This window comes from Carassius auratus, chromosome 8, assembly GCF_003368295.1.
Source record: "Carassius auratus strain Wakin chromosome 8, ASM336829v1, whole genome shotgun sequence".
NCBI classification, from domain to species: domain Eukaryota; kingdom Metazoa; phylum Chordata; class Actinopteri; order Cypriniformes; family Cyprinidae; genus Carassius; species Carassius auratus.
The window spans coordinates 21,750,358-21,872,253 of record NC_039250.1 but is presented as its reverse complement, the minus strand read 5'-3'; the positions used below and the strand labels follow the sequence as shown (position 1 = coordinate 21,872,253).

The 121,896-nt window shown below is 36.6% G+C and overlaps 3 protein-coding genes across 3 annotated transcripts; 1 reads left to right on the top strand and 2 right to left on the bottom strand.

Moving 5' to 3' along the window:
• Positions 1–821: 821 nt before the first annotated feature.
• Positions 822–71,712, top strand: LOC113106820 (copine-5-like). The gene is made up of 21 exons (XM_026268839.1): positions 822–996; positions 15,343–15,383; positions 17,180–17,226; positions 21,678–21,781; positions 22,822–22,861; positions 23,583–23,597; positions 23,754–23,830; positions 35,865–35,928; positions 39,544–39,647; positions 39,865–39,969; positions 45,705–45,746; positions 46,045–46,120; positions 50,044–50,097; positions 51,098–51,159; positions 60,756–60,802; positions 60,908–61,089; positions 61,938–62,065; positions 65,324–65,426; positions 70,366–70,423; positions 70,942–71,015; positions 71,524–71,712. The coding sequence occupies exons 1-21, from the start codon at positions 887–889 to the stop codon at positions 71,710–71,712; spliced, it is 1,722 nt and encodes a 573-aa protein (XP_026124624.1). The 5' UTR covers positions 822–886.
• Positions 71,713–82,824: 11,112 nt separating this feature from the next.
• Positions 82,825–87,066, bottom strand: LOC113107625 (5' exonuclease Apollo-like). Its single transcript, XM_026270264.1, has 5 exons — positions 86,833–87,066; positions 86,345–86,542; positions 85,409–85,574; positions 85,084–85,266; positions 82,825–84,290 (listed from the first exon to the last, which is right to left on the bottom strand). Exons 2-5 carry the CDS (start codon positions 86,534–86,536, stop codon positions 83,116–83,118), a joined length of 1,716 nt encoding a protein of 571 aa, XP_026126049.1. The 5' UTR covers positions 86,537–86,542; positions 86,833–87,066; the 3' UTR covers positions 82,825–83,115.
• A 4,392-nt stretch (positions 87,067–91,458) lies between these two features.
• LOC113107626 (adenosine receptor A1-like) lies at positions 91,459–97,963 on the bottom strand. Its single transcript, XM_026270266.1, has 2 exons — positions 97,490–97,963; positions 91,459–92,165 (listed from the first exon to the last, which is right to left on the bottom strand). Exons 1-2 carry the CDS (start codon positions 97,828–97,830, stop codon positions 91,493–91,495), a joined length of 1,014 nt encoding a protein of 337 aa, XP_026126051.1. The 5' UTR covers positions 97,831–97,963; the 3' UTR covers positions 91,459–91,492.
• Between the last annotated feature and the right edge of the window lie 23,933 nt (positions 97,964–121,896).

The following is a 121,896-nucleotide window of genomic DNA, read 5'->3' as shown; positions in this document are numbered from 1 at the left end:
AATGTAACTTATAGTTCAAGTTAACTGCCCTGCTATCAGATGAGAACAAAATTTGAACTGAATTGAGCTGGATGGTGACACTTACACTGTCACTGTTATTTAAGCTGAATTGAATTAACATTGAACTGACCTGAGCTGAATAATGACGCTATTTTCTTCTGTAGAGTTTTGTAACTGATGACATTTACAACATTGGCATTGAACTGAACTGAGGCAACACGGAACTAAATGGAGCTGAATAACGACACTGTTGTAAAGCTGCTTTTTTTTACACTTATATTTTCCCGTTTATTCATGTTAAGCTGCTTTGAATCAGTCGTATTTAATAAAACGCTATATGTGACTTTGACTTGATAGTTAACCAAATATACAGGTTTTTACTGTAGCACTTGTACGTTAATTTCCTCTCTTTATTTTTACAGTGTGCGCTGAGGGTTGTATTTCGGAAGTTAACCGCTGTGAGAAATAGCTCAGGGAGTAATGAGCCGTATGTGTGGATCAATAGCGTGATGCTGTGCCGAGCGAATGTGTGAAAGAATGCGCGAGGGGTGGAGTTCTGCTCTTTTACTTTCCACTCCACACAGTGCAGACGCAGAGATCTCACCGCTGTCAGAAGAGTCGCGCACTTGAACCCTGTCTTGAGTTTTTCATTTAGCAAAGCAAACCCTTTACGTTGTCATCTTTTTTTTTCTTGTAACATTGCTGGTTTCTTAATTTGAGCGCATCACAGGGCACTCGCGGTCTCCAGGGCTCCTCCAGCACAGACGCTGAATCTCTGTCGTCCTGCTGCGGTCCTCGCTGGAGCTGTGAGACTTCAGTAAGCACCGCAGGACCCAGAACTGTAAAACTGTTTGAAGTAGAGAGCCTCCTCTTGTCCAGCGCGCCCATGGAAGGCGACGTTATGGATAAACTGGAGGACATGGCCTCAGTGTGCGAGTTCGACCCTATCACGGGGGATATTCCCGCCACCAAAGTGGAGATCACCGTATCGTGCAGGTATGAGGCAGAAATCACTTTACTGTACATTGACTCGTTCAAGCCAAAATTGCTAGATTTTTATGGTGTATATACTTCATGTTGGCCGCATAATATCAGTTGGTTCGATTAAAGATTATTCAATTTTTTTTTTTTTTTTTTTTCAGGTTCAGCAAATAATTTCTTATTTAAAAACAAATAAACAAAAAACTGTGTGGTCTTAAGTTGAATATTTGTTTCTTTAGAGAAAAAATATTTTTCTCCTTTCTAGGGTTATTCCGACTAGCATACATGTTCTTCACTACATCAGTATGTAGATGGTTTTGGTCTAAAGAAGCATAAAATGTTCTCCTTCTGGATCAGGCTTTAGCCTATTTTTAGCTACATTTTTCAGAGTTTATAGCCTGTTAATGGAATACATTTTTTAGGTTACACTTTATTTTAAGGTGTGCTTGTTATAGTGTAATTATACATTTAAATACTGAGTAATAACTACATGTGGTATACTGACTGGTTATGGTTGGGATTAGGGTTTGGTTTAGGTTTACTTGCATGTAATTATGCATAATTTATAATTATTACAAAAGTAACTACATGTAAAGTGTAACAAGGACAGATTAAATAAAGTGTTACCATTTTTGGCTTGAGCTGCAAGGAATTTTAAGAAAATTAAGCTTTAGAAGTAGCAGTTCACAGGCAAAAATTTGATTCCAGACTTTCTTGCTTTACAGTATTGATATGAGCATAAATATCTAATATATCCAGAGATGCATCTACATAGGCAGCTTGCCCAAAGCACTTGATGTTGCTGCTCAGCTGTTTCAGAGATGCCATAAATTGTCATATTCCGTGAACATCAAGGACAGTGAAGAAAAACCTAATCTTTGCTTTCCATCAATAATAAATGTCATATTTGTCATATTTAGTTACATGAACTGCTTGTTAGAAGAAATGCATCTTCAATTTCTTAACTAATTCTTCTTCTTTTTTTAGCTTGTAAAATGTGATATTACTACTAGTTGCCAAATCATAGCATTGCAGTACTGAAGAATACAGTCAGTTTTCATTAGAGGGAGCATAAAGACCCCACCCAAATGTCCTCACGTCAATGCATACAGTATTCACTACATTACAAAATAGCAGAGTTGTTTTTTTTTTTTATGTTTCTTGCAATATAATTCCTGTTGTATCTGGGTGAAAGTTTTTTTGGAAGATGCTTATATCATCATCTTTGCTTTTAGGGCAGATAACGTTGCTCTTATTAAGAATGAATCACTAAAACGGTGCTGCTGGAAAAACAGGTTTTGAGATGTAGTGAAAATGAATTTGAGTCATAGGGCTCTGCAGCCAAGACCACAGCCGGTTCATTGCTCAGACTGATAGGTGGGCTATTGCTTTTGGTTTTCAATCATCTTGAGGAGTAATGGATACGGCTGGCCTACTCAACATCTGCTATGTCTTTAATAGTCATTTATAGTCAATTATACATGCTTCAATCCAATTTAGACAAAATTATTTTACAGAATTTCCCAACTTGACAGTCAGACCATCTATTTAATGAGAGCAATTTCCTGTGCAAGTAGCTAATAACCATAAGCTCGCAAACTTCTCGACTGCAAGTTAATATTGCCTGCTGTCTTCATGAAGAAAGAAATAATACTGATTATGGGTGTAATTTGGTATGATTGTTAGCTGAATAAATTCCTCTCTTAAAGACCAAGACTTCATAACATTAGCTAAATGGGATCTTAACTGTTTTTAATTAACTAGATATAAATTGCTTTTTAAAATGGTACATTTGCAACTAAATTATTATATAGAAATACAAGCAATAGTGCCAATTACACATTACACTAAACTCTACAGTCTTTAGTAAGAAATTGTATTTCAATTTGAACTTGACATGATATATATTTGATAAGTATCATAGACCTTTAAGAGCAATTTTTTCTACACGTTTCTTCATTTTCTCTTATATAAAAAAAAAGTCCTAAGGGAATTCTAATGGGGTCATTATCCATTATAAAGGGATTTCTGTCATACTGTATATCTATATAGGTAATTGGTTCAAATAAGATTCTAATGGACCAGAAAAATATCTGGAGTTTAACTAATATGAGGTTGTTCAGTAGGATCTCACTTGATTCTAAAATAATTTTTGGAAGATTCTTGTTTGGTTTAGGTTCCTAATTCTAATTATAAAATTCCATTTGCTTTGCTTTATTGGATTTTTTTTCACTCTTCCTGCTTCTACATAACAAATAAAAAAACAAACAAACAAAAAAATCATTGGTTTTATCAAATATGTGGTCAAATTATTGATTAAAAAAATGCTTTTATTGTTATTTTTAATTGAATTAGATTTTTGCCACCCTAATTGCTGCTGTGATTAAATCAATCAATAAGTAAATCTATTGGGCCTGAACCATTATGGCCTTCTCTGTCAGTGCAGAACATTCTCTCCAGGTCTGTGATGAGACTCTGTGTAGTGGTGGTTGAAATTATCACCCACATTTGTTCTCTGTAATTGATTTAGTTTGGGCTGATTATCAGGGGATTGTGGCAGACATGGAATGGAATCGCTTCACTTCCCAAACCAGATTCCCTTATAACCTGCTGATGTTACTAGAGAGCAGAAAGTTTGGTCGGACATACCAGAGGCTTTGTGATAATCCTCATCACAAACAAATGCTGTCCTGTGAGTGAGAGATACGCGATTGATCCAGTTGTCTGGCACTAATTTGGTTTGGGGGTTTTTGATTGGTAATATAGTCAAATGGCAGAAAAAAATGTTTGGATATACTCAGTGGGTCTTAAGCATTAGAAAGATACTTGTGTTTTAGTTATACACTACTGTTTAAAAGTTTGCAGGAACTGAGAATGCTTTTCAGAGATTTTTATTGAATTTTCATGGATTTGAAATTAATTTTACACTTTATTTTCTCTGAATCTGATCATTCATGAACTGAACAGATAATTTTACTCATAACTCAAATGTGTACATACACACACACACACAATGTGTAGTTACAGCTGTTTACTTTTGAAACAAGAGGGGTGAGGCTAAAAATCACCACATACTTTGTTTGTGTTGTATTTCTATTCACCCTTTCTCTGTACTCTTAACCCCCCAAAATCAGCTTTGTGAAATTCTGATAATGCTTCAAATAACAAATATGCATTTTAACTAGCAAAACCTTTTTGGAGATTGCTGCATTATGCTATTAGATATGCTTGAAATCACAGATGTTTCTTTACCTAAAATCATTTAATCCTAAATATACTGGACATCAACAAAGCTCCTTTCTGCTGGGAAATATGGTTTTAGCAAGGGTGTCCTTGCCAAAAAAGATGTACCCCTGTTGTTATTATCCTTCAAGAGTAGCTCTCTGTGTTGTAAAAGTGGAAGAATAAAGTTGCAGTTTTTGGCAAGCTTCAGTTTCAATGCAGATCCACATCCTCCTCTTAGTTGACCTTGCAGGTGAGGAACCAGATCATGGACTACATCTACATTCACTCTGCGCCCCTCTGCTGCTAGCCTCTCTGGGCTCTGCTCTGCTGATTAGGGCTCTGTCTGGTGGGTTTTTGCAAACCTGGAGATGATTTACGGTTGGGGTTTTCCATTCTCAGCAAGTGACTTGATTCCAAATGGAGGCGTGGTTTATTGTAAGCCGTTATTGTTCTTTTGCTATTCGTTCAGCTCCAGTGCCTTTTATTGCTGGATTTCCTCATCTAATTATATATGCTGGAAAATTGGAGCACCTTTATACTCCTTTGTGTCCTGCTTCCAACATATCTTCCTTCCAAGAGTTAAAGGTATAGTTCTCCCCAAAATGAAAATTTGCTGACCCTCAGGTGACCAAAGGGGTACCTAGATGAGTTTGTTTCTTCATCTGAACAGATTTGAATACATTTTATCACTTGTTCACCAAAGGATCCTCCGCTGTGAAAATCCACCAATATATTTGTTTAGGACTGTTTTCTCTTCTAAACACTGCTTGACCTGTGCATATTTCACCCCTGATTTAGACAAGATTACTTTTTCATTGGAGTAAACAATATTATGGATCCAGTACTTTGTATTTTAGCTGGAAGCTTATTTTTTTGAAGTTAAAGCGTCTTAATACATTTATTTATTACAAACACAGTTTTAGCTTCACAAGACATTATTTTATGGACTGTAGTTGTGTGGATTACTTGTGATTTTTTTAATCAGCTGTTTGAACCCTCATTTTGAGAGGATCCATTCATAGGCAAGTTATGTACTGCAAAAATTTCCAAATCTGTTCTGATGATGCAAACTCAACTGCATCTTGAATAATCAGAAGGTGAGTAAACCTTCAGAAAATATTCATTTTTGGATTAACTATTTCTCTAAATGCCACCAAATGAAAAACAATCAGGGCTGATTTTGCAGATGCTACTTGAACTTTAACTGGTGATGAAGCAAGTATCCAAAGTGAGACTGAGAGAAAGAGAAATGTGCAAGATGGATGGATGAATTAATTGACTGGATAGATGGATGGATGGTGAGGTCTTCAGTGTGTGATAAAGATGCAGAATCAATGCCAAAAGATGTGAGATGCCAAATGAGGCGCAGAGATTTACAGTCATTATGTATTCACACTGTAATCTACTGCAGAAGTGGTTGTGTGAGTGTCCTAGTTTATGCATTGTTTTCATCTAGTCTCTATTCACATCTTTTTGTCCTGTTTTTGCAGTGATTTTTGTCTGTAGATTTGATTGCCATAATTGACATCTAGAGGAATCAACCGATATTACAATGCCTCAATTTTAAACCTTTAGGAATAAGTCTGTGATATGGCCAGTATGTGATTAAAATGAAATCATAGGTTGGTAGATAACAGGTTTTAGGAGGAGGAACTGAGTGTCTGACCTCTGCGTGTCACTGAGGGAAGCGCTTAATATGGTGAATAGTCAAACAGATGGTTGAGGAAAAAAAACAGCTGCTGAACGGATGGATGGGCTGGGTGAGAGCTTGGCCAGTTGTTAATTGAGCTGGCTGATTTAGTAAGCATATAAATGTGTCAGTAGAGCGAGTGTGGGTATGCCTGTCTTTTTACAGAGGATGGTGTCGAATCAAAGAACTCAAAACGGCTGTCTCACAAACCCAGAATTCTCTTGTGTGCTGTTCGCGAGCGTTGTGTGATGTGACAAAGATACTGGGAATAACAAGAGGCTTGTCTACACTTGCAATTCAACTCTGATCATTATTGGGCTTATTCAGTCAAGTGCAGCTGACCCTTTGTTGAAATGAAAACACATTGATTGACATTTTCTGGAATATAAGTCGCACTTTTTTTCATAGTTTGACTGGTCTTGCGACTTATAGTCAGGTGCGACTTCTTTATCAAAATTAATTTGACATGAACCGAGAGAAATGAACCAAGAAAAAGCATTACCATCTACAGCCGCGAGAGGGCGCTGTATGCTATCAGAGATGCTGCTCAGTGCTCCTGTAGTCTACCACTGAGCAGCATAGAGCGCCCTCTCGCGGCTGGAGACGGTAATGTTTTCTCTTGGTTCTTGGGTCTAAATAAATGCAACTTATAGTCCAGTGCAACTTATATGTTTTTTTCCTCATCATGACATATTTTTGGACTGATGCTACTTATACTCAGGTGCGACTTATAGTCCGAAAAATACGGTACTTACTTTCTTTCTTTGATCTGGGTTTGCTCGGATACATTTCTCAATAAGTTTTTCAATAAATATTATCTGATAAAGAATTTTTTTTGTGGTAATTATAATTTTGCATTCCTCTACCTCTTTGTGTAAAAAAAACAAAACAAAACATTATTTACATACGAAACAACACAATGCTTTCTCTGTTATCATATTAATTTACTCTCACATAATTCATTTTGCATCACAAGTTTTTAACGGTACACCAAAAGTTTGTGGTGGTTAAGATTTTTTTTCTAATGTTCTTAAAAATGTCTTACGCTCACCAAAGCTTTTTTTTTTGTTGTTGTTGTTGTTGTTCAAAAGACAGTAAAAATAGTAATATTGTGAAATATTATTACAATTTAAAATAACAGTTTAAACAGCAGAATTTTCAACAGCCATTGCTCCAGTACTCTGTGTCACATGATCATTTCAGAAATTATTTTTAAAATGCTGATTTGGTGTTCAGGAAACATTTCTTATTATCATCAGTTACAGTTGTGCTGCTTAATATTTTTTTGGGTGTTTTTTAATTAAAACAGACTTCATACAAAATGTATTTTTGAAAATCTTTTGTAACATTATTGTGTTATTACTGTCACTTTTGATCAATTTAATGCATCCCAATTTAATGCTGAATAAAAATATAAAATCCTTGCAAAAAAATTGTATTGACCCCAGTGCATAAATATGCATAAATATTGCATCAGAGCTGTTGGTTATTCAGTGTTACCATCTGTTAAAATGAGTCATATAGTCCTTACAAGTGGTGTAGGCTGAAAACTAATGTCTTGCTACTCTAATCACACCATCACTAACACTTTAGTGATTTTTTAATTAGTTTTTTATTTATTTTATTTATGTTTTATTATTTGTACTGTCCTCTGTAATCAAATACTCAATATATCTATCATATAAAGAGGTAACTCAACTTAAATGAGCACCATAGATCAGTATTTATGATTAACTGTCACATTAGTTGCATTTATAAGCTATTGAGCGAGAGACATGCAAAACAAGATTGTTGGCCCTCTGGATTGTGACTTCACTAAAGTTTTTTGGGGAGATTTATGCGTGGTTTATGAATTGCATTTGCCAAGATTTAATTACACTGTTTAATTCTTGTTGATGAGATGGAAAAGTGCTGACGCCCCTATTCTTCTGTAATTACTCCTTGAGAAATGCAATTCATATTGCATTTAATGAAACACTATAAAAGGACTTCCTAGGTCTTAGAAGTGGCACAGGACCTTTGAGAGACATTCTAATGTTCTGTTTGTTTGCCAGTGCCCAGTGTGCCTTTAGGTGACAGTTAGATAGAGCCCTAATACGGTAAATTACACCCTGCTGGCCATCTTTTGTTTTGACTCATGGGAAATGTTTCGCCTGGTGTTGTTCATACTCAGTCCTGCTCTTGGCTTTGTTCAGAGTTCATCAAATAGCCATGATGATAAGGACTCTCCATTGACCAGAGAGTCTGTCAGGGTGGCCAGACTACAACAGTTTTCATTCCAGACAACATGATGAGCGCTATGATCCTTTCCTCTCCTCCACCTCCAGGTCTGTGGCTTTGGGCTGAGATGCACTCTGAATTTTTTCTTTGCCCCTCTTAACCAGATAGCAAGTTGAATTACTTTTTTTCTGCTTCTTTGAACCAATGAGGATTCATTGGCTGGCTGAGGAGTTTAGAATCTATTTTGCTCCTTCAGGCTGAAATAGCTTCTCCCGCATGAGGGTGCCAATTACAGTGCCACTGGGTTCTGGGAGAGCATGGGTGAGGAGGGGACTGGATCACAAGTCCAATAGTGTCAGACCACTTCCTTAGCAAAGAGAAAGAACTGATCTGTGGTGCTAATATCACCAAAGTGAGATGTGTTATAGCATCACAAACAACAACACAGAAAACTATGATTCAGTGTAAGTATTCAGGATAGTGTTTACTAGGAATGTTAATACCGTAGATCAAAAAATAAACACAGAGAAGGGCCAAATCATAAAGAACTGAATCAAATGATTTTTTACAACAGATCATTTACGCTGTTGTAGTTCATTGTACTATTAAAACTACTGTAACTCAAAACTAACCCTAACCCTAACTCTATGGCTAACCAGCCATTTAAATGTAAAACAGCAAGCTTATTGGCTGTGTATGCTATGTTCCAATCTGCTTGTGCCAAAGTAGTCTAGTGCTGTGAATATCAGTTTGCATTAACCACTCATCAGCCTGTGCCATCTAGAGTTTCATGACAGAACTTTTTATGAATGTGAACTATGCACATTAATTGATATAATTTCCAAGATGATCCTGCCTCTCTTGCCTCCTCTTTCATTCTTTTTTGTTTTTGTTTTTGTTTTGAAGAATGTTTTAACGGTTGCCCATACCATGAAAGTCCAATAACAGAATGTACATTATGTGTGTGTGTGTGTATACAGGTGAATTTCAATAAATTAGATTGTCATGGAAAAGTTCATTTATTTCAATAATTCTACAAAAATTGTGAAACTTATATATTAAAAACAAATAATGCACACAGACTGAAGTAGTTTAAGTCTTTGGTTGATTTAATTGTGATAATTTTGGCTCACATTTAACAAAACCCCACCAATTCATCTCAACAAATTAGAATACTTCATAAGACCAATTAAAAAAAAAATCATTTTTAGTGAATTGTTGGCCCTCTGGAAAGTAGGTTCATTTACTGAACATGTACTCAATACTTGGTAGGGGCTCCTTTTGCTTTAATTACTGCCTCAATTCAGGTGCCAAATCCTGCTGGAATATCAAATCAGCATCTACAAAAAGCTGGTCAGCAGAAGGAAGCATGAAGTGCTCCAACATTTCTTGGTAAACGAGTGCAGTGACTTTGGTTTCCAAAAAACACAATGGAATGCAATCTAGATAGATAGATAGATAGATAGATAGATAGATAGATATACTCTTCTTAGTGGTATATATGTTAACCCTCTGAAAGAAAGCATGACATGACAAGCAAGGTATTGATTAATGGTTGATTAATTAAATAATTATTTTTGTTTAAATGTATGATAAATGTCCTGTCTTTTATGGCTAAATTTAAACCTTTCTTACACACTTCTCACATTGAAAGTTTTCTAGGATTCCTCATAAGATGTAGTCGTGCCTCAAAGCCCAGAGGAGTTAATTTGAACATACGGTATGTGTTTGAACATCAGAGATCTGTCAGAGCCTCTATATGTTCAGACAGTTAAGCCCATTTTTAAGACTATAGAGTTATTGCTCTCCAGAAGCCTTTATTTCAACAGTTTTAACAGTAGGTCATTAATCATAAAACACTGTTGTAATGCCCTTAGTACTGCAAATTTTCAGCTTTTCAAACTTTCTAAGGTCTTTATAATTTATTACATTCCTTTTTAAAATACAGACAGAACAGAAAAAAATCATGTGACTTCAAGTCAGTTTTTTATATGAGTTTATCCTGTTTTATAAAACATTGTCTGTGTGCAGTTAAATGTTTGCTTCTTGCTTTAAGCGGCAGCTTCTGTCCCTATAAATTAACTTTTTGGTCATTGGGTTCTCAAGGGTCTCTATTGAACCGGTAAAGGATTGTGAGACTCATTTAAAATGTTTTCAGTTGGAGGAATGTTTAAAAAGTGAATTGACTGTCTTTTTTTTTTCTGTGTCTGTTTGATACGACAGCATGCATTAAGAATGTGTAGCTGACACTCATTGGTGTTAGATAACAGTTTCTGAATTTTCAAACAGCCATTATACAGTCCAGCGCCACATATAAATTTAATTAAAAGATATTGTGACAGAAATTAGATATTTTTCAATACTATTGAATCAAATCAAAGTTTTTTTTTTATTGTTTTCATTAAGCCCGTCTCAATTTTCTAGGTGTACAATGTTCTATTTATAGTCCTTTCAGACTCTCAGAGAGTTTGTTGAAACCGCATGCCAGAATAACTTTCTGTATCAGTCTGCTCTGATTCAACAATCCAGTTCATTAAATAGATGTCAAACACTGAATGGGATGCAGAACTGTTAGGGTGCTTTCACATCTCTAGTTCGATTCATTTGGTCCGAACCAAGGGCAAACAATTATACATTGTAGCATTTTTCAACTTTTTTGGTTCCTTTTCACACCACACTGATTGCTTTGGTCCGTACCAGTTGAAACGAACCAAAATGCAGTCACATGACAACATCTACATCACTCATTGGCCATGACGTATTTCCTAAACTGCTTTTCGTTTGGTCAGAATTTACGTGCGGGAAAATTCCAACATAAGAGTAAAAGTCAGCAAACAACACGGAGACAACACAACTACACGACAACACGACTGCACGGGCTGGTTTTGTCCCTGGCCATAATCTATTATATTGTTTGTATACACCACAACATGCAAAAAATAAATTTCTATAATGAAGAGCGGCTGCGGCTTGAAACAACATTCTAATGCACTGCAAGCGGGAATCCTCCTCACTAGGGCTGGGATAAACGATTATTTTTTAAACGATTAATCTAGCGATTATTTTTTCGATGCATCGATTAATCTAACGATTAATTTTTTCAGACCCATTCGATTTCGATTATCTCCCCATTAATTGACTTCTAACAATTTATACATGTTGATTTACATATCTGAATGAAAAAAAACATGAATTCCTTAACATTGCAATATATGTTTATTGCTCTTAAAATTACAAAATAAAAGACTAAGGGGCCGTTCACATATCGCGCCTAAAAACGCGTGGAAAACGCTAGACGCACCGCTTTCTCCTTCTTTCCAAAGCGCTCGGGCAGAAGCGCTCCTGAGGTGTCTGCCTTTGCTAAGCAACCATGACGTGCTCTCTCCATGAAGACGCGGAAATTTTAGCAAAGGATAAATGCATTTGCAGCACTAAAAATCGCTTGCAGTAGCTCTGCTACTAAATTTATTTAAAAATGGCAATCCATATATAGCTATGATCAGCTGTTCCTTCATCTTAGCTGAGTTTTCAACGTTGTTATGGGAAAGGATGAAGCTGATTGGTTAGTTCTTGTCACATGACCCGCGGTGCGCTTGCGGCTTTCTGAAAAGATTAAATGTTTTTAACTCGATGCGGTGCGGACGCGCCTAGAAAAAACGGGTGCGTCGCACCACGTGCGCGTCGCGACCGCATCGCGTGCGCATCGCAACCGCATCGCTTCCATTATGAGCGCGCATGCCGCGCGCCTACATTGGAAATAACAAACTTGCGCGCGCAAAAGACGCGAAATGTGAACGGCCCCTAAGAATGCATTACTTTGCACTTGTATAGAGATTGAAGCCTTGAAAACACATAGCTTACTGAAACAAGTTTACTGAACACATAGGGCCTAGCTTACTGAAAAAAAGTTATTCTTTCAGATGAAAATAACAACAACTTGATGTCTAGCATTCAATAAAAAAGGTCACCCAAAATACTTGTTTAGAGCAATTGAAAGAATACAGTAACCAATGTAAACTTGAGGGCTTTAAGCTAATACAGAGAGTGCTTTTCCAAAGAAAAAGAAAAAATTAACAGTGGGAGCCAGCAGCCTGTCATGCCCTTTTTCTATCGTGTCTAATGATTTTGGTTAATATGCACGACGGAGGTAGAGAGAGAGAGAGAGAGAGAGAGAGAGAGAGCGCTCGTGTAGTTTGAAGACTGTGAGTGCGCGAGAGCGTGTGAAACTTTGGTGTTTAGCCCTTTTTCTATCGTGTTTAAAGATTTTGATTAATATGCACGAGAGAGAGAGAGCAAGAAGCGCTCGTGTTGTTTGAAGACTGTGAGTGCGCGCGCACAGCCGGGGCTCTCTCTCGTACACGCCCTGTCAGGCTTAGCAATCATTCTATTCTACATCACCCACCAATCAAATAAGGCTTTGACAGCCGCCAAAAAAAAAAAAGATCAATGCAGAAAAAAACCCTGGATTTGTTATATAACGTTGGACAGAATGTTGATCCGGCCATCGCGTATATTCAGCGCACATAAGGTAAATGTTTTGCAAACGTTTTTTAGAGAAATAAAAACAGGTCGACGAATCGATGCTCATATTTTGCGTCGACGTATTTTTTGCGTCGACGTCATCGATGACCTCGACGCGTTGTCCCAGCCCTACTCCTCACTACTCCAAGTTTGTCCACGAGCTGCCATGCTAAAGTGCAAACTGTCAACAAACACTTCCTCATCCCATAATGCACAACACAGTTGACTACGGCAGCTGGTTTAGTCCAAAAATGATCAGTACTTTTTGCAGTTAGGTCTGTTCGAGGTGGGATCACATTCTCACCACAAACTAACCGCTCCAGAGTTCGTTTGAAAGCGTACCGAGACCACCTCTTCAAGTAGGTCTCGGTACGCTTGTTTGGTTCGCTTTTGGTGCGCACCCGAGTGCGATTGCTGCTTTCTCACCTGCCAATTGAACCGCACCAAAGGGGGAAACGAACTCTGGTACGATTCAGACGAACTAAATGAGGCAGGTGTGATAGCTCCCTTAAATTCTGCCAAAGATAAAATTTTTGAGAATAAATTGTACATTACTTTTATGTTATCATCTAATAATGTAAATATAGTGTCTTTATGTTATGAATCATGACTTGTCATGTACATGTTGTAATTTAGCAGACTGCTTAATTTAGCAGTTTCCAAAGAGCAGTCAAATGAGCAGTCAAATGAAACCACAGCGGTGCACTGGGAATCTGACATTTCAGCTCACTTTTGAACCCAGGTTCATTAATCAAGTAGATACTGGAGATGATCAGACTAACTTCCCAATTCATGATGGACCCCTACCTGGAATCTAATTGGTACTTCTTAAATAAATCCTCTAGAAAGTCCCAACCACAAGACTTCTATAAAAACCATGGTCCAAAACCATGAACTCTTACAGCTCGTTTGCCAAAACCCAGTTCATGATTTTGTGCAGGAAAACCCAATTAAAAATCAGTATGCCACAGCAATCTAAGTGTAGTAAATGAGACACACTTCACCAATGATGTTGTGATTTTTGTACACATGTCACTCCAGGTGAGCTTATGAGTATATCAGTTCAATTCCCACCTCGCTTAGTTCAGTTCATCAGTCAAGGACTGTTAATTTGGCAATATGGGAGTGCTTCCCACAAGCTGTTCATTGAGATTCACAAACTGGAGGAGCTGGTCAACTGATTTATCTGAAAGATTGGTGGATTAGATAGCTAGTAAAGCCTTGGATCATCAACAATCTCTTTCCTCGTCAGGCCAGAAACTCAGAACGCTGTATCTGATACTGTCTGTTTGGATGTACCGGAGACTAAGAACAGTGTATCTGTTATTGTCTACTTCCACACAGGTTGGAAACACAGAACAAGAAGTGTCTTTTGGGAAGTTATCTTTATCTACTTCTGATGAGGAGAAGACAGGAATCTTGCGCCTCTCCATTCCAGAAGAACAACAGCGAGAATCAAAGTTATGCCTTCTTTCTTTGCGTGAACATTTGGGCGGCATCGTGCAAATCTTACCACATCATGACATAGACATGTGGGGGAATGTTTAAACGAGACATTTTAGGAGGGCGTGGACAAGTCTTAAATTTGATAAAGAATATCTTTTTGGGTTTGAGACTTCAGTCTTTGCAACTCTAGGGATCTTATCTATTCATAAACAGCTTGTAACACTCCAAACAGAAAGGAAAACTTGAAATCGCATCATATGACACCTTTAATAGGCCTGCTTCCATTAACTTTTATGTTAACATTGTCAATGGCCATCAACATACACTGTACTTCATCTGAGGATTGAATCCCTTGTGCTTTATGTCCATTTAAGGTCTCTAAACATGGGTACCAATTGATTTGGATAGATCTTTGGGGCCTTCCTTTGTTTCAGCCACTGCTGTTACATCCAGAGATCTGGAGGGTTTTTTTATGGCAGTCATTTCCTAAACCTTAGGATTGGGTGAGATGGTGAGGGTCAACCCCGTAGTCCAATGAGAGGTCCTCTTTTAGGTGGTTGTGAGTGCAGAAGGTCTCCCTTCTTGTCCTGCTCAATGTGTCTGGCAGTTGTCTTGGCATCTTATCTGATGGTTCTGTACTTTTGTTTATGTTTCTACACCAATATCCCATTAATGTGTTAAAACTCCCTCCACAACATTTAGAGAGGGGCCATGCCATAATCTGGTCCTTGGAATGCCAATCTGACTGTTGTTCACTACATAAGAGAGATATGATTGTGAGAGATTAAGTGATATGACATTCCTTTAAGATGATGAACAGGTTAAAATAATAATTATAGATAGTTTGTGTATTTATAATGCAGATAAAGCTGTGTTTCCAGCATCTGCATAATTTGTCTGCATATTTTTTCTGAAGCAATGATGGTAGAGCTGCTTCTATTTTGTGTTGTCGCTCTGCTAATGTTTTTGTAGCCATATGCTGTTCCTTATGCTTTCGAATGGATCACTGAATTTTTGGAGGGACTGGAGAATAATGATGGAAGTGTATCTTGCTTCAAAACAGAGAAAATGACAAAAAAAATATAATGTCAAGAGATGTTTTTGTGGCTGCTAATGGAAGGCGATGGATGGTTTCTGAAATTACATGTAAATGAGAGCTCCATTACGGCCTTTGTATAATTTTATGCCGGAACTGTTTGACCAAAGTGACCTAGTTTATCAGTCCTTAATTGACTCTCTTTTCCTTCCTGTTTCCCCAGAAATCTGTTAGATCGGGACACCTTCTCCAAGTCTGATCCTTGTAAGTACTTCTCTTTTTTTCTAAGCTGAAGCACTTGTTTTTGAACCTAAAATCATTTTAAAATCTATTTTTTAAACCCAGTCTCCAGGTTTCGTACCCCACTGACATATTGTTTTCCAGTTCAGTCTCTTCGTCACCTCTCCGTCTTTCTTCTGCTTTCCACACTTTGCCTGTAAAATTGTCTACTCTGCTATTTCTCCAAGTTGCCGAAAATGCATGCATAGAATTTGCATCACAATGTGACAGTTTTTCTTCACTATCAACAGAAATGCAGAAGTGCTTAATATATGCAGAGCATGAGCTCAGCCCCCTGAATACAAATGCTCCTTGAGTCATGGGGACATTTAGACATGTGTACAGTAAATCTCTTGCTGAAGACATGAGATTATGAAATAGAGAGCAATGGGTCAAATAGTCTGGCCACCTTTGCAATTCTAATCTTTGCAAGAACATTTATTGCTTAGGCATTGCTCTTTCATCAAGGAAATGTATAATTCTGTTAATCTTCATCATGCTCCAAATTGTTGTATGTGTAAAACTAATAACTTAAACTGAAACTGAATAACTGAAATAAACCTTTTTATTTTCCTTTCAAATATTTTTGTATTGACCCAATAAAAACCCAGTAGGTAGATATTGGCTCTTTACCCTTATGTTGAATCCCAAAGCAGGTGTGGACATTTGGCTCCAAAAAAAAACTCACAGTGAATTTCTTTTACATTATTAATTTAGGGGTAAAATGAAGTTTGATATACACAAACCATGCCAATAAATATGTGCTGCATTTCCCTCTAAGACACAAATCTAACACAACAAAAACAAAAAAAGAGCAGTTAAGAAAGCATCTTATCATAACGATGTAGATGTTTGCTCAAGCTCTGCAATTTGGCACTCCAGTAAAGTCCAGTCATGTTTTTTTTTATTACACTTTTTTTACAAGCAGTTTTACAAGTACTAAAGTGTCAGTATCACACTCAGTTTGAACTTTGAAGCTATGTAATGTTACTTGTGTCTTTTTATTTGTGAATGCAAGTTATTCAGAATATGTTTTCTTTCATTTTAGAGTTAATGTTTTTTAAAGATAATATTGTGAATAAAATAGTTCACTTAAAAAAAAATATCGTTATCACTTTTTTGTTCCATATCCACATGTCTAACAAAAGGAGATGTTAGGCAAAATGATGTGTCAGTCAGTTAATTTTTCACATACTTGAATGGTGAATGAAAATGTCTCTCTGTCTGTCATTCAATTTGAGTGCCGCATTTATTTATTTATATTGTCAAAAAAAAAAAGTTTTTGTATAATAGTAATGTAATTGTTTGTAGGTGTAAAAGCTTAATAAATCAAAGTCTAAAATTAATTTAATCAAAGCCTACTAATTAATCAGTGAAATGATTGATGGTTAGTCAATTAATCATTCTAATAATCATTATTAGAATGCTACATTGTATAAAATAATGTATCAATATTGTATAAGGCAAATAATTTGGCTTGTGATTTCTTCAAAATTCTATACACAAATTATAGGAAATTAAGTTCTCAGGAGGAAAATGTAAGCGGGAAACTCATTTTATTCAACTTTATTCTCTGTTTCATTTAATTATTGTCAATAAGAAAAATTGAGACATTAACAAAAGACCTCGTTTGTGATGTTTCTTTTCTGTGGGTTTCTAAGCTTCTCATTGTTCAGCTTTTCATTAGAGATGCATCTACAGTAACTGTAACATAAAAGCTTTTTCTTCAAAATGAAAAAGATGCTGATTTCTCTCTCTCTCTCTCTCTCTCATCTTCTCAGTGTGTGTTCTGTACACTCAGGGAGTGGAGTCTAAGCAGTGGCGTGAGGTAAGTGTCCACGTTCAGGAACAAACCTACAATCAGCTCTGACAGAGGCTCCCTCATTTGCCCTAATCAGCTCTGCATATCCTCTCTATATCTCCGCCCCCTTCAGTGTCTCCGCAACCCTCTGGTGCCCATCACTGCCCATTGATTCTCCTGTTGAATATTCATGAATCTGTCCCCATGGCAGTGATTGACTTTTAAGATGATTGCAGACTTTCTGTTAGCGATTAGCATTAAAGTCGATCTGACTCTAAAGTTACTGGCCAATGCATGTGTAATGCTTCCCAGCTCACTAAACGTGATTTTTCACACCTGAATTGCGTTGAGCTGGAGCACCCGACCCTTGGATTTGCCAGGTCATTGCAATCAGCTGAAAATCGGACATCCTCAGGCTATCATATTCATCACCGAGCTAGCAAAAAAGACCTTGAGTATGAAAAACTGTATTGCGGTTCTCTTTTGCAAGTCTTGGTTTGTGTTTCAGACTCTTTTAATTGAATCCCCTATTAGCGGATGACAGCTGTTCTAGCAGGTCTTCTCATGGCTGAATGTGTCAAAGCAGTCGTAAATGTCAGGATGTGCGCATGAAGAGCTGTAACAACTTTTTGACCCAAAATAAAACTGGTACCGGTGTCGATTTTCCTTCTTCACACATGGTTTTGTTGGAACACCTTTCTCTTATGATGAAAGATGACGGCACACATAACACGGAGCAGGTTGCTAACTCTGATTGTCTGTGTAGACGGTTTCTCCATGCCTCTGCTCATGTAAGATGCCTCTTGTTTGGGTCTAATACCAACCGCTGTGGAAAAGAGGCAGTCAAGCTGTAAGGGATTGATAAGGATGGAGTTGTCTTTGTGTGTTTTTCCATTCTCAGAAGGAGATTTGGGAGTATGTGTGTCTGTCTCTTTATTACTAACACAGCATAAGCACCTTACTTTGACAAGAGGATTGTGTCCATGGTTTGGCTACAGTATCTCACATTCTTGTTTTCTTGTATTTTATTTTTCTATATTTTATTGTTTACATATTAATAAGCAACTAACTACTGAATTTATGCATTAAAGTGATCTTACCATGAATAATAGTATTGTCGTGAATGTGTAGAAAATTTAGAGTAGCTCAATACTTTTAACAAAATTTTTTTTTTTTAGCTGTTAAGATATCATTCTTTAGATATAGTTCAGCAAAAAAAAAAAATTTAACCATTTGTTGTTCCAAAAAACAACAACAAAAAAAACAACATGACTTGCTTTCCTCTGTGAAACTTAAAAGAGAATATTTTGAGATTTTTTTTCTCTATATAGTGGAAGTAAATAGTAGGCAAAATTGTTTGGTTACCAACATTATTGCATATATATATATATATTTTTTATGCTGAGAAGAAGAAAGAAATTCATTCAAGTTGGGAACAACATGAGGATGAGTAAATGTTGACTTTTATGAAGCTGAAAATTGTGTTAAACAAGAATGATATGCTTAAACTACCACACTCTCAGTTTCCCGCTTCCCATTATATGAGCTGCCTGTGATTGGACAAACTGATGGACAAGTGGAAAATGCATCAATGTGCTTTGCTTGGCTAGACAAAAAAAAAAAAAAGACCTATTCACACCGAGAACAATAACATTAATGATGGTATAATTGATAACACTGATTTTAAACGCACTCTGCAGTAATATTGCCTGCTTCATTAAATGCTCAAGTTCTTTTGGATGGATTCTGGTTCATTGTCAATGTTTTAATCAGGCATTAGCTGAAAAAAGAAAACATTTTGAAAGTGATTTCAACAATATCACTCCAGTTTTTTTTGTGTTTGTATTGTTATTGCTGTGCTGCGGACTTCCCAATTCTTATGGAACAAATATAAAATATTATAATATTTAATATTACAAATATAAAATGTTATAATCATATATCTTCCTTAGTCTGGATTACATAGTTATTCTTGGTCATATACCAGCCATATACCAAGAAGTTTTAGAGCACTTCAGGCTTCCTGCTGCTGACCAACTTTATGGAGATGCAGATTTCATTTTCCAACAGGACTTGGCACCTGCACACAGTGCCAAAGCTACCAGTCCCTGGTTTAAGGACCATGGTATCCCTGTTCTTAATTGGCCAGCAAACTCACCTGACCTTAACCCCATAGCAAATCTATGGGGTATTGTGAAGAGGACGATACAATGTGCCAGACCCAAGAATGCAGAAGAGCTGAAGGCCACTATCAGAGCAACCTGAGCTCTCATAACACCTGAGCAGTGCCACAGACTGATCGACTCCATGCCACGCTGCATTGCTGCAGTAATTCAGACAAAAGGAGCCCCAACGAAGTATTGAGTGCTGTACATGTTCACACTTTTCATGTTAATACTTTTCAGTTGGCCAAGATTTCTAAAAATCCTTTCTTTGTATTGGTCTTAAGTAATATTCAAATTTTCTGAGAAACTGAATTTGGGATTTTCTTTAGTTGCCAGTTATAATCATCAAAATTAAAAGAAATAAACATTTGGAATATATCAGTCTGTGTTTAATGAATGAATATAATATACAAGTTTCACTTTCTGAATGGAATTAGTGAAATAAATCAACTTTTTGATGATATTCTAATTATATGACCAGCACCTGTAAATTGCATAATAAAGTTTTCTGTGCTGTGCATCATAATTAGCTTAACCTTTGTTTATGTAGGCCTACCTGCTGTGATTCCACACTCTCATCTCTTTGCTGTTTTACAAATGTAAGCGACCCAAATCAGACAATGTTGTGTTTTATCTTTCTCTTCTTTTCTGAAGAATGTGACCTTTTGTTAATGCTCCTTTAGACATTGTTTTGCACAGTACAACAGGTTTCACCTCTTTTTCACTTTGCCTGGGCTACCACTTTAACACTCAATGGGAGGTAAAGCTTTTTCAAAAGCAGTTTGGAGATTTAAGTTGAATGTGTTCCTTTGCGTCTCCTCTCCAATAGGATTTCTGTCCAAAGGCAGTTTTGACAAAAAGGTTGGAAACAAGTGCAATACCTGCAGAATTATGCACCATATGAAAAAACGTAAAAGGCTTTATGTGCAGCAGCAGGTTAACAGAATGATTTATAGAAGATGTAAAGTCAGACTGCGAGGATGTATTAGCAGTCCATAAAGCATTATGTTATGAATCCTAATGATTTTTGCTCTTCTACTACAGAGCTTTGCTTGAGAATGTTCAGTCATTCCTAGCCTGTGCAATTATCAATGTTTCTGGCCTTGAAATACAAATTCATCCTAATTTTTATTTACTTTACAGATTTAAGTGTGTTATTTGTGGTTCAGGCTTTGTGATTTGGAAATTGTCTTTTAATACGAAAGTTTATGCATCTTTAAACTACTGCAGAGAACATCAGACATGCCTCAGTCTGTAAGCGTATATTACACTGAATGTTTGTGAGATAGTCAGTCTGTGATGTCTGTCTTCATCACTAACAAGAGCTCTGTGGGTTGGTGTGTACTGTACGTTTAAATCACCTTATCATTCCCTTATCCCTCATATGCCGTCTCCTTAATTTCTGCATGGCCAGGGTGTTGTAACACCCTTCTGGTGATTCATTTATTTATGCATTTCTCATCTGCTTCATCTTATTTAATTATTCATGGAAAACACAATTAGCTGGGGGAACTGACAGCAGAGCATCCTTCAAGAATACAGTGAAAGACGACAGGCTTCTCTTCTCTTCTCTTCTCTTCTCTTCTCTTCTCTTCTCTTCTCTTCTCTTCTCTTCTCTTCTCTTCTCTTCTCTTCTCTTCTCTTCTTGTTTTCTTTGCCTTCTTCATTTTCTTTTCCATTGGCAGAGGATTCTAAAATGTTCAATGTCCTCTTTAATTCCAAACTCTGATTTATGTTTATTATATAAAACCAGCAAGGCAGACATCCTTACAGAAACAGTAGAAGACGAAGAGGAGCTTTTATCATTAGTGGATCGAAGGCCTTTTGCATTTTCAGAGGATGTTACACAAGGAATGTATTGAAATGTCAATGTTTATGGTTGCACAGTAATTCAGATATAGCATAGAAAGCTGGAGCCAAAGTGTTATTTGTACGTTAACATAGAAATCACAGTTGTTTATGGCACTGCATGTGTTGTGGTAGATGAATAGACTTTCATTAAAGTGGCATCCCAAGCATGAGCTCAGAACTCATGAATATTCTTGAATATTTATTGCTTAGTTTGCATCCCAACACTCACACACACACGTATGTGCCACACATATGTACACATTACTGATTCTGAGCAGGGGGTTCTGTTGTTCATCTGTAGAAGATATACTTCACCTCTCAAAAAATCACCTCTTGCTGTTCCATTTTTCCCTAAGGCTGCAGAGACATAGTCAATGGAATGAACAGAGATATGGTTTGTCTTTGGCCGCACGGTGTCAACTTTTTCATTCCCATGCAGTTGTTCTCTCTCTTTTTGTGCAGTTTGGGAGAACTGAAGTCATTGACAACACCCTGAACCCAGACTTTGTGAGAAAGTACATCCTGGACTATTTCTTCGAGGAGAAGCAGAATCTGCGCTTTGACATGTGAGTTATTCCCTTTGATGCTGACACACAGGAATCTGCTTCGCTCTCCGATGAGCTGTCCCACTCTGGTCTTTCTGCTCTCGCTCTGTTTGTCTCCCTCTCTCCCAGCGCGTCCTCCTTGGTAATTATTGATGCTGCCTCTCTCTTGACTGTCATGTGTAAGGGGCTGAATCAGTGAAAGGGTGATAAATCTTTCAGATGAGTTTTATCCGCAATCTTCACGCAGCTGTTCAAACGCAAATGTGTGACGTGGGATCCCGGATGATTTACAATGTGTTCTTCCCTTCCCGTGCCTGACTGTCCATCTCACTCTCATTCACCTTCTTAAATGGGCTCTGCTGAGTTGAAAAAGGCCTGCTGCACTGCAGGCTAGACTTAATTGGAGAGTTCAGAATGCTGTCAGCGAGAAACCTTCCACGATTATGCGAATTCCTGCTCAAACCAATTCAAATATTCACAGAGCCAACCAGCTGTGCCCCTGAACAGCACTTCCACTCAAATTTGAACAGCATCAAGAATTTAAATGCACACTAAGGGGGATCTGATTTAAAGGGAAATGTATCATTTTTTCACCAGTGAAATGAAATTTAAAACATTACACTATCTTCAATTATTTGCATAGAATTATGGCAACAACTAGATAGAAATCTGAGTTTTGATTTGTTAAAGTGACAGACCTTTTCTTCTGTTATTGTGCTGTACATCCGTACAACATATTTTCATTATAAAATGTATGATGAAAATTTAAAATCAACAGATTCAGTTTCATAAAAAACAAAACATGCACAGATAAATTGTTCTCAGTATCTATGACATGGATTTAGAAAATAGATGTGAAGGCAGAATTTTAATTTCTTGCTGACTTAAAGCAATGTTCTCTACAAGAAATCAGAATATTAGCTTTATGTATGATTTAGTTCATAGGAATTCCAGATCAAGTAATTGTGAGTATGGTTGAGCAAACTGAGCTGTTATCCAAGAGAAAATGGAACATGCCATCATATAATCATACTAACTGAAGCTGTTTTGTTGGATTTCAGATATGACATTGACTCCAAAAGTCCTGATCTGGCCAAACACGTGAGTGTAAAGAACCACTTTTTATATGCTTTTTATTCATATGTGCATGTGTGTTTGCTTGGATGTATATGAAAGTTCTTTGTGTTCATTGGCAATTGTACTCACATTTTGACATGCATGCACTTCATTCTGCAGTTGGTTTTATGCAATCTACAAAGACTGAAAAATTACATTTTGTATCATTACCAAAGTTGGTGCAAAACTGAAGACGTGAAGTTCAACTCTCTGCAATTAATGGAATATATCAAATATATGAATGAAATAATTTTATACAGAATTTTATACAGAACTTGTTCTTACTGTATGTAAAAGTTATATAAGTGTTATAAAATAATAAATTGCATCATTACTTGATTTGCATAATTATATTCAGTAAAACAGGTACCAGGCAGACAGTGTGAAAATAAACAACTCTCAGTAGGGGCAAATTATGAATTATGATTTTGTATAGAACCACCCGAATGTTTTGTGTGTGTGTGTGTGTCTGTTATGATTTGGTTTTCTCGCTTTCTTTTGTAATCAGTGATCATCGTGGGTGTTTTTCCTTTTCTCTCTTCTCCAAGATCTTTTCTCACTATTCTCTAACTCTTGTTTTTTATCTTCTATCCTCTTCGGCCTGACTTCTTCAAATCGTTTGTATTTTTTTTTTTTTTGTCTTTTTGGTTACATGATATGCTCTGTTGTTATTGTTATATTTGCGGCCTCATCTCCCTACTGGAAGCCCTCCGATTTCAACGTACGTCTCCGCCTTGCACTCCTTGACTTTTCTCTTTACCTTTACAACTCATTTCTACCCAGAACCAACCTGACTCATTCTACTCCCTCTTTTTACTTCCTATCATCCTGTTTGGCCTTCTGTGGGCCTTCTTTTGTTTGGGCAACCCTTTTGTAGGACTTCCTGGGTCAGACCTTCTGCACTCTGGGTGAGATAGTGGGTTCACCAGGCAGTCATCTGGAAAAGCCTCTGGGGTAAGAAGCTAATGCACTGTTCTATGAGCCAGGCTCACATACTCAATCAGATTGGGATGTATTCAAAGTTAAAAAAAAAGCTGTATAGGCTCAGCAACTGTGCCTGAAGCCACCTCAGATAGATTACTGGCCATAGGAAACAGAGAAATGACTGCAGCTGTTCTTAAGTAGATCACCTTCAATGCCTATGGAAAAATGTGGAATTACATTTTATGCAGCACATTGGTGAATATTGCTGTTTTTAGGGCACTAAGACGCTATTTTGACCCATTGTTTTGACTTATTTTGTACAGTTTTATTGTGTCCGCCCCTTTTCACTCAGCACTCAAGTAATTGTTTTCATTGATTTAGTGCTGAGCTACAGTGTGTGTGCACCCAGTGCCAAAGCTTGTTTGACTAATGAGTCATCTTTTGCTAATTAGGTCATAAACGTGATACATTTTTTCTTAATTAACTTTATAGCTGTATGAAGCACATGGCCCTTGTATATTTAACCTTGGCCAAAGTTTGATCAGTTAAACCTGTCTTTCAGTTCAGATCTTGCTGAAATGAGCCTGGTGTTCTGCTGTTGTTTAGAGCGTTATGGCTGTGGAATGATGATGGATACTCCCATCTATCCCTCACCATCTGTGTCTTATGTCAGTGTAGCAGATTAGGCTTGTCAGTGCAGATTGCAAGCGTTAATGGAGCACAACAAGAGACTTCCATTCTGCCTTTATTACTAAAGTATATCATAGTCATGCAACCATAGAGGTGGACATTTCTTTAACTACTGGCCATGGTATTTCTTAACATTATCTCTTTCAAATGTAAAAACACTTGTTTATTTAAACGATCCTAAATAGTGTCATACAGTGACACTTGCATCTAATTTCATGGATAGATATAAATTTGTCCAATTAAGTTAATTTTAATATTTAATACTGTGTATTTTGTGTATTACTTTAATGTCTTATTTTTTTTATTAAAATCCACCAATAAAGTACTTCCAGTTGAAGAAATACACTTGTTTAGTCTACATTTAAGAGACATTTTCCCTCCGTGAGCTGGAACTGTTTTAAATCGGTGCTGCTTGGACACAATGCTAAGGGAATACAAAAGAAGTTGAAGAAGCTGAAGTTTAGAAGGAAGATGTAATGATTGCAGGGTTTAGTTAGCCTGAATATACAAGTGCTAGGGGTGGAGCAGACCCCATTGATCATCCTCAAACACCCACTCAATTGCTTTCATTTATGGGCATTATCTGTGCAGAAAGAAGGGTTGGATTGGAGGTATTTGTTTGTGGAGAAGAGATCGGCCAGTAATGATGAACTGTTCTGCTCAAAATCTGAGGGAGTTTAAAAGCTTTAGGGGTGAATTTGAGCCCCTGATCTCTGTACAGTTTCCCCAGACTGTGTTAAACTAAATGGAGACAGAAAAAGAAGGGTGAGCGCTGGTACACAGAGAGGCTGCTTTCACACAGCAGCCGAAAACGCTTGTCAGTCCTGTTTTAGAGAGCTAAATATGGTTGTGTTCGCTCAGAATTCAGTTAGTTGTCAGAGTAACAACTGGTTTCTACGATGAAGTGACTGTCTTAAATTTAGCAAACGCAGTCTGTCATCATGTTTGTTGGACAGAATGAACGGTACTGCAGGTACTGCTTTCTGCAGTGACACTGACATACAATACTGTGCAAGTGTAGAAGTTTCACGGAAAATATTTATTTTCTTCTGATAAGTGTCACAGAGTCAGTAGAAAACCTTAGTAGAAAATCTGAATTTTTAGTGTACCAAATGTTCCTTTTGTAACTTCCTTGTGTAAAACCAGTGAAAGGCAAAGGGTCTCACACCAAATATTGATTGGATTAGTTCCTAGCAACTTAATAGAAATAAAAAAATAAAAATAATGGCATTATTTCATATGTGGCTACACTTTTGCTCAGTATTGTACATATGACATGAGGCACACATACTGTACATTGCTCTGGATCTGATAATGTTAGATAATGGTAATATTAATAAAAAATAAATGAGTGATGCAAAATCTTTAGTTATCTTTCGCTGTGGTTATAAGCATTATTTCTGGCTTTCTCAAGATTATTGTTCTCCTAAATAATATTAGAAATTTGAATGAATGTATCCAAATAACGTTGAAAGGAATATCCCTTAAATTCATTTTTGGCAGAGATTCAAAGTGCAGATAGCTCTAATGGCTAATATTGCTCACAACCCACTGTACGTTGGAAAACGGGACAATTTGGTTCAGAATTACTAACACAAGCAAAAAAACATTAAACATGGCAGATGTGTAAGTCCAATGATTGAGAGGGAGTTTTAGGTGAAGTGAACTGAGTGATTAATAGTATCTAACTTGATGAAAAATAATTATTTAATGGGATCCATGTTATATTTCATCTGCAAAAATATTGTGAACTTTTATAAAGATACACAAAGAAAGATCATGTAATGGTGCTAGAAATTCAGCTTTGAAATCACAGGAATAAATTACATTTTAAAATATATTCAAGAAACGTATTTTTAATAGTAAAAATCAAATAAATGCAGGCTTGGTGAGTAGAAGTGACTTACTTAAAAAACATTGAAAATCTTACTGTTACTGTAAAGTTTTGACTGGAAGTGTATGCTGGGCCATTAACTTTCAACTGCATTATTTTGCAAAAACATGAGGAAAGGAAAGTTCTTTGCATGTAGGACCCCCAACTGGTAGAACATGCTTCTATTTTCTATCCGGTAAGAATTGTTGACTAAATTAGATGAACTGAAATGTGGAGTGTGTATAAGAGGATATTAACTGTGAGAAATGTAACTGTGCAACAGAGTGGTATATTACACTTTCTTTGATGGCTAAAGTTAAGTAGGTGTACTGGGATGCATCACTCGACTTTGGTTTTTATTTATTTGAATAGAGAACAAGCTGTAAGAAAGGAGAGAGCAACTGAAGCAAAGTAGCTTTGTACTTTGTGTGCAATTGAGGAATCAAAAAATAAAAAAATTGTGTAAAATGCCTGAGTGCAGGGTGACCTGCTTTTGAACAGCCTGTCATCTGTCTTACACACACACAAACTCTTTCTACACCTCAATAATTCCCCATAGCCACAGAGCTGTCTTTGTGTATCTATTGCAGGAAATAGACTATAACTTTCCCTCCACCCGTCCTGTGCAACTGATATAGCTGAAGTCATCTCTTGAAATGTAGCCCTCCGTTGTGTTGAAATAAGTAAATCAGAGACTACACACTTGGCAGCTGAATACAGGGAATTGTATGTTTGGCGATAAACAGGGTGTAAGGAGAATTTAGCCGCAGGCTGAACTGCTTTAAAACACACTACAAAACTAGTCTTATTGGATTTGAATTTCAGCGATGTTAATTCATCATCTCCCCTTCACTGGCTGTGTGCCGAAAGAAAACAAAACATTGCCTAGCTTTAGATTCAATTAGAGTTGTCTACTGTTCACATAGGGGATATAGGAAGGGAAGTAACATAAGCCTTATTGAATACAGTACATTTGGCCCATCTGTGCTTTAAAAGCTGTGCCTTTAGTGATGCTGGTTTAATCGGATTGACCCCATTGTAAGGCAATTTGGCTTATTAGTTATTAAAAACTATCTATCTATATATATATATATATATATATATATACAGTATATATAAAATGATTTATTTGCATTTAATAAGAAAAAAGTCAGCCTATTTTGCATTTACATTGTATGGTAAAGGGTAGCTTTGACGTTTGGTTCTTTGTGCCCCACTCAGTATGAATGGTCATGATGCTTCTGGCCCGTGGCATTAGGATTTTATGCCATACTGATGGATTGAGTCTGTGCTTTATATCAGCATTAAACAGAACTTGTATGCTTTGACTCTGGAAATGCATTATGCTGAGCTGCATTGACAAATAGAGAGGAAGGGGGTGGGGAAAGAAAAAGGGAGAGAGAAATATGGGCCAGCAAGTCTTATCTAGGCCTCAGATTCGATACTCTGGTGGGACATCACAGCCATGTGTTTCTGACTGCAGGCTGTTTGAGCTTTTTACTGAAGAAAAACTATTTCAGATTTAAATGGTAACAAGAGTCCAACAAATCTGAGTAAAAAAAGAATGGGTCAAAATTATCGATTTTTATTTTATGCCAAAAATCATTAGGATATTACAGTAAGTAAAGATCATGATCCATGATGATATTTAGTACATTTCCTACCATAAATATATCAAAACTTAATAATAATAATAATAATAATAATAATAATAAATTACATTTTAAAATATATTCAAATTTTAAACCAATAATATTTCACAGTATTTGTTTTTACTGTATTTTTAATCAAATAAATGAGGCCTTTGTGAGCATATGACACTTTGAGACTTATTAAATATTAATACATAATAAATATTTTAAACAACAAACTAGTTTTGTTCAAGTAATTTTTTTATTTAAATATGTTATTTTATGTCTTCTTTTTATTGCTTTTACAATCTCAGATCATAGCACAGTATGGAAACAACAGCATGCAACAGTATGGTCAGCAAAACTGTAAAGGAGTAGTGGAAATTTTCACTTACATTTATGAATTTGTTAGACGCTTTTATCCAAATCGACAGACATATTCTTCAAGGTACACATTTTCTCAGTTCTTGCTTTCTCTGGGAATCAGACCCATGTCCTTGGCGTCTCTATTGCCTTGCTCTATAGTTTGAGCCAACGGAAGGAATCGAATATGGTAGAATATTTAAAATAAATGTCCCATCTAAATATTCATATTGAATATGAAATCTAGTGTTAATCCATCACCATGGATGAATTAAATTGGAGTTCACACATTAAGCACAGGAATCCGTAATGGTCTAAGCCCGTCCATTTTATGCAAATACCCAAACATTCACACTGAAGAATGGGGCTTTTCAGTGTGGGTTTTACTTTTTTTTTTTAATAGGTCCCCATCACAAAATGAAAATTTAAGCCATTCTGACACATTCAGAGAACTCAGGACAGGAAATGGTTTTCCATTCCATCTAGTGCGGCACTCTGGGCTAGGGTCATTTATGAAAGGCAGTTGTTATAATAATGTATACATTGAGTGCTCGGCTGGAGTTTTAAACAGCTGACAGGCCAGCGCCAGAAGCACATTTTCCCTCATGGACATTCCTCCTGTTGTCATTTTGATAGTATCTGATTTGTTCCCTTAGCGGTCAACACAAGGGCAAGACCATCTTAGTGACCTCTGACTTCCCTCTTTTGACTACTCTGCTTACAGTGCCATATTGTTAAACAGACTCCATTATAGATGGCGTCATAACCATAAGGACAGAAGCCAACAGTATTATAGATATGAATGCTATCGATCACTATGCAAGGTCAGGTAGCAATACTAGGTAGAAGAAAATGCATCGTGCAAATGACTCACTGAAGAATATCTCATTCAAGGATATTCAGATACCCAGAGTAAGCACAATTTCAGGTCTGTAACAAACATCCTCTTCTCTCCTACTGGATGAATGGCTTACATTTAGCAGAGGTAGACTCTGTGCTCCATCATTATGTTGGATCAATTTCCATATCCGAGATCCGAGATGTTTTATGAATAACATTTAATTGCAGACATGCAATGCATTCTTGCACAACAAACAATAATAGTTCATTTTTAAGCTTGTTCGTCTGCGATGCTTCTCAAATCGCACTGGATGCCGAAAATGAGTCTTCATTAAGGTAAAGACATGGTTGGTTAGCCTGGAGGTTTCAAATTAATTATGCATTACACAGCCATGTGCAAATCATATGCAGAGCTTCAGTTTTCTTAGGTTGAAGCCATTTTGCAGGTGTTTCTCTGTTGCTGTGCTTAGGCCACTGAAACACTAAAATCCACAAGTGCTGGAGAACGGTGCACCAATCTTAATTCAAATCCAGGTGTATTTAAGGATTATGGATGCCAGTCTAAGTATGAAAAGCAATTGGATTTAAGTTATAATCTTATTCCAACCCCTTGTGGAGTTCTGGAGCTTTATGTAATGCAGCTTGACTGCGACTCGCTCGCCGCAGTGAATCAGCGGTCCATCATATTTCAACTCCGTTTGACTTAGTTTCACATGAAATGAGCCTGGATAAACTTATTCACTTAATCTCTTTGTTAGACAGATGAATGTAAATGTTCCTAACAGCCCAATGGTCTGTGAATGCACAGCTTATCGCTCTCAAACAGGACTGTTTATTTCGGGTACTCTGCTTACATACGCGCTCACATACTCAGAGACACGTGAATAATTGAATCTGCCTTTCTCTGTTTTCCCTAATTCTATTTTCTTTTACATGTTCAAGACATGTTATTTTATATATTTCAACTCTTTTGCACAACACATGTTTGAAAACCCCTGCCATAGAGGACATTAGCTGGCCACTCATTGTAAGACCTGATGAGTACCATAGTACGACAGGTCTGTCTGTTTCTCTCCTTCACTAAATCTCTTCCATTTCTTTTTGCCCCTCTCTCACCTGTCAACCCATTGTCTGCTTAAATACCAACATAATTCTTCATCCTAATGATGAAATGTGCAAACATCTCCACAAACCTCACTACCTGCTGTGCAGAATGATAATGCTGGCTAGTGTTAAATACTGTTATACATCTTCCTCAGTCATGTGGGACGACATTTAAGCATTTTTGATTACCCAGAGGGCTTTTGGCAGGTTTAAGACATCATGGGACACCACGTTTAATTACAGTGCAGTTTATTTTATTCTTTGGTACAATATACAACGATCGCTGACTAATTAGAGGATGGATATGGAGAGAAATCTCCCTTTATTGTAAACCCTGGACTCTTTGTCAGCACTTTGATGAATAGCTTCTGATATAGCATGTAGAACTACCTCACAATCTGCAAGTAGCAAGCTATTTGTTAGGTTGACGAGTTGCTCCATAAATCATCTCCTCTTCTCACATGAATTGATCAAATCAGGCCTGCCCGTGTGGAATGAGATGCGGAGCAGCTACGAATGCCATGATGAAGTAAAGGCTGCAACAAAGTCTGAAAATATTCAGCGTAAAACCAACTAACTCCTCTCCCTCGGCCGACTTTCTTTCATCTGTGATCAGTATGTAAAAATATTCCCCCTGTTCCTTAAGGACTGGACTTGGTGCACATACTTTGTTAAAGGATTGTTTGAGCATAGCGAACAGGTCGGGCTGTGTGATGTTGACTTATAAATCATTTGGCTTTGAATGGCGGATTTGGGACAGTATCATTGATCCTCTGGATCTCCACTGGCTCCAGTTAAAGGTTAGAAAGTTGATTTCAAGCTTTCGGCTATGTGCAAAAAGATGCCTTGATCTCCTTCCTTATGCTGGTGTGCGCTCTAGATCATTGTTATTGCTTATGTCAACATTATCAAGCTTTCCCTTGGCAGGTGCAATGCTGTAAATGCCAACAGTCTTCTGTCAATAGTCAGATCAGTTTGTGTCTTATGTATACTTAATTATTGCATACTAAATATGAGTAAAAATGAAAAAGGTTTGTCTTTTTTTTTGTACTGTCTTGTCTATTGTTTAAATGTCAAAAAATGTGGCAGCTATGAAAATCAAGAGTTAGTGGAGAAAGTTTCTTATCATAGTAACTTGCTATTTCAATTTATGTAGCCAAATAACTTTCAAAAGTTTGGGGTCAGTCATTTTTTTAAAGAACTTTTACTTTTATTCACAAAGAGTGCATTAAATTGATTATAAGTGAGAGGAAAGACTTTAAAAAGTTAGTAATGATTTCAAATAAAAGCAATTCAAAAAAAACTTGTTTCTTCAGCAACTTTAAAAATTTATCATGGTTTTGACAAAAACATTAGCCTGTTTTAAACTCTGACAATAACAAGAAATGTTTCTTGATAGGGGTGCTCCGATCACGATCGGCCGATCGTTATGCGCATCTCGTCAGTAAAGCCGGTTCTCTAATCAACGGATAATTCCATCAGGTGTGTGATTTCACATAGAGCAGCTGTTACTACACAGAGCCGTTGTTAACTGAGAAGATGCGCCAAAAAACGCTGAAAATGAAGTGGATTTGCGCATCTTCTCTATTAACAACGGCTCTGTGAAGTAACAGCTGCTCTATGTGAAATCACACACCTGATGGAATTATCCGCTGATTAGAGAACCGGCTTTACTGACGAGATGCGCATAACGATCGGCCGATCGTGATCGGAGCACCTCTATTTCTTGAGCAGTAAATCAGTATATTATAATGATTTCTGAAGAATCATGTGACACTTAAGAATGGAGTAATGATTATATAAATCCAGCTTTCCATCACCGACATAAATTACATGTTAAAAAATTGTAATTGTAATTATATTTCACAATATTAATGTTTAATATTGTTGTGATTTCTATACCAAGAACCCTTATTAACACTCTCCGCACATGAGAGAAGTCAGTCTGGACAGTGTCTGTATTCTTACACTAATCATTCCACATTGCATTTGACGGCTGAGAAATTTTCATTTTCTGCCAATGTGAACCCTAACAAGTTTAGATGATTTGGCTTGGTTCCAGGCCATGATATAACTTCAATGGCACTACTGTATTCAAATCAATTTTATTTATTCTTATAGCTTTTTCAATTTAAGCTAAATGAAAGGAAAATTAAACTCTGGTGAGTTTGCATTAATAAGAATAACAGTGTGCTGTGTTCAGTGTCAGCTGAAGGCACCAAGGGGTTCAGATGTTTGATCAGACGCTAATCAATTGGGAATGCAGCAGGGAGAGGCGTGAGCGCCATTGATTTTGCCCTTCTGCAGAGCACAGCTAACACACAGTGTGAAAGGGGACATCGGATGCCTATTTTCCACAAGTTGGTATGATTCTTAAGAGTCTTCATGGAATGTCTGCAAAATACTTTGGTTAAAAATTCCTTAATTGGTTGTGTAAAATAACACCCTTTTTGTCTTGTCAAAAACAGCTTTGTTCACAAAAAGTAATTTCGGAGCATATCACTTTAAATGATAATGTGCTACTGCTCTCCCCACCCCTCTCTTGTGTTTACATCAAACTACAAAACATATGGATTGCTTACGTGACATTATTGTCACTTTAGTTGCTCAAGCACAGAGAAAATGGTGGACAGCGTACAATGGGCAGAAGGAGGAAATATGCTAATACGGGACAGTCTGTCAGTGGACATGGGCGGGGCTTGAGCAGTATGATGTCATTGTGCTCAGAAACTCAAAACGATTTGACAATTGAGACTGTTTCGTTTTTTGTAGGATTAAAAAAGGAGTGAATTTATCCACACGCTGCTAAGACACATTTATATAAAAATTTTCATCCGATGTCTCCTTTAAAAGCCACTTTCCAAATAAACAAACGGCCACACCATTGTGGTTTGTAACATGAAACACGTCACACAGAACCACATTTCAAACAGTTTCATCATTTTTTATTCTCCTGTTGCAGTGAATGGTTGTACTGTATGTACAGCAACCTGTGAATGAATATGATGATAAAAGACGGCTCAACTAACAGTTGTCAGTTTGTTCATGTATTTGCAGTTACAGTGCAACATGTTTTAATATTACTGTCAATTGTTCACTGTCATCTTTGTGGTGATTTGGAAAGCTGTCTCTGAGAGCACCAATCAGGGTATGACCCTAGAAAATTAGTTGAACTCCATCAGTTAACCCGGTTTACTTGGTTCATGTCCAAGAATTGGATCAAAGAATTAGTTTGGCTCAACAACTTGACACTCTGCCATTGATTCAGAGGTAAATTACAGACACTACAGAAAAGTCACTGGAGAACTCATAATAATAAAGCATAGTTTTTTTTTCTTTAGTAAAGAAGTAGTTTCTAAAACAGTAAGTTTCATCTAACAAGTCCTCTCTAATACCTGAGGGAAAAACTTGAGCAACAGCAAACTCTGAACTTTCTAACCTACATTGTGGAGGTGAGACTGAGGCAGTTCAAAACAACTACGGTGATCCAGCATCTTCAGAAGGTTAATAGGGAAATTGGCCTGAAATCCATTGTCTATCTGAATTATTCACCAAGTGTAATTTATTTTTTTACTGAAGTGTCTCCTATGAAGGCAGAGGGTAAATTGCTCCCTCACTTGTCCTGAGGCCAAAAGCTCATTTAACACTTTTCAGTGGAACTGGCCTGCTTATAATTGTCTTAGCTTTAGATTGTGAATGTGTTTTCCACTAGCCCTTAGAACACAAAGCTATTTAAAAATAGCAATATAATATAATATAATATAATATAATATTTAACAAGGATGCATCAACATTTACATTAAATATATAATGTTACAAAAGCTTTATATTTCAAAGAAATGCTGTTCTTTTGAACTTTTTATCAAGACTAGAACATTCGTGGCCACAGAAAATAACTTTCTTACATTACTAATGCATTAGAGCATGTAGCTTAATCAGATCGTAAAAGGGACATTACTATTACAAGTGGTGACAGAATCAGAAATTTGTGTAATTTGTTCACACAAGATTTATTAACTAAACACTAACACATAACTAGTCTAAACAAACAAACAAACATACAATCACTCATAGGGGAAGGTCAAAGTGACTGAATGCATGAAAGCATTAGAGCAACAGGGCATGAAGCTATGAAAAGAGTCAGTTAACCACTTGAGTAAAACCATCAGTGCTGTTTTACAATGGGCTCTACAGCTTATACTAAACCTCTGTTTTGTTTAGTTAAATGTATGATACTTGCATTTCCTTGGCTTTTGACGAGTGTCTAGATGCAGTCTCAGATGAAAGTCTTGATGGTTTTAAGGTTTGGTGATGTTGGAGTTGAAATCACGTTCTTCCGGATTTGAAGGGGGATGAACTCCAATGTTTCTGACTCGTGGTGATTGGGAGTTTCTTACCAGGTGGAAAGTGAAGAAGAGCTAAGAGAGCCATCAGCTGAGATCCAAGGATCAAGAAGAGTTCTAGCTCATCTGCCTCATCTAAAAAAAGCAGTGTTGAGGCCTGCCAGGATGGCTGCATCGGCTCTGTGACCAGAGAACAGGAAGGGGATGAGAGAAGCATGAAGAGACTAAAAAGCGAGGCGGGTCACTGATGTGAGGCCTTTTAAGTTCTGTGGAGGTCACACCTCTTTGGGGTCAAAGAGCCAATAGAGACTTGCACTTTTGGAGGGAAAGTTTATGATTCTTTTCCTTAGAGCATGGTATTTTGCATATGCAATTGGATTGGATGTTGATGCCAAAACTGTTAAAGTTTCTTTGATCACTAACATGTTGCATGCATATCAACATACAATATACACTCTCATTTAGATCATCAAAATATGAATTCAAAAAGACGAAACATGGTATAGGTGAGGCTATATTAACTAGTGATCAATCATAAGCATGCATAAAACAGTATTCAATGCACAAGACCATATACAAGAAGGTAGTAATCATACACAATGACCTGGGGATATACATGATATAGGGAAGTCATAGAAAAATGTGTCTATGAATTAATGAAAGAAGTTGGAATGTGTCTGTATTAGAGAGAATTAATTAGGGGGGAAGATTCTCTTTTAGGGTGTAAAGTTTTTCTGATCTGGTCGAGGTGTCCTGGTTACCATGGTAACACATAGAAGGGTCAGCATTAAATCCTCTACTTGAGTGTGCACCAGTTGATGTCTAAATTTAGGATCTTGTGTGATTGACAGAAAGAAACTGGTATGAATCAGCCAAAGATTTAAGCTTTACCACATCCTGAACACTTCCTGAGGCTGAGGTTTATTTTAACACTTGAAGGTTGCTGTTTGTTGAGTGTACAGGATGTATTCAGGGCGAAACAATGATCTGAACTCAAATATCTCGTTTTTGTCAGCACACAACATGACTGTGATCTCCAGCTCCCCAGTATACCTTCTCGGCTTTTGAAAACTGTTCTGATATTACTATTCTGAAATTCTGCTGCTGTTCTTTGTAGCCATCTGCAGTCATGAAATATCTTATATATAACTGTAATTATATGGGAAGCAGGTCATTATTAAGAGGATTTCTTTTCACGCTAAACTGTGTGCACTTTTCAGTGGCATCCCTGGGAAGAATTGTGGTACCATTATTCTCACCGCAGAGGAACTCGGAAACTGTCGGGTAAGTCAGCAGTTTTATTTTATCCTCCAAAGAAAAGTTTTACTCATAAATAATTTTTTTTCAACCCCTTTTCACTTCAAAATTATCGCAACTCTTCAACAATGAAAAACTTTACTGACATGATTCACTTTGATAAGAAAGCTGACTGTTATACTCTTGAGTTTAGACTCCCTTCACTGCCATTCACTGCCTTGCAGCCAAATACTGTGTCTATGTCTGAAATAAAAGGGTAACAACATTTGAACATCAAAGCCACCTTTAAATACTTTCATTTCCATCTTACTGACAAAATGTTATTAAAACATAAATAATGGACTGACAGAAGCCATGGTTTTTATAGTCACACGTTTGCATCATTATTTAATACTTCTAATATTCATTATTAACCGTCTTTTACACTGGCCATTTACATTATTCTGCTTAACTAAATAAAGACCAGAGCATAGGCTTGATGGAGAAGCAGCTGAAAAATGACTGAAGTGAAGATCATTGGAGCATTGCCCTTTGGGTACTGTTGGAGCTTTTGATCTAATACACAATGAAGGCTTTGTTTGTCTCCCTTGTTCTTCTGAATACTTTTAGCTGCTATTTTAAGACGCGCTCTTATTGAACCAAAGGGTCATGAAATTGGCATCAAGGTTTTCAAGGAGGAATGATCACACAGTGGAATGCTGCAGCAACTGGTCTCACAGCTTGAGTGTAAATGGTCTTAAAATAGCTTTGAAAAAATCAAAGTGAGATATGGATTATGTGGCCTCTTTGAACCAGTTCAAGAGTGATGACGTCTCCCCCTTAGAAGTCCCCTTCTAAGACCTGTGTGCTCATAACATGTTTTGTTAGATCTGCATTGATTGTCTGGCCCTAAGCATCTGGAGAAGACCAAGTATCAAGCATTTAATATTCTGCTTATGCATTTGAAACCTGTTCTGACATCAGTCTTGATTTCTCTTGGACCAAACCAGCGAATAGCACTCTATGGATATGATGAGAGGGATCTTATAAATGGGAGCGATGGCGTGGAACAATGATAAGCAATAAATTGTAAATCATTTCCTGAATAATTATGTTAATATCCCATACAAAGCCATATAAATATGTATACAAAATATTATTTAAATAATTAAAAATATATATTTAATTAATAATTAACAATTTAACAGTTCAATTTAAGGCTATATATAACATTTTAAATAGGATTTATTGCAACAAATATAATAAAAGAAAAATGTATCTTTTGTAATGTATCTATCATCTGTAATGATACTAATTGCATTTTCATGAAAGTTTTGAATTCTTGCTTCATTTCAAGTCAGACAGATGTTAATTTACAAACTACTTTGATGGATTTATTCAGTTTGTTCAGAGTAAAGGAGTTGAAAACACCTTTTAAATCCCTTTGTGTAATTCATTAAAATAACTTAAAAGAACTAAAATAATTATTTGTTTCGACTACAATAGTTAGCCAGCAAAGACAAAGAATAACATGTTTTATGTTGCAGTCCTCAGTCATTTTATTTCATCATATTCTCTTTAGACTGCATGGTAACGTGATTTAAAATCAATTTAAAATAATAAAGTAATTAAGTAAAATAAAGTAACAATATAGTATATTTCATTTCATTTCAAAATATAAGCATTCAATTTGTAGATTTAGTGGAGGAGGTCGGAAAAAAAGTTCTCCCTCCCATCTCTTTATCATGTCTTACTGGAACGTTCCAGTTTCGTCCCTCTGTCTAGTAAAGTTAACTCTGTCACTGGTGATAGTACTCATTAAATCACTGAAATAGCAGTGCAGAGTAAATTACAGCTTTTCCGAGTTGTAAATGGCTATGTTACACTGACTACAAGCTCAAACACACAAAGGACTGCTCATTTGAGCCATCTATTGCACACACATGCAGCCTCACTCAAGCTCATTTGAAATGCTCAAAAAGCTTTTCCACTCTGTGAGGGTAATATATTGGTACATCTGCTTCATCTATATATATATTTCACATGGTAGATCAAAAGATTTTACAGGATGTTATGAAAGGCTGGGTTTTGATCAGGTACATGCAAAGAACTGCTATGAGGAAATGCACCGTGTGGAGACGAATCCTCCGCTTAATAGCAGGAATGAGGTTTGCAAATATCTTCAAAAGTCTGTCTCTTTCCAAGAAGTTACATAGATGAATCCCATTCAGAAACCAGATAAAACCTGCAAATCCAAAATAATGAATGAAATGTTTCATCTCTGAAGGAAATTGTGGCCAAAGACAGGCAGCTTTAGCTGTGATGTGAAATGCTTTGACTGGCTGTCATTTATAAAACTAACTATGCTGTCATTTAAGTTGTTTACTGTTGCTGAAGAAAGAATTGCATCCACTATAAGACTGACGCTTGTGCTCAATTGCTCATAGAAAACTAGCATAGGTTAATATTTTTAGTTTTCCTCTGCCGAAATAGTTTTGAGCTCAAATTAATCTTGCCACTAAGGTCTTTTCATGGGATCATAATCGCTGTGAATGCTTGGTTTGAATGGGGCTGTTAATCATGTGCAAAGTCCTCCACACACTGTGGTTTAGTTTTAGTCAAGAAACAATTCAGGCAATGTGTAATAGAAGGCAGTGCTCCCTCGGCCATTAAATGTAAGGTGAATTGTCCCTAGAGAGTGGAAAGACCACTGGCCATGTCCATCAGTGGATATACCATTAAGACTAATGACTTTATATCAGTCAGACCTCACACCATACCATTATGGCTAATGAGGGTTGTTTCCATTGTGTTGATAACATCCCTCTGGCCTGAGAAGCCCCTAGCAAGCAGGTTTACAATGATGTCAGTCATTACTGGAGTGTAATTTGCAGTATCAACTGCACATCATGTGAATGATTCCTTTGGAAATGTTCTATATCTCCTTCAATCTCTTCTCTCACTCACTCTTCGTCTCTCCTCACTGACTCAAGCCTACAATTTCATCATTCTCTGAATGGCACTCTAAATGCAAGATAGTGTTTAGCGGCTAATTGGTTCAAATGGAACTGATGCGTGTTGATGCCAGACTCAGATTAACCATTTGGGTCACAAAATACCCATTTAGGGGCCACAGGCGGTTTTTCATTTGTATCCCGAGAAATTCCAGGTAATAATAAAAATGTATGATTCATGTGGACTGTTATTTTAGTATTATTTATATACTATTGTTATTTATATTGTGAATCCTTTTTTTTCCTCTTTTAATATATCTGTATTTTGCCGCCATGACATCATCTTCACTTGGCTGAAATCTTTTCATTAGCAAATTATTTATTTCATAGTTCTAAGACGAGTTGTTTTTACCTTTAAAGATTTTAATGGAGTATGAGTCTGAAGCATATGACGTATATAAAAATATGTGTACATATACAGTATATGGCTGTGCTGTGTAGACATGGTGGGGGGTGAATTGTGCCTGAGGGTCCAGAATCTTATCATTCATCAAAGCTGCACAAGAAAAAGCAACGTGCCTCTGATTTCACTAGATTTAGCTGTTCTCTGCTCTATTTCCATCTTTTACCTTCCATTTTCCTTCCCTTTCCCCCTTGTTCTTTGTTTCTTTCCTTCTTTCTCTCTTTCTTTTGTTTCTCTCAATCTCAGGACTGTGCATCAATGCAGTTCTGTGCCAATAAGCTGGATAAGAAAGACTTCTTTGGCCGTTCTGACCCGTTCATGGTGTTCTACAGAAGTAATGAGGACGGAACGTGAGTTAGCTGTCTTTCTCACTCTAAGGCACAGACAGGAAAGCGTGTCTTCTTTTTTCTTTTTTTTTTTTGATGTCTTAAGAAAATTGTTCTAGCCAATAAAATTCTCTTAGAACTCACTTAAGGCTTACAGTGTGCAAACTAACTGTGATCAAATATAATCATGCAATGTTTACTGCTTTGTTTGAGTTTAACATCTTTGTTTTTTGTTTCTTAGGTTCACTATCTGCCATAAAACTGAAGTGGTAAAGAATACACTGAATCCCGTCTGGCAGCCGTTCACCATTCCTGTCAGAGCGTTGTGCAATGGAGATTATGACAGGTGCACTCACACATACACACACACACACACAGACATACATGTCAGTATGTACTGATGCTTGTTAACAGCTCTCGTTCACTAACAGTGCATGTGCGTAAAACCAGTGGGCAAAAGCTTTCACACAGTAATGGATTTGTCTATTTATATATAAATATATATATTTTTTAGATAAAACTCACACATAAATCACAGAAATTTCCTTATATTGTATTTTTACATATTATGTTTTTGTTATTTTTATTTCTTTTGACAAAATTTGTAAATAGATATTTAAAAAATGATACAATTAATAATAGTAACATATATTATATTATATATTATATTATATATTATATATTATATTATATTTGTCATGTAAAAAATAATGTACTTACTTTTTCAGAGTAACAAATGTGTTTGAAGCAGTCAATCACATGTAGTCTAGGACTATATAAAGATGTTTAGTATATGTAGTTGGTTAAGCGTGTATTATGCTAATGAACCTGTGGGCACAAGCTTCTTTATTTAGAATCATTGTAGCAGTAAGGATTTAACATTACAATGAGGAGAAGTGCCCATTTATGTGCATGCAGTGTTGTGAATCCTGCAGAATAGACTCTGTGGATGTGTGTGTTGAGAGGAATCGTGTCCATGTGTTCTCTGATTCGGTTGCACGTTGAGACCAGATTTGCTGGTACTCATTGCATCAGCATTATTTGATCACAAGCAGCCCTGTTCACAGTTCTGCACTGTTGTGATTTATGTGCTCTACAAGGACACATTATTTTTCCTTTGTACTTTTTGTGTAGCAGATATTTGTGTGTTTGGACTGCACTCTCTTTGTTGGTCTCCACAGGTCTATGTACTATCCAGTGTGTGTCAATCAGTTTGTTGTGTTCATAAATATTTGGTAGGCTATACTTTTTATGTGTGTGTGTGGGTGTTAATTTTCATGGCCCAGGTGAGGTTTGCAGACATGTTGGCAGCTGTGTGTTGTCTGAGAGCTGTCATAGCCGATCAGGACACAGGGAACAGAACCACCTGCCACCCAGTCCCCACCTGGCCTCTGAACCCGTGCGTGTGAAAGAGATGAGCGAAAGAGGAAAGGGAAACTCCAGCTGTTGTGGTGCTGTGCTAATTATTACCTGCTGCAATGATGCCAGCAGAGAGGAGTATTTATATTGCGGTTAGAAATGTCTGTATTTAGAGTTGTATGTGTTATACAGATCCTAATATATTGGATTTAAGTCAGAATAGGGTCAGTCTGTGTCAAATGGCCCAAACTTCCAAAAATATGGAATGACTTTAGAAAGATGGCAGTATCATTGTTATTTTTACACAGAGATTTGTTGGTCTGAGAGTCCAATCTGTTGACTTTAGCAATCTTTGCTGCGTTAAATGCCAATGGTAACAGTTCATGCAGTTTCCATGCCTCATTCAATGAAACCTAAATCGAGAAGTATTAAATATATCTATATTTTTTCCCATTTTTGAACTGTGACCATTGGCATATAATGCAAAAAAGGATTGCTAAAGTCAACAGATTTTACTGATAGACCTATCATAATTTCCCCCTGCAATCTGGTACAAAATAGTGGATTACTCAGTAAATATTTATTCATTGCATTCAATATTTTGGCTTTCTTCTTCATGTATGTATTCCACCAGGAAAAAAAATTGTCATGCAATGACTGGGAAAAGGCTAAGCGTATGATATTTTTTAATTATTTGATTCATTTGAGAAACATCACATGTGAAAAAGTGCTTCTATACTGATGATAAGCTTAGGTTGTGCTGATACGGTTCAAAAGCTCAAGCTGAGTTAGTTTTCAACAGCTGTGACCATCAGTGTGTATCTCCTGGGTGTTTGTCTCTTTCTTTTCAGAGACAAATGCTTTTGTGGCATCAGGTTAGCAAAGAGGGTAGCGTCTCCTTCAGGGGTCTTAAACAAATGAGAGCAAATTTGGTTTGATTGACATGAGGGGAAGCCATAATTTGCCCATAGTGTCACAACTGATCTGCATCTGTCTGTGATCTTGGGGAGAGACAGGAACAGCACTTAACCCTGTCAATCAGCCACGCTCCTGAGGGAAACATCTCAGACTTTACAGAGAAAAATACTGCAGGGCTTCCTGATGTATCATGCACCTCTGGCTGGTTGGTAGGGAGTTGTGGAAGTTGTTTTTCTGTAGAATGTCTTATAAAATAGTTATGTTAAGCAGTGGAGTTTTTAGTCTATAAAAGGGCGTAGAAATTCTAATCAGACTACACATTTTCCTATATTTTTCTAGTATTTTTTTTGAATTGTGAAGAATTTTTTTTCTATAATATTTTTTCATTATTTAAAAATATACGCTACTGTTCAAATGTTTGGATTTGACAAGATTGTCTTTGAAAGAGATGTCTGAGCGCTGCATTTATTTGATAAAAACAGAAAAAACACTAATATTGAGAAATGTGCTGATTTGAAGTCCAATAAATATTTTTTTTATTATTAGCAATGTTAAGAATAGTTGTTCTGCTTAATATTTTTGTGGAAACTATCATCTTTTTTCAGGGTTCTTTAAAAAATAAAAAGACATAATTTGTTTGAAATAGAAATCTTTTGTAACAGTTTAAAGTCTTTGCTGCAACTTTTGACAAATTTAATACATCCTTTGCTAAATAAAAGTATTAATTCCTTAAGAAATCTTACTGACCCTCCAAAATTGAACAGTAGTGTATATAATATAATCATTTTCTCCACTCTAGTTTATTATTGTGGTGTAATATATTTCAGAGTAAACATAAAATAATCTGTGATTGGCCACTTACATATCACTCAGACTCTTGGCTAGAACAAGCTTCTTTGTGAACTGGACCTTTTGCTATTTAGTTGAAATTCTGTGAAACTGCTGGTTGCCTGTCTTTAGGGAATCTGAGAACTGATAGACAGGATGTGGGCCATATGATCTCTGATGAATCTGCTGCATCTGTTCTCTTACACCAGAGCTGAACCAGTCTGCTTTACCAGCAGATGGAGAGTTTCCCCATGCACTCTATGGAAAAGCTCAGATGAGGCTGTGTGTTTAGGTCCATTCTTTCATTCCAACTCAGATGATGCTTCTGTGCCTTCTGTGTGAGATTTCATTACTACCATTGCAGAGTAAACAACAAGCAAATGATTCTAATCAAACAACTGTACAAAATCATCATTTGCATCCTATGACGGTAGATATTCTTTTCTGATTTACCATCACATTTCCACTTTTCTAGCATAATCATGTGAAAAAAATAAACAAGTACAGACAAGGACGGGCAGGCATGAATTACCATCAACCAGCATGGTTTTTCTTGTGAAGCTTGTTGACCAGTGGAGGCTTTCTGTTTAAGCTTGCAGTTCACCTATAAAAGAAAATGTCAACATTTATTATGATGCCACTCTTTATAAAATGTATACAAATAAAATCATATTTGAAAGAATGTGTCAGGTTTTTTTAATTGTCCACAAAATGAAAGTCAATAGAACCCAATGTTGTCTTGTCATTTGCACCATGGACACAAAAGTCGAAACATTCTTTAAAATATTTTATTTTATGTTCTAGATAAGAAAGTCATACAGATTTTGCATGCAAAACACAACATACAGTTGCGATCAAAATTATTCAACCCCCTTGACCTGCAAGACATTTTGCTGCGGTGAACAACATTTTATGAAATCAATTCAACACATGCAACAGTAAAGTATTAGAGAAAGTTTGTTAATACACTTTTGAGTGATTCTGAGAATGGAACATTGATGAATCATGATAAAATTCAAACTGGCTCTAAACATTCATGTTCAAAATTATTCAACCCCCTTTGTGCAGAATCTTTTATTCTTTAAAATCACCAATAAATGCTGTCTGTAAGTGATTAGAAGCTTCTGTCACCTCTCTACTACAGTTTTGGCCCATTCCTCGCATGAAAACGATTCCAGATCACTGATAATCTTTGGTTTTCACATTGCCACTGCTTTCTTCAAATTCAACCATATATTTGCAATGAGAATTAAGCCTGGAGACTGAACAGGCCACTTAAGAACATTCTATGACTGATCCCTGAACCAAGCAGAAGTAGATTGGGATGTGTACTTTGGGATGACTGTCCTGCAGGAAAGTCCATTGATAATCAGCTTCAGTCTTTGCAACAAAGGCATCACAATTCTTGTCAAAATGGCCTGATAGAATCCATGATTTCGTTCATACAGTCGTGATTTCCACTTCCTGCTACAGTAAAGAAACCCCATAACAGGACTGATCCACCACCAAGTTTGACAATGCAGATGGTGTTCTTCTGCTCATGAACTTTGCCTGTTTTGCAGCAGACATACCGCTGATCCATGGGTCCAAAAAGTTGCAGTTTGGTCACATCACCCCATAAAACATTCCTCCAGAGCTCCACAGGTCTACACAAATAAATTTTATCAAGTTCAAGATGGCCTTTTGTTCTTCTTGATCAAGAGTGGTATTCTGCAAGATGTCTCAACATGAAGGCCATACTTGTCTAGTGTTCTTCTTACACGCTGCATTGAAATGGTTTCCCTCCTTTCATCGGGTCATCTTGCAGGTCTTTGGCTGTACATTGCAGGTTTTTCTCAGTTGCTCTGATTAAATGTTTTATGATATTGTGCTTTTTCTTCCAACACCCTCAAAGGTTTTCTGGTAAAACACACTTTAAACTTAGGGAATAAGGCTGAGAGCTGTGTCTCTAGGAACTTTCAATGTCTTGGAAATCTTCATATAGTCTTAGTCTTTCTAAAGTAATACAATATTTATTCTCTTTAGCTTTTGTGAGATCTCTGTTGACATTTTTGCTGCTTAACTTTAAAATCATGCATGGGCTAACTGTATGTGTAACAGCTCAAGCTAATTCTGTTTTTAATAGAGTTTCTAAAAGCTTAATTGTGTTTTGAGACTGTTTCATTCCCCACCATGCAAATAAGTGATTTAAAAACAGCCATGTTTAATAGGGGTTGAATAATTATGACATAGCAGTATTATTAAAAAATCTTATAACTCAAAAATATGACATTATATATTGACAATATCACTTTTAATATGCCAGTGAACTGTTATAGATGCAATTTTTATTTTATCCTGGATCTTCAGAAAAGCTTGTATTTGTAAAGTACTGCAGTCTCTAGGGGGTTGAGTAATTTTGATTGCAACTGTACATTAGGCTAGTTATTAACAGGGAAGAAGAATGATCAGCTGAATTGTGTGTAATCTTTACAGTTGCCTGTTTTTTATTCATTAATTTGTATTGTAACTGTAAATTCAAGCACATCCCTGCATTTTGTAATAACAAGAGTGTTACATGCCTTGGCGCCAAATACCGTTTAAAGCTATTACCCTCAAAAGCCATTTTTATTAACGAGTCTACAAATCTCAGCCGCCTCTGTACAACTGATTGTGTTAACTTGCTTTGAACAGAATGAGTTTATAATTATTCAAAACTTCAGATTTAATTATTGTTTAAATGAAACTCGCCTGCGTCCTGTCAGGTGAAGTGATGCTCCACGGCTGCTCTGTGTCAAAGCCCGAGAGTTCAGTCCCTGCCGACCGCTGTTTAATTCAGAGTGCACTGTCTGGATAATGGCCTGTAATTGGTTGGTTTTAGCATGGAGATGAAAACCACAGAGAGAGCCTCTCAGCCCTGTTTTAATCAGAAAGCATCCATCAGTTCAGCTCCGAGTCTGAAATATCGCAAACCATGTTCTGTTTTTCATTTTTCAGGTCAATTAAAGTGGAGGTGTATGACTGGGACAGAGATGGCAGGTAGAGAAACATTCACATTTGTTTTTTTTCCCACACTACACATTTATGTAATATATTCTCCTATGTATGTATTTGGTACACCCTACACAAAGGCACTTCTTTTTTTCAAATCATATTTTTAACTCGATAACGTAGCTGCAAAATTCCCCTCTAGCTTCTTGCGGTGCTGTCAGCTCTGCTGTAAAAAACCTGGCAGTAACAAATACTGTTCACTCCAGATCTTATAAAAAAAGTTCAAATCCATCTATCTTCATCATCACAGACCGTAAGAGTCTCATTGTTGTTCTTTGTGCTTCAGTCATGATTTTATCGGGGAGTTCACCACCAGCTACAGAGAGCTCTCTCGTGGTCAGAGTCAGTTCAACGTGTACGAGGTGAGTTCACTGAAGCAGATACTGATCCATTGATCATCAGAGGCTTTGCTGTATTCAGATAAAAGAGTGATTCTAGATTCATGAATTTATGGTGTCAGAGAAGAAATAAAAATGTTTGTGTATGTAAGCTTAAATTTGTTTGTTTTTTTCACCGATAAGTTTTATAATTTTTGTTGCTGTTGTTTTATAATGATAAAATATATGCATTATATAAAATTTGTATAATATGTTTATGTAAACATTTTACATAATATGTATGGGTATATATGTATACAGTACCACTTTGTGAACCCCTTGCAGAATCTGTGAAAATTTGAATAATTTTAACAAAATAATAGAGATCATACATAATGCATGTTATTTTTTATTTAGTACTGTCCTGAGTAAGATATTTTACATGAAAGATGTTTACATTTAGTCCACAAGACAAAAATTCAATTAAATGTGTTTTTGATCTAGATTTAAACAGAGAGAGTGTGTCTGAACCCCGAACATTATCAGGAAGGCTATTCCAGAGTTTGGGAGTCAAATGTGAAAAAGCTCTACCTCCTTTAGTGGATTTTGCTATCCTAGGAACTACCAAATGTCCAGAGTTTTGTGACCTTAGGGAGCGTGATGGATGGTAGGGTGGTAGAAGACTAGTTAGGTACGCAGGAGCTAAACCATTTAGGGCCTTATAGGTAAGTAATGATAATTTGTAACTGATATGGAACTTAATAGGTAGCCAGTGCAGAGACTGTAAAATTGGGGTAATATGGTAATATTTTCTTGACCTGGTAAGGACTCTAGCCGCTGCATTTTGGACTACCTGTAGCTTGTTTATTGATGATGCAGGACAACCACCTAGAAGTGCAGTACAATAGTCCAGCCTAGAGTTAATAAATGCATGAATTAGCTTTTCTGCATCAGAAACAGGTAACGTTGCGTAGCTTGGCGATGTTTCTAAGATGGAACAATGCTGTTTTTGTAATATGGGAAATATGGTTTTCAGAAAACAATTTGCTGTCTAATATAAGACTAAGATTTTTGGTTGAAGAGGAAGTAACAATACATCCGTCTAGTTGCAAATTGTAATCTATGAGATTCTGTGTACTGTTTTTTTGGTCCAATAATTAATATCACTGTCTTATCCGAATTTAATAGGATAACATTATTGGTCATCCAATCTTTTACATTTTTAACACACTCTGTTAGCTTAGATCATTTTGAAGTTTCATCTGGTCTTGTTGAAATATATAGCTGAGTATCATCAGCATAACAGTGGAAACTAAACAAGAGTCCCTTGTTTGTTCTAAACAGTTAAACTGAGCACTTTCTTCAGAAAAATCCTCCCTCCATGTTCTGCTAATTCTTTTGCATATTTGAACCGTTTTCAGCAGTGACTGTATGATTTTTGAAATCCATCTTTTCACACTGAGGAGAATTGACTGTTCAGAAGAAACAAGGGACTCGTAAACAACCATCACAAAACAAAAAACAGTCATGGATCATCCAGGTAACCACACACATTATTAAGACCCAAGGGTTCACAAACTTTTGAATGGGGTTGAATCATTTCAGAATTTTTTTTGTCTTGTGGACTAAATGTAAAAATTTTATGTAAAATGTCTTACTCAGGAAAGTACTAAATAAAAAATAACATGCATTTTGTATAATCTCTCTTATTTTGTTAAAATTATCCAAATTTTCAAAGATTCTGCAAATCACAAACACAAAAGGGTTCACAAACGTTCAAGCGGCACTCTATATGTATGTGTATATGTGTGCCCCTGGACCACAAAATGAAATTGAAAGATTCATATATGAAGATTCGTCAATAAATAAGCTTTTCATTGATGTATGGCTTGTTAGGATAGGACGATATTTGGCTGATATACACTATCTGGAAATCTGTAATCTGAGGGTGCAAAAAAATTATAAATATTGAGAAAAATCACCATTAAAATGTTCCAAATGAAGTTCTTAGCAATGCATATTAATAATCAAAAATACGTTTTGATATATTTACAGTTGGGAATTTACAATATCTTCATGGAACATGATCTTTCCTTAAATACCATATAGAATTTTTTGGCATAAAAGAAAAATGTATGATTTTGACCCATACAATATATTCTTGGCTATTGCTTTAAATATACCCATGCTACTTATTACTTATTAGCCCAGCGGTGGGGTCAGGGGGTGACTGGTGAGATGTTCTGCAGGAGTGTGACAGTCCCAGTGGTGTGCTGAAAGGATCTGGGGTTTCCTGGGGATTGAGTTGGACAAACAACACTAGAAGCTGCGGTGTCGGTTCAGTTAAACCTCAATCCATACAAATCACATCATCTGTGTCCTGGTTTCCAAACTGTTAGCTAAGGTAGAAGTTCTTAGCAATGCATATTGGTAAACAAAAATTACGTTTTGATATATACAATGGGGAATTTACAAAATATCTTCATGGAACATGATCTTTACTTAATATCCTATTGATTTTTGGCATAAAATAAAAATGTATCATTTTGACCCTTACAATGTATTGTTGTCTATTGCTACAAATATACCCATGCTACTTATGACTGGTTTTGTGGTCCAAGGACACACACACACACACACACACACACACTTTGTGGTTTATGGGAACTCTCCATAGGCGTACTAGTTTTTATACTGTACAAACTGTATTTTCCATTACCAACTCTACACCTAAACCTACCCCTTACAGAAAACTACTGGCAATTTCTGAATTTCATAAACACCGTTTGTATGGTTTTTTTAAGCCTTTCGTTTCATGGGAACACAGGAAGTGTCCTCATAAACCATGTATACATTGTAGTACCCTACACATTTGTGTCCTCATAAACCATATATACTAGTACACACACACACACACACACAAACACCTGGGTTACATGATTACATGATTTCCACTCATTTTAGGTAATGTATTCAGGCTTCTTTTTAGACAACTACTACTTACTACTACTAGTATTATTATTATTATTGTTTTGTTATAATGTTTATATTATTTTATATAATATTAATAATACTGTAATAATAATGTTTTAATGCTGTGCTGACCATACCGACAACTTGTACCAGCCATGTTGGAGATGGTTTTTAGTTAATAATGAACAAAAAAATATGTTGTACATGCATAATCTAATGTTTTATCTAAGAACCTGAGTTTTCATTTGCACTGAGTTGGATTTTCTTAATATCTGTTCCATGAGAGATTCAGCAAGCAATGAAAAATTGCACCATTTCAAGTCTCCCTTATTTGCTCTCTGTGATTATCACACTTTGTCTGCCAGCAAGTACAGCAGCGGCAAATGAGTGTGAGAGATTGCTTTTGATGGTTTATGGAAGAGAGAGAGTAAAAAACAATGCGTCCAATGCATGACAGGGTACAAAGCGTGTGTTTATGTGAGAAAGGAGGAGAGAGTAACAGATAGCTATGTAGAAGTGAGGAGTGTGTTTAATGTGTTGTGTGTGTGTGTGTGTGTGTGTGCATTAGCCCAGTGGTGGGGTGAGGGGGTGGTGAGATGTTCTGCAGGAGTGTGACAGTCCCAGTGGTGTGCTGAAAGGATCTGGGGTTTCCTGGGGATTGAGTTGGACAAACAACACTAGAAGCTGCGGTGTCGGTTCAGTTAAACCCCAATCCATACAAATCACATCATCTGTGTCCTGGTTTCCAAACTGTTAGCTAAGGTTGCGTATGTAACCGACCTGAACTGGATTTCTCAAAGCATCTGAACACTTAGATCAGTTGTGTCTTTAAAAGCAAGTGGGACAGAAACGACTGGGAATGATCCAGCAGCAGAGCTCTCAAACTTCTCTTCTTTTGGACAAGTAATGGGTCTAATAAGAACCATTTTCTCTCATTCTCTGTCTCTCACACACTCCCACGAAATTATGTGTCATTTGTACATTTTCTTTTTCAGGTGGTAAACCCTAAAAAGAAACTCAAAAAGAGGAGATACATCAACTCTGGCACAGTGAGTAGTGAATTTGCTTGCCTAAAATCCTGCGCAAAATCAGTATTTTTGTCTCGTTTTCCAGCACAAACATTTAAACATGCTAAACTTACCTTAGAAGTACTACTGCATAACATAAGATTTATTTTCAATATATCTTAAATTAAGTTTACATTTCTTATCACACTGTCAAATATTTTTTTCTTGCTTCAAGAAAATGTAACTAAATTCTGTCATAGTTATGCCTAAAACAAGAAAAAATAATATTTGTTCAACATAATAAAAATAATTCAAGAGATGTTCTCTAATAACAAGTTCTCGTTTTTCAGAACAATGGTACTCTCTCTTTAGTAACATTGTTATTTAAGTATTATTTCTAGATTTATTAACATTTTAAAATTAGCTTATAGAAATATATATTTCTATACATACATACATATAGTTAACAATAACAGAACAATTTTGCATCTCAAATGAATTTTGTCCTGTTTCCAGGATGTTCATATCTTTTTTTTTTTTTACTAGAAAACTAGAGAAAAACACCGAAAACAAAGAGCTTTATGCATTGCATTCACTGCATTCTTACATAGATTAATTTTGTCCAGCTGTATTCCACAAAGACTCTGAACGTCTGGATATTATTCAGATAAATTACTTGAGAATCTGAGATCTGAGTCCCCTGACTGAATAGTGCTTTCTGTTTCATCCTCTGATAAGGTGAGCAGTGAGGAAGTAATATTGGAGGTCTGGGTTGATAACAGTGATTGATGATCCACAAAGACTCTCCGCATTGACTGCCATGAATTGGCTTTGAGATTGTAATCAAAACTCAAATGAATAGTCCATCACCTGTCTTCCTCCCAACATGGAAAGATTCTGGTTGTCTAATGACAGTACTAATGAAAAAGACTGTGTGGCCTTGACAGCTGAGAGAAAAGTCTTTGCATAATGCCATGATGGATTGTTTCATTGCAGATGTGGTTTGTGATCATATGCTGTTCTTTGTTGCTCAATTACCCAGGTGACACTGCTTTCATTCTCGGTGGAGGCCGAACACACGTTCCTGGACTACATCAAAGCAGGGTACGGACGAAAATACACACAATCACCCTGTGGTGTGTAAGCATATGTACTGAACAGTATTAAAACTTTTCTAAAATTCTTCTGAAATCACAGTGTCACAACATGTAATTTTTGTAAACATTCTCAGCGGATGTAAAGGTCAGAATCTTGATGAAGCCGTCGGGATGTTATCACAGTAATGGCGTCAAACAGCTCATCAAACAGCTTTGGGAAGGAGCTCCGGTAAACAAGACCTGAGTAACCCCTTAAATGTTAAACTAGAACAACAAACACAGTTATTGTCGTAGCTACTGTAATCAGCATTCAGGGGTTGCCAAGTCCTCTTCAGTTTGCACTGATGAAAGGCTGGCCTTGTGCACGGATGCCAGTAGTGTGGAAGACATCTTCGAGCCGTCGACCTTATACTGTGGTCTGATCCATTGATATGTCTGGCATTAGGAAGTATGACCTGCTGTCCACTCTGTGTCTGTTATCTCTGACTTAAAGCCTGCTCCCTAAACCTGAAAAATGCTGCACTGACAGGCAGTAACAGGAGATAGGAAGACATCAGAGTATTTCCGAATCCTGCCTGTTAAGATACTTTACTGTTAAGATTTATCCTGTCTGTAAAAAAATATATATATATATATATATATATATACATAAAAATATATATAATAAAAATAAACTGGTTAAAATAAGTTTTTTTTATAATAATGATAATAATAAATGTTCTTTTCAACTTTTGCTATTTATCAAAGAATCTTAAAATATAAAGTAGCACTTTAAAAGGTGCCATGTGTCATGTCTGGCAAAAAAATCAAATCATACTCCACATTCCATACCAGATGGGGGCAGTATGCCTCAATAAAGTGAATTGGTCTACTCTAGAGTAACAAACGAGAAACTGCATAGTCTCTATGCTTCGCCCCTACCTTCACAATAACCCTAGATCCATAGCCAAAGCCTAAGAGGACGTTTTGCCTCCAGAGGAACGTTGGGTGATGTCAAGTGATTTTTAAACATGACATCTTCAAGCTACTCCCCTTCACCTTTACCAGTGAAAATGTTCATATTCGTTTTGTTCATATTACATTTTGAGTTGTATATACACATTATTTGAATTAAATTAATTTGACAGACAGCATTCTGTCAACATCATTGGTCAACATCAGACGTCAAGCTGATGTTGACCAAGCTAGCGCCAACCAACGTAACCAGAGCTGCCAACTCTCAAGCATTCATCGTGAGACACACACAATTGACTCTTTTCACACGGAGACCAACAGACTAGACAGAGCAGGTTAGTTATGATATAAAAAAATATCAGATTCTGTCAATCTTTATTATTATTTTAAATTTTATTTTTAATTATGACGCAATTCAAACAATACCATTTTGGCACTTGTAAATGTTACACGGCAGATCCCTAGCGCACGTGAACCGATCATCTCTACTATAGTAAAAAACCACGAACACTGTTGAAAGATACAGTAGGCTACAAATGACCAAAATGTATTCCTCATACATAATATCGATCAAGCGCGGTTGTTTCCCTGTAGCGGGTGGTGGTGGTAGGGGTCTCTTGCCAAGGGCTTCAGCCATCCTTCCGCTCTCTTCCCTGAACTGAAGTAGTGGGCTGTACTTTCCACATGATTGACATCAGGTTCAAGTTATGTTGCCTCTATACCGCCTCCCATGGCCGAAACTGGTATTACGACACCTGTCGGGCCGGGGATAGTAATGCTAATGCTAATTAAGGTTGATATTTCTGCAGCTCTATAACTTGACATTTTTTAATGACATCATCGCCCTTATTTCTTCTCATTCTTTTGATGCGTGTAGGTAATTTTTTGGATATTTTTACCTCAATTTTTACACATGGCACCTTTAATAATATTTCAGTTTTTACAGTACTTTTCATCAGATAATTTCATCCTTGTTGAGAATAAGACTTCAATCAACCCTAAACATTTGAATGCTAGCATGTACATCTATTTATATTAATAAAGTCATTTTAATTGTTAAATAATATAATTTTTGGAGGGGTTTTCATCCAGTTAGAAGGCAGTTTTGTCTTTATTCAGCATTTGCCTTGATTTTCCTAAAGCATTCTTAAATTTGTTGTAGATCATTATTGTGATACAATTGTTCCTGTTGGAGGAATCTTCATATTTTATATCTTCATTGACTTATTAGACAGTAGTTGGTTAAAGAAAGAAAACTGGTTTGCAACCTGTCTGTTGTGTTGAGTGAGTGATGCCTGGCTCTCTCACTTTAAATGGTTCATGGATGAGATTCAACAATCAGCATGAAATCAGATTCACCTGCTTTATCAGCTGTAATGTGTGACTGCAACAGCAAGCAATTAATCCGATAACCGTGCTTAGTGGCTTGAATGTTCTGCTCTCTCCAGCCTTTTGTGATCCAATATTGATAAGTTCCTGCCATGGTTCCTGTCCCACAGCTAAAGATACTAGTGTGTCTCATCCTGCTGGAGACAGATATCACCCAGTATCTCTCACTCTGTCTGTCAGTCAGGCTGTGCTGTTTAAGAGATTGAGAGAGGGAGCAACAATGTTTCTAGCTCTGGACTTGACTTTGGTGTTGTGGCCTGGGTGGTTAGTAAAATTACTGTTTTACTGTTTTTGTCTTAATATCTTGTGCTTTGGTACCTCAAAACAATTGTTCAGCTACCTGTTGGCAAGCATTGCCAAATAGTTTTTCCCCTTGTTTTAAACATAAAACCAACAAACAGTTGTGAGGATTACATGTAAAACACCTCACCATAAATAAATATTAAAAACTGTCATATTGTAACAATTAAAAACAATTGTTTTCTGTTTTAATATATTTTATAATGTAATTTGTTCCTGTGATGTCAAAGCTGAAATTTCAGCATCATTCCTCCAGTCTTCAGTGTCACATAATCCTTCAGAAATCATTCTAATAAGCTGATTTGCTGCTCAAGAAACATGTTCTGCAGATTTGTAAAAACTGTGATACATTTTTAATACATTTGATGAATAGAAATGTCAAAATAACAGCAGTAAAAATCTTTTGTAACATTATAAATGTCTTTACTTTCACTTGTGATCAAGTTAATGCATCCCTGCTGAATAATAGTATTATTTCTTTATGAAAAATAAATTTGGTGTCTCCAAAATTTTGAAATCTTAAGGCTGTTTAGATTTATTTAGCGAAAAACAAGTGTTTTACAGTTAAAGTGGTTGGTGATTTAATATATTTTATTATCATGTATCTACACTCTCAAGAAAAGTAAAAAAAAAAATCTGTTTTGAAAATGGACCATTTATGCACTAATATGTATGCTTCGGGGATAAATAAGGTACAAAGGTGTGCTTTTTCAAAGGTATCACTCCAGTGACAGCTTTTGCACCTGAGAGTTTTGGGTTTATTAAAATAAATGTGGCAAATGTCTAAAAATATAAAAGAAAGAGGCAGAGTAATAAAGCAAGTGAGAACGTAAACAGTCTATGATCTGTGAGTATCCAAAGACATGGCTGACCTTTCACACTGGAGTAATCTATATCTCTCTGATATCGCCCTGTGTGCCACGTTCAGTTCACACTGACTCCGATCACTCTGTCCACACTCAAACTGCTTTCTGTCAGGTTTTCACCTTTATTATTTTCTCCATCAGACTCTGACCTTTAATATTGACGCTGAAGCAGACCTTTGTATGGATTTCCCATTGCTACATGTTTCATTCACTTTCCTCTTTACAAAGAGGACTATACATAACCCTATTTCGTTCTTAAATCATCATATCCTGGTTCAGAGAGTGAGATGGATTCTCTTTTTACTGCTGCGAATGAGTGAAATAATCATGTCTTAAGAGAGAAGTTAATTATAGTGCAGGTCATAAAGGTAGCTCTCAGAGTTCATGTAAAATTTAAAACCTTTTTCCGAGGACCTTATTAAATGTTTAATCATGTTTTTGAAAAGAAACGGACTGCATGGAAGAACTTCTGTCTGGATTGTTAATCACATTTACATTAGGCTCAACATTTATTCATAGAAAAATATTTAAAAGAATGTTAAACAGTCTTATTAAACATATTTTTATAAACAAACTAGACACAAATGAGATGATTGTTGACAAACTTAGAAGTAAAACAGATTCAATTTTAGAGTAGTATAGCTCAGATTATTTAGTTTTGGAAGGATTTGTTGAGAAATCTTTGACTATTGAGCAGTTAAACTTAGAGCTGTAGTCAAGTCCGGCTTTGTCGAGTCCAAGTCAAGTCCAAGTCCAGGACTAGTCGAGACCGAGTCAAGACCGAGTCCAAAGAGGTTCGAGTCCAAGTCAAGTCCAAGTCCAAAAGTTTCGAGTCCAAGTCCAAGACCGAGTCCAAATGAGAGAAAAAAGGGTCCTCTTCAAGACCACATACTTAACTACTGATAATGTTTGTGATGCGAGAGAAAGCATATCTCCTATTCTAAGAAAATAATTGTACATTATTATTTGTAATGATCAAAAGCATGTGCAAAGTAACAACTCTGTAGGACAGGGATCTCCAAACTACATCCTGGATGGCCAATGTCCTGAAAAGTTTAGCTCCAACTGGCCTTAAAACACCTGGAAGATTAGTGTGTCTAGTAAGAGCTTGAGGGTTAAAGCTAACAGGGGCGTTAAACAAGATCCTGGGCCCTATGCATAGGCAGTCCTGATGGGCCCCCATGGCCCCCACCCATGAAAATATCCAGGTAAAAAATATATATTTCAGATTCATACTTTTCAAGGGCCCTCTCTTCCTTTGGGGCCTTGCTAATGAGTACTGGTTTTACCCCCAGTCCGACCTGGGAGCTAAACTTGGATAAACAAACAAAGTTTGGAACTTTTATAATTTTTATGTACTTAATTTTTTGTTGACATTATATCTGTGGTCAAAAATGTATATGACTATGCCTAATTGGCACAGTGCACAGACACACGCAAAGCTCGGGATATGACAAATGCGCGCAGCAAGGCTAGAATGGATACGTTTGGCTCTACTGGGCATGCGCACACAAATACAGCGACATTTTTGTCATACTGTAGCTACTTAGTGCTTGCATAGACTAGTCGAGCTCTGTCGGAAACAATCGACTACTCCAGCATGCATTAACCATAATGAATACAAAGTGTTTGCAAGTACGACGTGAATTTTAGAATTACAATATTGCGTGGAGCTGTTACTATATGACCTTATCTATGTTGCATGTAAAAATAACATATGTAATGTAATAATTAGGGTTGTGCCTGAAGCCGAATATGGCACGGATAATGGCTTAAAAAACGAATAACGCTCAAGGAATAATTCTGCATGAATACTCGGCTAAAGCTGACAGAGTCTGGTGTTTGCTAGATAACAGGTGAGCCAGGGCATCAGCGCCAGAAGTGAATGAATGTAAACTTTATGAGTGAAAAGAGCGCAAATCAAACACCGCATTGTTGTCGCCTCTCTGCGCATCTCTCAGAAATCAGAGCGTTGCAAGAGTAATTTTACCTATAATAATACATCATAGCTACACGTTATATTATTTGTATATATTTAAAAGGCAAAGATTGAAAGCTTAGGCTACCATATGATACGAATGAATGGAATATGCACAGCGCGCTCACCAATCAAACAGCCGCGCTGCGCGTCTCAGTCTCTCAAAAACCAAATCAGTTCTCTCTCAAGAGCAGGCTAATAATCAGCTTCGATTCGGATACATTGTCTACTTGTCCTACATGTTTGCATCTTTACCTTTTGCTGGTTTGCGCGGAACACACACATCTGTTTAGTGAAGTTCATTAACATTAAGACTCGCTCAAAGTGTTCTGCGTAATGAGAATGTGTGCATTGAATAGATTCAGTCGTGTTCAAATGATCACTAAACGTTTGTCATGACTCTCTGCTTGCATGATAAATATTATTTTAGAAATTAATAATTATTTCAGTTTAACACGACATACTTGTTCAGTGATAACTACGAAAAAATATATAAAAAGTCATAACAGTCTTATCAAGTAACTGTACGATGTTGTATCCGAATGCAGATAGGAAAAATTTTGTGATTGTTACAGATACAAATACTGGCTGTTACATGAAAATGTAAATATGTAATGTCATATATAAAGTTTTTAAAATTTACATATGTAATTGTTGCATAAGGCTATACATTAATACGCATTTATTGATAAAAAAAAGAGGCTATCTAGGCTATCAAAGGCTATCTAGGTGTAGACGTAAATAAAACACAATCTAACAGGTAGAAAATTAAATTAGAAACATCTAAACTTTTCAGGTCGCAGTAAGTGCACCATTGGTCATGCACATCCTTTCCCGGAACAATACTGAAAGCTAAGGCAAGATGGAGAAACAGATGATCATAGTTGTACAAGGAAAGCCATTTTTTAAATGAATCTATTAGCAAAGCTACTACAAGGGATGTTTAGTGCTGGAAATCCATTTATTCTTTGCTGAAACTTCTGCGTCATCATGGAGAGTGGGTCATGGTTGCCCAGCAACAGCAGACGCCACTGGAGCGCAAGCGCAGGCTACAGTGCTTCGGAAATAAGGAGAGCGGCGCGCCTAGCGTTTTCCACACGTTTTCAGTCGCGACATCATGCAAATGTGGTTTTGTTTTGAAGGAGACATTTTTTATTTAATTTTTTTGCTGGACTCGGTCGAGACCAACTAGAAGACTTGGCGAGTCCAATGGCCAAGTCCGAGACAAGTCCGAGTGCAAATTCAACGAGTCCGAGACAAGTCCGAGACGACAGAAAAATGTCTCGAGTCCGGACTCGAGTCCAAGACCGGACTCGAGTACTACAGCCCTAGTTAAACTGAACACAGTTTGTGATATTGTTGAGATCTCCTCTGAAACCCTTAAAGGAAAAGATTATGGGGACTTGAGAAACGGTCTCCATTGATCTCCACTATTTTGATTGATCTATTTCCTTGCTGGCTAAGTGAAATCGTTAAGATTAGATTTGTGATTCATTTCCAGTGGGAGATACAGTAGAAAGAGACACAAGCACCTTTTCATGGAAATGTGATGCTTTTGATCTTTCTTTTTTTTTTTTCAAGTAAATCACTTTTTTTATATAGGTGATTAGATTTTTAGAGGTCTCTTGGAGTCATCAGATTGCACTTCATCCTGGGCCAGAGTGAGATATTGTGTAAAATGTCATTGAAGAACTCATGAGGGGAATCTAGCTTTATAAAGACACAAGACACTCATAACCATAAAGCGAAGAAATACCAAACTACCGCATTGCAGAGATGTGTGAGTTCATGGATCAAGTTAGACATTAGCACATTTACAAAATATATTTATATAAAAAAATCTGTCAGTGCTTTTTGCATTCATTGGATCAAAAGTGTTAATTTATCATAAATGTAAAACACATCTGTCTGCACTGTTGCTAATGTGACAGTCACAATCCCATCATTCTATATCATTCTAGTCTAGCTAGGGTTTTTTCACTCCTATAGATGACATTCAGAATTCCAGCATTAAGATAAATGTTCTTCATATAAAAGCTCCGGTCCAAAAGCTCTCGGAGGTTTCTTGTCTCCACTAAAGGAGCTGTTGAGGTTCCCGGTATAATGCAGATTAATGCACCAGTCCCAGCTTTGTGCCTGGAGATATCAGTAATAATAAAAATAAATAAATAAATAAATAACCTTGAGATAGACTGGAAAAAATAAATGAAGATAAAAGAGCATAACCAGTGCTTGTTAATCACTATTGTGCTGCACCCCCCCCCCCCCCCCTTCCTGTTTATATTGTGCTCTGTTAAATAATAATAATAAAGGCTTGTAAAAAGGATTCAGTCTTTTGGTCCTCAACCAAGGTCTTTGCATAAACACAATACCCCTGTGTTGCATATGAATATGATTTGGCCCGAATCGTTGGATTTTTGAAATACATAATTACTCTCTGCTGACCCATCACTGATGAATCAGCTCTTAGGAAAACATCTCGCTGCAGGGGTTGTGTTTGAATGACAGCTGTAGACGCATATTGATCAGGGCCTTCTTTGAAATGTTTTTTTCCCCATTTCGTTTTTTGCGTTTTACACACTCGCATCAGAGGATGGTGTCTTTGTGTGTATGTGCAAATGTTTCATAAATATTCACTGACTTCAGACTCCATGCTTTCCGACATTCTCGTCCAGAGCTCACTTCTCATTTGCACTGAGAGCACGGAGTTCACGCCGAAAGGGGAGAGCCATTGAGATTCAGATGTTAGATGTCATTATGATATTTTTCAGTGCTTCAGAGGTTAGCTGTACAAGTGTTCTGTACTCCCATCAGCAGCAGAAAAACTTGTTTGTCAGTTCAATTGTGCAGGTGTTCAGATTGTTTTTTGTGAGCTCAGTGCTTTCTGTTCATGTAAAGGCAGATAAAGAGAAAAACAAAAGCAAACTAAACAAAAATGGTCGTTATTCAATTCAATGTGTCATGGCCATTTAAAAATGCCAGTATTAACAAGATTTTCACATATTTTCACAATAGATATTGTACCAAAGCAGTTTTACAAAGGATAATGCTTTCTGAGTGAGACGAAATATTTGGACCTATGTATGCCTACGTTTTTATGCTTATTTATTTGTATTCATCTTTTTTTTATTATTATTTTTTTTTTACATTGTATTGAGATACGACAGTAGAAAACTAACTGGGACATTTTTATTTTTTTGTTTATTTATTTATGTGCCATGGGAGCATTGCTTTAATTCCAGTGAAATTTACAGTATCTTGAACCTGGAATAAACTGAAACAGTGAAAATGAAAAATAATAATACAAATAAATATTTTGTGACTAATAAGTTATTAAATGACAAATAAAATGTAAAAAATATGCCATTTTTACTTGTAGATTTTGGACTCCACTGTATATAATACACTGATATACATTATAAAATTTCTTCTTTGGATTGATTGAAAGAAATTGTTATCCAAAGGGCTGTTTTTTAAAAGATACGTCCCTGCACTGTGCACTGATGCCCATTGAACTCTAGCTATCAGAATCCGTGGGTAATCACTGGCTCCATACTGTGTCTAGTGAATGTACTGTCCTCCAGCCAGTCTCTCTGCATGATAAGCATCAGTAATACAGAAATAAATGGGAGTTCCCACTGGTTCCAGTATAGGAACATAGGAGCTGTGACCAAATATGTGATGTTTGGCGATTTTGTATGTGGAATTCTTCCTCGACTGCTGTTCTGAGACCAGTTTCACTGTTGCCCTTTAAAAAATGAGGAACAAGAAGTGGGTTTACATAGATGTTGGATCTGCCCACAAGGCAGAGTTGATTGTGAGGAACTTCTGGCTGCTGAGCGGGTGGTTGGCTGTCTGCCTGTCAGGTGAGAGAGACGACAGTGCAGGGCTGCGGATGGTAATTACACCAACCTCTCGAACAGCGGGAGTGGAAACATTGGAGTGTTTTCAAGCTGGAAGTGTGATCTGTGCCACAATTTGGGGTGAATCAGGATCTATCACCTTTGTTAAGCCTCACCCTCAGGTTCTCACATCTGTAATGTGTGAAAATGTCGGCTTATATTGAAATTCTTTCATTTGATATTCTTCTGTTCTCCTTTTTCTCTCTCTCTCTAGCACTCAGATCCATTTCACAGTGGCCATTGACTTCACTGCGTCCAATGGTAAGGATCATTTTTTTTCAGTGTTGATTGGATTGGTTGGTTGATTGATTGGACAGAATCAGATTTTGCCTTAATTTATGATTTGTCTCTCTCTTTAAACTCTAGGGAACCCTTCTCAGTCTACCTCCCTGCATTACATGAACCCCTATCAGATGAACGCGTATGCCATGGCGTTGAAGGCCGTGGGCGAGATCATTCAGGACTATGACAGCGATAAGATGTTTCCTGCATTGGGCTTTGGAGCCAAGCTTCCTCCTGATGGCCGGGTTTCCCATGAATTTCCCCTGGTACCTGTTTCCTAGATGTGATAGATTATGTGGATTTCACAGCTAGCTGGTGCACATCCAGAGTCATTTCTGTTTGTATCCTAAATGCGTGCCATGATATTTAGACACTCTGAGTAATGTTGGTTTGTGAATTTTAATGTGTGAGGGTATGTATGGTTGTTTTGAAGTATTTATTTAGTTGTTTGCACATATTTTGGTGATATTGTAATTAGTAATGCTCAGTTAAATTTGTTTAATGTTTAAATAAGGCTCTCCTGACACTCCTGCTCATTAACATTACCCAAGCATTCATGATGTGTGTGTGCCAAACCCTCATCTCGTCGAGCTTTTTGAGTCTCTTAATTAGTTTTCGCTCGCTCTTTCTCTTTTAGTCCTCCGTCAGCTACTCCTCCTTCCACCTCTTTTTCCCTGTGCTGGAACTTAGGATCATGACTGTTCATTTTCATTCTTGCTGCTTCACTTTTCAAGTATCACTGTCCTTAGAGCATGAATAATTATCTAATGATGAATCATAAAATAGCGAACAGATTCTGAGATCCCTAAGGCTGCCACACTAGAGAAAGTTTTGATGGTACGTTTAAAGAATATGAATGTGCAAAACTGGTTTTTAGTATGCAGCCTGAGACGCATAATCGCCATTGAAATCAATTGATCCACAGTAAAATTCATTGATGTGGCGCAAATTCTATTGCATAGTCACCCAAATGAATACTCTATGCTCTAGAGTTTTATATTCAAATGAATAATGACGGATATCTTGAGAAATGTAAAATATTCTGATAAGTCTGCTGAGTTGGCCTTGATAGTAGAGGCATAGTGTTAACTGATCTCTGGTGTTCTCTTTGAAGAATGGTAATGTAGATAACCCATACTGCAATGGGATGGAGGGTATCCTAGAGGCTTACCACGAGAGCCTGAAGACTGTCCAGCTCTACGGACCCACCAATTTTGCTCCTGTCATCAACCATGTAGCAAGGTAAGAAAAATGCAACAGCATTTGCTCAAAGGAGCATGCTGTCAGAGTTGAAAACTTATCCTGTGTAAATCAGTGCTGAGATTGATTTCTACACTCAAATGAATAGAAAATGGTCCTATTAAATGGTCTTTGCTCAGTCAAATAAAAATGTTAGTCATGACAGACTTTATTTTGAGTTTTGCCTTTACAGTTTTGGAAAAACAAAAGATCACATTTTCATCTGTTTTGGGACTTGTTGGCTAAGAAGGAGTTACACCACACTCACGACCACCAAGGTGCCAGACAAACAAGACTGAAAATCTAAAAAAATAAACTGTCTGCACTAGGGATGGGTAACGTTAAGGTTTTAACGGTATTACTACTCTTACCGATACTGCTTAACAGTCCGGTACTTTAACGGTATTCTTATCGGTACTTTGTGTTGTGTGTGTGTTTTTTTAAGAACAATTTGAGAACAGAATTAACATTTCTTTATTTTATTTTTTATGTAAAATTAATAATGGGCTTGTCTTGGACCAGAGGTGTTAGGAGGAGTTGGTTGGTTCATAGTAGCTGCAGCTTAAAAAAAATAAATAAAAATAAATTTTATATATAATAAAAAGGTTGCAAAATGTGGCAGTTGGCTATTTTGTAAACTAACTTAAGGTGCTGTGCATTTAAGTTAGCCAAATAAATGTTTACATTTATATACTGATTTTTCCTTATTTGGAATTTTAAAAACAAGTAGAAAATATGTTGATTTCATTCTCATTTTTCCCAAAAGAAATCAACAGAATTTCTACGTAAGGTTAGCAAACCAGGGAGATTTTACATTTATTTTAAATGACGTGAACAACGTTGATTCAACATGATTTTAGCATACATACCTGATGTAGATGGGGCAACAACCAGAGACGAGCTAGCTAGGCAGTCGATACACATAATGCACTTTTGAAAGATGCTTTGACAGATTGCTTGTGTTTCCGCCCTTACATGTAAATATTGTTCTGCACTTATGACAACGAGGGTTGTCAGCATTAACTCTAGTGAAGTATAACCACACTTTGGAACGTTTTGCTCTCTCCACCATCGTCACTCTTTGTATTAAGCTCGTTCTTGTTGTGTGTGTGTGACTGACAGACAACCTCCGCGGCGTACATGCGAGTTCTTGCAGATCTCACAGACAAACGTCTTAATATGATCGCACATTAGAAATGTTTGGCGAGATAAAATGTGCACGACAACATTATTAAGCAAAAATACATAGTATACATTATTTTTTTTCCCTCCAGTATCGAAAACAGAACCGATACCGTCAGATCTTACTGATACTACGGCCTTTCATAATTTAGCCCCGGGGCCAGTTTAATACCGGGTTTCCCTAGTCTGCACACTTGAAATCCGTTAAGCTAATTTAATCACCAAGTTTTCGGTCAAACGACCATCCTCAGGGTATGCCTGTTTGACCGGAAGCTTGGTGATTAAATTTGTTTAAAGGATTTCAAGTGTGCAGACAGTTTATTTTTTGGGACTTGTTGGCTAAAACTTCATAGCCAGAGTCGACATCTTAAATATTAGAAAAACAGGGGCTCATAGAACACAACTGATGATCTTTTGGAGATCTTTTATCATAGTCACATTTTCTATTGTTTGGTGAATTTTAAGGCCAAATATAGTCAGTTCAATAGGAATCAGGAATTTGGCTTGAGGGTGAAAGATTCTCGCACACAGATTTCACACCGTTTTCATGCTGGTCACACAAATGTGTTGCTGTAATCACTAATAGTGTCACTAATGTGCCCTTACATTTAAGCTCACTGTTTAGGGTGCTGCTTCTCTTTGCATATTCTTCAGGCTGTCCCGGGTATTGATGTTTGAAGGACAGTTTTCACCTTGGAGTAAAAAATAAAACTAGTAACTGTCAGATAAAAATAATAAATAAAACCAGATTTTGACATGTGAAGTCGCAACTGTGAGAAATAGTCAAATGTCACCGAGGAAAATAAACAAATGAAATATTTAGTCACTGTTTTGAGAAACAAAGTAACGAGAGATATAAGCATTGTAATTGTGTAACAAAGCTGAAACTGTGAGAAACAGTATCAACTGTGAGAAAAAACAATTTAGAAACAGAGATAAAATATAAAGTGATACATTTTGAGTTATGAAGTCCTGATTATGAGAAACAGCTGAAATTGAGAGAAAACTGAGAAAGTCACAATTGTGAGATATACTATATAATATTGCAGTTTTGGGAAACAGTTAAAATCGTGAAATGTAAAGTTGCAATTATGAGAATCAAAGTTAAAATTGCAAGAAATAGTCAAAATTAAAAAGTTGATTACAACTGTGAGAAAGTCACAACTGTGAGATATAAAATCACAATTATGCGCAACAAAGTGACAATTGTGAACTAATGTAGTTTCATTAACAAGATTTGGGAGGAGCACGTCAGACACTTAGCCTAATTAGCACAGGTGGAGCCCACTTAAGATAATCAACCCTAGGGTATAAATACAGCAGACTTAGCCTACCTGTCTCCACTGATGGTTTATCAGCATCCCCCTCAACTAGAGTTCATTTTACACTTTTATATACGGGGGGTGGGGGGGGTTGGTATTCTTGGTCCCGGGCCATTCCCGAGCTCTGAGCCCTTCCCCGGACAGCACGCCAAATATGCATTATAATACTTCAGCTGATTATATGTAGGTGTGAACTCGTGAATAAAGTGTCAATTGTGTAGCTGAGGAATAAAATAATAATTACAAAAAGTCGCACTTGACTTCTTCTGTTTTGTATTCTGAGGCAGACACCGGCTTCTGTTCTCATGAACACCATAGCTTATGTAATAGTGATTGTACGTATTGTCAAAATGATGATTTAACAAGCATAAAGTATTTGTTTCATGTTGCTGTGACCGTTTGCAGACCTCCGAGAGACCAGATCTCCTGTCATAGCTTCTGTAAAGTGTTTTGCATCACAAAGAGCATTATGGGATTTTGATGAAGTCAGAAGAGCTGTGTCAATAGCACAGGGACGTCCCAGAGCAAATATATATATGCATGAGGCTCAGCGCTGAATTCTAAGTGTTCACTGAGGATGCTCATTCTTTCATTATTCATCCGCAGTGTTAAAACAAACAATCAACGGTACTAGCATTAACAGATTTTCATAACTGGGTTATGGTTCATTTGGGTGATTTGGATCATGACGGTTTCTGCTAATATGTTTGTTAATGTGAAAATGTGATTGTGTGTATGTGTGTGTGACTGGGCACAGGTATGCAGCAGCGGTTCAAGACGGCTCGCAGTACTTTGTGCTTCTCATCATCACAGATGGTGTGATATCAGATATGGCTCAGACTAAAGAAGCCATCGTCAATGTGAGTTATCCTTGACCTTTCTCTGTCTCTCGCCTACTCTCTTCAAAAACTGTTTACATCATCATATTCTGGTGCAACACTGCATCACAAGTGCCCCCCAGGCAAAGTCAAGAAGAGTTCAGGTGCTTTTTGGGTCTTCCGGAGGTCCTCTCCGCACCTAATGGGATTCACCTGTCTCCGTTGCTATGGTTACCCAGCAGACTGGATTTAAAGGGAATTTGCGACTGTTTAGTCACATTATTAAAACAGCCACACCTTCCTTTTAAGATCTTGCCTGCTGCTCTGTCTCTTCTTCACCCTCTACCCATGATGCTTTGGATCTCGGTCACACGGTAACATTTCTGCACTGACTGATACGGGTTCATGCACTTTGAATGACTTCAACACTTCATGTGTGTTATGCGTTTTTAGGACTTGAGTGATTTTTATTGAAGTCCGCTATGGAAAGTCCACTCTTATGCTTTTTTCTGTTGGTCTTTTTAAACGGATTAGATACAAATGAGCTCTCACTCTCTCACTCTGACTGCTGATTCTCTGCACTCACAGTGATTTGGCCTCTTATATATATTCTAGCTGAAGTAGCTGAAATGAGATGTAGGTTAATTCCATGGACTGAATGGTCATTGGCTTTTGTTATCAATCATTTTGACCATTGGTGTTTTTCGAACAAAAATTCTAGATTCTAAAATAACAATTTTTACTCATTATTAAGTCTCGTTTCCCAGTAAAAATATCTAAACATCTTTAAATAAACTTGAGAAGCAAAGGTATTTTTTAACCTTTTTATAAGTCTCTTATATCTGTATTCTCATAGAGCAACTGAGGGATAAATGTTTTAATAAACAAAAATCTAATATACTACAGCTACACTGTAAATATTTTAATCAGTATTTCTGTCTTGGTTTACAGTATATACAATATATAAAACATTTTAAACATGTAAATAAAAAAAAGGATTATTGGAGTATGTTTTACGAAAAAAATATTATTTCAGAGTATTTCTACCTCAAAATTTCACTTTTAATTAATATGTTGCATCCCTAGTAAAAAAATTTTTTATTATTTCATACGAAGTTCAAATTTATTTACATATTTAATGAAATATCGCTCAAGACTTACTGGTATAAAAATTTTAATTAAACTTTACCTGGAGTGCTAATTGTGCACAATACACATTTCTTAAAATTAAGCCTAAAATGTGTTTTAATGTCATTATTGATGCAGATTGTATAATCTTTGGGTAATATAAGTTTACCTGAAGTGTACATGCAATAGTTCCATTTTAGCACGATCAAATCTACTCCAGTATATCTTTAATTGGACTTCAACAATTAGCATAAAACAAATGTATTTCAAATACATTTTAGTATATATATATTTATATATATTCTACTTTAGAATACACTAAAGAAGTTATGTGACTCAGCGGACAAAAAAACACTAATTCACAGTGTTTATTACAGGCTAGCTGCAAATGTGTCACATCACATAATTCCCAGTAATCCATACTTATTTCATGGCTGAGAGAGGTATTTGTTAAATGAAAAAAATCAGGAAAACGGGGAGAAACAAGAGGGAGAGGGAAAGTAAACAAACAAGTGAGCAAGAGAGATTGCGAGAGAAGCACTTGAAGGAAAGACCTACAGGAAATAGAGCAGTGAATTCATGAAGTGTGTGTGAAATGTGTTTGTTTAGACTCATCTTCTCGGCTCTATTTCTTTTAACACATGACCGCCTCTGTCCCCCGTGAGCATTTCCGGAAATGCTGACCTACTTCCAACCCATAAATATGTTTTTATAATCCTTGCCCATTGGCACCAAGCACTCAATGTCCTGTCTGCACAATGCACACAGACAGGGATTGACTGGTAGACAAAAAACTGCCTGGGACCAATACCATCCCCATCACAACACAAGTGAATAGAATAATTATTGCCTGATTTATTTATGTATTATGAGTATAAAGGTATTCATACTAAACATGTATAAGAGATATAGAAAAACGCTGTTAATGTTCATATACCTTGCTGTTACAATCTCACGTGAAAAGTTCAGAGTGACTTTAAGTCCTGTAAGTTGTGTGTGCTGTTAATGAATTCGAGACATGTTTTCCTCACCTTATTACGTTTGTCTTAAGTTTTTTTCCTTATCTGTAAATACTAAAAAGTCAAGCAAGTATTTCCATTTTGCAAAAAGGCTCGTTTGACAGCGAGTATTAGACTTAACAGACTTCACATAAGGAGCGCAGCACGTGCACACAAACATGTACCAATTAATATATTATTCTTTAAACAAACAAAACCTCACTGAAAGCTAGTAAAGTCAGAAACAAAGAAACATACAGTGAAAACTAATATAAATATATTTAATTTATTCATATTAATCTCCACTATAGGTTTGAAATTCTAAAAGAAGCAGTTAGCTGATTCTGCCTGACAATTTATAGAGTCCATCTTTTGGTTTCCCAAATAAAGCTCAGGGGTTATTGAAGAAATCGATCTGTGAATCGTAGTAATTAATGATCTAAATCACTCATTTGGTTTGATTAGTTTTCCAGGCCACACAGTTTAGGGTTTGTTTGTTTGTGCTGTGCTGTGCTGTGCTGTTTGTGTGTGTTTGTGTGTGGCTCTTTTTCATCTAGTGTGATGTGCTTTTGTGTGGCCCCCGGTGAAATTCCAATTCTAACTCCATTATAGCCCACAAACTTATCAGTGTGACTGAGGGTGTGTGTCCAGTCAGCTTTATTCGACAAATTATTCATTCCTCTCAACAGGCTTTCACGGGCCCTCTGTGGGAGCTCTTTTAAAATTCAGACCCTCAGGAGCCTTTAATATTTCTCTCTTTATATATTTGATATATTAAAGGTTTATTTCATTATAAACTCTTCAGATTACATTTCAAAGAAATCATGTTTCCTCTTGTATGTATTTCTTGTATTTTAGCCTTTTTCAGCTGGGATCATGTGTGATGCATTATATGCAATTGTTTTTCATTTCAAACCACCGGAAGTCTCTTTGGGGAGAAAGTGAGTTTTGTTACTCTGAATATCCTGTGGTTTTCTGGTTATCCGCTGTCACTGGTAAGCAGCCTCTGAGCTAGCTCACTCTTTACTTCTGTGATAACTGGGATTTGACCTGTCAGTCAGGCATCATATCAGGAACAGGGACAGTTAGCAAGCAGAGAGAATGTTGATCCAGGAGGGTTCTGAATAATGCATGGCTTTCACCTCACTGTATGTGAAAAAAATCACGCTGTCAAAATATTCTTTTCAAGCCATCACAGTCAAAGTCCCAGCGCTCTTTCAAACCCGACTGGCTTAACATGTTCGGAAATAGACAACTCGTTTTCTTTTGTTACTGCTATCACAAGCTGTGTATTAAATGAATGAAACTGTATTTGACCCCAAAATGATTGTATTTTACATAAGGAGAGTTTTTGTTTTGTGATTAATATGAGATTCTTATTAGACTGTAAAACAGCTAAATGATTCAGTTAAATAACGTGTTATATACAATCATGGCCAAAAATATTGGCACCCTTGGTAAATATGATCAAAGAAAGGCTGTGAAAATTCATCTGCATTGTTAATCATTTTGATCTTTTATTTAAAAAAATAAAAAAAAAATTATCCTTTCATTGGATAATAAGAATTTAAAATGGGGGGAAATATCACTATGAAATAAATGTTTTTCTCTAAAACACATTGGCCACAATTAACGGCACCCTTTTATTCAATACTTTTTGAAACCTCCATTTGCCAGTTTAACAGGTCTATTTTTCTCCTATAATGCCTGATGAGGTTAGAAAACACCTGACAAGAGATGAGAGACAATTCCTTTATCCAGAATCTATTCCAGAGGACTGGAATGCCCATAACAGAAGCTTGGTTTTGAGCTCAGTGACCTATTTCTGTGTTGTTTTTGAGGTTTGTGTTTGGGTTATTGTACGGTTGGAAGATCCAAACATGCCCCATTATAAGATTTCTAACAGAGTCAATCACTTACTGATTTTTTATATGTTGTATTTGATGCCATGTGTCTAAACAAGATGTCCAGGACCTCCAGCAGAAATAAAGGCCCACAACATCAAAAATACAATTATATATTTCATTGTACACAAGGGGTACTTTTTTATCTCTGTGTGCACCAAACCCATCTTGAGTGTTTGCTGCTAAAAAGCTAATTGTTTAGTTTCATCTCACCATAGAAGCCAGTCCTATTTGAATTCCAGACAAGAATTTTCACTGCTGTAGCTCTTTTCTTAAAGCCTCTTCACTAATTTGTGAAGTTCAATTATCTTTTGCTGCACATCTGAAATATATTCTTTGGTTTTATATTCAGGGAAACTGGGCTTTTTTTCCCCTCCTCCTTATATTTCTGTGAAACAGGAAGCCATGGCTGGTTAATTTCATGTTTATAATCATGCTGGAGTGCTGAAAATTGTGAATATGAATGGGAATATACTTCAGAGATATTTTACTCATAAGAATTTCTAGGGGTGTCAATAATTGTGTCCAACGAGTATTTGAGAAAAACCTTTATTTCATAATGATATTTCCCACATTTTAAATTCTTATTATCCAATGAAAGGATAAATTTTTTGTGCATTTTTAAAATAAAAGATCAAAAGGATTAACAATGCAGATTAATTTTCACATCCTTCTTTGGTCATATTTACCAAGGGTGCCGATATTTTTGTCCATGACTGTAATGATGCTAAGCCAATACAAGTGCAAGATATAATGTTGTTCCGATGTTTTTTTTTTTTTTTTTTTCTGTACTGTTCGGTGTTGAATAGGTCAGTACATTACAGTAAATCTGAATGATCTTAACAGAAATTTTGAAATCTGAATAATCAAACAGTAATTTTTGGATCGTATCTGAGTATGTTAACTGTTCATCATGAAGTAGAATTTATCTTCTCTGTTTTCTTTTCTCAGGCGGCAAAACTACCTATGTCCATTATTATTGTTGGAGTTGGCCAAGCTGAGTTTGACGGTAAGACATAAAATTATTGTTATTTAGTTTCATCTTTATATCTCTTCTACTATATTCTCCATTTTCTTTTCTCTTTATTTACTCTTACTATATTTAATGTATTGCAAACACAAGAAGAAAATGTTCTACATAATCCTTTATTGCCTGTTTGTACTCAGCATCTTCCTTACTGTTTTTTAACTATTAACTCAGCTAATAATAGTATTCCCACATGGAGGTTTAAAACTTGAATGCATAAATGCAACTCCACAGTTTGCATTCCCATAAAGTAGAGTTTCTGGATGAAAAGTCACCTAATTGGTAAGGTTTAGGGTTTTGGACTGATAAACAGATGTCAACACCCAGATCTCACAGCTGTTCAATATAATTAGCATGTCTCACCATCTGCTTTTAGTATTTGTGTGTGGCTTTTCATAATGTTCCAGCAAAGAGGTAAATGTTGGTGTCATGCTGGGGCGAAAGGCTCCAGATTGTTTTATTGGCTGGAGGGCAGATAACATGATGATCTCACTTTTTAGCCATGGTTGAACTGGACGGCGATGATGTAAGAATATCCTCCAGAGGAAAGCTGGCGGAGAGGGATATTGTACAGGTACATATGTACTATATATTTGTATATGTATGAAGTCATATGTTTACACACACACACACACACACACACATACAATATTTGATGGTGAAAAGTGGTCATAATTCAGGATTGTTCTGATAGTTTTGATTCGTTCATAATCACTGTTTCGGTTGGGAATGAAATATACACATTTCTCAGCAAAAGCAGAGTCAAAGTAATATAACTCTTTGGGGAAGTTTCTAAAGGAATAACTTTAGGTGACCTACATTTACAGACATCTCAGATTCAAAGTACACTGCAACATCACACATGAAAAAAATAAGCTAACAAACAACAACAACGCTTGTACAATCTATAAATAATGAAATAATCCAGAGTATTTGTGTGTGTGTGTGGAACAACTGGGTTACATTGTTTACATGGGTATTTCAGTTACTTAGACTTGAAAAAAACAAAAACATGAAAATTATTCAGGGAATAAATTAAACCACTATAGCTAACTGCTTTTTAATCTTATCTCTGCCTGCAGTTCGTACCATTCAGAGACTACATGGATAGGACAGGAAACCACGTCCTGAGCATGGCACGGCTTGCCAAGGATGTCCTGGCCGAGATCCCGGATCAGTTAATTTTATATATGAAGTCAAGGGGCATCAAGCCCAACCAGACACCACCAGACTACAGCCCACCTGGGCTCAGCCCAACCCCCACCGTATGAGTTTACCCAGCCTGCTGAAAGAAAACAGGCGATGTTATGTCACCTCCAATTTGGATCTCGTATAAAATCCAATACAACTGATTCAGTGGGAGGCGTCTAGGAGAGCGGATGGTTTCAATTCCCGTTTTTTTGATCTCATACACAGGAGAAATTGAAAACTCTATCTGTGTTCTGGAGGTTGAACTGAAGAGAACAGTACTTATTGATCTGTGAGTTGGTGTCCTCCTCATAATTTCTTCACAAATTAGCCAACATTTATAGTTTGAATCAGTCTCATTCAGATTCATATGTCCAACGTTGCTGGATATATGGAGAAGATCTGCGCAAGCAATGCAATTTTCTGCTTATTTAAAATCTCTAACATCTCAACATCTATAAAAACACTGTAGCTCTTGTGTTTCATATAGCATGTGAGGGGGACTGTGTGTTATATTAGGAAAATCTCCCTTGTATCTGCCAGAGGAGGCAAACAAGAGCATCCCTAGAAAGTGTGATTAAAAAAATATATTAGTGAAAATATAAGTGGTTGTTTGAAATATTATACCCTGTAGTATTACAATTAAGTGAAACTGTTTGATTTGTTTCTAGAATTTGTAGATAGTTGTGTTATGGTGGTTTGAGCAAAGTCTTTTTAGTACAAAGTTATATTTCCCATTGCAGTGTCCCATTTATAGCTTTTTAGAGCCATGATAAACAAGATTTTCTATTCTAAGCATGAAATCCAGGTAAAAACAATTGTACATGGCATTAAAACATTGTATTAAATGTATTTACGTACTTTAGATGAAATTAGTTAAGAAAAATCCGTTGTAAAAGTCTAAGAGAAGCACAAATATTTTCTTAAAGCTGTAACATTTGTAAATGTTAATCAGAAGTCACAGATTCAGATTCATCACTGTACACAGACTGAAATTTCAGGAACAATCAGCTTACCAAATTTACTTTAATTTGCCCTTCTAATTCCATAATACTCCGGAGCCGGAATATCTTGATATTATACAGCAGCTCCTCGGACACATGTGAGGCATCAGGGGAAACATGAGAGATACCTCGCTGCTCGCTGCTAAAGATGATTGGAGATGAGGCAGTGTCTGCTGTTTCTCTCATAGCACGGTCTGACTCACCTGATGTCACGCTTAACCTTAGCTCCCACATTCCTGGGATTTTCCCTGGTGTTTAAAACACTTTTCTATTCTTCACCATGACAGGAATTGTCTTACTGGTTTCAAAAAATGAAAGACTTATTGCATGCAGCTGAAATTGCATTACTCGCAGTGCAAACATAATGCCGTTTTGTTTCTAGCTTTAAATAATTTTTTGCATTGGCGTAATAACAGGACAAGCATCGAGCACAATTAATTTCATAAACTTGCCTTACATACAGTAAGTTTACATTAATAATGGATAGCAAACATAAATTAGAAACAGTATTTAATATGCAGTATTATTACTAAGGAAGTGCATGTCGATAACATAAAACCTTAAGAGGATTAAGATATTCAGTTAAATCTGAGAAAATGTTAGCTGTAAGATTTATTCTTGTCTAGCATACAGCCTCTTTTCTCTGAGGTCCATTTTGAAAATAAATAATCACTATCACAGACCAATCTGTTTGTATCAGTAAATACTGACTGACTTTTTTTGGACAGCAGGGCCGTTTATACTTGTTCTTACCCACAGTTTTGATACATTTTCTCCTTGTCCGGTTAAATTTTTATATCTTTGCTTGTTTGTCCGAACTTGTACCAATGTTTTGGTTTTAGAACATGTATCTGTTATTATAGTGTAGATTATGAACTGTGAAGATGAACTCTAGTTTTATTTTCAAATCTCCACTGGTCCTGAAGCTACAAAATCAAGACATGTGTTTAAACACACCTTTCTTTTACAGAGTTATTAGCACACCTGGAGTTACTGAGAATGAAGTGATCCATCAATCAATTAGGAGGTGAAGATTAAGTCTGACAAAGGGAGCATTGGGTGAAAGGGTTTGTTTGAGAGTGTTAACAGGTGTATTGATTTTAAAGGCTTATTTACTCTTCATTTTATATTGTTAATGGATAGTTAATAACTAGAAGATTATAGTCATTTTACTGTTGAGAGGAACATTATTTTTCATGTTTCTCCTTTATATTTGGCTTTTTTATTATTGAATTCTGTTTCTCAAATATAAGCCTGAAATTTCTACTTGCATAAATGTAACTTTTTTTAAAATCCTGTTTAATATGTAAAAATTGATAGTCTGAATGCACTGTAAGTCGCTTTGGATAAAAGCGTCTGCTAAATGCATACATTTAATTTTTACATTTAATTTAAAATTTAAAATGTTAATTTATATTTATGAGCGCATTGCTGCTAGGTGGCTTGTAAATCCGAAGAACAAATTACAGGCGTCCTGAAACACATGTATATCACTATCCAGAGAATGTTAATAGGTTAATTTTATGGCATGGTGTAGATTTTGCAAATACTATTTTTTTTTATCCCAATATAATAAAAGTCATATAGTAGTTTACAAAACCATTGAGAAGAGATAATAGTAGGAAAAATTTAAATTATGTGTTAAAGACGTGGCCCTTGTCCAGTGCCAACGTTTCCTCTGTGAGATATGCATGATTGTGCCAAAATAGCCGATGGGGTGACGAACTGGCCTATTGCTTTGCGTTAAGACTCTGCCGCTCATCTCATAATCGAAATCCAGAGCATGATGCATCCCATCCTTGCTATATTCCTTTTCTTTCTCTCGTTTTGTCTTCTTTGTCTCTCTTTATCTCAGTCGATATGCATGATGAGCTATTTCCAAGCTGAACATAGAACATTGCTGTTGTCATTCCCGTGGTGTGTGTGAAATTTGTAATGGATTGCCTTAAAAATGACAATGAATAAAACAATGACAACGTTTTTCGAGAACATCTGAGAGAGTTTTTTTTTTCTATGCATGAGTTTCTTCTTCATTAATAAATCCATCAGTTACAAACTGTTGGAGTCTATTACAAACTGAAGCAGCCTTTAATGGGGGAGCAGAGAGATTTTCTCATTAATTCATGTTAGATGCCATGACTGGGCCCTCCAGAGACAGGTGTGCATTTACATAAGTCTATTCCCTTTAGTTCCTTATATTCATTCCGAGCGATTAGTCACTAGCCTCGGATCGCAGTGTTTAGATGATGTACATGGTTGAGTTTCCTCTTCTCAAAGGGTAAAATACCATGAAATGTCATTAGCTAGTTTTTTTTTCTGCGTGTGTGCCGACACTGCAGAAGTTTCAATCTATGCAGTGTTCATTACGTTTACTTTCTAGTTGCAAAATGCTTAAACGATTGCTATTTATTTTAGTAATTTTATTTAGGTGAAAATAGACCGACTGCAAAGTGCTGTCATGATGCAAATAGAAAATAAACTCTTAAGTTGAGAGATGGGTAGAATTTGAACTAAGTCACAAATATTGCTCAGACTTGTCTTTTAATTAAAGCCTTTTTGTTATTGCCGAACAGTGGCAAGAAGAGAACTCGCCATCCAATCAGTTGGCTCCCTGGGGCCGGTTGGTGTGTTTCCTTCCTCAAGAGCACCTGCAGCATTTAATAAGATTCACTTCTGATACATCAGATTCATCACCTGAATTGAAGGATGGGGGTGATGTATTGCTGCACAAAATTTATTTGTTTTCTCTCTATAGTAAAAATGCATTTTCTAAATTTACATCCTGCTTCTTGAGGCCATCAGCTGCTCTATAATGAGTGAAACCCTCATTATAAAATCAAAAGCTATTTTTCAACGTTACTAGGGGAGATGGAGACTCACAATTCTGACAGACTGATTGATGGTCCTTCAAACACTAATATATTGTTTTTGAGTGCTAATGCCAAATTAATTTCTTAAATTGCTGTGAAGAACCAGCAAAAGCAATGCTTCCATTGGCAACTGTTTCCCAAAAGATAAGAAGAAAAAAATATACATCTGGACAATGTTCTCTGGAAGAACAGATCCAATGCATATCTTGAACAGTCTGGGAGAGACACCAAGACAATACAGTGACAGAACAACAGAACAGAAGTGTATCCATAGTCTTACATAAGACAGCCTACTCTCATGGGGTCCTAATCCTTAATATTGTTTCAGTAAATGTTCCTCAATGTCATTCCAGACCACGAATGAGGAGTAGCCTATACCGAAGTTGAGCAGCTTTGAGCAAAGCAAATTCACTGACTTGCAGTTCAGTAATGTTGATTCAGTAGCTGCTCTGATAACTTATAGGTATGAGTAAGGATTCCTCAAAGTTATTTAAATAAAAGAGTTTGTGTGATTTTGAACGATTCATTCACAGAACCACCTCACGAGAGCACATTTAGCTTAGCTTAGCATAGATCATTGCATCTGATTATAATCTGATTAGACATAAAAGTTTTCAAATGAACTGAACAGGTTTGTTGGTGTAAATTATAATAGCCTACTTAAATATTTGCATATTTCTCATAGACCACAGCAGTGTCACCAGCACCGCTTTTAAAGGAACACTCCACTTTTTTTGAAAGTAGGCTAATTTTCCAACCCGGCTTGAGTTAAACAGTTGAGTTTTACTGTTTTCAAATCCATCCAGCCAATCTCCAGGTCTGACAATAGCACTTTTAGCTTAGCTTAGCTAAAATCATTGAATCTGATTAGACCGTTAGCATCTCGCTCAAAAAAGTTTCTATATTTTTCCTATTTAAAACTTAACTCTTCTGTAGTTATATCTTGTACTAAGACAGACGGATCTTTGCTGCCGTACCATGGGTTCAACAATTGCAGTGATATTACCCAGCGCCTGAAAATAGTCCCCAGCTAGTTTGTATAGTTGCAGCAATAGCATAGGGACTATTTTCAGGTGCTGTGTGATATCATTGCGCCTGTTGCACCCATGGTACGGCAGCAAAGTTCCTTGATTATTATGCTGGAATGAGAGTATACTGTAGTTCCTAGCCATATTGGCCTAGAAAATAACAAACTCTTTGGTCATTTTTTGAGCAAGATGCTAATGGTCTAATCAGATTCAATGATCTTAGCTAAGCTAAAAGTGCTAATGCCAGACCAGGAGATACTCTAGGGGAGTTGGAAAATTTGCCTGTTTTCAAAAAAAGTGGAGTGTTCCTTTAAAAGTGGTGCCGGAGACTCCGAGTGCTGGAAGTCTCCGAGAAATATTCAAATATGTAAGTAGGCTATAATAATTTTCACCAACAAACTTTTTCAGTTCATTTGAAAACTTTTATGTCAGACACACAACACCAGAATTTAAAACAGCTGCTAAACCCAGTCATTTAGTGGTGCGCGAGGGCAAAAAGAAATTGTTTTCCCCAATCATGTGTCTTTTGTTTTATTTAATGCTAAAAAGTAATATGTTGTTAGTAAATTAAGCATTTGGCTGTTAAAGGGCTTTGCAGAAATAATGAGTCATAGCTCCAATTATGTTAAAATTGCCAGTGGTACTGATAACAGCGCTATTAGAGAGCATCTCTAGATTTATTTGTAAGTATCAGGCTTTTGTCTGTTGTCTGTCTCCATTTCATTAGAGATGTCGGTCTCTTTATGAGACACATGGCTCAAGGGAAGACAGGTCTCAGGTCATCAACATCCTGTAAACACTAATGCTCTTTGTCAACATGCCGTAAGCTAGCCTGCCTTTTAAAACACAAAACAAAAAGTCACTCCAATGAAAAGCATGAGCCCGAAATAGAGAAACCAGGGAACATTTTCACAAATGTCATCTCAAATCTGGGGCATCAGTAGTCTAGAAGAATCCAGCCCTCAGACACATCTCATTGCACCTAATAGGTTACACATTTTTAAATAAGTGTGCAGTGTACAGTTTTGACATTTAGCTAGTAACAAGTAACAACACGTTTAGCAGTGTATTCAGAGCTGATGAAAATAATCTCCCTGAATGGTAGAAACGGAATAAAATAGAATAAAATCTACATATTCACAATCAGAAATACACAAATGAGGGTTTTTGGTAAATATCTGGCTTGTGTGTTCATTTCAGGCATATTTTATCCGAACAACAGAATTCATTTGCAAGTGCAGCGAGCAGTTAAATGTGTTTTGCTGCTCAGAAAATTTGACAGACTTGCCATAACACATTCAGTTTACTCTGAGGAAAAGCAGAATAACCTCATGCATCATCATAAGCTGACTCACTTAATCATTGGATTGGGGTTCTGTGCTGTGAAAATAAATGAAATTATGCCAGGTTAACCTAAAATAAAATGAACTAAGCTGATAAAACTGTCAACAGCTGGCACTTTTCATGAATATAATACACGTTGGTGTCCCTAGAGATTGACACCCAAGAAATAGCTTTTTTTTTTTTTTTTAACAGCATATTGTTTGCGTTTATTGACTGCTGGAAAAGAACAAATCACACAAATCAGTGCTTTATTAATGACCAACATTTTATTTGATAAATTATTTTCTAATTTTTATTGATAGTTTTATTATGTTTTTAATTCCTAAAGTCTGCTTGAACTCCAGCCTGACACTTAGAGTTTCTCAAATATAATAACATTGGCGAACAGAAACAGTAAAAGTTCAGCAAAACAATATCAAGTGAAATGAACCGAACATGATGCAATAGAACATTTTTGGAGTGATTTAGTGACTTTGTGCATGTCTTCAGCTTAATACTTGAAACATTTCTCTGATTTGGTCTTTAATGGCATTCCAATAAAGTTGTTTTACTCTTTCAATTGCATACCCGAGCACACATATACTTTACATCCTCTCCCCCTTTTTATTTCTCATTAAGCTGTCTTGGCACTTGGTGTAAAGGGAGGGACACTCTGTCTGGGGCACATCAAAGGCTTTTGCAGTAGCGACAGGGGCTGATGAAATGCTCCACGCCTAATTTAAACCTCCAGCAGCAGCTCCACCAGAACTTGTCTCAAACATCCCAGTAAAAGTTACTGTATGGATGGCCTACTTCAGGAAGCAGGCTCAAATCACATGAGGCTTTGATTTGACAATACCAATACTCTGTCTTCGAGAGGGAAGAACTGTATTTTGCTTAGGGTGATGATGATATCCTGTGCTGCAGATGCTGATCAGAGACAAGTAATTATGCAATTTGAGATCAAACTGAGAAGGGAAGTGTTCAGAAGAGTATCAAAATCAAACACATTTCCAGCTGCATTTAGCCCTAGATTTGCTATGTCTCACAAATTAAAATATAGCTTCTGCAGGCTCAAGCTTTTCAAAGTTTTGCCTTAATAAAGTTCAAAAAAGTTATGTTTAAGCAATATCACATGAACAAAAGTGCTGTTCTGAATATTAATGAATTTTTCAGACAACTGATTCGTTCTGAAAGATTAGTGTAAGAATGAAACACCAGTGATTTTATTCCACTGTTTAATTTAATAAGAAGTTAATATCGATTAGCTTACATTAGTTGTTTAGTCTATATACTGTATGCTTTGCCAAAGAAAATCTGAATCAACAGTTCTGCATCTCCAGTATTGGCAGTTGTTTTCTGAATGAATTGCTGTATTTGGATCAGTTGACTGAATGAACGATTCAGTGGTGCTTGCTCATAATTTGTTTGGTTCTTGAATCAATCTTGTTTCGAAAGAAGCGACTCTAATGACTCAATCAAAAAGGCAGTCACTTGTCGTCATGAACTTACTTGTGTAACAATGTAATAGTAAGAGTCACTGAAAATTCCAACCTGAACATTTTTGCAGGAAGTCAGGAATGCACACAAACACAGACAAGTGGACTGATGCTAACAGTGTTAGGTTACTTTTGAAATGTAATAGGTTTCAGATTGTCGTGACACAATTACATGTACTTACTATTATAATAACAATAAATTATGCATAATTACATGCAAGTAACCTTAAACCACACCCTAATCCTAACCCTATACTATAGTAAGTACATGTAGTTAATAAATATTACTCAGTACTTAAATATATAATTACACTGAAACAAGGACACCTTAAAATAAAGTGTAACCCAGATTACAGATCACCCTATTTAAAATGAAATAAATACTGTAACTAGTTCAGGTACTTTATTAATGTAAATTATTACATTTGATTACATTTTGATTACTTTTCCGAAATTGTAACAAATGTTTTCCACTGTTAAACAGTTAATCAACTCTCAGACGGGTTGTAGCCTAAAGTTTTAAGCAGCAAATTCAAACAGGAGAACCAGTCAAAAGCATCAGAATAGCATTGCTTTACTAAACTGGCTTTAAATGGCAGGAGGCTTCATTAACATTAAAAACAGGCAATTTATTTTGTAATTTAATATGTAACACCGCTACATAAAACTAGTTATTAACCAACACTGGATACTAACAATAAAAAGTCCCAGTGCTGATATTTAAACACAACTTGGCCAATCAGATTTGAGGACTGAAACTGTTGTTTGTTACCTGTTTATGTGGATAGACCTACAGGTCAAATGGATAAAAGAATAAAACAAAATTTTACGCCACCCAGAAAATACCATCGTACTCCAGCAGGATGGGTCAGTGACATTTTAACAATTTTTTTTTCCTCCTCAGGGCACTCAGTGTAAATGCCTTGCCCATGTCTGACTCCTTTAACTGGCAGTGTCCAACATGGACTAATGGGATGTACAAGCTATTAGGTCTGTCCTGCTGCCCTTCTGTAGACCATGAGAAAATGCATTGTTTATTTCTGTTTGTCTTTTGCTTCTCCTACAGACACAAAAGTCAGAGGCTTTCATTGGTTCTGCTGCAAGGTTGGTGGACTCGAGGTCAGGCAGCTCCATCAGTCTCAGAAAACTGCGTAAAGGTTCTGTCATATTAGTGCGATTCCAGGAGGATCTTTTTGGCACAAAATGCCATTGTATTTTGTCAGACGTCTCGCAATGAATAAAGCACAGCTCACATAGAAGTCATGTTCAAACCGAGAAGTTTTCTGTTAGTCAATACAGCAAGTTCATGCAACCAACATGTTACAAAATCTGCTCTGGGAACACTGGTAAATGTGATCAAAAGTTAATAATGTGTGTGAGCTCGAGTGAGTCTCCATTTATAAAAAGTGAGGGATAGCAAGCAAGCTGCTAGTACTGTAAATGTGGTTCTTATATTTACTCTATACACCAGCCATCAGTCAAATCATAAACGCTCACTACTGCTGCTGTGCAAAGTTGTTCCTCTTCAAGGTGCAGCCCCCCAGATAACAAAACCAGATTTGTCGGTTATTGAATACTTGTTAGATACTAAAGAATTCACTTGAATCACAAAATAACAGGATTTGATGTCGAAAATGTTATTACTATCCAATCTAACATTTTACCATCTAGTGGTAACTCAGAGGGACCGATTGAATTACACATTTAGACCGATAATTCTCTCATTGGCTATGGTGAGTCAGTCTGTTGTTTCCCTGTGGCGGTTGGCCATCAATCCAGGATGTTATGCTGATGTAAGGATGCCTGTGCTGGATCAGCTCAGTTTGGAGAGCACATTTTTTTATGTGGATTTAGCCTCATCTGGAATGCAGAGAGTCCCCGTGATGCATCAAACCATTCATCCTTTATGAGCATAGTGAGTGTGTAAAGAAACCAGATGTGAATTAAACATCACGGCTATAGGACAGCCTGGCTTTAGTCGTAGATCTCCTCTCACAGCAGCATGCAATCCCAATCATTTACACGCATTCCCGCAATACATGGATAAAATGTTAAACAGAAGTGTTTGGACTACCTAAATATGTATTACAGGTATTGTCAAAAGCTGGTGAATACTAAATCACAGACCCCTGACTTCTCAGTCTGAGGTATGATAGAAATAAATTAGACATTGATCCGCTCTTATTCTATTCATAGCTCTCTGAATATGAGGCAGAGATATCAGTGACATCGAGGATAATCCGTTCACACACAGGAATTGTTTAGGTGAAATTTTCAATAGCCTGTCTCTTCTTTGAACATAAACGTTTATCTGAGGAGACAGAAATATCTGATAAAACTGATGAATCTGTCACAGACATCAGCGTAGTTGATAGTGTTTTTTTCTCTGTGTAACTGGTTGAAGGTTTTTTAGACTCATACCCATCATGAAGAAGGGCTGCTTCTCTAATGTCTGCTAATCTAATCAGACGGTCAATAGGATGTTAATTTACTACAAACAGTCATTTCATTTTCAACAAATAGTATTAGGATTAGATTTTGCGTTTATTCAAAATTTTGTAGAATTATGCTGTGCACATAATCAGTACTATCATAAAAACACCATTTCTAACTTTTTGTAGGTAACTGTAAAATAAATCAGATTAATTTTGTATATTTTCCTGCATTAATTCCACATTACTATAGTCAATATATGGCTGTGTCTTAGAGTATTATACTACTCCGCCACCTGCTGGTTAAACCAATTCACACAGCCTAAAACAGTTCTCAAAAGAAAACAATATATTTATCAATCATCTTATTGTCATCCCATGACTTTACCTCCCCTGGAGCACACAGCATAAAAGTGTTTTAAAGACATATGAGGAGCAATACATTATTTTTTTTAATTTTTTTGCTTCAGAGATTAAACACAAAAGAGAAAACTAAAATGAGAATACACTGCACACAAGCTTCACTAGTTCTTGTGAAAAGTGTGAACAATGTGTCTGATTTGAATGGTGCAAAAGTGAAATCTCTTTGAGAGTCACTGACCTAAAGAAGATAGATGGCAGATTAATCAAAGTATTACTTAAGGGCATTTTATCCTGTTAATGTTTAATGCCTTGAGAAGCTAAAAAAATCATAGGCTGTATAATTCAAAAAGAATATTCCAAAGAATTTGATGCTTATTTGGAAATACCAAAAAGAGCTATTGCTTTAATAACTTTGAAATGATTGGTCTGTTAAGTGTCACATGCACAGGATTTTCCATCTCATGCCCATCGGTTTCACTCTGCCAAAAATTTCTCACATTAAATAAAAGGTTATTTGGATGTTATTCTACACAAAAACTGAAATGTTTATTGTTCAGAAGGTCTACAAAATTATTATCCTTTACGTAAAACCTAAATTAAATTTATCCCAAGCAAAAAGCTGATATGTAAATAATTCAATTTTGACCCAGAAGAACAAGAAACACTTTTAATAGGATTTTTTTTTTCTTCATCTGAAAACAAATACACAGTAAGGGGCTTTGTGATGCTACATAACAAATGCATGCAAAACGTGTTGAACCTCAGCATCCACATTGTGAAAATAATACCATCAGGATTAACAATAACACCAGCAGTTTTTGGCTCAAAAGAAATGCAGAATAACAATGTGAAAAAGAGTAAGTACTTGGCACAGTGTTAATGATTGTAGATTTAACCACAATACTGTTGAAATCTAAATTACAATGATACATGATAATTAAACGTTCACATTAACATTACATATACTTTAAGTGCTTGCTTGATCACATTTAGATTTGAATGTCTTTATAGCTGCTTCAAGAGGATCACCAGCTGGCTTAGGAAGATCAACCGGAGTAAGGCGAATCTCTTCACAAACTCTCCACAACATCTGGTCACCTTTAAGTTGTTCAGCAGGTATGATGAAGTTCTCAAGGAGCAACTGCTCAATCTGCTCTCGCTGTAATGTGAAGGTCAAGGCAGCGGTCACCGAACGTGTTTCTGGGGGCGTGAGTGCAGCAGTAATACAGGTTTGGTCGTGAACACTGATGCTGTCCATCGAAGAGCACCTCTCTCTAGAATTGGTGCAGCCCATTTGAGGACTCTTCCCCTTGGATGACTTCGTCTGACTTTCGTGCTCTATTTGGTACACAGAGTTGTGGTCAGATGATCTTCCATCTGTAAGTGTACTAACAGACTCATTGTCATCTGATGGAAGGCTGCTGCCAATTGTGACGACATCTTCTGATGCAACTTGGATGGGTTTCAATCGTTTGTTGTGTGGGCTGCTCTCGAGAGAGTAGGAGTTGGTGCTCATGTCTAGAAGAATGCAGTCGGAGTCTTGATCCGTCTCAGAATCCCCATCATCGTGACTAAGTCGGCTTATTTTGGACTCTGGAGATTCGAACACTACCCCACGGGACTCTGGCCGCGAGGTTTTTTGAAGCATATTTGTAATGCCATTAATGGAGGACTGAATATTAGAATTGGTCATCATGTAGTGCTTGACCGACTCTGGAATCACCACCTCTTTGGGCTTTTTCCTGCAGGGGTTTAGAAGAGAAGAAAAATAAGGTAGACAGTTGCCCACGATGGGCACCAGTGAGACGGGACGCAGGGCCGACACAAAGTCCTCCAGCTCCTGGTAGGAAGAATGGTCAGAGTAAGGCACCACATACACATTAGTGTGACAGGAGATCATGGGGCGGCTGGTGGGCAAAATAGCGATGGTAGGCTGCACTTTATTCCACGCCTGCAGGTTGGAAGCATTGATCATAGACTGAGAGACCACACGAATGCGGCCCGCACCAGAGTCAGTGGTGAAAACGTCAGGGAGCTCCAGAACACGCAAGGTTTCCAGACGCTCTTTATCCACCTCCACCCATGTTTTAAACTCCATAGCAAGCTCCACGAGCAGAGACTCTTTACCCAGAGAGTAAAGACCTAATAACAGGTAACAGACTCTTAATAATTATTGCAATGGAGATTCATTGAGATTAATTCAGTCACTTCAGAAACCCGTTTCTGCCACTGAATAAAAAAAAATGTAAAAGGTAATTGCAACTTTTTATCTCACAATTCTTGACCTTTTTTTCTCAGAATTCCCTGATACAAACTTGCAATTCAGATTTTTTTTGCCTTTATCTATTAATTACCTTTTTTTTTTTTTTTATTCAGTGGCGGAAACAGGCTTCCATACTTATGCTCACCATAGTAAGTAATTCAATTAATTTATTCCTGTGATGGCAAAGAATTGGCAAAATGGCAAACAGAATTTTCAGCAGCCATTACTTCAGTCTTCAGTGTGACCTGATCTTTCAGAAATAATTTTAATATGCTGATTTGGTGCTTACATTTCTTATTATCAGCATTGAAACCGTTCTTCTGCAATTATTATTTTTTTAATGCATTTATTTTTAGAATGAACTGAAAGTTTTTCTTTGATGAATAGAAAGTTCAAAAGAACAAAGTTAGTTTGAATCAGAAATTAATGTTAACAAATTGATTCTAACATATCATTCCTCTTTATGGTTATCATTACAGCTGTAGTGTGGACTTGTCAATTCTCAAGGAATTAGAATGATTACTAAAGCCTACTTATCTTACTTGATGTAAAAAGGCCTTTATTGCCTGAACTGATTTAATCTGTTTCATTGTTTTTTGTTTTTTTTGTCTGAACATAAAGCATTCTATCACATGAAATACTCTGAAAGTTTTGCAAGTGTGAGAGTCTCACCAATAACCACAGCGTATCCAGGATGAGCCCTAATGATCTCTTTAATTTGCTGAGTGGCTCGTTGACGAGAAGGGACGGCTCGAGTGGGGTCACAGTTTGTGTTGTCCAGATACAGCACATCAATGGTAGTGGTATTCCTCAGACATTGCTCTCTGAGCATAGATGGTGTGTAACGGAAATCACCTGAGATAAGATACACAATAAGAGTATAATTCAAATGTGACCTCAGTATTTGACAATGAATTTCAATAACGTTCTGTCTTAAGAAAAACTATGAGATTAAAGCACATTTGCATAATATTCATTTTCTCCTCCCCACACACACCAGTGTAGAGTCTGGTGCCAAAGTATCCCTCAAAGAGAAACATAACTGCCCCAGGACAGTGGTTGGCATCTATTAGAGTAACGGTCAGTCGTTCTTTTCCAAGATCATCCAGCAACAACATGTGAGCTTCCCCAATCTCCAATGGACGAATCCATTTCTCTTTGACCTGTGGAACACAAAAACAGGGCACAGTTTGTAATTCCTTCAGGTTTCAGCTACATAGCAGACAAAAGTGTGCATTTATGAATTCATCTGGATTTTAGGACTCGTGGAGGATTAAACATCAATGTTGCTCTGTCCAAATACCCACACTTGTGCTCTTGGACACTTGAGAACACATCAAGTATGGGGAGCAGTTGGGGGTCTGGTGCCTTGCTCAAGGGCACCTCAGATGTGGTATCGAAGGTGGAGAGAAAGCACTGTACATTCACTTCCCCCACCTACAATCCTTAGTGGTACAATACTCAAACCTGCAACCTTAGGATTACGAGTCCGAATCTCTAACCCCCAAAATATGTGTAGACCAATTTATACTAAGTGAGAAAAAGTGGGATATTATAGACATGTATGTTTATTATTTTAATTAAATAAACCTTTTATATGGTGATTGGATATTTAATTAGAATCACATTTATTTGTAAAGCACTGTTCACTATAAAAATAATTCCAGTTTAGTGATATATATATATATATATATATATATATACACACACACACACGCACATTAAAAATAATTATATTTCTTTCAAATTTACCCGGCAGACAACCTCGTGTATATATATATATATATATATATATATATATATATATATATATATATATATATATATATATAGACGACTTTGATATACAACAGTGTTGTTATTGTTATTAATAATTATATTTCTTTCAAATTTACCCGGCGGACAACCATCAGAGCAGCTTGCTTGGCCTCACCTTGAGTTTGCGCTGGAGCAGTCTGGCAGTGAGAGGAGAGCAGTATATGGGCCTGTGACTCCAGGTGGATGAGAGGCCAGAGGTGTGATCAGCGTGCATGTGAGACAAGAAGAACAGACGGACGTGATGGCACTTACGGAGCTGCCAGCAGTCTACAGCTATCGGAGTGTCTGGTAGGACTTTTCCGTTCATTTTGAGCTGCGGTGAAGAGTTCAGACGGTATCTACTGTTTATTCTTAAAGGGATTTGTTGACAAAATCTGTTTTAGTGTCACTGGATTAATTGTTGTTTATTGAAAAGCGTCACTTCAGTAGCAGAGCTGTCACTAATGTAAATAAACACAATATCCAGTATGCACTAGCAAGGGTTTGTATTGTAACAATGTAACTGACAGCTTAAAAACAAGCAGCGCTAGCAGTAAACGAACGTCGCTTTGTTTTAAAGGCACACAGTGTCAGTCAAAAAGGATAAGTTAAATGCATGCTTGCCAGTCACGGTTCATCCGAGTGTGTTAGCAGGCCGTTTAGCCGGGCAGGCGATGAAGTGGTGTATTTGTGCAGAAGAGCGCCATGTTGAATCCGCGCATTTTGCTTACGAGGGGCGCGGTATGTTTACAAATTCAAAAGATTTCTGCGCGCTTACAAAGGCACTGAGCGCTGGCATTTGAGGCGCGTTTGTCCGCCAAAAAATACGTGTACTGTCCACGCCTCCATGTGGAGCACGAGCTCATGTGACGTCACTGGCTTCCGTAAATGTGCAGTTTTTTTTTTTTTTTTGCTCGAGCTCAGCCCAGAAATTGCCATAGAAACGGCTGCTTAAACATCTCACATTTTCCCGCACTATTGATCACAGTAGATGATATTAAGTCCCATTCAGACTTAAAATAATTTGCTTTTAAGTACCGCTTCGGTTCATTTGATATTTTGCTTTATTTATTTTAATGGTGGTCCTTTTGTTTTCTTTCTTTCTTTCTTTCTTTCTTCCATCCTTCCTTCCTTCCTTCCTTCCTTCTTTCCTTGCTTTCTTACTTTTTCTTTCTTCGTGTTTGTACTTTGGTGGACAGCTTTAGAAAGATATACAATTTTTTGTGTGTGTGTGCATTTCCTGCAAATATGAAGAAAAAAAAAAGGATCTCTGGTAAATATGAGCACTTTCACATGGTTAATGCAAATTATCACATGACCGGATGATGAGATGATGACTACATCAAAGCTCCAAAACAAAAGGCTAGTAAAGTATGTTAACATAAAGATATAACAAAGATTTTTGGTCTGCATTATCTTTAAGGTGTCTAGAGTTTAATATATGAATTCACAATTATAAAGTTTTGTTGACTGTTGTTATAGAATGAGTAAACATATTGATGGTGACATTTGTGACTTATTGGATAACGGTGAATTTAGGTGTATACACCTGGGCGCTGCACAAGATCCCGGGCCCTATGCATAGGCAGTCCTAATGGGCCCCCCTCCCCTTGAAAATATATATTGCAGACTTTTCAAGGGCCCTCTCTTCCTTTGGGGCCCTGGTAATCAGTACTGGTTTTACCCCCAGTCCGGCGCCCCTGTGTATACATATAAATCCAGGTGCATTTGTTAGTGAAAGCTGCACTACAATGTTGCAATGACAAAACATTGCACCAGACTAAAAGTTCAAATGTTACAAATAAGCTACAATATTGATGTTGTAATACTGCACTAATATAACAATTTTGTGTTATATGTTACAATAAAGTAACAATTTTGAAATACATTGATGGTTGTATTTTTGTTTTTTTGTTTTTTGTATTTTATCTCAGTATTCCTTTCAGTGTTTTTTATGCATAATAGTAACCCTAGAATGTGATCAAACAGTTAAAATAGCTGGGCTTTATGTCTGAAGCAAAATTGGGATAAAACGGGTTAAAATTGAATGGCTAACCACAGGAGGGTGCTGTTAGCTAAACTATTTTCGCTTTTTTTCGCATTTTGGATGAGGTTTATGTTTTAACCTGGCAAAATTGGTCTATTCTTTACAGCATGCTTTGTTTTATATTCGGCGCCCATTAAGTCCACTAGAAGTCACTATAACTCTGAAATGGCGCAGAGTATCCAGACTCCTTTTTAGCACATCACGATAAAGCTTGAGGAATTCTTAAAATAGATATTTAATAGGGAATATCACCAGCGGACTGTGACTAGGCATACGAGGATTATGCACATTAAAGATACAGGTTACTACAGAATTGGGAAAACGGTAGGTTGGCATAGTGTTAACTTGTTTCATTACTGAATGCATCTTAAATTTGATCTCCTGAACCACTCACTGATGACAGATAAATATCTAAAATATATTACTCAGCAATTAAAATTGGATATAAAAATATTCATGTTATTTAATATAGATAGGAACCAGATTTGGAGGTCTGTGCTAAATGCTGTCGCATAGCTAAAATAATTTATCAAGTGTAATTACTTCCTTTTAATCATTCATAGCATGATTATTTACCTGCACATACTTACTGATGCATACACACATATTACAATAATAGAATAGACTCTGTTGCTATGATTTCAAAGCTATACCTGTTTAACACTGTCAACCATTTCCATAATATGTTAATTAACATAAATTTGTTTGCACAAAATTTGGTTAATATTTATTCCACTTGAGATATAAAAAAAAAAGAAAAAAAAAGGGGCCAACCAACCCACATGGCCCCCTGGGACCTGTATTACTTTTACCAAGAATCTTCACTGCTTTCTTGGCTGCTTTATGCTCATGCATGAGAGGAAAAATGGCATAATAGAGGCTTAATTTTGAGATAAATATCTAATTTTCACTCAAGATATTATTTGCACGAGTAATTTTTTATTAGATTTTTTTTTATTGTCTTTCATTAGAATGAGACAGGCAAAAGCTGATAACAGCTAGAGTACAACAAATATGTCGACAGGAAAGATGATTATGAAAGTTGATGAAGTATTTCCATTGATAGTAAAGTGATTATTTCCTGTTTTCGATCACACTGAGAACTGCATGGGGTTCGGAGACGGGAAGCTCACACCTCCTCATTCAGGCAATGCATTACCACTCATTTATACTGTGTGTGTCTGTTGCAGTGAAGTAAAAACAAGATGGCAAAATGAATTAGCCCATTGTTCCCATTTACTCAAATATTTAATGTACAAATGATTGTAATTTCATAACTGTCTTTTTAACAATTATGAACATAATGTACTTTGACAGAGTACTATGTACAGATACACGTTCAGCTTTGATGTCAGTATAGACTTGGTATTTCATCCCCATGTGAGATCAAAAACCCCACACTAGTGTGACAAACTAAGTGTGTAATTCATACGCCACTAGAACAGAATGGCAAAAAGAATTCCCAAACACTCCCCCATGTGCAATTGGCACTCACAGTCAGGATGTCAGAGTCGAGCTGGTCAGGATGCTCAAACAAACAGAGCAAAGTTTGATGGCACCTCAGAGCCACAGTGTTTAAACTTTTCAGGGAAATCAACCAACAAATGGCTTTCTTATATCTGGGACAGGAGAAAGCATTTTATCATCCCCAAAATTACACACTTCACCTTTAATGGGGTTACTTCGCCCAAAAAGATCAAGACAAAATGTAATTTAGTAGTGTAGCATGCTTTTGTTTTAAAACTGATTATTATGATTTTGGAACAAGTGTAGCTAAATTCTGCTATAATACTGAAAGGTAATACAGTATTGGTTTTGATCATTTATTAACCCTGAATATGTTCAAACAGTGGAGATATAGTCTTAGGTACTGACAGTTTTGCTTCTTTTTTCCGGTCACCAAAAAAGGATAAATGGGACTTCAGTGTATCTTCATATCCTCAAAAAATTCCAGTTTTGTTATGATATGCACCCAAACATACACTTACACTTACACACGCACATGCACACACACACACACACACACACACACACAGTATTTTACTAAAAGGCAAGAGAAGCTCACTGCATCCGTGAGTAAAATCCTATGTCAGCTGCCTGCAGTACTTTTTTTTTGTCCTTCACAATAACAGACCTGTGCTGAGACACTCCATAATAGGACAAGAAAAACCCGTGTCCACCTCCTTGTCAGTATTTCTGACATCCTTTTCCTGTCATTGTGCACAAAGGTTCAGAATACAAGAAGAATATCCAAGAACCTGAGAGTGTACAGCGCTATATCTGTTCTGCATATATTCATTTTGAACAAATAACTGGTGATATATATATATATATATATATAACTGCACAAAACACAATTGTGTGCATTATACCTTATGTTTTTGTAATTTAATTGCAAGTACTATTAAACTAATTTGATTTAAAAACATCTGTCAAGGCTGATTCATAAAGTTTTACTGTGTAAGAGGCAAAATGATCTCTTCCTGAAACCAAATGTCAGGAACTCCCACAAAACCGAAACCATGGAACAAAACGATAAACTTTCTAATCTGAAGAGAAGATCTGCTCAACTGCCCCTTGACTCATCCATTTCTGACCGTCACTGACTTAACAAGTTATAGTTTTCATGATTATAGAGAAAAATTACACTTTTTGTTATGCGCTTAAAAGTATTTAATGGCCATGTTTCCTCTGACTAAGAAAAAAACTGGCCAGGCTGTGAAGTGTGTTCACCGTGAATTACTAAGCGATTACAGGTCATTAATGAATTAATAATTGAAAGTATGGGATTTCCAGAATAATCAAATATTGAAATAATAAAAAATGAACAATCAATGTTTGTGATCAGTTTTTCATAAGAAATGTCACCTAAATTTAATGACCATTTTAAATTTGAGTCAGATTGAACACGGAGATAGACTAAAATTTAAATGAAATCCTGATAAATTAAGTGAACTTTGCAGAAGCGCAATTACAACACCTACACAAATTATACCTCCGCCCACCAACTGGATTCCGTCTTTGAGTCAGTCTAGGTGGATACGTATACCTGTGGTTTCCCCACGTCTTCAAAATGATTTTGACTCATTCAGTGCTTTTTAAAGTAATGCTGTCTCAGTAATCCAAGAGTCTGTGAGCTCTGATTTACATTCAAAAGAGACAAACCAGGACGTGACAGCTTTGGACGTCCAGCCAGCAGAAGCTATTCGACCTCCTTAGAGAGTCCTGGGATGCCAGTCAGACGCTATGTTCCAAAGCGATGGCGGCAGCGATGTAGTGGTTGTTATCCAGTCTCACGCATGGCTGGCTCTCAGGGGGAGGAGCCTCCTTGCAGCAGAAGTACTGCTTCCAGATCCTATGAAACGCAGTACGAAATTTGTTGATGCGGAAAGCATAAACAATAGGGTTGACAGCAGAATTGCCATGCGACAGCAGAATTGCAATATAAATGAGAAACATGGGTTTCTCACAGTTTGGACAGAAGAGTGTGATGCAGTTCATAATGTGGAGAGGAAGCCAGCTAACAGCGAACAAGAAAAGGACTAGCGCCAGAGACTTTGCCAACTTCAGTTCTTTGTCGTAATACTTATTTGGTTCAGAGTGGCAGGACACCTTCGTATTTAGCTGCTTGTGGATCATGTAGAAGATTTCAGAGTAAATGATGAGCATGAAAAGCAGAGGGGGAAGCACCCAACTGAAAAAGTTGAAGTAGACCATGTACTCCATGCTGATGACGTTCTCAAACTGGCAGGTGACGATGAGGTCAAGGCCGATTGAGCCGTTGTCATTATGTTGCAGGTTGTGTAAATTGTTCCAGCCAAGCATGGGAGTCAAGCCGACTATAAAGGCCACCGTCCAACACATGAATACTGCAATTCCAGCTCGTTTGGGAGTGACCACTCGCTTATAACTGAAACACAAAAACAATGAGAGAGAAACTTATAAAGTTTTTCACTGTAATTTTGAAAAACAATTTAAATCAATGTCTTATGATACACATGACTAATACTGCAATTAAGTAGCATTATAACTCCAAACTGTACAATAATAATAAAAAATAAATAAATAATAAAACATGTATCTCCACAATTTTACAATCAAATAAAAGGTCTAAATTCTATGTAATTACTACCGGTACAGAATCAGGGTCACTTTGTAAAGTACTTCCATTGAAAACCAGGAATGTTTCGTTTGTCAACTCTGCACCCTGGTTTACATCGGATCTTCGTCTGCTAAAAGTCAAAGGACGTCGATTAGAACGCTTGTACTCCAAGACTGGACTTGTAGTTCATAAAGATTTGTATGCTGATCACATGCAAGTTTATAAAACTGCTCTTTCCACAGCGAAATCAGATTATTATGCAGGTTTAATTGGATCTGGTGTAGGAAACCAAAAATCTTTATTCTCTGTGATTAACACTATTTTAAAGCCACCTGAGTGTTCTAACGGGGATATAAACTCTACAGAATTGTGTGAAGCATTTATGCTCTTTTTTAATAAGAAAATTGAACACATCCATCAGCAATTGGTTTCACCAAACCCTGATCGGAACAAAACTCATTCTAGCTTTGCGCCATCTCCCTTATTTTCATTTTCTGTTTTTAAAATTCCAACAGTTGAGGACATTTGTTCCATTGTACAAAAATCTAAATCTGTCACCTGTCAATTGGATCCATTACCAACTCACTTGGTTAAAGCTGGTTTATCATTTCTTTCCTCTTTAATAACTGATATTATGCATGCATCACTTCTTACTGGCACTGTCCCTACTGCACTAAAAACTGCTGTTATAACGCCTATTCTTAAGAAACCTGGGACAGACACAAAGAATCTTGCTAATTTTCGACCTATTTCAAATCTACCGTTTCTGTCGAAAATCCTGGAAAAAAATTGTTGCTCATCAGCTCCGTGAACATCTCTCTTGCAATAATTTATATGAGCAGTTACAATCAGGGTTTCGTGCTTTTCACAGTGTTGAAACTGCACTTGTAAAGATTTCTAATGATCTATTACTAGCGGCTGATGCTGGTCTTCTATCAATACTTATACTTCTTGACCTTAGTGCAGCATTTGACACCATTTCGCATCCTATACTTTTGAGCAGGCTGGAATCTATTGGAATTACTGGTATGGCTTTAAGCTGGTTTGGTTCTTATCTTACAGATCGCATTCAATTTGTACAACTTAAACAGTTTAAATCAAAACCCACTTATGTTGTCACTGGTGTTCCCCAGGGCTCTGTTTTAGGACCTCTTCTGTTTATTATTTATCTTTTACCTATTGGCAGCATTTTTAGGAAATATGATATCCACTTTCATTGTTATGCTGACGACACCCAACTTTACCTGTCTTCTAAACCATCTTCTAAGTTTCCCTCTTCTGCTCTTGGTGAGTGCTTAAGTGAATTAAAAGATTGGTTTTCAAGTAATTTTCTACAATTGAACAGCAGTAAAACAGAAATTCTTCTTGTTGGTTCAAAAAATACAATAAGTAAGTCAAATATTTCTTCTCTGGAAATAAATAACTGTTCTGTTCCTCTATCGAATCAGGTCAAAAGTTTAGGTGTCATTTTTGACACAACTTTGTCTTTTGAATCTCACATAAATAGTGTTACCCGTTCTGCATTTTTCCATATTCGCAATATAAGTCGTCTGCGCCCTGTCCTTTCACTCAGGAGTACTGCTACGCTTGTGCATGCTCTTGTAACATCAAGAATCGACTATTGTAATGCATTGTTCTATGGGCTTCCTTCCAAATCTCTTCATAAATTACAGTTAGTACAGAATGCTGCAGGTCGAGTCATTACCAAAACTTCCACTTTTGAACACATTTCTCCTGTTTTACAGAAGCTGCATTGGCTCCCGGTTAAATTCCGTGTGAATTTTAAAATTTTACTTTTAACTTACAAAGCACTTAACAATCTGGCTCCTTCATATCTCCATGATCTTCTTCATATACACACTCCTTCCCGCACTCTAAGATCTGCTTCTGCACTTACACTTGTTCAGCCACGCACTCGGACAACTTCTCTGGGGTCACGAGCTTTTGGCTTTGCTGCTCCCCATTTATGGAACTCTCTTCCTGTAGAAGTTCGCAACAGTTCTAGTCTCTCAGTTTTTAAATCTCATCTTAAAACATATCTGTTTAGACAGGCTTTTATGTAATTTAATGTTTGTTGTTGTACTGGTTTGATTGAGTAATGTCTTTTTTTTTTATGAATTGTGTAAGGTGTCCTTGAGTGCCATGAAAGGCGCCTTTAAATAAAATGTATTATTAATATTATTATTATTACTTCTTGGTATCTTTGGATGACCCCAAAGCCAGATACTTTTACCTGCTGTCTAACTTAACTTAAGAGCTAAATTGTGACAAAGTACCACCACCAGAAAGCTTGTTTCAGTCACACCGACTCCGTCTCATCCTTGCATCTTCTCTGAGATGCGGTCTTTTGTCTGAGATTCTAGTTCTCGCTCCAAAAACTCCTTGTCTTTCGTGTGAATGAGTTTAGAACAAAGGTACCTGTGATTTTAATGGCAGACATTCAAGTCTCTGGAGCTGACTGACTGAATTCCACACAAAGGTGCTCTGAGTCAATAGACTCTGTTTGTTCAGGGATTCAGATAGTTTGGGCTTGAATCATTGCTTTAATGTGCCTTTATTAACTGCAAAAAGTAAAAACAGAAATGTTACAGTAAATGATAAATTGTTTGTTTCATCTCAATATTAATAGATTTGTGTGCATCCCAGCCTATTACTTTTAACTCATGCATACACTTTCAGGAAAAAAAAAAAATATTCCAGTGATGGTTTTGTACCTTTTTATGAGAGCATACTGTAGGTCCAAGAGAAGTGATATTTGCTTTGTTTTTAAGTTGCTATGACTAAATTAACAGTTTCCGGATTGTTCAAAAATAGATAGTTGTGTTTGGAAAAGCTGTGATGCTTGACTACTCTTCATACAAAATAAAAGCTATATGCATTATTGAAGAGTGGAACAAATAAAATAAAATGGAGTTCAAGGGGATTCATTTGTCCCTTTCTTCTGTCTGTAGGTAATAATGCAACGTTACATTCAGTATCAGTAAAAGGTGTAGACCGTAGAACTTTGGTCAGTTTTATTTCAGCTCAACCTTCCATTATTCTGGGATCATGTTGGGATAACAGGGATGGAATTTACACAGAATTCCCACTGATGATATATTAGAGGATAGATGATTTATTCAGAAGGTAATTTACTGTATTCAACTTCTCACTTAAATTATTATTCTGACAATATGATTTGCAATCTGCAAAACTGCCGTTGCCTTCACACCTTTGGACTCCACAGTAGTAGGCTTTCCGCTCAGTATCTTGCTTTCTCATCTATTGCGCAGTGGTTGATCCTGGCAGAGCTGACAGGTAGTGACTCAGGGCAGCTACTCTATACTCTTCTCAAACACACTTCACTTCTCTATAGCTCATTCACAACACCAACAGCTTCATGGGATTGCGTTCACTCTAGAAAATAAATTTTGTAGGACATAACTTTTTCCTTGCAGCACCCTGTGCTAACCACTTAATTTTTGACTTAAGAGCGACCACAGCTCGAATTGGTGAGATTTCCTGTGTCATTCAATTGCACTTTCAAAGAAATTAGCTTACTTCCGTGTTGCAAAATCAGTTGGGTACTTCCCTCATACTGTTGCTGGTCTCAAGTCTCCTCACAGAAGTGTTCAAATGGGCCAATTTTATGTTACTTCTGGCTTATATAGTACTGGTCATGGTAATCATTAATCATGCCAGTGAAATCACAATATTAAATGCAAAAGTATAGAATAAACTCATCTGGGATTCGAACTCCTGTGTTTGATGCATTAAACTGACAAAAGAGCATAGAACACAGATGTGGCTATATCGGCCACACAAAAAGCATCTTTAAAAATGGAATGCCTTTTAGCTGCATTTGCTGAGTATGTTTAACTCCTCTGGGGATAAAGAGTAACCTAGCCATAGAGTCTTGCAAATAGGATGTAGCTAGAACCTAAAAGCAGATAGTGTGTGCATGTTGGAGATCTTAATATGACTGGGACAGTGTACTGATGTGATAAAGTGATATGTGATGTGATTTTTCTCATGAAACTTGACATTAAGTGTTATGCAAGAAGTAAAGGCAGTTCGAGAAACAATAAAAAGGAAAAAAAAACTGCAACAAAAAAGGATCATAAAAGAAAAAAAAAGCACATACTACAGAAGAATAACTGTGCTGAAAAAAAAATGCTTACTTAAAGACATTCTTTTGCCAAATACTGTCAAATTTATGGTATTTATTCTCTGCAAATAGTGCACACAAATGGTGTAAGCAGTACAGAAATGCATGAGTCATATTATGTCATTAGGTCACGCGCATGTAGTTTCTTCCATCTGTATCCCTTGAGCAACATAAACTGCATTTTGCTTAAAAACGGTCTAGCCAGACAGTAGCCTATATGATTCTTATTATAAATTAATGGTTCAGGAGGATTTTGATTGATTGTGAAAATGATTTTTTTTTTTTTTATCTTTATACAAGTGGAAGTTATAGAATAGTATTCAATAGTATTCAAAATATTTATTCATCATTTATATTTTACATTTACATATTTCCATTCATTACCCTTATTATATCTTATTGTCATAAATACTAAATATTATACTAAATACTAAAATACTATCTTACATTTTAAATACTAAAACTTTTTTTTTTCTGTGCAATTGGTCTCAAGTGATTGGATCCTAGTTTATATAAACTATATTGCCAAAAGTATTGGGACACCTCAATTCTGATGAACAGGTTTGACTACATTAGGTATTTTCTAGAGTACAAATCTATAAAATTAGAAGACCACAATTCCCTAGAATATCATTATATGCTTAAATATTAAGATTTCATAGAAATTACTAAGTAGTCAAACCTGTTCACTATACGGGGTGTCACAATACTTTTGGCAATATAGTTGGATCAGACACAGTATAGACACAATATTTATAAGGATTGGTGGATGGATCATGTTTTGTGGAGGACGGTCAATAATCACCATAATCTCTAAAAAATACAAAAAGGTTTTGCTTCAGGTAGGCTTATAAAGGATGAAAATAGCATTAGCTCAGTATTAGAAATGTGCATGTGTGACATATGATAGGCTGTATGACAACATAATGCACAGTAGCACTACAGCACAAGAACACCAGATGGAATGAGGGAATGAAAACTTTACCTGGTTGGGATCTTGACCCTCAGGTATCGGTCGATGGCTATAGCGAGCAAGGCGAGGATGGAACTTTGGGTCAGAACCAGCACCGTGCACGCCACCAGCAGACAGCTGTAGAAGTGAGTCTGGAATCCGATACTTATAGTTATCGCCAGTGGTATGACCAGCGCTCCTACTGCAATGTCCGCGAGCGCCAGAGAAACAATGAAGCAAAACGTAGTATCTCTAAGTGATCTATTAATTTTTACCGCCCAAACCACCATCACGTTTCCTATCACGGATGACACAGCGATCACGACCTCCATGCCCATGTAGAAGGCTTTGGCCGCGGAGAGGTCCTCAGGCATTCTTTCTCTCGACGGGAATCGATAGTAGGCTACGATTAATATCCACACGGCAATGGGGCTTCAAGTGAAAGTGATGTGTAAATTGATTAACTTGGTAGTCCAGAGAAAAATCCCCACGTTAATACGCTGCTCCTCAAAAGATCAGCTTTATTCCACACATGCCTATTTACAGTTGGAAATGGACGAACGGGATAAGAATAAACCCCTCAAAACCACAGAAGTGTCTTACAAAATATTCAACTGAATATATCGCTGGGTTTTTCGCTTTTTCTTTTCGTTTGCTATAGCGCCTCTTCACTGGGTCCACCTGCGCTCATGCGAGAGATGCGCGCGCCACTTACTCATCCCAAAATCGTTCAAATAAATGTATCAGTGTCACCTACAACTGTCAGGCAGTTCTCTGGATGTCCAGGGAGTCGGGAAATAAATTGAAAGACGCACCATATTTGTTCCTGGGATATGTGAAACCAGATATTGTCGTTCTCACGCAGCACTCTCGTGAGCTATGCGGTGCCCCAGAATAACAGTCGATGGGTAGAGCTCTTTGTCTCACCCATACTCGACCTGTTAACAATTTAAAACACTTTTGGGATCCAAAGAAGTCCAACTAACCTGTGTAGATTCTTGAAAATGTCAACAAAAATAAAAAGGTCGTTACGTTTTCCTTTGACCGGTGAAAAGAGACCATCCCAAACACCGCGCTGTCTATTTTTGTTCCCTCCTTGAGAATGGCTGAGGGACAGCCTGCGTACGCCACTTTCTTTTGTAGAAAGCCCGATCTCCTTTTCTCGTCATTGCATTTGTCTTAAGTGAGCATTTAACGTTGACGCTCGGGATAGAAATGGGGCTTACAGTGCTCAAGTGTTTCTTGTAATATTAGTCTGCTCTAAAGATATGAGACATAATAATCCATCAAGGGCGGTGAAATCTTTCTTGCATACAGAATTACGACATGAGATTTATCCTGCCGATTCTCACGAACGAGATGTCACATTCCTATGTTATGAAGTAAGTCTTATATGAATACATGGGAATGTTTTTTTAAATAGTATCCTAGTTTTAAATTACTTTTTTTTTGCATGAAAAATATATAGCCTACATAATGAAACATTATTTGGAGCTTTTTTTAAAAAAAACCCAAGTAGTTAAATTTAAATATAAAAAGCACATAAGAAGAGAATAGCCTAAGTTATGCAAGTGCTTCATGACATTGGGTTTTGTCTGATTCTTCAAATCTCCAGTGTCCTATAGGGCATTATATCAATAGATCAGTGCACAGCTGTGCAGTAACTAATCATCCAACCATACCTGGAATTAAACTAATAACATGACTGAATATATTTTGTGGCCCTTTTGTGTCCTACAGGAGAAGGTTCAATTGCAAAAGCTGGAAATTCCAGATGGTAAACATCTTTTTACATACTGTAGTGCTGGCACTAATACTGTCAAAACCCCAGCAGAGCAGAACCATCAGTGGATCTCACTCAAGGGAGGACAAAATCAACAAACAATCACACAAACAGACTGTGGATTCTCGGGATAAGGGTGTTTGTTTTGTCTTGTATGTCTGATTACAATTGAAATCTGACTGGCTCTTATCAAATCTGTTACACTGTTTGTGGTTAAAGAGTTAAGGTTAATAGGTCATACATGAGAGGCAAGAACAGGGCCGTAGCAAGGGCGGGCGGTGGGGGGGGGGGGTTGCAGTTATTTTACTTGAATGGGAAAGAAAAGAAACTATTCATTGCCATTAAAGTGAAATTACTAAAGTGAAATTACTGAAGGAGCCTGATAAAAATGCTAATTTTAGAAGAAAATTTCAAACGACACTTAGAGGCTTTTGTATCTGAACTCTTCATATGAAGTAGTAATCAATTTACACTATTTGAAAGTAATATTTTATTTATTCAAATGCCTAATAGTCTAAAAAGCAAACATCTTGTCGCCTTAATTTATGATTTACATGAATCATGATTGCATATTTTAAAAACCGCAAGATTTCATAAAAAGAGTGGTTTGCATCATTAAATAGTCTATTACCGTCGGTCATTGAACATTTCTATAGTAAAACTGTTTTCTATTACATCATTCTACGAAATCTTGTCAGAGCTTGTCTTACTATAGGGAGATGAAAGGGTCTGTATTACTTACTATTGGAGAAAGCATAATGGCTAACTTTAATAACCAATCATATTACAGCCTTGCCATCACTGAATTACATTCAGAGTTGTGCGACACTCAATCACAGTTTACAGATACTATTGGAATGAATGGAAAGTGAACTTTTGTAAACCCTAAAAATAGTTTAATCCAAAATAATTTTTTAGTATAAAACATGTTTTAGATTAGCAGATAGGCTGTCGATTCATTAAATGATAAGCTGTTTCATCTAAAAAGCTTATTGTGTCTTGATGCCACTCCTCCATTGATGTCCATTAAAAAAAAACAAAAAAAAAACAAAAACAGCCTCTGGTCTCCTTTAGCCATTACGCTTTTTCGGCTATGGTTGCAGGCTTGCCTTCTAGTGGCTTTGTTCTCATTACATTGTGACAGTGACAGTAAGATCCGCCTTCTTTGATTTGATTGGCCATCTCAATCATTTTGACATTGACGAGCGCTGTTGGACCACTGAGGCAGGCCAGCTCAAAAGTTTAACTTTTAAAACTTTTTATCATTCTAACAACAAACAGCTTTACTCATTCTTATACACAGAGTCTTATACTGTCTATCAGTTATGAATATTTAAGTCTTTCAAAGGACAAAATGAGTGGAAAAACTAGTATAAAAGACATAAACAAAATAAAATGCAGTCTACAGGTGCGAGGCCCTGTGCGGTCGCACACTTGACACAGTCCTTGCGACGTTACTGGACGAGAGGTCACAAAACGAAACCTAAAGCCTAAATCATGTTTTTACACAGTAAAAAAATTGTGTAATTAATGGTAAAATCTACTAGCAATTTCAGTAAAAAACTGTTTTAACACAATTTTTTTACTAAATAGTTTTGTAAAATATAAATTATTACTATTAAAAAATATATTTTATTTTATTATTATTTTTATTTACTGTATGTTTAGTCATTTGCATTTTCTTTTTTATGCAATTAAGTTGCAAATACTTTGGCAATAAAAAAATGTTTGTGAACCTTTGTTATTACCTACATCTTATGCATTCATTTATCATATGTAGTCTGACATGTGACAAGAATGGACAAACATAATTTGCTTTAACTAATAAAACCCAAACAATTGTAGTCCTTGTCAATACTGAACACACTGTCTAAACATTTACCTTACCAGTGACCAGCTTTTCTCAGGAAACAGTAAACACCTCCCAGACTGATTCTTAGGAAGAAAGTGCACTTGTTTTAACATGCCTTTCAGTTGATTTAGTTCTGCTAAATGAAGTAGAAATCCGTTATGCATTTTACTCAACCTGACCGCATTCTTGGCATGAACATGCCTCTGATTCACCTTGAATGTCGCAAGCATTAAAGTGGCTTTGCACCCTAAGAAGGCATGGATTGAGTATGGTCCTTGAAAAGAAATGTGGTAAGCACTTTTTTAATCGCAAGGCCAGTCCCAATGAGACACTTTTGTGTAAGATTTTTTAATGGCTGAGCCATTTTGTGTCAAGCTCTTTATCATCCACATGCATGCCTTAAATCTCCGAGGTTCATGATCATAATGTTTTGAGGGTGTGCTGTGGTAATTAAGAAGACAAAGAGATGTGCAGCTCTTTGTGTGTTTCTCTCGTTTGCAGTCCTCCCCAAGGAACATTAGCTGTGTCCACAGTTTGAGAGCAGCACTTTACCAACAGCAGTATTTGCCTATTCACCTTAATGGCCCACTCAGAGTGTCCGCACTGCTGGGTATTCTTTAGCAAACATCTGGGATTTGCACAGCTGCAGTTGACATTATTAAACTCATGCCAGCTGGTTCTGTTACAGTTTTCTTAGTCAAGAAACCCTTTAAGACCTGTTCACATCAACCATCCCCCAGAATGTCTGTCTTTAAAAGCAACTTTCAAGAGGGAATCATGCCGTAATGGATCGACTCTTAAATGTCACTAAGGAGTCCTGCAGGTGCTCACATAGACCCTAAAATCATGCCATTATGACAGAAAACAAATATGTTTGTGACCAAGTGATACATACTTATTACTTTACAAAATACATATTGTGGTTGTTCATGATTTCATTTGCTTTATGGCTGTTTATTGGTCAGCGTGATACCATTGTAGACTCTTTTTTACTCAGATTTATCTAATATACAATAGTTAGTTCTGGTCCTTGAATCTGATAGGCTAAACCAATATAGACAATGACACTGAGAGTCTCAGTTTGTATCACTCTACTTGTCTATTGCAAAGTGGGACAAGTTGTATTAAATCATTCTAACTTTAAGAACACAAAGTCCATATCATAACTCACAATATTTTTGGAATCACAGAGCAATATTTTTCCAGGAGAAGAACGATAAAAACATTGACAGCCGATCAGAATCCCTCCGACTTTAAAAAGCTTAAGCTATTTAGGTGGGAAGCATAATGCCATTGCATACTGAAAATAAGCCGAATGTTATCTTGAGTTAGTGTTGACCCTATCCTAACTGCCATTTTTGTTCTTGTTGTAAATTCGCATATAAGTACATTGTGAGGCCAGTAGGTGGTGGCACGTTTTTATGAGTTTATTCATTCACTTATAAACAACCGATTTGTTCAAAAACACTAATGCGTTCAGGAATGAAACAGCGGTCTTTGTAATGCGAGTGAGTCATTGAGTCATTTATTCAACTGATTTGTTCACAAACACTGATTCACTGAGGAGCGAAACACAAAAACACTGGTGTTTGACGTGTGGCAGTGAACTCTGCTTTGGTTTTATTTGGGCCTAGTTTCTTTTACAGAGCGAAAATTTCTTCTAAAATGTCTTGTTTATTGAACTGTTGTATAAAAGTAATATCACAATGGTGTTGTTGGTCTTCCCGCAGATGCCAATACCTGCAACACTAAGTTGCTATAATTCTGCCACTGCAGCGTTCTTGGTTGTGTGATTTTACATTCAGTTCAACTTTGCTTCTATTTCGCATTTGACAACTCATCTGTAAACAGTAACTAACATTGGCAATTCTCCTAGATGGGGTATTTTCCATAGAGACTGATATTAAGAGTCAGTATGATGATTTGACGTGGCAATGACTATAAATGATTGTTTAATTACAAATTCCATTTTTCCGCTTTTGAAAGTGAAGCCTCTGTGAAGAGCATGACCTCTTGAAGAGCTGCCAAATGAGAACAGAGAGTGAGAGCAGCTTGTCATCACACTCCTAGATTTTTAAAGCCAGAAATATCAGCAGATGGTCCCTCAGCAAGCATGCTGGCAGTTAAAAAAAGAGAAAGATGATTTTTTATTAAACTAAAACAGTGAGGAATAGAAAAGAGGGCCCGTGCACTTACTTTAAGTGCGTTGTCAGAGTCAGCCTCATATGTCACATCTTTTTGAAGTTCCTTTTTTAAAACTGTGAGGTAACCGTAGCTTGTTTTCTACCTTATCACAGTAAATGAAAAGCATGTCTTGACTGTAAATTTCACATTCAAATGGAGAAGTTTTTGTTGCTGTTGTTATTTCTCTTATTTTATTCATTTTGTGAATTTGAATCTATATATGATTTAATTTTCTCACCCCAGTCAATTAAAATTCAGCCAGGGTTCTGTTCTAAGTGGCCAATTTTCCACTTCATTCTGTCCATAACAGGAAGCCGGATGACACGGTTTCTGGAGGCTATTACCGCACTTCATCTCTGAGAATCATATAATTTGTGGTTGGGGGTCTATGAGTAGGCTGTATTTTTCCCAGTGGCACAAAGAGACAGTGGAAAAGAGTGAGTGATCCTGTAGGTCATCATGCAGAGCTTCTTTATCGTGTGCCATTCACCAAGCAATATTATTACCTTAAGGTCTGTTCCTTTAATGTTGCCTCGTTTACAATACTCCTCTCTTCTTCTTTTCTCTCTCAGTAACATGCATACAAGGATACGGAGATGCTCACCCACTCAGTCCATTTATGAAAAGCAAATATTGAGCTTAAATGCGACTGGAGACCAGAAATAGCAAATGTATGTTTTTGAATGAATGTGTTTACATGCACAATAATGCAGTTATTTGTACAAGGCCATATAAACACATTAAAAGATGCACTTTCATCAGGAAAAGGTTGTGAGCAATTCCTGCTTTATATGTTTTTTTCACGTTACCCCCGATTTTATTTGATACAGTTGTACCCAAGGAGGTCTATCATACCTGGAAATAGCTGCTAGTTAGCATCCCCATTCGTTTCAGTGGCATTTGCTCATTATTTTTATAATAATAAGCATTTGTGTGATCGAACACTCTGCATAAGTGTTCGGTATCATCTACTTAGACACTCTTTGAAACAGACACTCTTTAAATGGCGTACTGTTTGTTCAGAGCCATGAGAGCCACCGTGTCGCACTCTGCAAAGAGATTCATTAGTCATTATAGCCCATGAAGGCCAACCTCTAGCTGTCATCCCATGCATTTTAGTAGCAATAAAATCTGAACAGATGTAACAAAATGGGAGCAACCTAACAAATGTCTCCTGGCTGCTTAAGAAACTTGTTAGCAGAAGAAGAATGGCTGAGATGATGAACAATGCCAGGTGCAGAACAGTGCATTTCTGTTTCAGTTCCTGGTTTCATGTGGAGTCGTGTCTTGACATGGAAGCAGATGAATAGTGTAGCACTTCTGTGAGAAAAGTGGACCCTGCAGACCATCGGCAAGACATTCAGCAGGGAGGAGGGTATTATTAGACATAGAGACAGCTAGAGAGAGAGAGAATGGAAGATAAAGAGATGATGAAGTTAGATAGCAGTAAGAGTAACAGAGAAGTAGGAAGCTAGTTTAAAAAAACAGGAATGAAGTGAGGAGGAAAGAGGATTTAACAAAAGAAAGTTTAAAGGGCTACAAGGTGTCTGAGAAGCTGAGACATATGTTGGGAAAGAGATTTGTTGGATTTTCTTTTTCATTTGAGTCAGACAGCATACTGAGGTGGTTTGTGTTTAAGAAAAAAAAGAGAGAGAGCAACAAAAACACATTTTTGTACAAATGTTGTTTACATAAATATGTGTGCTCACATTAATTAACAGTGGGGTCCAAACATCTGTGTCTTTGCATTTGGTTTTCTCCGCTTTGCTTTAATGACATCAGCAATAAAATTATAAAGCTGAAATTTGTGTTCATTCAAATTTTATGTGATATTTAGCATTTTTTTTATTAAAATGGACAACATTATAAATGATAAACTATTTATTAAAAATATTATTAAATTACAACTTAGAATTTTTATTTTTTATTTTTTCTAGTTCATAAATAATTGAAAATGTTTAAGCTTCTTTGTCTTTAATGGAGGAGACAATAATAATAAAAAACTAAATTGTACAAAAGAGTACACATGCTCATTGTCACAAATCTGTGACCTAGAAATATTGCAGAATCTTAAATTCAAAATTAATTTTGCATTATAAAGTTTAAAATTCTATAACATAGAAGAGAAGACTCAAACTTAGAATTAAAATACATTTGTGCCTGTTTTTATATTATATCTCACGTTTACTGTAGGAATCATTCTTCCTGCTTTTCACATTCTTTGGAAAATTATTTTATTATTTAATTTATTTTTCATTTATTTCATTTATTTTTTCATTTATTTTTTGGAGAAAAAGCAGGTCAGATGTATTTTGTGGAGGATGGCATGGGGAATTACATTGTGCTCTAAGTGAGATGAGCTTTGGGAGATTAGGAAAGTTGCTCTGGCAAACAATGATTTTGGGTTTCTGCTGTTTGGACAAAAATGGATTATTAATGTGATCACAGGCCCTACTGTTGAAAAGAGAAGATAAGAAAGAATGAAAGAGGACATGCATCCACCATCTGGCGAATTATCAGCATTTGCAGGTAGTGTGACTGACGACATATAGTATAAACCTCCACCACTGCACTATACACTGCTGAAGCTGTAATTCCCGGATGCATAAGGTGTACTGCAATAGCTGATGTAAACCATCTGATCCTCACAAAAGTCAAGATTACAGCAAAACATGAAAATAAAAATGGCTTTGGGAGAGTAGACAAATTGCACTAAACAGTGCCTGAAACTCAATTTTCAGAAATGAATATGTCTGCGTGAAGCTCATTTCAGATTTAATTAAAGCTTGTGTCCTTTTAGCAAAGAGAAATTACATTTCCTCTGTGACTGTCACTCCTTTTAGCAGTCTACATTTTTTGAGAGCCACTAAGCAAAGCAGAGCTCTCAGTCTATTACCACCTGAGCTTTTCATGTATACACTTTCACTTACTTAATTTAGGGCTCTAATTAACAACATACATCTAGGCACAGTCATGAATGACCTGTAGTGCCCTTTTACGGCAAACCATTGATTTGTGTGTGTGTTTTTTGTGTGAATGGACAGCTGTGTGTGCTTTAACATCCTTAGGGAGCGTGATGTTGCATTATTTATTGCAAATTAAAGATCTTTACACCTCTCTTCCCCTTTAGCTTCTACTGTTGCTTCTGCTAGGAATTGCAGTTTGTGAAATAGACCTAAGAAATCAGAAGGGATGAGCTTCACTCTGAGGATGGATTGTGCTTTCGAAGAGAGAGAAGTGTGGATAAAAATGTGTTTCCCACAGTTTCTTCTTGTGGCTGTGGGTGAATTGAGCTCAAATATTCAGTTTGCCACTCCATGGGGGGTTGCAAATACAATTTTGAACTATTATCATCATTTAGTAAACCGTGATCAGAACATGAAATGAATTATGCATTCATTTAAGATTGCTTCGTGCTGCTCAAGATACACTTGAATATTACATCTAAATAAATAAGGTAATGTTTGTGTTACGGCCCAATCAGCTCTTACAAACTGCTTTCTGACCTACTATTTGATTACAGCGTTTTCTCTCTGGGGCAAATGTAGAGAGTATGTTGAGTTATAGGATTTGAACAAGCTCCAAGGGCCTGATACCTAGCTAACTCATTTCCTGCCCAAACATCCTCATAATGGCCTGAATTAGTCAAAGTGATAAGAATCCAAGCTGTAGACACGGAGAGCCTGATGCCAGAGGACAAATGCAATAGCAGGAGTCTAGGAATGTCTTTGTGTGAAATGTGGGATTCTTCTCAACACCTCATCAATTGTCCATAGCGATACAGGCATCAGAATGCAGTCTACCCAACCACACCTGAATTGGTTTATCATAATGGCAGTGCAAAAATGGTACCTGTCATACACCGAGCGTAAGTGTATGTCTGTTTCCGTGGCAACTACATCAGGCATGAACTCTCTGCACAACTGACCTCCCATGATTCCCATAAATTACTCTTCCCCACCAGAGGGGAATAAATTGGAACTGAGCCTGGAATGATATGCATTACAAGTGAGGGCACTATGATATGTGTCATTTACCTGTCAGTCCTGCTGTTCTGTGAACGGACGATATCACACACATCCAAGGTGATAAACATAGCCTCAGTCAAGATTTTCACTCATGACAAAAGTCAAATTGAGCGCTGACATGAAAGGTTAATTCACAGGAATTGTTGAATAGCACGATTTGATTTATGAGTAAAAAAAAAAAAAAAAAAAAAAAACTTATTTTATTCTACAGCATGTCTGATCCTTACAAAACATACATCAATTGAAAGCTTATTTATTTCATGTTATGTATACATCTCAATTCCGAAAAATTGACACTTAAGACATATTTTATATATTTTATTTATAACTTAAAAATGCTATTTTAAATACCAATATAAATTCCCAATCAAACCTATGGCAGAACAGCTCTATAGCTAATCCAACCACAACTGACATGTTTCCACACAAACTGCTGCCTCTAGCTTTGTGTTTCAAAAAAATGTGGGCATAGTCTGCAGAGAAACATATATAGGAGTATTGCTATTGTTCAAATGTGTTATATTTTGTAGTACTATTAGAATAGACTAGGAGTTACAAGTACTTAAACAGCAGAGTTCATCGGACCACAAGATAATTGACCATATGCACGATTACTTCCTGTTTTTAGATAAGCCAGCTCAGTCATTTCCGGTCAACTGCTCGGTTTCTCTACACAATTTATTCACAATTTGGATAAAAGATTTGTTTAATTATGAGGACCAAACGTCCACATATATAGTTTCAGGAATGATAAACATGAATGTAAAATGTACGTGAGTGAATCTGTTAAATCATGCTGTGAGTCATTGATTGACAGTGGCAACTGAATGTATCATCTGATGGGCCGATGTCAAAATAGAGTTGTGCATTAAGTGATTCAGACTAAATTCATACCAACAAAACTACAGCAGCAACAAGTCTGTGTTGGATAAAACTTAAACAATGTAATTGTTAAATTGAATCTAAACGTTTCAAAGTATTAAATGCATAATTTAATAGTTATACCAACTTATTTAATTTTTTATTTGACTATAGACATATAATTACGCTATCATTATTTATGGTGTTGCTTTATTTTGTCTCTCAGTTTCTGATAAGAATGAGGCAGGAGAGGTTTCTGTGAGAGTCTGTACCTATAAATAGCACATGTAAAGTGAGCTTCACCAGAAGATGACGAGCAGGCTTATCTTTATCTGGAAGTTCTAAATAGTGCTCTGTGAATATGGTCAATTGTCTGGGAGTTACAGTAACATCCTTGTTTTCTAAATGAGTTTGTGTAATACATGATCAAAGAAAAATATGAGAAAATCAGTGACTCATTGGAGCAGGCAGGAAAAGAATATACCGCATCACCATGTAAAGATGCTGACACAGAGTTACAAGATCTGCAATAACTAAACGATCTGTGTGTGTGTGTGTGTGTGTGTGTGAGTGAGAGAGCGAGAGAGAGAGAGAGAGAGAGAGAGAGAGAAAGGGAGAGAGAAAATGTGTGTCAGACCAAGAATAGCAGTCGATTTGATAGAGCCTTCCTGGATTCTGTTTCCATACCACAAAATTAACTTTGTTTTTTCATTTATTCTAAGAAAAATATAAAGGGCATAAAGGGGGAAAACACCTCTAAAAGTTACCTTTTAGGTTCACAACATTGATCAAATCCACAAAGAATGTCAGTCTGTTTAGACCAGTCATTTTTCAGTGACTGTTGGTTACATAATTCCACCAGTAGGTGGTGACAAGTGCATCATTGACTTTTTGTTTAAAAGCATAGCTTCAACTGGAATGGAACAAGAGATAATCTTTATGAGTGAGTTATTAATCATTGACTGATGATTTGTTCAAAACACTGATGTTTTTGGAATCGAATCAATTATCCTCTGAAATAAAGAGAAATATGTTCTATATAGAATGAATGTAATCTGGATGTGCTATATTCACCATGTTGTCATTATCATGTGATCTAACAGTGTCAGTTCCATCACCTCACTGCAATTCACAAATCCTCTCATGGGATAGTAAAGTGTCCATTATATGCACACTTCAGATTTTCGGCGGAAGTAGCAAGCCATCTGGGGTAGCTTCTTTATTTTAGCTTTGGTTGAATTTAATTTAATGTTGAATTTATATATTCATGTACATTTTCTCTTTTTTCACAAAAAAATAAAATAAAATAAAAATCAATTTCTGTATCATTCTTGTCACACACACCCACACACATTAAATAGATTTCCTATTGTCTCTCAGCTCATCAAAAACTCAAGCATACTGAAGTAAACTGAAGCACTCGGAGACAGTCTCTTGTACAGAGAAGCAAATTATGCAGAAAATAAAATTTTCCTCCACAGTATGTAAATGAGGTTTTGATAATGCCGTGTTGTTTGCATCTTTTGTACTGGCATCTAAGTCGTGGTTCCAAAAGGAAGTGTTTATAGGCACAGGGCTTTTAAAGCATCCTTGATATTTAAACAGCATCTGGGAAAACAGACCGATTTAGGCACAATTTAGCTGCTTATTTCACATATAGGCAATGTCAGTTCTCAATATTATTCCACCAACACACTATCACTTCTCCAACATTGTTGTCTTTATGGCTTGGTCGCGCCAAGCTCATTTCAAGAACCATCAGACAAATAGATCCTCCTGAGCTGTTGTCAGCGGTCTATTGAGTCAGATTGGAATAGCACAGTGCATCTCTGAGCTGAGGCTGGCATGTCAATCCTACCATTGTCCTGTCTGTGATACTTTATTTCACATGCCGTGAAATTGTTCTTTTCATCAGAATGATGACAGTGCTAGAATGGGTTCAAGATATCCGAACGGTCCAAACAGTAAAATATTTTCAGTGTGTCATGTCTTTTTATGTTACTAATGATCTTACATTGCCTCTGTCTCTCCTTTGTGTGTTGACGGCCATATTTATGCATGATGTGATGAGTAGTAGCCTTCATTTATAAAGATGCATGTGAATAGTGACGCTTGTTATTCATTTCAGGGGTTTTTTTTTCTTCAGTGAGAAGACATCAAGGTCAAGCCTAACGATTGTGACTTTATGCAGGGCTGATGTCTGTTATCCTTTATTACAAATGAATTTCCTTGATTCATAGTTAGCAGCTCTTCCCCAGTGTGGTTATAGGTTATATTACTGTAATGGATGTAACAGTGTTGCACAATCTTTTGCAATGCAGGCTTATATAAAAAAAAAAAAAAAAAAAAGACGTACTGGTGCAAACTACTCACCCATTGTTTCAACAAGAAAAAGACATATGCTGACGGTCTGACGCAAGAGCCACACGCAGTGACATGCACGCAAACACTTTTTATGCATTAACTACAGCTGCACAGAGATCATTTAAGCAGTTTATTCCTTAAGTTTGGGTTCCGTTCATTTTGTAGATTTAGATGTACACTAAATAATATCCATTGCTGCTGTCTCTTGTGTTTATGAGTTCTAAATTTAATATATTTGGGAAGCATAAATTCTTGTTTGTTTCATTATAGGTTCTTCATATTAGCTGAATGGTTTCTGGTTTCTGTAAAGTGCTTTAAATTCCTAAAGAATTAGAGAGTAAAATGTTTTCTGTTGAGCAAAGTGTTCTCTTACAGCATCAGGATGTTAAACCTTTCTGAGTTCATACTTTGCAAGATATTGGGCTCTGTCTAAGCCTGCAGGGAGACGTAGTGCCAGCTCAAGCATTACTCTACTCTGCTTATTGACTTTGTGTGGGGTTGATTTGTTCTAGAGGAAAACGTAGGTAAAGAGCATATGATAAAATTTTTGTTTTATATTTACATTTTATAAAGATTTTACATTGTGGCGTTCAATTGGAAAAAAAACTAAGAGACATTATGCATGCGCACTACGATTTATTTATTAACTTCTTTTTTTTTTGAGATGCTGTTACTTTTGAGCGTTCTATTCATCTAAAAATCCTGGAAATATATTAAGCAGCAACTGTTGTCAACTTTTACAATTGATAACTTGGACAGGAAATCAGGATATTAGGATGATTTCTGAAGGATCATGTGATACTGAAGACTAAATCATATTTTAAAATATATTCAAATAAAAACAGCTAATTGTAATAATGTTTCACAATATTATTGTTTTACTGCATTTATATCCTCTGTGAACATAACAGACTTCTTTATAGACCGCCAACATTTTTAAATGGTATGTAACATTCAGTTCAGATTTATACAAATATCAAACCTTCTTGTTAAAGAGTTTAAACCTTCTCAGTGTGTGGTTTATATTCCAGCTAAAGTCAGTCAGATTAATTTTGATTAATTTTATTCATCTTACCAAGATCTAAGGATATTTGTAACAATCTTAAGCGTAAGTCTTCTGTGTGTTTAATTTCAAGGGAAGCTGCTTCTGCAATGTTGTCTTTAACGGAATGGAGATTAAACCTTGAAATTGCAAATTCCATCATCTTCCTTTATTTTCATGGACGTTTAATATATGGAGACTTGAGTGATAATTAGTTTTGTTATGCATTCACTAAATTCACAGCATACATCAGAGATTAAACAAGGTTATAGGGTTACTTGACTGGTTTGTTTCCTCCACAGATCTATTTATAGTTTTCTCCTTAATTTAGTCTTGCTCAGTCAAGTACAGTGGCTCCTGGCGCTTATCTAGAGTTGCCCCGTTGCATTGTGGGAGTGAGTGTAATCCTCTATTATCAGAAGGCACAGCTGGTAATTCAGGTATAGTGCAGAAACAGATAATTTCACAGTGTGTTCTCATTTGGAATAGATTGGCTGCAAATAGTTTGACGCAGCAGGAGAGATGAACATATTTTTCTACCTCAATCAGCTCAAACACTAAAAGGCTCATTCATATGTATTTTTTCTTTATTCTCTTTATACTTCTCACTCCATTTGCCTTCTCACTTATGCTTTCATCAGTATTTTCATGGTTATTTCATGGATTTAATGTCCTTTATATATTTTTTATAACTCATCTAACAATTCAGAAAACTTTTTTCCTCTTTTTGACATAATGTGAGTAATGTACTGTGGCGTCATATTCATGATAATTAAAAAATGCGAATAACGTTTTAACAAAGATAAATAAAAAATAAATAATAATAATTCCTCTGAGACTTGTGGAGTATTTTTAGCTACTCGGCAATATCAGAACAATTGTTGTCTGATGATGGTTTGCCTGATTTAGATCCAGATGGCTCACAGAGGTTGCATAATCTCAATATAATCCTGCTGCCAGTGAGGCATCTGACATGTTTTGGCAAATTTTTCTTTCCTCCACTATTCTGACTAGATTAAAAGTCCTGTAAATTCAACATAAAAAAATATCACTGAATATAGATGTCCTGAGAAATCACAGTTGTCTAAACGAGAGCCCTAGCTTCTTTCTGTAAACAGCAAGAAAGTATCAGGGGAGCAGCCTTCGCTTTTCAGCCAATTACAAAACTTCTGTTAGAATAAAAAAAAAAAAAAAAAAAAGATAGAAATAAGACCCTATCTGAATAAGCCTGCATGGAATTTGTACACTTAGGATTTTGAAGAAAACCTTGTGCATTTGCTGATGAAATATGTTAGTGAATAATTAGAAAAATGCCTTCAGCGGCATGAAACTTATTCTGAATTTTAAATTAATCAGTGTCTGTTTACTCTGAATGCAAATAGCCAACAGTGTTGGCAGAGACTATTTTCAGTAACTCCACCCACCATTGCTAGGATATATTTACATATTATTTCTGTTTACAGTTTGTGTGAATAGCATCTATCACTACTGTACTGGAACCAAGATGTTATTTGCTGCTATTTATATTAGATGCTGCTATTTATACGAGACTAAACTCTCAGTTTAAGAAACATCTATACTTTTGTATGAGTGTAAACAGCATTGCCTTTAAATCCACTGTGTATAATTCCTTAGAAAAGTAGCCTATTATTTTCTGCATTTCACTAACTTCTACTTTATAGTGTGCTACAAATATTGTTTCCTTTTATAATAAATTGCTTTGAAAGTTTCTTATTGGTCACTTTTAAATGAAAGAATCTGCTTAATGCATAAATATAATGTAAATGTAAATACATTCAAGTGAAGGAATCCTGCTGTTGAATTATTCAGCTAGGCCACTGTATATAATAACTATGGATAATTAATACAAATTGATGCCCTGTTGCTGCAGGGAGAAAGGAAGCTGTTAAAAGCTTTGAAGCATTTTCGGAATCCAAGATGGACCCAAAGCAGTGAATGTCAAGAACTTAACTGTGCAGCTCACACCCTACTTTGACAGGACAATTCTGCAGGGTTACTAGCTGCCTGTCTGTCCAATTACATGTCAGCAACAGCACAGAATAGTGATCCAGTGCTTTAAAACGCTCAGCCTCAGGAAACCCAGGTTGAAGGAACAGCGGGTTTCAGAATTTGTAAACTACTGCCCACAGTTGGGAAGCTAAAAGATGCCCTAAGCGAAACAGTTTGACAGACACAAGTGTAAAATGGACATTGAGAATGCATTAAACAATGGTAGAGTGTCTTGCCCAGGAAATTAATTGGAAGGAAGGTACAGCAGTAGGAAAGTAAGCACCAAGTTCAAGGTCTTCATTTAATCCTTTAGGGCAAAGACTTAGTCAGGGTTGAGCAATATTGCAAAGCAAGGGCAGGGAACTGCACACTTGCTTTCATGAATACCAAGTATATCCCATGCACCTTTTGTCATATTGCTGTCAAGGTGCACAAAGAGTTTTTTCTAAACTTATTTACAAGATGCCTTGAAGTAATGTTCTGCTTTAGATTTGTAATTGTTTAAATATAGTTATTTATATAAGATATGTGTCTTAATTTATTTAAAAGTTATTATTAATAAGATTAATGTAAGAAATGTGATTCCTTATAGCCTTATTTTGTTCAAATGTAAGTAGATTCTCCTTCGGCTTGAACTAATATTTGCTCAAACAGCAACTGGAACTCAGAAAATCTGTTTCCATACCCACTGACCTTTACAGGCTATTATTTACCTGAAAATTGTAAATCAGTATTCAGGTTTTGGCCTGAGACTGCAGCCTGATCTTGGGACGGAAACAGCAATCTGTGATTCTGATGAAGCTGATATATTTGCAGGACCAGCAATGCCAAAATCTTATTTCTACATATCTGAGGCATGAAATGCATGAAAGCCTGTGGGTGTCAGGCTGATGTGAATCAGACTGAACTGCAAATAGAGTAGCTTGCTCCTTTTGGTCAACCAGAGATCTTGTTGAAATGACCAGCAAAAGTTGTAAGCTAACAATGGCATTTGTGGAGTCAGTTCAGTCCGTGAATGTTTAACCAAAGCAAATTTGATTACCTTGTTTTTGTCTTGAAAGCTTGCTGGCTGTTTGTACTCAGTTGTGTCCACCCTAATTCCCCCTGGGTCCAATTAGGGGACAAACAGCACACGGAGGAGCCTCTTGATTGGAGGATAGGAGTAAATGGACAATCAGTGCAAGAAAGAATGAAAGCATGGGTGGATACTCTTTCAGATGATGGAATCAATGTACTGAATTGAATATTGAGCTAATGTATTTAGTACAGAGAAGATGCTGTAAGTATTTAAGGAAGTTTGAGACTATTATTTTATTTTATATTAATATATGACTGTGTGCAATTATTTACAATATTATGTGACACAGACACACAGTTAGTCATGACTGTAGCTATTTGCTATAATAAACATGAGCAGATTTTTCATGGTTTCATGATGTATTGTTTACACTCAAGAACAGTCTAACCTTGAATACAGTCCTCATAAACATGCAGAAAGAAGTGAGCAGCTGAGATTATGTAAGATACATCTTGCATGTTGAAAAATTTAACAGCCATCTGTGCTCGTACCAGAACAGTGCATGGGAATACAGACCATTTCTGAGCGGTTCTATAGGACGTGACATTTCATCTTTTACATTACAGCCTTTTACCTGCTGTGGGGTAGTCAGTTTTAGAGGCCTGAGGATATTTTAAGAGCACTTGATGAAACGGTCAATCAGGACATGCTCATGCTCTTGACCTTCAGTAATCAGAACCACCGCAGCATTTAAAGGGCCAATGAACACTCTTCTGCTGCTACTTTTACCTCCTGACTCTAGGCTTTTTGCCTTGTGTTTGTCATCCAGACATCTGAAAGCATAATGCCTGATTAATATTCTGGCTGAGAACCAGACACTTAGACAGGAAGAGACTGACTAATTAACTTGAAAAGCAACCAAAAATAGTGTAGTAAATGAGACTCACGTCACCAAAGATGTTGTGATTTTTGGGTCACACATCACTCAAGGTGCGGTTATGAGTATATCAGATGACCAGTTCCCACCTTGCTCAGTACAGAGCGCCAGTCGAGGACTGTTATTTTGGCAATATGAGAGGGAGGGAGTTGGTCAACTGATATATCTAAAACTGTATTGTAAACATAAGGCGCGAGAATGTGTCACGTTATCAGAAATGACATGCTTGTCAGTCGCCCAGATGGACTGATGATGAGTGGCTGCATCGCAAGGCTCTGCTAAATTAAAATACATTTATTTTTAAACTCAAAGAAAAATACGATTTTCATAAACTCGAAGATCTTTTTTCATGACAGATGGCCAATGAGGTATTTGTTTGTAAATTGTAGCGAAAGTGTTTATTATAGCGCTAACCACCGTTTTGTGTTTGATGTATTTTGTACTGTTTTCACTTGTGTACAATTCTCATGACATTGTGGTGTTAATGGTGTTAAAGACCTGGAATGCTCGAAGACATAAAGAAAACAACCCTAAGAATAAAACAACCATTCTAAAGAACCAGCCTGTGTCTGTGTTGTCGTGGAAAGAGCTACAAATACAACAATGATACCAATAAATGGATATGCACTCCTAATAGATAACAGACAACTAAACAAGAACAAAGATACCAAATAAATTGTAGGAACAAATAAATAGAGTGAAGAATGGATAAATGCAATGCTGTTGAGAATTTAATCTAGGAAACATAGGCGGCAGGTATAAACCAAATCAAGGTCTTTAGGAAAGAGGTTTGGTAAGTTATGTTCCATGGAACGTAAAGAAGTTCCAGCCGAACTTCTGTTTTCCCGGGGTGTCCTTAGAGCATGGACTGGACAGCTGGGTCAGATGAGTCTTCATGGGGTTCTTTGCAGCCGGTCTGTGTCATTGAGGAGGCGTGTGTTTCAGGCAGTTTCTGCCAATGCGGAGGGCCTTTGCGGACTGGACTGTGCTGCTTTCCAGAGACAAGAGTCAGACGTAGTCCATCACCTGAAGGGCAGACGAATGCAATATAGAAGATTTACTCAAGAGCTGAGTTGATCCTTAGCTGTCTTGAAGTCTCTTTCTTCATCAGGCCAGAAACTCAGAACAATGTATTTGGTAGTGTCCCTTTCCCTCAAAGGATTGGAGCTCAGAACCATTGTATCTGTTATTGGCTTCTACTATTCAGACCGAAAACAGAACTTTGGTGTTTCTGTTAGTGTCTCCTTCCTTACAGGACCGAGACTCAGAACAGATGTTGATCTGCTACTGTATTGTCTCAAACATGCGGGACTTCTGGAGACTCAGAACGGTTATCTGTTACCGTCTCTCCAGACGAAAGACTCAGAGGAGTGTCTATTGGGAAAGGTACCTTTATCTCCTTCTGATGAGGAGGAGACTGGAATCTTCCACCTCTCCATTGCAGAAATGTGATTGGCCACTTGTGTCCGAGATGGCCATGGTGTTGCCCGCCCTAGTGCGGAACTCATTCGCATATAGTGGAGTACAAAGTTAAACCATGTCTTTAACATCTTACCCATGCAATATTTCTTTACCAAACCTCTTTCGAATTATTAGCGACCTCATGGGGAGCAAAAAGAGTCCAAACATGATAGGAAACTGCTGAACTATCACCTATTCATAACATAATATGTTAATTAATAAAATTGGCATCTTATCTGATGTTCTTGAACATCTGTTTATGTTCCTCCATCAAGATCCAATCACAGTTTGGCACATCTCCCTCCACACCAGCAGTTAGAGAGGGGTGTAATCTGGTCCTTGGAATGCCATCTTGACTGTTATTCACCACAATAGTTTGTTTTTGACATACAGATGTAGATGTATCTAAAATTGATTTGGCTGGTCCGATAGCTTAGGCAACTGACTTGTTTCCTTTATTGTCTTTTAGGCAACAACTTTGCAGGCAGCATTTGCACATAACCTACTGAAACTTATTTCGGACAGACGTATGACGCAGTATAATAGTTTACTGATCTGCAACAAAGTAGAGAGAGCTTTGATGATAACTAAGCAAATATTTTTTTCCTCACTAGATATGACATCAGAAGTGTAAAAAGATGGTCAAAGAAACAAACTGGCCAACAAGCCATCTTTATTTTTAATTAGCTCAACTGTCACAGAATAAGTATGCACAGGATAGTGGGATATGATTGAAGGATACATCTGTGCTGCCATCAAAAATCGATCAGATGAAGGTATTTCCGGTGACAGGATGTGACAGTAATTGGTTTCTGACATGCCTTGTTACTTTCTTACTGCCGTATGCTGTCTATGGAGGCAAAACATTTTTTGAAGAGAGCTTATATTAAAATAATAGCTTTACATGGGGAAAAAAAACTGTTCAATGAAAGTGTCTGTGCAGAAAAAAAATGTATTATTACACTGTCATAATTAATACAAGATACTTATGAAAATACTTATACAAACCTATACATGAAAATATCTATGTAAGAAAAATAAACAGTTCTGATTACAGAAATTCTCAAAAAATCCCTCAAACAAAACTGTAAATATCAATCTGATTGGAGCTAGTGATTTATAATTGACTTTTGAGTGTGAAAGTCTGGCGTGAAACTATAAGGTTTGCAATCAGCACACTTAAAGCGTGTCAGACAGACAGACCCGAGAGACCAAGATGCTTGTTTCAGTCTGCCATCCATCAACATCAGGATTGACTGACTTGCTCTTTGAGAGGCATTTCAGTCTGCCTGGCTAAGCAGAGTGTTGCAAAATGAAGCCCCCTCTGGGAGTGTCCTCCTACATTTAGTACATGACATTTGTGCGTTGTCTGTGTGAGTGTGTTTGAGAGTCTGTTGAAACCTGCATTTGACACAATTGTGCATCCATATTGTGAAGTGTTTTCATCTTAGCGCCGGACAGCCTCTTCTTGTACATGACTCAGTGTGTGAACAAGACTGCTAATGCAGCTGCGTCAGTGCCCCTGTCTTTCTCATTCATTTAAGTTCAGTGCCTCTGAAATAAGACCTCCAGAATTTGCATCAAAGCCCAGTGCGTCAAACATGGGCAATCATTATTTGATTAATTATTAATACGCCGCTGCCTAAAAATAAAGTAGTCAATAATTCACCGTGATTCAGTACAAATTCAATATCAGATTTAATCTCCCGGCAGTGCAGTCAATAACTGGCATGCACACGCAGACACATTATCTTCTGTTTTATTCAAGAAGTCTGATGAAGGGGTAAGAAGCATCAGGCCCATTCAAATTGAGGCATGTGGCTCCTCAGATTGAGTCAAGAGGATTTTAAATTAAACAGGTTTTGAGTCTTTCATAATTCAGCTACACCACTTCAGCTACAAAAAAATATTTGTTGTTTTAGGATATAACACTATATTGAGAGTGCAGTATATGTACCTTAAATTCATGTTGTCATATGAATAAGAACTGCTTTTAATTACTCTATTTTTAATATGTGAATTATATTGTTGTGCTTAATCCTTAAACTTTAAGATGGTCAGCTAGAATTTTTTTTTTTTTTGGATGGTGAAACTGGTTGGAGTCATGCAGTGCTGCTCTTTTCAGTTGGAGGTGTGCAGAATACAGCGAAGAGAAAAAGCAGCGTCACTACATAACTGTCAGTTCCATTACCATGATGCCACTAACACAGCAGGTCGGTCTGGATCTTGTGATGGCAAAATTGAATTTTCAGCATCATTATTGCAGTCTTCATTGTCATATGAGCCTCAGAAATCAGTCTAATATGCTGATTTAGTGCTTAAGTACAGTATTATTATCAGTGTTGAAAACATTTGTGTTGTGTTTTTGTGAACACTGAGATTCTAGGGATGTAGTGATTCACCCGAGCCAGTTGAAAATCAATACAAATATGTAAGTGTGACGATTCAAATTGGTTGAGATGTTAAACACATAGTGATACAGATGGGGTGGGAGTTTATATGAATATATCTCTGAGTGAAACTGACCATATATAGATGGTATTTTCCTTTAATCTTGCCTTTGTACAATGCATATTAAAGTAATGTTTTCATAAGTGCAGCACTCCTTAGCACTAACCAAGAAAAAATTGCATCTCATTCAGCCCATCTGCTGTTTGTTTAATGCAGATATGTTTTTATGTAGTAGTTACACAAAGCTGAAGTCAGACCATTCTGATTTTGCTTGAAATTTCGAAATAATACAATCTAATATAGATTAGAAACGGCTCCTGCTGCATATATGCAGCATCTTTGTTTGGATCTTGATTAAAATGCAGTGGTTGCCTCTAAATGGACAGAACACAGGTAAAGCTTTGGTTAGATGATATGAAGATATACAGTATCATTTATTTTTGTTATTTATTTATTTGATTTGCGGTTTGTTTTAAAATTTACACTTTGTTTATTGACATTTACATTTTAGGATAAAATGCAGCTTTTTTTTGTGGATCGTATAACATCGTGAGTTAACTGAATCATTACATCCCTAAGGCACACCTTTTTTTCAGAATACTTTGATGAATTAAAAGCATTTCTTTTTAATTACTATTGTAAATTATTTACTGTCACTTTTATCAATTAAATGCATCATTGCTGAATAACAGTATTAAATTCTTAAAAAAAATATTTAGTTTAAAAACTTTTGTCTAGACCAATATAAAGTCTCCAAGTCTGAAGTATACATCACAGTAACTGTTGTTCAGGGTTTATTTTGTAAGACTTGTAGTTCAGTCAGTGAGGGTGTGAATTGTGAATTCATCAATGGTTCTGAATGAGCTATTTTTAGCAGACGAGCTAATTTACTGAGAAGCACCTGTTTTTATTTACGTCATTAAGACAAGGTTCTTATTTTTATAACAGCCTGTTCATAAGAGTCATTTGTTCTCAAATCAGATATAATATCTCATGCTGCGTTCATTGTTCTATGCTGAAAATACTTCTGCGTTCTCTAGAGATCACATGTGATGAAATCATATATGGGTGCATACAAATGCTGCATCCAAAATCGCATGCTGTCTAGCTACTGCTTTTGGTTTGAAAATTACTTTATGCCTGTCTAAAGGAAAACAATTTGTCTGTCTAAATGTATTTATATTTTGTTTGCATGTTTAATTATACATCATATTTGTGACTATTTTAACCAGAGTCTTATGGTCTGGTGCTTGTCTAGCTGTCAAAAAAGTTTGGTCCATAGCATAGGCAGAGTAGGGTTTTTCTTAATGACTTTTTATAATTATTTCTTTATTGCTGAAACTTCTTCAATAATATGAATTTAAAATATTCACCCACAAAAACATGACTATTTTATTGCTCTCCTGACTCACTCAGGTTCGATGCATGATCAATATTCCCCTGCACAGCTGCACTTCATACATCAGTTACCTGATTGTGACAGATGTTCACTAATAAATTATTAGTATGTCCAAAAGACAGATGCCCTCTGAGAAGAAAAAAAAGAAAGAAAAGAAGACGAAAAAATGGGACAAAGACAGAGGAAATGTGATGTAATATGATGAAATAAACTGGATTAGGTAAAAGTTTGTGAACAAACTTTATAGAAAGTCTAAGAGTTTATAAAAGGTTCTGGAGTTGATCCGAGATTTTTCGTGTCACATGATGACACGTTTTAATAATATTTTTATGCCTCAATACTGGTGAAAACCAACACATGTTAAAAAGATGAGCTCTTTAGATCACAGGACAACAAATAACTAACAATAATGATTAAACAATAATAAAAAAGTTGAAATTAAGTCAGCAAACAGCAAAACAATGATGCTATAACAGTAACTGCATAATTTATTCACACTGCAATGCATGCTGGGAACTCACAAAGCTTTAACATTTCAACAATATGAAATTCATTGTTCAGACACCTGTGTTTGACTAGTTGGGGCAACATTTGGGGTAATTTTGTTGGTCTTTTGTTGGTTTCAAGAAAATTGCTTTTTTTTGGTATTTGAGACTCAAAGGTAAACTGGGAAATTAGAAGTTTCATTTTTTACAGTGTTGTTGAGACCTTACAAATAATGCAATATTGCCAAAGATGACCGATAATAAGTATTAATTTAGAAGTGTTTAAATCCCCAGCTAAAAAAAAAACAAATTATCTGAACTTTCTTAATTTTTCTGAACTACAAATGGAAGGAATGTTTTTCTTCAACAAAGACGTCAGGGAAAGTTACCGCTGACGGTGGACGCAATGATTATTGGTGGAATGGGCTGTGAGGCAGCGGCCACCAGGTAAATCTTGCCTAGGACAGCAAATTGGCCAAGGCCGGCCCTGAGCTGCCATAGAAAACTTTACTGCTTACAGCATTTGAAGTTTAGTAAAGTTGGTTGGCTAGCATGTTTTTTCTCT

Excerpts from the sequence above, each read along its gene's own strand:
- LOC113107625 (XM_026270264.1), bottom strand. The coding sequence starts at position 86,536 with ATGAACGGAAAAGTCCTACCAGACACTCCGATAGCTGTAGACTGCTGG. Across the intron at positions 85,575-86,344 it reads TGCTCCAGCGCAAACTCAAG|GTCAAAGAGAAATGGATTCG; the intron begins GTGAGGCCAAGC and ends TGTGTTCCACAG. Across the intron at positions 84,291-85,083 it reads TGGATACGCTGTGGTTATTG|GTCTTTACTCTCTGGGTAAA; the intron begins GTGAGACTCTCA and ends ACCTGTTATTAG.
- LOC113107626 (XM_026270266.1), bottom strand. The coding sequence starts at position 97,830 with ATGCCTGAGGACCTCTCCGCGGCCAAAGCCTTCTACATGGGCATGGAG. Across the intron at positions 92,166-97,489 it reads AGGGTCAAGATCCCAACCAG|TTATAAGCGAGTGGTCACTC; the intron begins GTAAAGTTTTCA and ends TTTGTGTTTCAG.
- LOC113106820 (XM_026268839.1), top strand. The coding sequence starts at position 887 with ATGGAAGGCGACGTTATGGATAAACTGGAGGACATGGCCTCAGTGTGC. Across the intron at positions 50,098-51,097 it reads GATACATCAACTCTGGCACA|GTGACACTGCTTTCATTCTC; the intron begins GTGAGTAGTGAA and ends TCAATTACCCAG. Across the intron at positions 62,066-65,323 it reads GTCATCAACCATGTAGCAAG|GTATGCAGCAGCGGTTCAAG; the intron begins GTAAGAAAAATG and ends GACTGGGCACAG.